The following is a 127,400-nucleotide window of genomic DNA, read 5'->3' as shown; positions in this document are numbered from 1 at the left end:
CGGGCTGCCATACAACGCTGTTATATACTCGGCCGATTTAGTCGGCCAACTAAAAGTTGTAAGTCAGCGGGGGCTCTAAGTCAATGTACTCTACACGTTGTGGTAAGTAACCACGACCTACAACTTAGCTGCCGGGAATTCCCCTCTTCTCACAGACCTATTTTTTTATTATAAACTGGTTTTACAGCTCTGAGTTCTAGCCCTTTTGAGTGACCATAAAAAAAATTAAATTACTCTACAGCTATGTTCCACTTGGCAATAATAAGAACGTCCAAAGTTTCTAGTCTATAGTGATCTGTGGTCCAAAGTTCTCAGACCATTTAGATCGTAAACTGATTCGCTAGACGTTGCCCGTCTGTCAAAGAATAAGATCAACAACCTAAAAACGAGACTAAACGACGTTTTCTTAATTAGATGTGTATAGTATGTATGCATATTGCGATTAATAGTTGTGTGTAGTGTATGGATATAAAGGGTAGTGAGACCAAAAGTAGAATAATTAAGCATTTTATGCAACTTTCAATGCCTGTAAATCAGACATTTTAGGACAATAGTACTTGTTGCGTATGTTGTATTCACATTATTGCGCATACTATATTTGTAGAAACGGCTTTTAAATCAATACAGCGACCTAAATAAGTAAGATGTAGTACATCCCCGGACCAATTCTGTACTTAATCTGACTTCTGTGTTCTCGAGTACTTTATATTTTAATCTATTTTCAGTATGCCTAGCATGTGTAACTCGTGAAGAGAAATGGACAAAATAGCGCCCAAAGGCGGCGCAGTAGCCCCAGCCTCATCTCATTCGTACTAACGCGTGAAAACGCGTCATTTTTGTCTATTTCACTTCACGAGATACTTCGTTTGGTCGCATATTAGGCGCACTGAGGTATAAGAATGGGGATGATGACTAGGTTTGAATATATTGATTTTTATGATACATTCGGGTAAATAGGGTCAATGTTAACTAATTTATACATAAAAAGCAAAGATTGTCTGGATATTTGCAAAATAAATGAGATTATAAAATTTCAAAAACGATTAAAATTTTTTTATCGCAATTAGATGAAAATTCATACAGTTTTAGCTTCCTTACATTAAATGTGACATTTTTTAATATATGAACTATAAAGATAAACGCACAAATAACAAAGATATTAGTAATTTTGTTTGAACGCGCATACAAATCTAACGATCATTACATTGCCTATGACGTCATTTTTTCGAGCCATTTTGTATGGGGCGTTTTTCAGGGATCCGCGGCAGCGCTGCTAATCTGACTCTTTAAATCCCTGTAGCTCCGAAAGTAATGATCGCAGATACCCTGTTCCTTTTACAAAATTGCTTTACTATTAGTATACTCTTAATTTATATACAATTTAAAAAACTGTCATCATCCCTATTGTCTGTCAGTTTGTTTGTCCGGGCTATTCTCTGGATAGCTGAACCGATTTAAATCGATATTTCACTGGTAGATTGAGCAGCATATAATAATAATAATAATAGCCTTTATTTACAATAACCAAATTACAAATACCTACATAATAATACAAATTACAATACAAATGATACAAATATGTCAATATGCAATAAACAAATGTCAATATAAAATCAAATTATTACTAACGTCAATTTAGTAATACTCGTATTTTATTCTATTTTGTTTGTCTATATTATGATGTCAATTTAATAATTTGATTGAGATGGCCTCCTCCATCCTTTTCCATTCAATTTTATCTCTAAAGAGCAGCATATAGGCAACTTTTAATCCACGATTTCCGCGGGATATAAGGACAACTGAAGTTGGCGTTCCCTAGTACAACAGATCGACCCTCCACCAGAGGTTGAGAACATTAAGCGAATCACGGGGAGTCGCTGGATGCAGGCGGGTCAGTATCGTGATGTTTGGAAGTCCGTACACAAGGCCCATGTCCTGCAGTGGACTCCATCGGCTGATGTAATGTTGATGAGTGATAACCATCTACTTATCTGATGATATGATGATATACCCATTTATGATAAAAGTGTAACAGGTCAAATTCTGTAAATACATTACAGGTAAACATATTTTGAAAATTTTACTTGGAGGGCATTTTAGATAATCGATACTGAAAATATTTTATATTATTTTGGTCTGTCTCTCCATATTTTTGTTGACCGGGCGTCACGCTAAAACTACTAAATGAATTTAAATAAAACTTGGTGCGATTCAAGACAGTAAAACGAGAAGTGTTTCTGTCGCGAAAATTAAATCAGAAGGGGGGAATTTTGACGGCCCCCGTGGCGCAGTGGTATGCGCGGTGGATTTACAAAACGGAGGTCCTGGGTTTGATCCCCGGCTGGGCCGATTGAGATTTTCTTAATTAGTCCAGGTCTGGCTGGTGGGAGGCTTCGGCCGTGGCTAGTTACCACCCTACCGACAAAGACGTACCGCCAAGCGATTAAGCGTTCCGGTATGATATCGTGTAGAAACAGAAAGGTGTGTGGAATTTCTTTCTCCTCCTAACAAGTTAGGCCGCTTCCATCTTAGACTGCATCATCACTTACTACCAGGTGAGATTGTAGTCAAGGGCTAACTTGTAAAGAATAAAAAAAGGGGGTGAAACAGGAGAAAGTTTGTATGCAAAGTCCATCATTTTCCAAGTTTTAATTGTTAAAATTGATACGCGTACCTACTATCAGAAAAATAATAAAAATCAAGACATTTAAAATTTTTTAAAATTCTACCCCTAAAGGAAAAAGGGGTTAAACTTTTTTTAAATATAAATCGTTCATGTTTTGAGTTATATAAAGAGTTTGAGTTTTGAGTTATATATAAAAACATTAGTGGACTATTTATCATATCTTATATAAAACATGCGAAAATATAAATAGAAGAGGGTGAAAAGGGGATTAAAAGTTTACATACAAAGTTGCGGGCATCCGTTAGCTAAAACTCACCTGATTATTCTCGTAGTATCTTATGCCGAATTACAAACCCAAATAATCATGAGCTTGTTCGTGTAACAGTTTGGTTACTGCAGCATTGTATAGTCATTTATATTAAACAACCGATTCCCCGCTGGCTCATTCACCTTGTCCCCATGCCCTAGTTAATACGGGGATAAATTAATATAGCCTATGTTATTCGCTGATAATGTTGCTTTCCATTTTAGAAAGAATTTTTAAAACCGATCCAGTAGTTTCGGAGCCTATCTGTAACAGAAAATCTGTACACAATTACGATATTACTATAATAGATTTTAATTAATATTTGAAGGCCATCGGATCAGCTTCCACCTTCACACAAAAAGTAAAACTATAAGAAATTGTAATGTTATCATCAATTGTAAATTATATTATTGTATGATTTTTAAAAAAGAGCAACTGTTGAGTTTCTTGCCGGTATCTTCTCAGCAGAACCTGCCTTCCGAACCGGTGGTAGAATCTTTACAAATAGTCAACTGACGTGTCAAAAGTGCTTGTAAACTGAGCCTACTTGAAATAAATTAATTTTGATTTGATTTTTTTTTAAAATAAAGCAGATAATAATGACCTCAGTTTAATGAGAGGGCGACCGTTAGGCTCACGTGCGGTGACAGGGGTGACAGGCTATCAGCCGGTAAGTGACACTTTAGCAACGGTCGCGTCAATTGATAACCGACAAACCGTTGTAACACTTTCTATAAATAATAATCATCACATATAATGTGATGAACATGTCATTCCTAAAAGTACCTAATAATAGGGATGATGACAGTTTTTTAAATTGTATATAAATTAAGAGTATACTAATAGCAAAGCAATTTTGTAAAAGTAACAGGGTATCTGCGATCATTACTTTCGGAGCTACAGGGATTTAAAGAGTCAGATTTGCGGCGCTGCCGCGGATCCCTGAAAAATGCCCCATACAAAATGGCACGAACTAATGACGTCGTTGGCACGCCGTTGGTTTAGTTTTGTATGGGCGTTCAAACAAAATTACTAATGTCTTTGTTATTTCTGCGTTTATGTTTATAGTTCATTTATTGAAAAATGACACATTTAATGTAAGGAAGCTAAAACTGTATGAATTTTCATCTAATTACGATAATTTTTTTTTATAGATTTTAAAATTTTATAATCTTATTTATTTTGCAAATATCCAGACAATCTTTGCTTTTTATGTATAAATTAGTTAACATTGACCTTATTTACCCGAATGTATCATAAAAATCAATATATTCAAACCTAGTCATCATACCCATTTATCGTTTTTAGGTAGGTACCTATTAGGTGTTTGATCAGTTTAGTTTTTACATTTCCTTGGTCACAGATTAAACAAATAGAGCACGGAACACGACGGTGTCGTAGCCGCTCCAAATACAGAATACAAAAACGAATACATTCTTGACTCAGTACAACATGAAGCGTCGCACAGTAATCTTACTTTTAATAAATCTTTAGAGAAGTCAATTATGTACATTGTACATGAAATATATTTCCAAAATAACTATCAGGGGGTGATTAGTGATCGATACTGATGCCAAAAATGCAATCAGTGAAATTTTTGTCTGTCTGTATGTTCGTTATAGAAACAAAAACTACTCGACGGATTTTAACGAAACTTGGTACAATTATTCTTCATACTCCTGGGCAGGTTATAGTATACTTTTCATCACGCTACGATCAATAGGAGCAGAGCAGTGAAGAGAAAAGTTGGGAAACTTTATTACTCCATTTTTAAGCTTTCGTCGCGTGGTATGTCCGTTATAGAAACAAAAACTACTGGGTGGTTATTAACGAAACTTGGTACAATTATTCTTCATACTCCTGGGCAGGTTGATTTAATCAACCCATAATCGGCTCACTGCTGAGCTCGAGTCTCCTCTCAGAATGAGAGGGGTTAGGCCAATAGTCCACCACGCTGGCCCAATGCGGATTGGCAGACTTCACACACGCAGAGAATTACGAAAATTCTCTGGTGTGCAGGCTTCCTCACGATGTTTTTCCTTCACCGTTAGAGACACGTGATATTTAGTTTCTTAAAATGCACACAACTGAAAACTTGAAGGTGCATGCCCCGGACCGGATTCGTATCCACTGGGCTATCACGGCTATTTTGAAACATTTCTTGCCTAAATCTATATCTAGTATGACTACACTAAAAATGGAAAAATAAAAATAATATTGATTTAAGCCGTTCCTAGTTAAAAACATAAATACATAGAACCTCTTCCTGTTTTAAAAGTCGGTTAAAAAACGTCTATTATTTCCTGAAGACAAGCCACTGACCTGTGATGCTCCATAACTAACGAGTCATTGTTCAAGCAATAAAAAATTGTTCTCATAACGAATGTTAAACGCGAAGGCATCATTGAACAACCTTGGGGCACTCCGAAAATTGAACTATTATTAAATAATTTTATGAGACAACCTTTTTAAGGTTTTATGTAACAACCTTATGGTCATCAAGCTGACCTACTTTGTTTATCTCATAACGGAATTAACTACCTAAACTCTTTCATACTTCATCCGAGTTGAACAGCATAAGTATTTATTCCGCGTTAATTAAAAAGTAAATTCATCATCATAATCCCCCCTTTTATATGTTGTATAGCTTAGATCCATGCTGTTCCAATGTGGATACGTCAATGATATTAAATATTAATCACTACATAGTATAAAAAAGTAGCTTTTTCTGTCCCTATGTATGCTTAAATCCTAGATGATTGAAGAGGAAGGTTTATATGTATCTATGGCGCGCGGGATTTTTGAAAAGCTGAAATCCACGCGGACGAAGTCACGGGCGTCCGCTGGTACTATATATTATAATAGTATAAGAAGTCGTTGGGGGCTAAATTGTGCTTTGTAACTATGATTAATTGGTTGATAATAATGACCGGCTCCGACAGCTGTTGTGTGTTGATGTGGGGGGTGAAATATGTAGTTCGAAAGGTTTTCCACAAGACAAGACAACACAAACATCGTGGTGGGTTTATACTCCATTCATATCCATAGCTGTATAAAGAGGGGGCAGGCCAACCCTGGTTTTTGGCTGGTGGGAGGCTTCGGCCGTGGCTAGTTACCACCGACAAAGACGTACCGCCAAGCGATTTAGCATTCCGGTACGATGTCGTGTAGAAAGCGAAAGGAGTGTAGATTTCGTCCTCCTCCTAACAAGTTAGCCCGCATCCATCTTAAGTTGCATCAACACTTACTTACATCAAAAAATAAAAAAAACCCTAGGATATAATCCTATTATAGGTATACATATGCCAATGTAAATATCCCCTCTTACTGCCAGGTGGGGTGGGGTCTATAGTAAGTCGTTAGAACACTGTTATTGATGATAGATAACCCAATGCCCATAAAAAGGTACAACCTTGTACCCCTTACCCCAAATGCATTCGGTCAAAGTAGCGAAACGCAAAAAACGTCGACCGAGCGACCTTGTACCTCGCCTTGTACGACATACTGTATGTGTTTACATAAAATATAATAAACTAGACTAGTAGACTAGCGGTTTCACCCGCGTAGATTCCGTTGCCGTCCAAGTCTTGAAGCTAGTCTGATAGCAGCTATGCTGGCATCAAAAGAGGCATGGAAAACAGTGGTTTCCTTCTGCGAATTTGTCATGGAGAAGAAGGCCGCTGAGCGGAGCCGAGAGCGTGCCGACCCAGACCGGAGACGGCAGCGGAGAAATGTCCCAAGTCGTTCCATCCAGTAACATTCTGTTGAAGTAGGGAATGCGAAGTCTGGCTGCTTATAATCTGCGACACTGGGCAGACACTCGTAGCAGCTCAGAGTGGCTGAAGCTGCTACAACGTGTTATATAAAACACTAGCGAACGCCCGCGACTTCGTCCGCGTAAATTTGATGTAAACTTTCAACTACCCCTATCCTACCCCTAACCTACCTCTACCCTACCCCTACCCACCCCTACCTTTCTGGTTGATTTTTTACACCTTGTGTCGGAAAAACCCAAATATCTTATGGAACCCAATTTTTTCCAAAATAAAATTAAGCCTATGTTACTTGTGGATAATGTAGCTTTCGAATGGTGAAAGAATTTTTAAAATCGGTCGAGTAGTTTTTGAGCCTATTCATTACAAACAAACATACAAACAAAGTTTTCCTCTTTATAATATTAGTATAGAAAAATGTTACTCGTAGACGAGCACCAGAGGCACAGTGCAACGGAGGCACCGGCGAGTTTAACTGATGTCCCGGAGCCTACCTAAATGCGCTGAGGGTGGCCACCGAGGGGGTTTTAGTGGTAAATTCCACATAACCCGTCTTGGCCCCCAGTAAGTCGGGTATCTCAGAAAGAGATTTCCCCAGCGAAAAAAAAAAAAGATTCCGTTTCCGTGGGAAAACATAAAGCTACTCACAAATAATGTGGCTTCCAATTACTGGCACTGCAGGCACTGCACCAAATAGGTAAATAATTGAAAGAAAAACTATACACCAAATCATTATTGGTAGAAAGTATCAGGGTCTTAATTATTCATAAGCTATCCTTGTAAACCTGCTTTCTAATGAATAAATAAATTATTATTATAGAATAAGTTATTATTATTATTATTATAAACAAAAATAAAGTAAAAAACTCGTCGGAGGACTAGATAGTAGCGCCATCCTACATTATTCAGAGTAACTAATTAGGTAGCTAGCCGGCAAACTAAATTTTTAATGTTTTTAACCGACTTCCAAAAAGGAGGAGGTTCTACGTTCGGCTGTATGTATGTTTTTTTTTTTTTTTTTTTTTTATGTATGTCCAGCGATAATTCCATCAATTATGGACCGATTTTGAAAATTCTTTTTTTGTTTTGTAGGGTTTACTTCCAGGGTGGTCCCATTTTTTTCATGTCAGGATCTGATGATGGCATCCTAGAGAAATTGAGGGGAACTTTCGAAAGTTGTAGAGACGGCTAGTACGTTTGTTAGTGTTTCCATAAGGTATTTTAAACCACTACAACTTTATGAAGGTTTGGAGTTGGTCTGATGATGGAGCCGATACACAGACGATGGAACTCGTCAAGGATTTACAGCAGTCACCTTTTGTTTGGGCTTGATTAATGTGTATTGATGAGTACTTTCCACCTATATGGGTTGTGACTGTATTAAGGATCTGGTGATGAAGACGAGGGACAGTGAAGAGAACTCCTCGACGGTTCACAGTAGCTACCTTGTGTTTGGACTTGATAAATTTGTTTTGATGAGAACTTACCACCTAGATGGATTGTGACTGTATTAAGGGTCTGATGATGAAGACGAGGGACAGTGAAGAGAACTCCTCGACGGTTCACAGTAGCTACCTTGTGTTTGGACTTGATAAATTTGTATTGATGAGAACTTTCCACCTAAAAGGATTGTGACTGTATTAAGGGTCTGGTGATGAAGACGAGGGACAGTGAAGAGAAATCCTCGACGGTTCGCAGTAGCTACCTTTGTGTTTGGACTTGATAAATTTGTATTGATGAGAACTTTCCACCTAGATGGATTGTGACTGTATTAAGGGTCTGATGATGAAGACGAGGGACAGTGAAGAGAACTCCTCGACGGTTCACAGTAGCTACCTTGTGTTTGGACTTGATAAATTTGTATTGATGAGAACTTTCCACCTCGATGGATTGCGACTGTATTAAGGGTCTGGTGATGAAGACGAAGCACAGTGAAGAGAACTCCTCGTCGGCTCACAGTAGCTACCTTGTGTTTGGACTTGATAATTTTGTATTGATAAGAACTTTCCACTTAGACAGGTTGTGACTGTACACACGCAGTGGGTATGCTAACACTAAAAATAAAAAAATAAAAATTTTAATAAAAAAAATTCAACCGACTTCCAACTCAAAAAATAACTTTAACTAAAAAGCAAAAAATAACATCATACCTATGTGCTACCTTCTGATCAGTTTGAAGGCGGTGCCAAGCCAGTGTCGTGTTTTAATTAAAGCTATTTCTGGAATAACCACAGAAATTTTGTAGTTTAAACGTATTTAATTAAAACATCACTGGCTTGGCACCGCCTTCAAACTGATCAGAAGGTAGCACATAGGTATGATGTTATTTTTTGCTTTTTAGTTAAAGTTATTTTTTGAGTTGGAAGTCGGTTGAATTTTTTTTATTAAAATTTTTCTCTATAACTTCACAGTAATCCGAACTAACTTCGTTTGGAAATCTTTGTCTAAAAATAAATTTGCGACATTAGAGCTCAAGGAAAAACAGTTATTTCGCAATCGCAGACTAGACAGACAAAATGTTTGTCTATTTGCATAAAGTGTCAGATGAATCATTCGTCTTAAAAACTGTTAAAACATCCTCCTTCTGAAAACCAGTTTAATAACAGTTAATTTGATTTCCAAAAAAAAATGCTCCCAATTAATATCTAGACACAATCACAAATTGCATTAAAAAGTATTTAGAGTTTAACTCAAATCTCAGAATAAGGAAATGATAGAAGGAACGTAATCAAATCATATAATTTTAATCACCTATGTACTTGTAAATTAACAGATTTTCATAGAGTTGTCAAGAACAGAATAAATCATGAGGAGGGTTTTAACAATGTTTTATGTAAAATAACTTCAATACAGACTTTAAAGTTTTAGAGATAATCAATTTTACGCTTGAAGGCTGTTTATAATAATCACCTGGATACTAAGTGATGAATTTAATGTAACATGATAAAGTTATTCGGATGTTTAAGTGGAAAACCTTTGTTGCTCGGCTCACCTCACCACAGCATTACTTACATTTGTGCAAACACTGATCACACAACAACAACACAACCGACAAATAATAAAGCCCTCAGCAATCTGAAGCATCACATAAGCTTTTAAAGCCTTTACATCCTCTATAGTCTATACTCTTTGATTTTAAAATGGTATCTCTAAAACTAGGCAAGCTTGAATTTTAATTCATAAAACAACTTTATAACAACCATATAATTCATGACGATTCATAACGATGAAGTTCAGCTTGTTGTCAGAAAAAATAAACACGAAGAAATATACTTGTTCGTGTTTATTCACGCGATGCGATGCGATCAATCTATGTATTTCCAATTTCGCTTACATGTAATTTAGAAAAAGTTTTATAGCTATCTATGTTTTCCCTTTCGTCTGTGATTCAATAAAACGGTTTCATTAGACAACGCAAAATAAAATTTCAATACATAGACACTCATCGAAAAATAAATCTTGTCACAATTGTTACAAGACATAAAGTTGCATAAATGTTTACGACGTCTTTTTAAATACAATCTTAGATAAAAATCAACTGACTTCCAATGGTAAGTACATGCAAATATGTGACTTAAGATCTAAACATTAAGTATAAAATTCATTGATTTAAAATTGCGTCTAAAATTGGTACAAAAAAACCGTTGAGAGAAACCTGTATGGCATTGTGATAAGGTTCAAACTATTTGTCTGTTATATTACGCGGCATTATTCGTGTTGCCAGGTTAAGTAATTTACCCTACAATATGGGAGTAAAAATAAACCAATAACGACATTTAATTGAGCTTAAGCAAGTGTTTCTTTAAATGTGTTTATTTTTACAAGTTACATTTATGAATATGGATTTACTTTGAAATATGTAACTTGAAATGTGAAAAACAATAGTAGATTGTTATACAAGGGGCTAAAAAGACCCATTATATACGAGGTATATTCATTTATATTATATATGTTTAAGGTATACTTGTTTAGCCCCGCTGTGGAGTGGTAATATGACAGTGTTTTTGAGCAAGAGTAGTAAAAAAATATTTATTATGTTTAAAATTCAAATTAAATATTAACGTTAATAAATATTAAGGTTTACCTACTTTTACTCTTTTGCTGCATTTTAACCGACTTCAAAAAGGAGGAGGTTCTCAATTTAAGCGGTATATTTTTTATGTATGTACATCGATTACTCGAAGACGACATCCTGAATCGATTTGAAAAATTCTTTTTTTTATTAAAAAGAAGTACCTATAACTAGTGTATTGGTAGGGTAATACCTACCTTTATTTGGTTCCATAATATGGTGTTCCATAATTTCCAGAAAATCAAACAACTTTAATGAATTAATATTTAAAATGTTTATCATATGGGAAATCTCCATATAAGCAGCTGTCAACACCGGGACTAACTTCACGTCAGTGGGCCAACAATCGCCATGCGCAGGAGTCGCGCTAACGGGTGACAACTATTATCAATACACAATCGTAAAAAAAACGTTGTAACTTTTAAATAAAACAAACCTTGACATGTGAATGTTACTCATATCTTTAATACAAACTTTAACAAAGTGCCACGCGGACAGAAAAACAACGAATTCACAAGTGCTTTGTGTTTAGAACATGTTGTAAATGCAAAATGGAGGATGTGTATACAATTAAAGTGAAAACTAAGCCCGACACCAGGAATCTGTATCCGTCTGAGAGGAGGTACTCAGCTTCCACCGTGTCTGGACTCGCTTGGGTGCATATTGCGTTGGCGTCTACGTCATTTTTACTAGCTTGCCTCGCGTTGGTCAACCCGAACGCAGATGAAGTCGATCTCGAGAAAAACGTGACCAACTCCGACAACACAACAGAAATATTGGAAGAAACGACTAACAATACGTACATATTAATTCTTGCACCGTCTTTGATAACAATTTTCGCGTTAGCTGCGGGCATTGCGTCCATTTTCGCTTCCATAAGATGGTATATAGACAGAAACATAACATGGCTCTTCATAATGTCAACGATATCGACTTTAGTTTCATTTGTTTCGTTTACAATGGTAATTGTATGGTTAGTGTCGACCGAAGACGACATATCAGAGTTTTACAAAGACAAAATACCTTTTAAAGACATATTTATAATCAAACACAGTGACATTATCGGGAGAAACGAATCTCATTTTGTGATACCGCGGAATTCTACTGAAGTCAAGGAGGAGGTTTCCAAACTGTTCACTAAACGTGTTCTATCGATTAATATATTGATCGCAGCGTTTTTAGAACTGTTGTGGTCAATATTGAGCGTCAAAATATCTTACAAAGGCATGAGAAGCAATTATAAAGAGGAAAACGATAGACGGGGCAACTGCATATCTGTTGTAACCACAATAAAGGGTAACAACACAAAAAAGAGGCCGATGAAAGGCAAATTCAATCCCAAACCGGATTTAATAGACCAGTACCCGAGCAGGAAGATAAAAAAGATATTCCTGGCGCAGAACGACAACGGTTTCTATTTGAAAAACCAGAACAACAAAATGAAACAGAACACAGAGACAAGTTCGGAGTTCTACAAAGAACGGATGTTGAATTTCCTAAACAGATGCGCTGAAGGGGTTTCTAACGCTGAAATGAGAACCCCCAGCGTCCAATCTGAAGCCGTACTTAACCCCATCCCAGAAGTAGCCAGCGTCGATATTAACTTACAAGAAAGTAGTAGCAGCAAAACAGAAACGAAGGAATCTAACAGAGTGACCCCCGTTAGTTGGGGGGATACCCCAGAACACACGATCTACAATCAAAACACCTTGAATTTCGAAAAAATATTCAGTTTTCGGAAGAAACTCGACGTGGAAACGGAAAAAGTCGACGAGGCGAGTGAAAATGCACAGAACCAATAACGCGTGACAGGAGGAGCGAAGAAAGTGATCGTTTTTGCGTAATTATTATCGAGCCGACACAGACTGCAAGAAATGTAAAGACGAAAACATGCACTTTTAAAACAATTAAAAATTGATGTGAGCTGGCGTTACGTAGTTTTCAGTTGTATCATTTATTTATATTGTAATTACTCGTAACGGTTATACTAAGCCGACAATACAATGTTTAAGTTATAAGTAACGATAAACCTGGCGACTTAATGTGGAACTACGGCTAAGCCACGTATAATACAGTTTTTCAAACTAGGGAGGTACAGTGAGTTTGTCATTCGTGGTTTTTACTCGTAGATTTGCTCTCTATTATTTCAATAATTTCTAATGTATGTGATACGATAGTGATACAAACTTTTTGTTACAACCTATAAAAAGAGTCTAAAAAAAAGAGATTGTTTAGTGAGTAAAATCTATAAACTAGTAAACTGATTTTAATCCTGTCCTAACAGGTAGAGTAACTAAGACTAGAACAATATAATAGCGAGTGTCATTGAAATCAAGAACAAAAACAATGGAGAAAAAACACATTATTCAACGCAGATTATATAAATTTTAAGCGCAGATCATCTTTAGTCGGAATGAATATAGCATTAGCAACGAACTTGTTGTGATTCAAATAAGGATTTTAGAAACTATTGTTAGATTGCAGTCTTCAGAAATATAATCGCTTGAGAAATCTGCTTATTTTTTGCTCCATTGTAAGTTATTTTGGTGGAATATCTATAGATTAATATTATTTTAACTATTGTATAAAATATTGCAAACAAGTGCGACTTAGTCTGCTTATACCATTATTTTCCTTAAGTCGACTTCAGTAAATCAAAAAACTTGCTCCAAGCTTAGGTTTACCTGTCCTAAGCCGCATTGAAATAGGTTATTGTGTTACTTAATTTCAAAGCAATATCAATAAGAGTGTTAACATTGATATTTCGCGCCACGCATATGTGCGCCGGACATTGGAGTTGTCTATCAGTGTTCCACTAGTCTGTGTCTATTAACGCCTGCAGATTGCTGCAAGTTTATGGACCATAAAACAGACGGCGTAATTGTTATGTGTATAAAATTATATATGTATAAAAACGCTTCTCCTGTCAGTCTGGATTTTTCATTACTAAGCCTGCTGTAAATATAAGAAAAGCGAAAAATTTACGACCTCTCTAGAGCCGTTGGTAATGATATGGTTGGCAAGAGGCCCTGGGTTCGATCCCTAGATCCGGTCAATTTAAGTTTTTTTTTAATTTACTCAGGTTTAATGTAGACTTCGGCCGTGGGTACCGATAAAATACCGTCGATAATAATTTAAAGATAATGCCTACTTAACTATTTTTTATATAATAATTAATTTAAGTTGTAAAATATTATAATTATGGCATTTATATTTCATACTTTTTGTAATTTTATTTTTTATAAAATTATACCTACTGTACAAAAATAATATTATGTTTTCTTTACCTTTATTTACATAGGTATCTGGTAAGTTATAGAACACTAGCAGACGCCCGCGACTTCGTCCGCGTAAAATTCGATGTCAACTTCACTACTACCCCTACCCTACCCTATTTTTTATATGGTATTATTAACATAATACCATATAAAAAACAGTAAATATAATTGTAGCGTAAATATAAGTCCACCACGCTGGACCAATGCGGATTGGCAGACTTCACACATGCAGAGAATTAAGAAAATTCTCTGGTATACAGGTTTCCTCACGATGTTTACCTTCACCGTTTGTGACACGTGATATTTAATTTCTTAAAATGCACACAACTGAAAAGTTGGAGGTGCATGCCGCGGACCGGATTCAAACCCACATACTCCGGAATCGGAGGCAAAGGTCATATACACTGGGCTATCACTGCTTCATTTTCCTTAGAATTGTAATTTTCATAATTCTTGAAACATTTACAATTTATCCATTTTTTATGAAAATAACTTTAAAAATGTTCAAAAAGAATACAAAAAATTTTAATAAAAAAATACAACCGACTTCAAAACCTAAAAACGTACCCACTAAACTAAAAAGTGAAAAATAACATCATAATATGTTCTACCTGTTGATCAGTATGAAGGCGGTGCTAAGCCGGTGATGTATTAATTCAAGCCATGTGAGAATATCTTATAGCTTTAGATTTTGCAGACAGTGTTGTTTCATGTGGTCCTCTCAGAAATGGCTTAAATTAAGACATTACCGGCTAAGCACCGACTTCATACTGATCAACAGGTAGAACATATTATGATGTTATTTTTCACTTTTTAGTTTAGTGGGTACGTTTTTAGGTTTTGAAGTCGGTTGTATTTTTTTATTAAAATTTTTATTATTTTTTCATTTTTAGTGTAAAATTTCATCTCAAACAAATACATCAGACCCCTAATAACAGACAGAACTCATCTTGGTAGAAAGTTCTCAGCAATATGAATTAATCAAGGCCAAACACAAGGTAGTTACTGTAAACTGTTAAGGAGTTCCCTTAATTGTCCTTGGTCTTCATCACCAAACCCCTAAATGACAGTCACAACCTATATATGTGGGAAGTTCTCATAAATACAAATTAATCAAGCCCAAACACAAGGTAACTACTGTAAATCGCCGAGGAGTTCCCTCGTCTGTTTTATGGCTCCATCATCAGATCGATTTTAAACCTTCATAAAATTGTAGTGCTTAAAAGTACTAAATGGAAAAGTATACGAACACACTAGACACCCATATAATTTTCGAAAGTTCCCCTCAATTTCTCCAGGATTCCATCATCAGATCTTGACATGATGGCAATGGGACCAAATGGGGACTATACCGTTTCAAACAAAAAAAGAATTTTGGAAATCGGTCCAGGCGTCTTTGAGTAATCGGTGTACATACATAAAAAAAAAAAAAAAAAAAATTACCGACTGAATTGAGAACCTCCTCCTTTTTGAAGTCGGTTAATAAGGAACTCAAGATAAATTGTAAACGCAAATAATATTTTCAATTATTGTCATCTTTATTGTATCGGGAAACCACGGAGCGTGTGTGTAACACTTTTGTTTCTAATTGTACTGCAGATAACTATTATTTTAACTTACTTGCTGGGGTCTATAATATATCTACTTATTAATTATTTTTTCTTTACAAGTTTGCCCTTGACTACAATCTCACCTGATAGTAATTGATGATGCAATCTAAGATGGAAGCGGGACAACTTGTGAGGAGGAGGATGAAACTCCACACTCCGTTTGGTTTCAACACGACATCGTACCGGAACGCTAAATCGCATGGCGGTGCGTCTTTGCCGGTAGGGTGGTAACTAGCCATGGCTGAAACCAGCCAACCAGCTCTGGACCAATTAAGAAAACCTCAATCGGCCCAGCCGGAATCCAGAAATTGTTTTAAATTACTTTTAAAAAAAAAATCTTTAGGTGCCTACCTACTGTATAATAATGCGTAGGCACTTGGTTATTGTTTCAAACTGGCTGCTACCGACTCTAATCAACAATGAACAATTTAGCCAATAAAAACTGCAACAATATAAGATCATTGTTCCGAGTACAATATCTACACCATACAATAAAGTCCAAGAAATACTTACAAGCAAGTAACAAGGCCAGAGTCTATGCGGTTTCGGTACTCGAGAGTTAAGAGCGCGCAGCGCGTCGGTACGATATGGATGAAACTGGAAGCGCAAACGAGACGCCGAATTATGACTTTCACGTGAGTGAAAAGCACGGAGCGATTGACGCGCGACGCAAATTTTATGACGTGAGCGCTAAAACCATTTTTACCTAATTGCAAGTAAATTAAACAACATAACGAAAAACAAAATGGCCATGTTCAAGATATATACCTAATTTTCTATACAAAACAAAAATTTTAAGGAAATAAGTTTGCTTTTCCTGAGATTGAAAGCAAAATGTGAGCAAAACATGTATTTATCAAAAAATAAACTATCGAGAAAAGTTTTAAAAATTTTGTATTTTGTATAGTCATAACGAAGCTAACACTTTGAAATATCATTTACCCAAATATCAGGCTCCTAACTTTTCCAGAATCTGAGATCAGAACCATTTGTAACCACCAAATTACATATTGCACACTCTTTAATCATAACTATGAAGATCAATGAGAAACATGAATTTGAAGACGACGCCAATTTAAGTTAATTTGAAAAATCCCAGGCTCATGAGGATTATTTTGTAACTAGCAGACGCCCGCGACTTCTCATAAACTCTTTAATTCAACCCTTACAGTAGTATCGCTGTAAAAATGGAGTAACTTCTCCCGTTTGCCCAACATTTCCCTTCACTGCTCTGCTCCTATTGATCGTAGATGATGATGATGATGAAAAGTATACTATAACCTGTCCAGGAGTATGAGGAATCCGTCGAGTACTTTTTGTTCTATAACGAACATACAGACAGACAGACGAAAATTTTACTGATTGCATTTTTTATAGTTATTTTGGAAATTATTCATGTACAGAATTGGACTCTCTACAGATTTATTATAAGTATAGATGATGTTTATTTATTTTTAACCGACTTCCAAAAAGGAGGAGGTTCTACGTTCGGCTGTATGTATGTTTTTTTTTTTTTTTTTATGTATGTCCAGCGATAATTCCGTCATTTGTGGACCGATTTTGAAAATTCTTTTTTTGTTTTAAAGGGTTTGATTCCAGGGTGGTCCCATTTTTTTTATGTCAGGATCTGATAATGGCATCCTGGAGAAATCGAGAGGAACTTTCGAAAATTGTAGAGATGGCTAGTGCGTTTGTTAGTGTTTTCATAAGGTATTTTAAACCACTACAATTTTATGAAGGTCTGGAGTTGGTCTGATGATGGAGCTGATACACAGACGATGGAACTCGTCAACGATTTACAGCAGGTACCTTTTGTTTGGGCTTGATTTATTTGTATTGATGAGAACTTTCCACCTAGATGGGTTGTGACTGTATTAACGGTCTGATGATGAAGACAAAGGACAGTGAAGAGAACTCCTCGACGGTTCACAGTAGCTACCTTGTGTTTGGACTTGATAAATTTGTATTGATGAGAACTTTCCACCTAGATGGGTTGTGACTGTATAGGAGGTCTGGTGATGAAGACGAAGGATAGTGAAGGGAACTCCTCGACGGTTCACAGTAGCTACCTTGTGTTTGGACTTGATAAATTTTATATTGATGAGAACTTTTCACCCATATGGATTGTGACTGCATAGGGGGTCTGATGATGAAGACGGAGGACAGTCACCTTTCACGTTTTTCTGAATATTCATATTACGTGTGGATAAAGGGGGAGTGAAATTTTGTATATGAGTTAAGGTAGTATTTTTAAAATTGGGATTGTAGGACTTAGATACTTATCATAAGAAAATACGTTTCAACTAATTGCTCATTAATTTTTATTCACACTCAGTTAGGTGTGCTAACACTAAAAATTAAAAAATAAAAATTTTAATAAAAAAAATTCAACCGACTTCGAACTCAAAAATTAACCTAAACTAAAAAGCAAAAATAACATCTTACCTATGTGCCACCTTCTGATCAGTTTGAAGGCGGTGCCAATCCAGTGTCATGTTTTAATTATAGCCGTTTCTGAAAGAACTTGTGTAATTGTAACATGAGAAGAAATTGTGTAATTTAAACGGCTTGAATTAAAACGTCACTGGCTTGGCACCGCCTTGAAACTGATCAGAAGGTAGCACATAGGTAAGATGTTATTTTTGCTTTTTAGTTTAGGTTAATTTTTGAGTTCGAAGTCGGTTGAATTTTTTTTATTAAAATTTTATTTATTCTTTATTGAACTAAAAAGTAAAATAAGTACAAGAATACTATAGAAAGAAAAAATATAAGTAATAAAATAAATAAATAATTTGTTAGATTTAGATTTGTAAGCTATTTGTGTCGTGGGTATTTCTTACAGTTTTCGCTTTTAAAAATTTTAAAAATTCTACTTCACAGAACACAAGACGCTAAAAGCTAACGCTTTTTCTATTCTATATAAAAGGATATGCAATCGTATTCCACAATGTAAACATTCTATTTTGTTTTAATAAGTAATTAAAAATAAATCATGAGATTTGCTCAACGTGTTACCTAGTTAGGTCCCTGACTATATTTTTGACCTTAGAGCGGCCTACAATCGTGAATACCGATTCTAAAAATCCGACCTCACTCCTACCTACGAGTAGGTACGAGTAAATGTACTAACTCCCGTCATTTATAAATATACTTAAACAATACACATCACTATCTAGCCCCAAAGTAAGCATACAGAGTAGCTTGTGTTATGGGTGCTAAGATAGTTGATATTATAATATTAATATACAATTATATACTACATATAAATACTTATATAATATATAAATACACAGACACTGGAAAACACCCATGCTCATCACACAAATATTTTCCAGTTGTGGGAATCGAACCCAGGGCCGTGGATGCAGAAAGCAGGGTCACTACCCACTGCGCCACGCGGCCGTCATATTACAATATTTTCACTTCCCTATAATTAACCGACTTCCAAAAAGGAGGAGGTTCTACGTTCGGCTGCATGTATGTTTTTTTATCTAATGTCTTCTTCTCTAACACATTTGCAAATGCCTTGTTTTTTAATCGATTAGTCCTAGGTTCCATTCCCAACACTTAATAGGATTTAATATTTTTTCTAAACTGTGGTAGGTATAGGTTTCGGCTTTTTTCGGCGATAGATCAATTTTTTTTTTATTTAATTCATATATTTCAAGTAAAGTTGGTAGAGATCAACCTACCATCGTTTCTACCATTTCTACTGAGAATTCATTCATTCATTATCAACCCATATTCGGCTCAGAATGAGAGAGGTTATGCCAATAGTCCACCACGCTGGCTCAATGCGAATTGGTAGACTTCACACACGTAGAGAATAAAGAAAATTCTCAACTACTGAGAATATCCGGCAATAAACTCAACAATGGGGATGATGACTAGGTTTGAATATATTGATTTTTATGATACATTCGGGTAAATAAGGTCAATGTTAACTAATTTATACATAAAAAGCAAAGATTGTCTGGATATTTGCAAAATAAATAAGATTATAAAATTTCAAAATTTATTAAAAATATTTCATCGTAATTAGATGAAAATTGTGACATTTTTTAATATATGAACTATAAACATAAACGCACAAATAACAAATATATTAGTAATTTTGTTTGAACGCACATACAAATCTAACGATCATTACATTGCCTACGACGTCATTAGTTCGTGCCATTTTGTATGGGGCGTTTTTCAGGGTTCCGCGGCAGTGCCCCAAATGATTGAATGACTCTTTAAATCCCTGCAGCTCCGAAAGTAATGATCGCAGATACCCTGTTACTTTTACAAAATTGCTTTACTATTAGTATACTCTTAATTTATATACAATTTAAAAAACTGTCATCATCCAAAAATAATGATAGTGTGGACATTTCCTTACACTTATTCCGTACATTCATTCCGTATGAACTTTGAACAATACAATGAAATTGAATAACAATGAAGTGCGCGTACAAGGAATGAAGATATAATTAGGTACATATTATATTCTGCAAGTTTTTTATATGGATGCCCAATGATCACAGTTGCGTGCACAATAGTTTTAACTAGGGTAACTAGTGGATATGACCTCTGCCTTCGATTCGGAGGGTCTAGGTTCGAATCCGGCCCAGGGCATGCACCAAGCACCTCCAATTTTTCAGAATGTGCATTTTAAGAAATTAAATATCGCATATCTCAAACGGTCAAGGAAAAACATCGTAAGGAAACCTGAGAGCGTGTGTGAAGTCTGCCAATCCGCATTGGACCAGCGTGGTGGACTATTGGCCTATATAACACCTAATCAGCTTCCACCTTCACACAAAAAGTAAAACTATAACAAATTTTAATGTTATCATCAATTGTAATACTGTATGATTATTTAAAAAAAGCAACTGTTGAGTTTCTTGCCGGTATCTTCTCAGCAGAACCTGCCTTCCGAACCGGTGGTAGAATCTTTACAAATAGTCAACTGACGTGTCAAAAGTGCTTGTAAACTGAGCCTACTTGAAATAAAATATGATTTTTGATTTTGATTTTGATTTTTAACCCCTCGCATTCTGAAAAGAGACTCGTGTCCAACAGTGAGCCGCACATGGGTTGTTAATGATTAACCATTCTTCATACAGATTGTGCGAAATGGAAAGTTCCCAGGTTCGTAATGACTCCTCAAAACATTTTTAGAAGAACTTATAGACGAAATATTTTTAATGTAAGTACTTAAATCTTCATTTTATGCCTATTGCTGTTACTTCCACTAGCTAAGAGCCTAAAATATTATTAAAAAGTATAGTTTTTGGTATTGTCGGGCGTCATACTGAACCGATTTTTAAATTCTTTTAGTGTGATAGGCAATATTTCATCCTACATATACATCGCAGGGTATAACGACCAACGCATTAAAACGAATATTGTGGTGCAGGGTAATGTTGGGCTTTGTATAGTCGGATGCAATCTTTTGACGTCATCGAAATCGAAATAAGCCCGCAGGTTGATGCAATGCTGCCGCGCCACCGCGTAACCAGGTATACCTAAAATCTTAGCGCACTATGTTCGGAAACATCAAAAAGATTCCATCCGGCTATAACAATCAACGGCTTCAATGTGTCTACCCAACCAAGGTTTTGGTTGATAGGAGGCTTCGGTCGTGGCTAGTTACTACCTTCAGTGGCGTGCACTTCATGGATGCATAAACGTAATGCATACCCTGAGAATACATTACGAACCTGTATAGGAGTGTTCAATTTTGTACATATAGTGCCTACCCTAGTTAAAAACTTTGTGCACGCCACTGACTACCTTACCGGCAAAGACGTGCCATGCGATTAGCGTTCCGGCACGATATCATGTAAAAACCGTAAGGGGTGTGGATTCAATTCCTAAGAAATTAGCCCGCTTCCATCTTAAGATTGCATCATCACTTACCATCAGCTGAGATTTTAGTCAAGGGCTAACTTGTAAAGAATAAGCTTCCAGCTTAGTTTTTTTATTGAAAATTTCTTGGAAATAGCCTGACCCAGGACGTGAACCCAGTACCTCCTGAACTCTTTTATCACATCAACTTAAAAATTTAAAATAAAAATGCATTCTGAAAAATATGTTACGTATTTTATTTTCGGTAAACGAAAAATTACAAAAATAGATTTTATTCTAAACTATTTAATAATACTAGCTAGTTTATTATTACCATATCACTTAACAAGGAACACATTTTGCGTAGAAATACAAAAATAAGGGGTATTCACACAAGATACAATAACCTAATTATTATCAATAGACTCCGCGCCACGAAAGAAGTCCCGCGGCTAAAACCTGAACTAAAATTGACAGCGTCTTACACAAATGATAACGCCGCGTCTGGACTTCTTTCGTGGCGCGGAGTATATTGATTTTGTTGCCAGAGATGAACTTCATGTTTTTTTTTTTTAATTTTAATTTTAATTTTAAAAATGTTCACAAAATAAAAAAAACACTATTAATCAAATGTTACTAATAATAATGTAATACTTAATTACTTATTTTATTTTTAATTAACAATTATGTGAATACCCCTTCCTTAAAAAGTAGTTTTTTAAATCTATTTTTTATATCAAAGGTGGGCAAAATTGCATATAAAACCTAGGTAAAAATACAATACACCTAACTTAAATTAAAACAAAAATGTTGCCAGTAAAAAAACAAAATAAAAAATCATTATGATTTATATATTTTTGGTGCAAAAAAAGTTTACAAAAACAAAATAGTTTTTTATGAAGTGAAAAAATGCAAAAAATATTGGTTTTTTTTCTTTTTAAAAGGCGAGTTTTTAGTTTCATGCCTTAAAATAGAAAACTAAGAAGTACTGTATTTAATTTGACTGATTTTTTAGCGACCACTCTACATTGTTTGTGGTACTTTCATCTATCCTCCCGTAGACAGAGAATGTAATAGACAAATAGATTGCCTTGTCCCGTTTCTTTACTGATACATAAGAGACGTGATATCCTAGTGGATATGACCTCTGCCTCCGAATCCGGAGGGTGTGGGTTCGAATCCGGTCCGGGGCAATGCACCTTCAACATTTCAGTTGCCTGCATTTTAAGAAATTAATATCACGTGTCACAAACGGTGAAGGAAAAACCTGCATACCAGATAATTTTCTTAATTCTCTGCGTGTGTGAAGTCTGCAAATCCGCATTGGGCCAGCATGGTGGACTATTGGCCTAATCCTAATCCTGAGAGGAGACTCGAGCTCAGTAGTGAGCCGAATATGGGTTGATAACGACTAATTTTGACGGGCCCTTCTAAGGCACGGTACGCAAGTGGTCTCTAAGTTTGGAGCATACTATACATGTGTCATAGTATAGAGTATAATAGCTTTCGAAGTATAAGTGCATTATACGGATATATTATTTGAGAGGCTCTTCAGTGAAGTAAGGGTGCTCGAGACAGTCCAGCGCTGTGAGACGTTTGGCCGGGTCGAACACAAGCATACCCTGAAAACAAAGTTATGTCTTGAATTAAGGTTAAACTCTCATTTGTTTATTTCTCATTTTTTTTTAATTTTTAATAATGTTATACATACAAAATATACAAAACACCATTAAAAACTTAAAAAAAAAAATTAATCCATAAATATAAATTAAATTGAAATAAAATTTTATATAGTCGAACATAACATCGCAAATAATACTACATTTTATCAAAAAGGTTTGTGAAATCTGCTGTCTACCCTGGTCTGGCTAGTTAATGATATTTTTTCCCACGTCATTTCTATCGAATTTAATATTTTGTAAATAGTGTTAGTTAAAATGAAGATAATGTTATATTTATTTATAATTTAATTGAATCTTAGGCCTGTGTAAATTTCATTCTTAGAATCGAAAGAATAAATTTCGTTTTAGTTCAACTTGTCATCTTTTTTTATGGGAAACACCGGAAACGGAAATTGAATTGTCAGAATTCTACGGAATTACTAAATGGACTATAATTAATTAATCACTGTACAAATAATTAATATGTGTGAATTGACTATTTGTAAATTAAAATGTTTTTTTTTTATAATGATATTGCAAGCTGTAAGGCGGAATTTGGTGTTTTATTTCAATAAGATCTGACTGTAACCTGAATTCGCAGTAATAATTTTTGATTAATTGATTGATGGAAAAGCTGTACCCTGATCATGTCCAAGGCGTGCGGATGTATCCGGGGCAGCACGTGCGCCAGGTCCTGCGGCGGGTAGTCCGGGAAACTGTCCGCCACGATGGCCACGTTGTCGGGCCACTCGTGTCGCGGCGGACGGCCTATCAGTCTGGGAAAGTTCCATTAAATAAATAAATAAATATACTTAAACAATACACATCACTATCTAGCCCCAAAGTAAGCATACAGAGTAGCTTGTGTTATGGGTGCTAAGATAGTTGATATTATAATATTAATATACAATTATATACTACATATAAATACTTATATAACGTATAGATACACACAGACACTGGAAAACACTCATGCTTATCACACAAATATTTTCCAGTTGTGGGAATCGAACCCACGGCCGTGGATGCAGAAAACAGGGTCACTACCCACTGCGCCACGCGGCCGTCATTGTTTTCATTTATTAAATCAAACTAATTTATCACACTATACTTTCTTTATTTCTTTACATAATTTACATTTTACATAATACAATAATACTCTAAATCAATAATTTAATTGATATTTGATATATTTTAATAATATTGCAATACATACCCACAATAACTGGATAGATCTCGCGAAGACAGTTGAACAAAGAATGAAGGCCACTATGACAGCCAGCATCGTCTTATATAGCCAGACGAGTCAGAGATTTTGCCGCCATATTGGCGGAAGTCATTGTTCAACTGTGTTCATTACATTCAGTAGCCATCTTGGCGGAAGTCATTCTTCCACCATGCTCATTACATTCATTTAATAAAAATAGGTAAACATTAATGATATCAATATAGAATCTATTATTAACAATTGCTAGCCAATAGCTTTTATGACCACCATTTATCTATTAAACATTGTTTCTCAATGCCTAGATGACAACACGCATCTTAAAAGCTCGCCCGATTACACTTTTCGTAACGCATCCACCAACTTACTCCACATCTCAATCGTGCGTAAAGAAGTTTTACTAAAAATGACAATTTTAACTAAAATTTGAACCGAAAAAGGATGATCCACCAAGACCGCTCAGCAGGAGCAGCACTCACCTGAATATGGCGTGAAGTTGCTGCGAGTCGCAGTCGGCCTGCAGCAGCGGCGCGCGCGTGTGCAGCTGCGCTAACACGCACGCACACGACCACACGTCCACCGCCGTGTTGTACGACACGCCCAACAGCACCTCGGGCGGACGGTACCATAGAGTGACCACCTGGAACCGTTATCACAATAAATTAAATAAAAAACAATGCGCCATCTATTAATCTCAGGTATAACTACAGGTGTCAAGTGTGTCAAGTGGACACTTGTCAAGATATAAAGATAAGAGATGGATTTACCAAACAACTAAATGGCAGAGCCCAATTGGCAAAAGAAATGTAGGAAGACAGAAAAAGAGATGGGTCGATGACATAATAAAAACAGCAGGAAATAACTGGATGCATATGACCAAAGATAGCGAAAAATGGAAAAAGATGGAGGAGGCTTTTACCCATATAACAAAATAAAGACTGGAAATAAAGCTATAATAATAATAACTACACTACACTTGAAACGTACAAAAAGGGATTGTTTCAAAGTTCTTTAACAACGCCACCTATTGGTAGTTTAAAGTATCAAACACTGCTTCATTGTGCCCATAGATGGCAGCTTGCAGCTTTTTGGTAACGCAGTCACACTACTACCCAAGTCAAGCGTACTTAAAACAGAAAATTCGGACAAATTGAAAAGTAAAAACATACCACGCTGGTGAGCTTCATCTCCGTGTCATAAGTCTTGGCGAGACCGAAGTCAGCTAACTTGACGCGCCCGGTGGAGGTCACCAGCAGGTTGTGCGGCTTGAGGTCGCGGTGCACTATGCGGTGGGAGTGCAGGAAGTCTACGCCCGACAGAATATCGTACGACATACTCTGTGGATAGTGCAAATTATTCTGGCTGTAAAGGACTGGTATCTAGGGCCGTAAAATAAATTTAAAAAAAAATTTATAAATCTATAGCTATAGTGTGCGTAAAGTAAATACGCAAGTGGCAAATCAGAAAGATGGCAACATCAAATATGCTGTCCGTCGAGCACAGACTTATTTTGTTGTAAGTTTCTTTCTTTTCTTTTCTTTCTTGAGGGAATATGAGGATAGAATACTATGTCTATGTTACTCGAAACAACTTAACTTGAAGTACATACCCTGATTCTGTTCTCTGACAGTGGTCCGGGAGCTCTTTTCAAGTATGAATCTAAGTCTTGCTCAACATGCTCAAACACTAGGAACAGCACCAGCTGGTGATCCCTTTCCATTGACTGCCCTCCGTGACAGACATCCAGGAGTCTGAAATGAAGTATATGTACATACATACATTATATCTCTTTTATTTACAATGACATAATAGAGATCTTTCGAGAGTATGATGTGGAAAAGCCAGCGACGGAGCAGAATACAAAAACTAGTGTTTTTCATATAGCATGGGTATGGTGACAATTGCCTTATGATGTTCATAATACGTACTATTATCGTGAATCACGGTGAACTTTAAAGAGTGAAACGAACTGTCATGTCATGTATCTGAAAAACACTTTAGAAGCCTAGTGCATGGATGGTCTGGCTAATTGTTCAGGTGCTCTGACATTACTAGCTGACCTAGTTGTAGTAGTTGAAAATACATCTAAAACTTCATCAAAATTGGTCAAACCTTCACAGAGCAGTGTGGCACCTGACACTGACACGAGAATTTTATATCAAGACTAGCTGACGCAGCGCGGTTTCACCCGCGTGGTTCTCGTAGGAGTAGGGGAATAATATATCCTTTCTATAGCCTATATAGCTTCCCTCAATAAACGGGCTGAAATAATTTTTTAAATCAGACCAGTAGTTCCAGAGATTAGCGTGTTCAAGCAAACTAACTCTTCAGCTTTATAATAATTATATGTATAGATTGAAGTATGATATACCTAACAATGTTAGGATGTCTGTATGCCTCAAGCTGCCTCAGCAATGCTATTTCTCTGACGGTTGACAGTGGGATCCCATCTTCAGTGAGAGCCACTTTGACCTTCTTCATGGCTACAATCTGCCCATTGTTGTGTAGGTCTCTGGCTTTGTATACTGTGCCGTATGCGCCTGAAAACAACAATATTTATTGATTTATGGTAACAAAATTTATTGATTTAAAAAATAAAAAATAAACTATGTTTATTTCAGGCCTTGACCCATAGTTGTTAGTGTACAAAAAAAAAAAGTGATTTATGGTAACTATAACATTATAGTTGCCCAATTTGGCAACTTGCCAAGGTTTAGCATATTATGACCAATGACATATGAGTATTTTATGGAGAAAAATATTGAAATATAGACTAATGGTAACAGAGTTGTCCCAGACCCATTTCTTTCTTCCGAATGGAATGAAAGGGATGGCAATATTTACGGTTGTGCTGCTATTTCTTTCCAAGAGATATATTGTAAATCGCATGCTAGCTGGGCTACATTACAATAAATGAGAATTACTAACAAGATTACAGAAAAAAAAACCAAGTACAAAACACCAAGTAATTCATTATCAGCCTATTTTAATTGTCCACTACAGAGTGAGGCCACACTACTTACAGAAGAGGGTATATGGAGCTTAAACCCAGCATGCTGCTCCAATGTGGGTTAGTGCCTTATATTTTCCCCCAAACTTTTTATCACTTAGGAGTAGAATTTATAAAACTCATGATTATGTCCAGTAACCATCATACAAAAACATATTTAAAAAAGAATTATATCTCCCCTTCTGGTCAATTCTTACAACCAAGTGGCACTGCTAGTGGTTGAACAACAAGAAAAGCAACTAACATAACTAGATATGACTATTATTAATTTATTACTGCTGTAAACTGTCTATTTTTATTATCACTACAAAAAAGTCTATGTTCTGCATGAAGTACTAATTTATCTGTATACAAAATTCATCTAAGACACTTCAGTCAGGGGTTTGGATAGCTGTGAAAAGATAACATACAGATACAGACCAACTTTCGCATTTTTAATAATAACAAGTATAAATATTGAGGCAAGTGAATAATACATAGAGCCATCGCACTCATAACTCTCTCATGTTCATGGACTAATAATTATTTTCTTATTCTTACTGTATCCGGGTGAGCTAATTATTTTTAATTGAAAACACAAAACCAACTAAACTTGAACTTCGTAAAGTTTTAAATTTATTCAAATTCAAAGTTCGAAATTCGAATAGCATTTGAAAATGACAGAGGTTTGTTTATTTTTTTTTATAATGTCATTAGATGTCATACACAAAGCGCAAGCGGCGAAGTAATACCGGCACATGGCTGTTGAAAGGTTATTACAATGAGGTTTTATTTATCAGCCACCTGTTCCAATGACGTTGAGTTCCTCGTACTTTTTCGCCGTTTGGAATAATGCACCGACGTCGCTTATGGAAGCCATGGCCGGCGGGCTCTGGGATGAACTACTTCCACTGTTCGAAGACATTTTACAGCACTATTTAAACTGTATTTAGCCCACAAAACGCACTATTGCTTATTAAGTTTACTATGCTTATATCTAATATCACATTTTATACAGTTTAGTTTTTACATACAACTTCACTTTCAAGGCTAACAAAAGTTTACAGGAAACTTTTTTGATAATGTTATGAAGTTGAGTTGAGATTGCTATTTGCTATTGCTACTTGCTTTATAGTTGCTGTTGCTGGTTATGGTTGAGCGCGGTGCGGTTGGCGGGGCAGGGAGTTGAAATTGAAACACCTGGTGTATAAAACGGCAAAAAAACGTCGCCATCTGAAACGAATGTACATAGAAATAAAAATCGACTTCTTAATTTAGTAAAGTTATAAAATTTGTATCAGCAGCACCATATTTACGTTTGCACGAAGTTCTATGTGTTGCCTAAAGATGGCAGGAATAGGAATAATTAGGTTCTTGAGTTCTAATTTCGTACTTCATCCGAGGTTCTAAACATGAATTTTAAAATTACTATTAAAGACTAACCTGGGAATCTAAAAGAAATATAAGTTCGTGAGACATTGAAAAGTGGTAAGTAAACATCATTTTAATACCTAGTTATACTTTGGTTATAACAAGTTAGCAAAACAACAAATAATATGCTATAGATTACATCGCCATCTTGCGTGTTTTTTAAAAAATACTGATGTAACACTAGATGGCGCTAACTCTTCATTTTTGTGAATCTGATTTCGAATTTCTTTTTATTTTACTTTTGACTGCTAAAAGGTAGTATCAATTTTATTTTTGGAATATGAATGAAAAATCAATGATTTATTATTTTAGAAAATGAGTTTGGAATTTCAGCAAAAAAGATATACTTGGGCTCGTCCGGGATTTGAACCCGGGACCTCTCGCACCCGAAGCGAGAATCATACCCCTAGACCAACGAGCCACACTTTCTAGGTGCGAATTTACCGACTGATTTCTTATAGGTATGACGTCCACTGTTAAAATAAAAAAAAATATTTAAAAGATATTTTATTTATTAAAAATAAAAAAAAATCATATATTATTATTATGATCAATATGATATACACAATATTTATCAATACATGAAAATAAAATTGAAATGTCTGTCTGTGATTTCAAAATATGCAAGGCTGCGTTTTTTCAAGTGTTTTCTCAAGTTATTTTTACGATTATGCACAAACTTTTTTTAATTATTTGTCTGTATGTTTGTCCGGACTAATCTCTGGAACAGATTAACTGATTTTAGTGGGTCTTTCACTGAAAGATAGAGATAGGTATTGAGCAATAAAGGTAAAGCAATAAATTTTTATCCCGGAAAAATATATGGTTCCTGTAGGATTTGTGAAATACTTTAGTCAAAAGTATTAAATAGTAGTCAAAGTCACGGACGAAGTCGTGGGTGTCTGCTAGTTTAAAATAAGTATTTTTTTATCTATCTAAAATACTTAAGTAGGTCCACCTACCTATATAAATACTAGTACTTATGTAGTAAGTATGTTTATGTTTTAAAGTTATTGTTTTTATTTTTAAACACCTATTTAAAAACAAATCAAAGTTCCAAAAAAATTGATAAATCAGAAATTACAGATAGGTGTTTATAGTCAAATTGAGTAGGTATTTTAAACTATGTAAACAAACAAAAACAGCTGACTCAGGGGTGCTCAACATTTTATCATTATTTACGAATATTATCATGAAATAAAACTTCCTGTGATAAACAAATATTTTTTTAATTCTATATTCCTATATAATATATCCTGTTATTTATCAAACAGATAATGCTTCACTTATATTAAGGGTTCCGTAGGCAATAAAGAACTCTTATAGTTTTGTTTCTTTATTATGTAGAAGCAAGCATAAGGTTTCCTCGACATATTTAAACACATTAATCAAAACGGTTTTCTCGGAGGACGATAAGGGTGATTGATTCGTACGTTTCTTTTTTGGTGACGGAAACAATAGCAACGCGGAATAACTGCTCCGGCTAGTACCAGGCTCCGGTTCACTAATTCTCGTACTAAACTAAATAAAATTAATTAATTAAACTGATAAAAAACCCGACTGCATAAATGATAAAAAAACTGAAAAGAAAAAAAAAGCTCAGTCCAGAAGTGTAGAAAACAATTAGAAAACAGTCGGGACCTATTATATTGAATAGAATGATTTTCGTCTACATTTTTTATTAGGTCCCGACTTTAGTTTGATCAATTTTTATATCATTTATGCCGGGTTTTTATATTTGTTTAATTAATTAATTTATTTCACACTTTTTAGTTACGATAGATGGTGAATTTCGGATTTATTGGTTACGTTTGTTACAAAGTACGATAATGTATACCTAAGTCCAACCGAAATTAAGTAAATATTCTTCTTTTAAATCTACGCAACCCTCGGTGGCCGAATCCGACTCGCACTTGTCCGATTTTTATAATCAATATATTTCTTTTAGTCTATTTTAGGTGTTTTATAACTACACTTCATAAACCTCGCACCTTATAGTCGTCCGCCTCGCGTATTATGTATAGACTGAATTAATATTAGAATTAATAAATAACGTTTTCCTAATTGTAGTTTTTTTAACATGGCCATGATATACTATTTTGAAATTCTCACAAAAATCCCTTGAATTTGATTCGCATGTTGCAATATTCACAAAAAAAAAACTTCACCCCGATTCTATAGCGTCTCACAGTCGTCTTGTTGGTTTTTTTTTTTCTAATTTCACCTATCTAAGAACACTTGGGTTATTAAAACAAATCTAACGTTATCTGAATTACGTAAATCCGTTCAACGGTTTGTAAGATATGAGGTAATAAAGAATATTACATACATACATACAAGATACGCGCGAAAAACATAACCCTTCTTGCAGTCGGGTAAAAACAGTAAACAAACAACAAATAAACTATAATTAACAATAACAACGAAACGAGAACAAAACGAAATAACAAAAATTACAAGGGAAGAAAATACGCACGACAGACTGGATTTAGTTAACGAATCATTAACGAATACTGATATATAAGTAGGAGTATTAGTCATAGACAGCAAATAAAGTAGTGTTCTGTGCTGTGAAGTGTGAACTGTCAAATGTCAAATCTTCTTTCACTTATTAATACAAAATCAAAAAAAAATATCATAGTATATGTGGTAATTCTGCAATAAATGAAAGGTTAAATTCACATTAAAATAAAAGAAATCATCGTTTTAATTACAACTTCTTTCTTCTTTTGATATGAAAATACGACATTTATAAAATAATTAAAGTTATAATTTAATTTTATAAATGCACATTTAATACCCATAAAACTCAATATCTTTATTTTTCATAATGGTTTGTGACTCATGTCTGCTTGGGTTCTTTTTATGTCGTTTGTATTGTTTTTGTGCAAACTCTATATATTTAACATAGAGGAATTAGAAATGGAAATGGATCGCACCCAAATGCAGCAACAAAATTGTCTGTCGTTTTTTGAAGGGTACGAGGTAAACTCAGTCATCGATAATATTTAACAAAAATAAATAATAAAATATTTAACAAGAATAATATAATCTGTACACAGAATATTAAATAAATGGATCGATGTTTTGCTGTTTGTTCGTTCGTTAGAAGAATAGTATCTATTTTTCTTTTAGATATTGTTTTTATTACAAATTTATTATTTATTATAATTATGTTTTTGATGACCCCCGTGGCGCAGTGGTATGCGCGGTGGATTTACAAGAAGGAGGTCCTGGGTTGGATTCCCGACTGGGCTGATTGAGGTTTTCTTAATTGGACCAGGTCTGGCTGGTGGAAGGCTTCGGCCGTGGCTAGTTACCACCCTACCGGCAAAGACGTACCGCCGAGCGATTTAGCGTTCCGGTACGATGCCGTAACCGAAAGGGGTGTGGATTTTCATCCTCCTCCTTACAAGTTAGCCCGCTTCCATCTAAGACTACATCATCACTTACCATCAGGTGAGATTGTAGTCAAGGGCTAACTTGTAAACAATAAAAAAAAAAATCTTAGATTGCATCATCGCTTACCATCAGGTGAAACTGAAATCGAACGTCACGTCATCTTTTAGTGAATTAGAAGTTGTTGACCATTTTTTATGCCATTGAACTACTTCCTACACAAGCCGGAATGATTAGGGAGTTTTTTCAGTCGACGAAAACGATTACAACAATGAAACATCGATACGATATAAGTATACACGCGTTAGATCGTTGATTGATTGACAGAGAGGTAACGTCTTGCGAGGCAGGTCCTTCTATAATTAGTCCAAGATAATTAATTAATTGTATGTGAATCCGGGCTCAAAAGAGCTAGAACCCAGAGCCGTAAAGCTTATTATTAAAAATAAAATGTATGTAAATCGAAACGAAAAGTGTCGCTTAAAAGAACCTTTTTGAGTAGTATTATTGTTGTTTAAAAAACCTAAAGTTGTGGACTATAGAAAGTTGGGCGCGAAAGGGGGAAAAAAATTACCGCTACACGACACCCTATACCCATCACTTTCTTTTGCAAGAGATGCGTATCTCATCTCCTCTTCTAACACATGGCTGAACGAAATACCGCGCCAGTTGTACATGTTTCGGGAGACGATGCGCGCGTTCCAAAAGAAAGATGGCCGTTTTACTTACAAAAATATTAATCAGTGAAACGTCTTTTATAAATTGCTGAGTGTAAATTATAAAATAACTTGGGTGATTGAATAATTTTAAACATTATCCAATTATTTAGTAGTGTTTATAAAAGTGTATCAACCGGAACTGTGTTAGTGTGGTGTGGTGAAAGTTTTTGTGTTAAGAAATAAGATAGTGCGTTGTCTTCCACATTCAAAATATTCTTTTTTTGAATAATCAGCTGTTCCTGTGATAATCTGTAAGTATATGTCTCATTTTGCTTATAATTTCTCGAAATTAAATATGGATATAGGTAGGTAGGACTTATCTGTAATTATTTGAAGTTTTTCGTAATATTAACATGATTGGGAACTTAAATCTACCTACCCACTTTTTATTAGTAGGCATGACTCACTCGAATTTCCTTTTAAAACGGTTTTTTACAATTTTGTTATGAACTAAAAAACCGGAAATGTGACATCGAGCCTAGGACTTGCATAGGTAGGGCATCATCATCATTAACAGCCTAGGTATGTTGACGGCCCATTACAGTACCAGGCCTTACTCCTTATAGGAGAGGAAATATAGAGCTTAAACCCACCACACTGCTCAAATATGGTAATGGTCTGACCAGTTATTATTTGGCAATGGTGGTGACTAATGTAATGTTGAATCGCGCAATATTAAAAAATAGAATTAGGTATTTTTTTAATTTAGAAAGTTGTGCCTTTTTTATATTCTGATCATATCTAATTCACGTTCATTTCCATTTAGTCTAAAATAATGTATTAAGACCATTCCTAATATATCATGATCAGAATATGAAAAGGCACATCTTTCCATCTTCTAATGTTATTAGTCCAACGGGCTGGGATCGAACCCACTCTCCTTTCGTATAGGTAAGAGAAGAAGAGGGGACTCGTGATTAGTCTCACCACGCTGCTTCTACGCATGATGGCGGGTTTAGACTCATGTTTGACTCAGATTTATGACTTCATTTTGGAGCCGTGATAGCCGAGTGGATATGACCTCTGCCTTCCATTCGGAAGGCGTAGGTTCGAATCCAGTCCGGGGCATGCACCTCCAAATTTTCAGTTATATGCATTTTAAGAAATTAAAGATCACGTGACTCAAACGGTGAGGCTAGCGTGGACTATTAGCCTAACTCCTCTTATTCTGACAGGAGACTCGTGCTCAGCATTGAGCCGAATACGAGTTATTAATGATGGTGATGATGACTTCATTAACGTGACTTAAATTAGAATCACTTGATGCACTGATTTAATTAATTAACAGAATTTATTGAGGAAGTTAAACGAATCAGTCACCTGATATTATCGAATGTACCCCACGCCTAAGCTCCTGGCACGTGGAATGACATCACAATGATTAATGACATGGCCTAGTAACGCAACTAAGCGAAGAGTTATCTAGAATAGACTAGACTAGACTTTAGTAAGCTAGACTAGACTTTAGTTAAGTTACTTAGACTTAAGTAGAAGAGAAAAAAAGGAAGAAAATAAAGAACAAAATCGGACAAGCACGAGTCGGATTCGCCTACTGAGGGTTCCGTAGATACGTAGAATAATTAAATCTCAGGAATGGAATTGCGCAATTTTTGCCAAGCTTTTCCCGAATGTTTTTTATCAAGATTCAATTACAAATGTATAGTTTTGAGATTTTTTCTCGAAATTGTGGCTATACCTATATTGCCAAATTTCGTAGTTCTAGGTTAACGGGAAGTAGGTATCCTATGAATATAAATTATTTTGAAAATGTCGAAATATGAGTTTTTTTTTTTTTATTCTTTACAAGTTAGCCCTTGACTACAATCTCACCTGATGGTAAGTGTCTAAGATGGAGGCGGACTAACTTGTTAGGAGGAGGATGAAAATCCACACCCCTTTTGGTTTCTACACGGCATCGTACCGGAACGCTAAATCGCTTGGCGGTACGTCTTTGCCGGTAGGGTGGTAACTAGCCACGGCCGAAGCCTCCCACCAGCCAGACCTGGATTAATTAAGAAAATCTCAATCTGCCCAGCCGGGGATCGAACCCAGGACCTCCGTTTAGTAAATCCACCGCGCATACCACTGCGCCACGAAGGCCGTCATAAGTTCTACGTGGTTCTACTTCGACGGTTTAAATTTAAACTTGATCCTTTTATGTATTCCCTGAATAAAAGGGTCTTAACAGACAGACAGACAGACGGACAACTAAGTGATCTTATAAGAGTTCCGTTTTTCCATTTGAAGTACGAAACCCTAAAAACGTTTATTCTAAAATTGCACCACACAATAACTTAACATTAGTTTAGTACTCGTTAGTACCTACCTGGCTCAGTATCGTGATGTTTGGAAGTCCTTACAAAAGGCCTATGTCCTGCAGTGGACGTCCATCGGCTGATATGATGATGATGATGATGATGATGATGATGATAGTACCTACCTGATACCTTGACCACTAGGGCAAGTGCTGACCACCTTGTGCACCATATATTTTATAGGGTTGGTTGGGCGACCGCCCAGGGGCGCCTGGTACCAGAGGCGTCAGGTGGATATAAAGGGGCGCCGTAGCCTTTGATCTACGGATTCGAGACTTGATTTGAACTTGAAGGCTCAGTCAAATCAAATCAAAATTCATTTATTTCAAGTAGGCTCAATTTACAAGCACTTTTGACACTTCCTTTCTCCAAAGCCAACAACCAGCTTCCATACCGCAATAGATCAAAATGAATAGCAATTAAAACAAAAAAACCCTCTCCCTCCTCCAATTCGATTGGTCACCGAGGAGGAGTACGACCAAAACCCTCCAGTCATATCTTGTAAAGCGATGAAGAACTCGTCCCAAATACTCTCTTTAAGAATCTGTACATATAATGTAAGGTCACTTTCTTCCATAGAAAGATTCATAGAACTTCAACATGCATTACAAAAAATTCAGTTTGACATAATAGGCTTAGCAGAAGTACGGAGAGAAGGTTGCAGCATAGAAGAACATTCAAATTTAATTTTCTGCTATATTGGTAAAATAGCCGGCCAATATGGAGTAGGGTTCATAATCAATAAAAAATATAAATCCAATATCGATAGCTTTACTGGCTTCTCAGACAGAGTAGCAATGCTGCAGCTTAACTTTAATAACATGACTATCTCTATCATACAAGCCTATGCTCCCACGGAAGATTCGAGTGAAGAAGACATCCTCAACTTTTACAATACTCTAAATAAAGCCTACGAATTTGCAAACAAAAATATTATATTACTGGGTGATTTCAACGCCAAAATAGGGCAACCGAGAAAAAACGAAGGCATTGTAATGGGTAATTTTGGCTACGGATCAAGAAGCAAAAGGGGAGAACTCCTTATATCACATGCCCTCGAACATAAACTCTCTATAGTTAACACGTTTTTTAACAAAAAAGTTCACCGTCGATGGACCTGGATTTCACCCGATGGAAAGACAAAAAACGAAATAGATTTCATTTTAACAAATTTCGTAAAATCAGTCTCAAATTTAGAAGTGTTAAACAACTTTCAATTTCCATCAGATCACAGACTAGTTAGAGCCACATTCATGATCAAAAATAAGAGATTATGCAGAAAAACATTCAAAAAATCTTTTAAAATTCCACGTACTGAACACGAAGTCGATGTTTATCTAAATAATTTAACAAAACTCCTAAATAAATTGAAAGATACTATTTCCTCTGAACGAAACATTAATGTGCAGACCTTTTACGATTCTCTAGAAGCTATAATAAAAACAAATATTGAGCCTCAAATATATCCAGATAAACAAAGAAGAAGCATTTTAAGCGAGGAAACCAAAAAACTTATCGAAAGGCGTTCAGAACTATTAAAACGCAAACATAAAGATAGAGAAACGAAAAAAGAACTTAGTTATCTATTTAAAACTACGAATAAAAAAATAAGAAAGGATTATGAAAATCACAGAAAAAATGTTATTGAAAAAAATCTAACACAACACAGAAGTTACAAAAGAGCCAAACACGAATTAAAATCACATAAAAATTGGATAACAGCCCTTAGCTCTGGCAACCAGAAACTGAATAGTAGGTCAGATTTGCTGGACTGCGCTACAAAATTTTATAAGGACTTATACTCTAAACTACCCGAAGAACAAAAAAGCACTATCGAAGAAACAGATCACGATGAAACAGATGAATTCACACCAATATGTGAAATGGAAACACTTAAACATATTAAAAATCTTAAAATAGGTAAAAGTGCAGGACCAGACAACATCCCAAATGAAATCATAAAAATTGCAGCGTTCTTACTAACTTCCCCATTTACTTTATTATTTAATACAATCATAGACACAGGACAATTGCCAAATCAATCACCACTTCCACTTCAGAAATCATTCTTTTGTACAAAAAAGGCGACCCTCTACAAATTTCAAACTATCGACCAATAAGTCTTCTTTCAAACATCTACAAATTATTTACATCAATCCTCTTAAATAGAATTGGTCCACAAATTGACAGCTTTCAACCAGTAAAACAGGCGGGGTTTAGATCAGGATTTAGCACAATTGACCATATACATGTAATTGAACAGCTTATCGAAAAATATAGGGAATTCAACAAACCACTGTATATTGGCTTCATAGATTACACAAAAGCATTCGATAGTATATCCCACCATTCGATTTGGGAAGCCCTAAACAATTGCAATATAAACAAAAAATATATTAACATATTGAAAAATGTCTACATTAACAGTAAAAGCAGAATTCAGTTAGAACAATCCGGAGATGAAATATATATTCGTAGAGGGGTAAGACAAGGTGATCCAATATCCCCAAAACTATTTCTTGCAGTTTTAGCCAATGTTTTCGACCAATTAGACTGGACAAACGAGGGCATTAATATTTCTGGCAATTACCTGAGTCACCTCCGATTTGCCGATGACATCGCACTCTTTGCAGAACATAGTGGTAAACTCGAAAACATGATCAACACTCTGGATTTAGAGAGCAGAAAAGTTGGACTCGAAATGAATATAAATAAAACCAAAATAATGACAAATAGTTCAAAAATGCAATTCTGTTAAATAATACAGTATTAGAGTACGTTGATTCGTATATATATCTTGGTAAACAAATATCATTTAGTGTCACAAGTGCAGAAGAAGAAGTAGAGAGACGAATTACTACTACGTGGAACAAATACTGGGCGCACAGAGAAATAATGAAAGGATCTTACCCACTAAATCTAAAAAGAACTCTATTTGATACATGTATCCTCCCCTGTCTAACTTATGCTTGCCAAACATGGGTTCACACCAAAAATATTAGTAATAAAATCGTGACATGTGAAAGGGCGATGGAGAGGAGCTTACTGAACTTAAGAAAAATTCAAAAGGTAAAAAGCAAAGACATTAGACAGAAGACAAAACTAACTGACGCATTAAAATACGCCTTAAAACTGAAGTGGAAGTGGGCTGGACACGTCTCAAGACTAACAGACTATCGATGGACATTAAGAACTACCGCGTGGTCTGGACCTGCGGGAAAAAGAAAAGTAGGCAGACCAAAGATCCGCTGGTGCGATGATATCGTCCAAATAGCAGGAAGGAACTGGCTCACTGACGCTAAGAATAGAAGCGAGTGGTATCGGCTGGAGGAGGCCTATACCCAATGAGGGGTCTTTACATAGAAACAAGACTAACACTAATTTACTAAAACTTACTCGTTTAACAGTTACGTTAACATAGTAATATAAATAACATAATAATAAAAAATAAAAAAAAAAATATTGTTAATGTTGTTAAAAATTATGTAAAACTTATGTAAGGATTAATAAAGGCTTTGAATTGAATTTGACACGTCAGATGACTATTTGTAAAGATTCTACCACCGGTTCGGAAGGCAGGTTCTGCTGAGAAGATACCGGCAAGAAACTCAACAGTTGCTCTTTTGAAATGAAAAAGTCTTACAGTATTATAATTTACAATTGATAACAATTACAATTTCTTATAGTTTTACTTCCTGTGTGAAGGTGGAAGCTGATAGTCTTAATAAGTTACTCAGGGGCGGTGTAGCGAGCTATATGTATAGAAAATCAGCACTGTATGTTCGTTGTTTATGGGGACGGAGCATATAGCAATATGCTGAGCTAGGACCTTTTTCTAGGTTATGCCACATATCACTATATTCTTAAATAATTGTGATGTGTGGCATAATGTAGTAATAAATATATTTTCTTTCTTTCTTTCTTTCTTTCTTTCTTTCTATGCTTGGAGTTTCTGAGCGTGACAAGGATATTCGCAAAGTCACCGACATACTCGTAGCTCAGCGAATCGCGAAGTTGAAGTGGCAATGGGCGGGGCATATACTTCGAAGAGCCGATGAACGTTGAGGTCCCAGGGTGCTGGAATGGGGACCCCTAACTAACTGGGAGGCGTTGTCGCGGGCCTCTGCTAGTAATAAATAAATAAATTTTTGTTCTTATGGGTTTCAATGGGAGAGGGGCGCCGTTTAAATCTCGCCTCGCACTAGTGCTGCGTGTACCAAGCATTTCCCGAGCAACACAAACACAAGCTACACAGCGAGGTGCCGATATCTGACGTCACCCAGACGTAGGCTTTTGACTCACGATCTCAGGGTCATCTGGACTGATACACTGAGGCCTTCCTCCCTTCCCGAAGCCTTCTAAGGTCCGAGCCTCAGGAGACGCCCTTAGAGAGTTCCGCCCATCTACTCTGCTCCTGCCTTCGAGCCTTAACTCCCAGCTCCTCGTATACGCCTTCGAGGTCCTTTTAAGGAGCCTATAAAGTCTTAAGTAAATTGAATCTGATGACTTCAGCTGTAATCTAACAAAATTATTATAAAGAGGAAAGATTTGATTGTTTATTTGTTTGCATTGCTTCGAAACTACTGAACCGATTAAAAATATTTAACTGTTTGAAAGCTACCACCAATTACTACCACTATCTATAATGAAAATACTATATATAATGCTATAGGCTATATTTTATCCCCTTATTAAACATTATCATATCATCATCAGCCGATGAACCCATTGCTGGACATAGGCCTTTTGTACTTCCAACGATACCTAACTTAGAATTGGCTTTTCATGGTTTCATGTTCCTAGTTAGTTCTAAGCCTCGAACTTGGTACTTTCCCCTACATGCTATTTAACTTATAGTTTTACCACCGCTTGAAGTATTTGAGAACACTTTCAAAAGTTTCAAATCGAAAGTCAGTTCATTTGCGTTATGCAATTTATCATTTGTGAGAAGTCAGTCATCGTGAGATGGTGATAACAAAAGTTACACCTGGCTGAGTTTGCTTTTAAATTATTATTTAATTTTTAATTGATTTTCCAATTATCGCTTCGTTCTTAACTAATGTTAAAAATATACATACACATAGTAGAAAAGAATTCCGGTTTTTACTCGACATCGTAATATGAAAAAAAGTAAATTTTGACTAAGCTTAGATCCGATCCCCTGCCCGATCTACTGGCTCTCCTAAGGGTCATTCTGATATATAGAAGAAGACCTTCACGTGATCATCGTGAGAATCATCTCCAACTACCGGATATGACTCTCATCTAAACCCCTGATTCGACCCACCCGGCTATCACCAAAAAATGAAACTACCACACACAATCTATACTAATATTACAAAGCTAAAGAGTTTGTGTGTTTGTTTGATTGAACGCGATAATCTCAGGAACTACTGGTCCGATTTGAAAAAATATTTCAGTGTTAGATAGCCCATTTATTGAGGAAGGCTATAGGCTATATATTATGCCGTATTCCTACGGGGACAAGAACCACGCGGGTGAAACCGCGCGGCGTCAGCTAGTCAATGATAATTTTATACTAATGATAGGTTACGTCCTTACAAAATTACCGCAAAAAGCACATGCACAATTTTGTCTTTAATTCCATTATATATATTTATGTATATTTCACACACCTTGTGGGTATATTACACTACTTGAACACACAACTCGATAGACGATATTAATCGATTAAATAACGTTCGTTATTTAATAAGCGACTAAATTAAATTAACTTTCAATTTTCCACATTTTTTCGGCTCAGTTTTGATGCGTTAAAGCCCCATTTTTTTTTATTCCTTACAAGTTAGCCCTTGACTACAATCTCACCTGATGGTAAGTGATGATGTAATCTAAGATGGAAGCGGGCTAACTTGTTAGGAGGAGGATGCAAATCCACACTCCTTTCGGTTTCTACACGACATCGTACCGGAACGCTAAATTGCTTGGCGGTACGTCTTTTTTCGGTAGGGTGGTAACTAGCCACGGCCGAAGCGTCCCACCAGCTAGACCTGGACCAATTAAGAAAACCTCAATCGGCCCAGCCGGGGATCGAACCCAGGACCTCCGTCATTAAATCCACCGCGCATACCACTGCGCCACGGAGTCCGTCGAATCTCTAACTGTCATTGCACACAACCCCCAACCGGTGGTGCCTCAAGGATCCACGGCGAAGAAACACCACGCGCAGAAGGTCTCTAAGAGTTTCCCCCTGGACTCTAAGAAGTACGAGAATATTATCACCAGCGCCGGCCTGAAGTAAATTTTAGAATGGAGCGAGATCCAATTATGGCGTCTCTTCTGTTTGCTAATAATATGTACCTACCTATACCAATTATTATAAGTGCAAAGTAAGTAGTAACGTGAAGATCTGGAACGTACTCTGGAGTGACTAACGTTTTTTACCATTTAGGCGCCCTCTAGGATTTGGCGCCTTCAGCGACTGCTCCGTTCGCCGTATGAACGGGCCGTCCCTGATTATCACCATACGCCGGTCGTTTTCTTTTCGTCCAAAATCCTCAGTGCCTGACGACGAAAGTCTTCTAACAGTGCGTTTTGCTCGTGATGACCTTCGGATCTGAGACTTGGTCGCTAACTGTGGCCCTCATAGAAGGTTCAGAGTCACTCAGCGGGCGATGGAGCGAGCTATGCTTGGAGTTACAAACAGAAATGAGCATATCTGCAGAAAAGCTGAAGTTACCGACTTAGCACAACGAGTCGCGAAGTGCCAATGGGCAAAATACATAGTTCGTAGAACCTATGGATGTTGGGATCCCAACTTGCTGGAATGGCGACCCCGCACCGGACAGCGCAGTGTTGGCCGACCCCCCACCAGGTGGACTGTCGACATGAAGCGAGTCGCAGACATTCGCTGGATGCAGGCGGCTCAGGATCGTGATGTTTGGAAGTCCCTACAAAAGGCCTATGTCGATTTTGTACACGTTTTAAATTCATTTTCCTTTGTTCGCGTTGAAAGTAGACGTGTTTTTTTTTGACGATTTGGGTTGCAGGCGCCTTCTTAAGTTTTCTTAGTAAACGGATTCGCGTATGTGATTTTAGCACGCAAACACTAAGTTCCATATCCCCTCTCCTATAAGAAGGCCTAGCCTTGTAATAGGCTATCAGGATGCTTGCTACACTGACCCAGAATCGGTAAAGCGGTAAAGCCTGGTGACGTCACACTCACAATCTTGTGCAAGCTGTCACAACACTCGCGTCCGCCTCGTTTGACTCACCGGGTTATTACGTTGTTACCACAACGTAATAACCCGGTACGACGCGACCAAGTCCGATTTTACGGACAAGATTATCTTGATTCATCATCATTATTTCATTATTTTAAATGACCCACTGAAGGTCCATTCAATGTACTTAAATAATGAAATGAAAAATGAATAAGGAACTTAAGCTAACTTATCCTAATAACTATACAAATCATGCCCACGTGGAATGGTGGCAAGAATACTGGCAGCATTTCCGCGCTGGACAGCCAGGCTGAGCCTTTGCGCAAAATGAGCCAGCGCTTCTGTCACCAGTCGAGGCAACTAGTCGCGGTGAAATGATTCGGTGAAACTTTTTGGCACTGCGACTCCATGGCCCAAGGGTCTCTACAAAAGGTACAAATATGTAACTCTCAACCTGAACCTGTCTAAACCTGAATAAATATGAGGTCTTTTTTATTATTTGGAGTAAAAGCTCGATACGCTACTTGGATTAGCTACGCTATTCTATAGCCAATTAGCAATAGGGTTGCCAGTAGGTTTTTATTGCTAATACGGATGTTTTACGTGGGACAACGGTTTTTTGATATTTTTCCGAGTATTATTATTTAGTGTCAGTTATCAATAACATAATGAAATTGTTCTAAACATGTTCTCCGAGGCACACATAGGCACACTTACTTTCAATTGTCTCACTTTCGAAATACTGACGAGATTTTGCTAAAAATTATTCAAACCAGTGCAGCAGTTTTGTTAAAATTTAACAGTCAAACAAACAGTTGCTTTTAAAATATTAGTCGTCGTCGTCATCAACCCATATTCGGCTCACTGTTAAGCTCGAGTCTCCTCTCAGAATGAGAGGGGTTAGGCCAATAGCTGGCCCAATGCGGATTCGCAGACTTCACACACGCAGAGAATTAAGATAATTCTCTGGTATGCAGGTTTCCTCACGATGTTTTCCTTCACCGTTTGAGACACGTGATATTGAATTTCTTAAAATGCACTCAACTGAAAAGAAGGAGGTGCATGCCCCGGACCGTATTCGAACCCACACCCTCCGGAATCGGTGGTCATATCCACTGGGCTATCACGGCTCTATAAAAAAAAAATATATAGTATGGTTATGGATTTAATGTTTACTAGTTTCAACAAACAAAGTAGTACAAATAAAACACTATTACTATTTAATGCAAGCATCAATCAATCAATCAAAGCCTTTATTACTTCTTAACAATAAATTACATAGTTATTTTAAGTTTAATTTATCCTATACTATTTTTGTTAGTGTATTATTATTTTTATTTTATTAGAATTATTATATTAGAATTTTTAAAATCGGTCTAATAGTTTTTGAGCCTATTCATTACAATCAATCAAACAAACAAACAAACAAACAAACAAACATACAAACAAAGTTTTCCTCTTAATAATATTAGTATAAATTAGGTAGGTAAAGTACATTTGTAACGGTACAAAAGCGAGCAATGCGGAGGTGTAACACATAGCTATGTTAGGAGCGGTCTACGGAATTTATCTTTTACTGTAATCTAGTAAGAGGAGCTAGAGAAGGATCGGAGTCAATCAGCTGACGATGGAGCGAGCTGTGCTCGTTGTGATCGAATCAGACCTTGAAGTTGATCTGCAAAAGAAAAGTCACCAACATAGCTCAATGTGCCAAGTAACTGAAACACATTTTGGGCCGATGGACGTTGGGGTCCTAAGGTGGAATGGCGACCCCGCAGCGGATCGCAGTGTTTGTCGTGGGGGGTCGACACGACTAAGAAACGTTACGTCGACGGATGACATATTACAGCTGTTATCAATTATTGATTTTCGAAATGCATGGCTTCTGCAACGCAAGCTGTTATCAATTTTCCAATTCAAACCGCAAGATTGAGACGCGCGGAGAGAGTCAGCCAAATTCGAGAGAAGGCGAAATCGATAACGACACACGTTTGTGATATGTAATTAACTCCCTTATTTAAGTAACTCCCTTTGTATGTCGCTTCAGCCAAGTAAAAGCTCTATAACTCCTCGCGGTTGGTCGGAGCCTTTACACCACCACAAACTTTACCTCTTTATAATATTAGTTATGTATAGATTTACTTTACATTCTACCGGCGAGGCACGCATAAAGGCAGACGCACATGTCACAGAGTTATGCGTGGTCCGTTGTTTATTTATGAGCGAACCTGAATGCCGCAGTAGGTCAATACACCTGCTTTACCGTTACCGCTTTAACTAGTTGTTTACGTTTTTCGGAATTTTTACTCAGTTTTTGACGTGATAGCCCAGTGGATATAACCTCTGCCTCCGATTCCGGAGGGTGTGGTTTCAGTTGTGTGCATTTTAAGAAATTAAATATCACGTGTCTCAATCGGTGAAGGAAAACATCGTGAGGAAACCTGCATACGAGAGAATTTTCTTAATCTGCGTGTGTGAAGTCTGCCAATCCGCATTGGGCCAGCGTGGTGTACTATTGGCCTTACCCCTCTCATTCTGAGAGGAGACAAGCTCAGCAGTGAGCCGAATATGGGTTGATGACTCAGTTTTTATCTTTGTCGAAGGCTTGTAACTGACTGGCTACAAAATCTATACCTGCATATCTATTGCATTGTTTCAGTAGTTTCAGAGCCTATTTAATGCAAATTGCAGACAAACAATCATACATACAATGAAATCTTTCTAACTAGTATTTTAAAGAGGAGATAAGATTATATTAACTTATATTTATAGAACTAAAACCTAAAGTGTTTGTATTATAAAGCCTTACTTTATAAACAAGACGATTAGCAAGTCAAGAATGTCCTTCCCAGGCATCTAGGTCGAGCAACTAGGACAACAGACAGTGTATTGGCGACAAAGTTTGAACAAATCACCGCAAGCGTTATGAATATTGGCGTATTGGCGCCAATGTTTGACCCAACCGCTATTTGTACGTTCAACTAACCGACAGATTTTATAAACGGTAGGTTTTCCGGTTACCGGTTAATAAAACTTCCATGATAGTTCGTAGAAGAACACCAAATAAATCCAAAAGTTATGGTAAAATGTTAAGGCTCAATTTATATTTGTACCATCGTATTCGACCTACTTACATTTTTGTGAATAACCGATCATTCATTCATTTATTCATTCATTAGAAAATGAGCCTCCGAGAGCAGACATAGGGACCAGGTCTCCAGGTTCGACTTCCAGCTAAGGTCGGCTTATCTATTATGTATCTCGGTGTACTATTGAAATAATGAGTCACTAACATCGTTTTATGTCGTATTTTCGTTTATTTGATTATCTAGAATAATTATTTCAACGAAATAACCTTAATGCACCATTTTACATTAAATGGTAACGTTTTTTTGTTTCTACGATCATCTTACATGATTATTTCAACGAAATTACATAAATACCAGCTACTACCACAACTATACTGATGTCACTTTACGTAAAATGACGATAATTGTGTAATTACGTTGAAAACACAATGTTTTGAATGATTGCAAAAACGAAAATACGATGAAAAACGATGTAGTGACTGATTACTTGAATGGTACACCGAATTACATAATAACCCTGCTCGTGTCATCGTAGTCTAGAGCTAATTTGATTGCGCTGCTTTTTGTGATGGCTCATTGTCGTCCACAAATCACTCTACTTTTTTTTATTATTATTTACAAATAAGCCCTTGACTACAATCTCACCTGATGGTAAGTGATGATGCAATCTAAGATGGAAGCGGGCTAATTTGTTAGGAGAAGGATGAAAATCCACATCCCTTTTGGTTTCTACACTACATAGTAACGGAACGCTAAATCGCTTGGCGGTACGTCTTTGTCGGTAGGGTGGTAACGAACCGCGGCCGAAGCCTCCCATCAGCCAAATTGCTCAATTAATTGCGAAGCTCGCATTCGTTTTAACCCTCGACGCCCCTCTTTTGCGTCGAGGGTTAAAACGAATGCGAGCTTCGCAATTAATTGAGCAATTTGTTATAAGTTTGACGTGTCTGTCTGTGGCACCATAGGTCATGTGTCAGCGGATGGAGCGATTTCAATTAAGTTTTTTTTTTGTATGAAAGGTGACTTGTGTAAGTGTTCTTAGACATGTTTGATCAAAAGCCGTTTAAAAGTTCTGGGGGTTGAAAGTGGGGAAGAATAACTGAATGTATGCAATGGGGTCTCAAATGAAAGCGCACTGAAAAGAATATTGATGACTTGATCAAGAGTGTAATTAATAATTTCATGACCTTCGGGGGTTTTTCAGAATTTTCAATTTTATGTTTTTTGACTCGCCCTCAAAAACTGACCAAATAGAGAGTGGTAGGCAGGACGAGTAACATTGCTACACTACGTCTCTGCCTCCTTCCTTACTTCCCATGTCGCTCGTCTCATGTGTGGCAGGCATACAACTCACAAGGAATGCGTAGGTACCGTTTATTACGTGTTTATTATTCAAGATGGCGCGCGTGTCCACCATTTTGTATTTTGAGGTCACATTGCGAATTTTAAGTAACTACTAACCTCAATTGTTCTGCGTTATAGTGTCGAACGGTTACCTGATTAAGTCTGTTAAGTCTGTCGGTGTCTACCTGATAATGTAATGTACATAGCAGTAGCGAAGACTAAAATTTTTTCGCAGGTTCATGTGGTTTTTTAGTTTGAATGTGTTTTTGGTTGAGTATGTTAAATTATTTACGACCGTAAAACTCTTGGATTTTTAAAAAGTAACCTGATAGGAATCGGTTTGTTAGGAACCATCGCCTCTGGTACATAGGCTCCTCATCCCCTCTACTTTAAGGAAGGCAGCCTGACCCTGTATATAGTTATATTTCTTGACTGTTAAAAATAACTTCTTAAAATGCACACAACTGAACAGTTGGAGGTGCTTGCCCCGGACCGGATTCGAACCCACACTCTCCAGAATCGGAGGCAGAGGTCAAATCCAGTGGGCTATCACGGCTCAGTAGTTTTATGAAATTAAATATCACGTGTCTCAAACGGTCAAAAAAAACCTGCATACCAGAGCATTTTCTCAATTCTCTGCGTGTGTGAAGTCTGCCAATCTGGTAGACTATTGGCCTAACCCCTCTCGTTCTGAGAGGAGACTCGAGCTCAACAATGAGCCGAATATGGGTTGATCAATGATGAGTCAGCGAGGCATACTTGTGCTATTTAGTCAGATAACAAGAGTTGGTGTTTATTTGGGTCAAAAGATTTGCGTACTTTTATTTTTTTTTTTTAATATTTTTATATTTCATGACTGATAAGAATGAAAGCGTTTGTAGTTTTCCTAAAAAACTTTCTTTTTGTTACAGATTCCTCACAAATGTGATCGCGCGGGTGATAATTGGTGACACAAAAAGTGATGTGACGCGCGTAATGTTGGCACGCATGGATGGCCCAGTGTGACGTCACCACAGAAACAACATGGCGGCGGGAAGATGGCGGACTCTTGTGCTGTACGCTCTGTGTCTGCAGATTATACACGGTAAGTTAATAATTTAATAATTCTCAAATATTTTAAGGGTTTTGTATGAGTTAGGTAACAGACGTTGGAAAACCCCTAAAGTAAATCTCTTACGTAAGTGAAGGAATAATAATCTTCAGGAATAGCCGTGGTGTAGTCTTTTGTCTAGAATAAATCTCTTACGTAAGTGAAGGAAATGAATGTACAAAAGGAGGTAAAAAGGAAAATATAGGTGTAAAAGCATGGCTAATAAAGGAAAATTTATAAGAAAGCTGCCACATTCTCGCTCGGCAGGCATCTAGGCCAATGACTTGGACAGACCCGACTAGCTTCGCTCTGTTCAGCGGTTTTGTTTTTATTGCTGTTTTATATCGAACTATCGGTTACGCCACTTCTATACTTTTTATTATATCAGGTATTTACTAGATGTCACAGCAGTAGGGTTCACTTACATGCAAAAATATTCGGCCTACTCTGATGACTCGTTATGGTGATCTAGATATTTTCCATTTTATACAATGGGGATGATGACTAATGGGCTTGAATATATTGGTTTTTATGCGACATTCAGGTAAATAAGACCAATATTAACTAATATGTAAAAACCAAAGATTGACTGGATGTTTGCAAAATAAGTTAGATTAAGTATTCAAAATCTACTAATATTCTTTTATCGTATAATTAGATAAAAATTCATACATTTTTAGCTTCCTTACAATGAACGTGAAATTTGTCAATATTAAAACTAAACGCACAAATAACAAAGATATTTATAACTTTGTTTGAACGCCCATACAAATCTAACGAACAAACGATATTTTTATATGTGGCGTTTTTCAAGGACCTATTCTATTGAATAGAATGATTTTCGTCTACATTTTTTAATAGGTCCCGACTGTTTTCTAATTGTTTTCTACACTTCTGGACTGAGTTTGTTTTTTTCTTTTCAGTTTTTGTATAATTTATACAGTCGGGTTTTTTATTTGTTTAATTAATTTATTTATTTAAAGTAATAACATAATGTATTTATGTTAAGCCTCCAAAAATCTAAATCACGTTGGCCTACCAATATATTAAAAACATTGCGAACATGCGAATTCATGATAAGAGCTTTCATTTCAGAAGTTACGAAGTAACTCCATAGGAACGTTCTATTTAGAAACACGTAGAATTAGTTACGGTGTTGAGTTCACGTTATTCTCTTATATTTATACAAAACCGGCAGAGCGAGACTCTTCAAGGATTTTAGGTGATCGACCGATCATCTCGAGAATTTACTGTGGTTAGACTTGCTTTACAGTGTACGATCAGATTTATCGTTTCGGTACTTTAAAGAAAAATTTTTAATGTTCGTCGTTTTTTTACATTACGTACTTCGAAACTATTTATTTTAAAAATACAACAAAAATATATGCAGTTAGATTTTTTTTGTGTTTTCCATCTAGCCCCCCAAAAATTACCATCTTGTTAAAAAAAATATATATCTGAGGTTTTCCAGAAATCTTCAACTAAAAAGGTAACTTATGTATTTTTTCAAAGTTTTAGTTTTAGATTTCAGTGAAATGGGAATGGTATATTTTCATGAATAACTTGGAAACCACGGATTTCAAAATTACAAAAAAAATATTTCTATCATTTTATGGGTCACATGATGCAGTTTGAAAAAGAATATTGTATTTTCCACCTTGCCCCCTAAAAGTGACCTTCATATTCAAAAAATTTGTACAAAAAGTTTTTCAGAAATCTTTAAGTAAGTAATTTAGAAAAGCTAATTTCTGTAGTTTTTCAAAATCTTAGATACAGTAGTTTCGGAGAAAAATCCATCCTCATCCCCCCCCCCCCCCCATCATCATCCAAAAATGGAAAAATGGTGATTTGTACCATCAATTGTGGTTTATTTGTTTAAATAACTTGAAAGCTTTTTTTTTAAATTCCAATTTTTTTTAAATGGCACTTGGCCAGTTTTTTCTTTTAAGGTAGAAACTCTAAACCCTAGTGTAAGTTGGTTTCGTCCGCCGAGGGTTCCGTAAACATTGGTAGGCACAATTTTGCTTAATTATGAAATGTTGTTTTTTTCGTTATGGCTGCGCAAGTATAGCCAGTCCTCAAGTAATAATTTTTTTTAATAACTATTTTGGCAAAAGTGGTCAAATATAGCCCATCGTCCATCATTGTCCGTTAGTCGGTCCTAAGTCAAAACATGTCATATGGCAAAGGCAACCTTATCAGAACTTTTGATAGAGTCCTGCGACAAAATCGAATTAATCATTTAAAACACACTTGCTTAACCTCCACTTACAGAACTACATATTGAATTAAATGCATTCTAATGTATGCAATCCTACTAATATTATAAACGCGAAAGATTGTATGGATGTTTGTTATTCTTTAACGCCGCAACTACTGGATCGATTTGGCTGAAATTTGGAATGGAAATAGATTCGTCTGTTCGTCGCGGCAAAGTCCATGGTTCCCGTGGGATTTGTGAAAACAAAATTCCACGCGGACGAAGTCGCGGGCGTCTGCTAGTAAAACTATAAAATGCAGCAAATCAGAGAAAATAAAACGAGAACTTTATGTAATTCCTGCGATTTTCCCGCCAAAATTCGTACTGTTTTGTGTAATTTCGTTGTTTTTACTATATCCGATCAGATTTATCGTCTTTAAGAAGATAAAGAATAATTAATTCAAATAATTATTGTTCATAATTAACAAATGCTTGCAATTTTGTTGCACACATTTTTTTTTAATGTTGACTAATAAAATCAATGGGTTATTAATGGGAAAAATAAAATCACCAAAAACAATTAAATCAATTATTTAATTGTCATCGTTTTCGCCTGCATAAATTATTATTGGATCTAAGGTGTATTGGCTAGGATTACCACACTTTGGCGTACGCCACTGGGGCGGCGATGAGTGGGGACGGGTGGGTCTGGGAGAGGGACTGGGTGGAGATGGACTGGGAGCCGGCGATGACGGCCGGGGCGGCGACGGCGAGGCGGGCGGCCGGGGCAAGCAGAGCTGGGGCGGCGACGGCTGGGGCAAGCAGAGCTGGGGCGGCGACGGCTGGGGCGATGACGGATGGGGCGACCAGAGAGCGGGCCACGTTGGGGGCTACGCTGGCGGCGGCGCCGTCAACCTGGGAACAACATTTATTTAAATTAATAACAACTCAATGGGAGCAATTTTGTGTGAGAACGTATATTTTTTTTACATAATTGTTTTTCTTTCCAGTTAAGTAAGTAAGCTTGTTCTAGTAAATAAGACAGTATTGGAAAAGGTGGATTTTATTTAACTTAAGTCGAAATCATAACACTTCTAGAGGCTATATTTAATTGAACCGTTTTTTTTTACTGACTTATGGAAGCTTATTGATCCAATTTTATTTTCTCCTCGATACATATGAGTACCTACTTCGGTTATCGTTCAATCCTGACACATAACACTTTTCCCATTGTTTCTAAACAAGCACATGCAGATTGCATGCACTATTATTGCGTTTTGTCGTTTTGAGAGATGTGTTTACTGTTTATCTTCCTCACAAATAAACTCGTATTGTCTTTGTGTGAAAACACCATAACAGAAAGGTCCATCTATACTAATATTTTAAAGAGAAGCTGAAGAGTTTATTTGTTTGTTTGTTTGAACGCGCTAATCTCAGGAACTACTGTTCCGATCTCAGCACTCAAGTTCGCCCTCCCTCGATTCGGCCCAAATTACCGAGAGGTTGAAAGGGCCATGGGAGGTGGTGGGTTGTCCCTATCCCTGTATTCCTAAGGGAACGGGAACCATGCGGGTGAAACCACGCGGCGTCAGCTAGTGATAAAATAAAGAGATCAACAAACCTGAGCCTGGGCGGTCTGGACAGCGTTGAGTGCTTGCCATGCGTTGTCCTCAGCAGCGTTGATGGCTCTGCCCTGCAGCTCAGCAGCCTGGTCGTTGACCGAGCGCACGGCATCCACAGCCGCGGTGTTGGCGTCGATCACGGCGCCCTGGATGTCACCCGCGGGTATGGTGGAGGCCACAGCAGGGACGGCAACGGTCTTGGCGATCGCCACGGGTGCGGCGACGGCTAGAGGTGAGGCGTAGGCCAAGGGTGCGGCGACGGACAGGGGTGACGCCCAGGGTGCGAGGATGCCGGAGGCGTAGGGTGCGGCCAGCAGAGCGCCCGAGGGTGCTGCTGCGGCGCAGGCGAAGACGGCGGCGGCTACAATCTGGTTTTAAAAAAAAAAAACTAAATGAAAATTGGACCTTTTTTGTGCACGGTGGTATATTCGTTGTAACCTAAACGCCCATGTGAGTTGTCTTATAGTTGTGAGTTTGTTTGATCTCTAAATAACTCTCTTTTAATACTAAATTGATTCGTCAAAGTAAAGTCACACTTACAGCGAATATCAAAAAATAAATGAAAGAAAGGCACAGGCAAAGTCCAGTTCATTTATTTGCAAAAATAATTTCTGCAAGTAAATGGTTTGGGTTTAAATTATTTTTTATGAAGCCGTATAACAGTGATTTACTACGGAAAATAAAGGGATGTCACAATAAAAGCTTAACAAATTTAAGCAATAAGTGAAAACTAAGCTTAAGTAAAAACTTACTTAAGTTTCCAACTAAATATAAGTTAAGTACGTTTAAATAAAATCCATTAATGATTCGCTTAAGTCGTAATGGAATTCAAAAAGCTAAGTACATAAGCTAATTGACTTTCGACGCAAATGTCACTTGTTCTAAATGTCATCAATTTGCATAAATGTCACTCGCATCATTAAAAACAATTATCTCTATAAAAAATATTTACAACCGCGATGTCCTGATTCAGTTCCAATTTTTTTTATTGTTTACATAGACAAGGAGACTTTTTTTGCAATCACCATCTCAGTGTGTTATAATTACTCCACAATAAAATGGCGGAGATTTTTGTTCTCACCATCCCACAAATAATCATAGATAATAATGAAAACTGACTAAAACAAATAAAAAATCCAAATACACGTCATCTTAATATGAAACAAATGATTGTTATTATTTGAACCTCTAATTAAAATCATTTCTCCAAATATCATACTTCAAATAGATTCAAGTTCAATCCACAGAAATAAATGAAAAAAATAAACTATTAAATTAAAAAAAATACAACAAAATTTCAGAATGTCCCCAAAGTTTTTTTTTTTACTTTAAAATTAAATGAATTTCGAATTAAAAAAAATGTAATCCGTTTCAATTTTGCACTGTATCCACTGAACAATTTATTCGAATGTTAAAAATAAAGAACGAAAAATATAATTAGAACTAACCAGAAATCTCATCTTGCACTTCTTTTGCAGACTACTAGATAGCTACTGATACCATTTCTGGCGTTGCCGATGGTTTATATACTAGACCCGCCTGTGACGTCACGCGGAACTCTTCGACTATAGAACTGGTATCGTCCAAGGGCGTAAAGGGTGGTCTAAAGATCAATGAAGATATTCAAAGCAAACATAGAGTGGACAATCAAAGTCGATCGTACTCTTAATTTTGTACCACAGACACAGTCTCTGCCTTTTTCGATTTTTTTTCATATTTTATGTTCTCTATGTTTAGTTTTTTCTCGTTTCTTTTTAACTGAACATCAGGCTAAATCACTAACTTTGACGTATGTTAGTTGACGTTTACGAAATTGAGATTCTAAATAACAAAATATGTTATCCGGTGCCTACTGACAACCCTGCGTGGATATCATACAGTAGGTAGATGACATTTCTCAGTTAATTTGTTGTTTATTTTAATAGCTTGTTATTATAGACCAAATTAGAGAGTCGTGATAGCCCAGATATGACCTCTGCCTCCGATTCTGGAGGGTGTGGGTTCGAATGCGGTCCGGGGCATACACCTCCAACTTTTCAGTTGTGTGCATTTTAAGAAATTAAATATCACGTGTCTCAAACGGTGAAGGAAAACATCGTGAAGAAACCTGCACACCAGAAAATTTCTTAATTCTCTGCGTGTGTGAAGTCTGCCAATCCGCATTGGGCCGCGTGCGCGTGGTGGACTATTGGCCTAACTTCTCTCATTCTGAGAGGAGACTGGAGCTGAGCAGTGAGCCGTATATGGGTTGATAACGACGATAGACCAAATTAGTGAATACGCCAGCAGATCCCAAAATTACTATTTAAGTCGAGTCGTCTGTTTTTATACAAATTTTCGAAATTCAGGGAACTTTTCTAAACAATACATATTGCCTCAAAGAAATACATTGTTAGATTGAAATGGTTATAGGACTTTTAGCTTCCAATATGCTACAAATGTAAAAAACTGTAAGTATATGCACTGCTTTGTATCATAGCAAGACATCAAATTGGTGCACTCTCAGTAGACTTATTAGTAAAAAATCGTAATTATGACATTAAATCATACATCACCTTTGTCATCGTATTGAATTTTTGAAAAGTGAGCTTTTACATAACGCCGCATCAATATTGCAATAAATATAGCACACTTTTATATCTGAAATTGATTCACATCTTTATTAGGTTATTTATTTAGATCTAGCGGCCTTAACTGTAATTTAAATATTAACAGATTAACACTTTAAAACCATGTAGCCAATTGGCTTCTTTATGTTGGCTCAAAAATGTTTGCATATTCTCCTATCTGTTATTAAATTAACGCTACTATCTTCGTGTGGTCAGGAAGCGCGTTTGACATATCCAGTGCGCGGCAAAATTGACAAGTAAGTGATTCAAATTTGGAATGCGGCCAATGTCGGTAGCTTTTTTTTAATAAAGTTTCATTGCTTGCAAAGGTGGACGCCCGTACAGCCTACGCGAAAGTATATAATTTCGTGTGATAAAACCTAATTATAATATTGTTTTAGAATGTAGTTAGCATTGATTAGATGTTCGATGTGGCATTTGAATTTCGTTTCATAGAAAAAAAGTAGGACCCTCCTTAAACCAAAATGTTGAATGTAGCAACTACATACTTTAAACGGCCTCCGTGGCGCAGTGGTATGCGCGGTGGATTTTACAAAACGGAGGTCCTGGGTTCCATCCCCGGCTGGGCCAGTTGAGATTTTCTTAATTGGTCTGGCTGGTGGGAGACTTCGGCCGTGGCTAGTTACCACCCTACCGACAAAGACGTACCGCCAAGCGATTTAGCGTTCCGGTACGATGACGTGTAGAAACCGAAAAGGGGTGTGGATTTTCATCCTCATCCTAACAAGTTAGCCCGCTTCCATCTTAGATTGCATCATCACTTACCATCATGGATTTAAAAGACGGAGGTCCTGGGTTCGATCCCCGGCGGGCCGATTGATGTTTTCTTAATTTGTCCAGGTCTGGCTGGTGGAAGGCTTCGGCCATGGCTAGTTACAAAGACGTGCCGCCAAGCGATTTAGCGTTTCGGTACGATGTCGTGTAGAAACTGAAAGAGGTGTGGATTTTCATCCTTCTCCTAACAAGTTAGCCCGCTTCCATCTTAGATTGCATCATCACTTACCATCAAGTGAGATTGTAGTCAAGGGCTAACTTGTAATTAATAAAAAAAAATCTCTAGACTGAAATTACCCGCCATAGATGAAATTCGGTCTCGAGGACAATTAGCAAACTTAATCAATACCTACTTCAGTAATCAAGTTTTTCTTAAACAATAAGGAAGCAATTAAACTAGTCACTTCCTATTTATCAGCTGATGCTTAAAATAACATGTAATTTTGGAGATTTTAAAGCTATCAAAATAGGAACATCCTGTACTTAGACGTTCTATTAATATATTAATAGTCACAACAATTTCTTCCTTCCTTTCTTTTTTAAATATTTCATTGAAAGTTAAGGAAGATTCAGAGATTCAGATTATCTGGATAATATTAAGAAGATCAAGGAGACGGATGAAAGAGAGAATGGGAGGTAAATAAGATTCGCGACGTTGGTGGTAGGCTTTATGGTAGGTACACCAGCGTCTAGAAGGTAGGAGGGTTTTTTAGCCGGTAAGAGTCCGGCACGACCCAACATGTGTGTTCATGAAGATTTTCCCCCCCAAGAAAAAAAGGAAGATTCAGAGAAGAAAGGATCGCTATACGTTTCTAATGACTCTCTATAGACAGGGTCATTGGAAACTTATAGCGATTTTAAGGGGTATAAGGATCATTTATTATTAACTATCAAATTAATTTTATTGAGAAAGAATAAGGAACTTAAGCTAACTTATCCTAATAACTATACAAATCATGCCCATGCATAGTAATAGGTATTCACGCGGACGAAGTCGCGGGCGTCCGCTAGTCGTACATAATATCTATAATAGGAGCAAAAATTTTTCAACTCTCTCAAAATAGCGAATGTCTAACCACCGCACAATCTGAGTACACAGTTACGGAACAATGGAGCAGTAATTATCTCCCGCAAACGGTAGTCAGCCATCGTACTATGTAGTATACCGTACGAACTGTTAACGGTACGTATGTACCGATGCGGCTAATCTCTGCTCTCCACACTTCTACGGGAACTTTTTATACTAATAGGTGACGGGACACGCACTACATGAGGCTTGTAAGCTAAGCCTCATGTTGTACAGGCGGCTCATTGTAAGACTAGCACCCTCATGATGGAAGGTCGTCATCAACCCACATTTGCCTCACTGATCTCGAGTCTCCTCTCAGAATGAGAGGGGTAAGCCAATAGTCCATGCTGACCCAATGTGGACTTCACACACGCAATTTAATTTCTTACACAATTGAAAAGTTAGTGGTGCCCCGGAGAGGATTCGAACTCACGCCCTTCGAATCGAAAGCAGAGGTCATATCCACTGGGCTATCACGGCTCATACTCTTACTTATACTACATGGTAAACTGTACTCATCAAGAAAGGCTGTAGTATAGGTTATTTGTTTTCATATCAAGAGTTCCTGGGTTAGAGCTATGAGCTAAGCTAAGCTTTTCTTTTTACCCGAGAAATTCTTAGCTTTGAGTTGAATTCTCATTCTGAAGAGACTTGTGCTCAACAGTGAGTCTTATACGAGTTGTTAATGATTGTGTACTGGATCAACGAGGTAGCTACTTAAGTACTGGGGACAGCTTTTTTGAAATCAATTAAAATATGATTTATATTTAAATAGCTGATGCAATGTTTGCTAGCGATGTAGCTATCTACAGCAAGGTTTTATGTACGGAGCGAGCTGATGCAATAAGCTCGGGAGTTGCTTAAATATCATAATAATAAAGCGATCGCAGTGGTTTATAGCCACTATTAAAGTAATGTCTGGAAGCAGTTACCCTTTTCCTTTTTTCTTTCTTATAATAATAATCATTGCAGGGAACTCTATGCATACCGATCAAGAATGTTGTTTGTCTTTCAGGCTCTTGACCCAATCAATCATTTCATTTTTTCATTTTTGTAATTTTAATTTATTTTTTTATATAATATAATATGTAGGACGGCGCAGCTTGAGTGCTTTATGATACCTACCATTTTAATAACTTATATACATATATTTATATAATAAAGGTATGATTTAATAGTTTATGTATTATTTTTTTATATATTTAATTTTCAATTAATATCGAATTTATATGTTTAATATGTTGTTATCTTATATATTTAATAACAAGTATTTAGTTATCTATAAATTAGTAAAAAGAGTTATTAACAAAAAAAAAAAGTATACATAATTATATTGCAGGTAATTTTTATTTGTATCATTAATTTTGTTTTTCATCGTTATGTTTAAGTTTTCTGTTTTTTTTTTTTAAATCAATGTGTCTACCTAGTTAGTTTTAATTAGTTCTTAATAATTGTATTTAATAGTTTACGTAAACTGTTGAACTGTGTGCGTGGCGGCACCTGAACTGGGTCCTAACTGAAAATCAGTGCTGCATACTTTTTTTATTGAAAGTATGCGGCAAAATGCTGAGTTGGGGCCTTTTTCTAGGTTGTGCCACATATTACAGGGCATTCTTTAGTGCTCCACTGTTTGAGTGGACGTTAAGCCATAATGTTATAATTTAGATTTAATGTGATATGTGGCATTACTTAAAAATAAAGATCTTTCTTTCTTTCTTTCTTTCTTTTCAATCAATCAATCAATTTATTTATTTGCAGATACATGCATTATATACATAGGTGGTCGGTAGATGTAAATGGTAAATGTATCTTGCCAATTATGACTATGGCGAATATTTTCGACTAACACCTTAAGAAGCTTTCGCTTAACTGTTGGATCAAGAGTCGGATACAGAAGGCAGTGATTCTTGAGACGGCGCGTATTGTGAGGAGGTTTGTGGCCGCTATAGCAACAAATACTAAAAATAAATATTTAAGGGGGCTCCCATACAACAAACGTGATTTCTATTGCCGTTTTTATAGAACGATACGAAACCCATCGTGCGCAAATCTGACTCTCACTTGGCTGGTTTATTTGACCCTGTTTTATTTATGACTAGCTGACGACGCGCAGTTTCACTTGCGTGGTTCTCAGTAGGAATACGGGGATAATACATAGCCTATAGCCTTCCTCGATAAATGGGCTATCTAACAATGAAATAATTTTTCAAATCCGACCAGTAGTTCCTGAGATTAGCACGTTCAACCAAACAAACAAACTCTTCAGCTTTATAATATTAGTATACATTGTGTAAGTACCCCTTAAAGAGACCTTAGCGGCATCACCGGGGTATTTGGGCGAGCGCAGAAGCATCGCCTGATGGGGTCCGAAGGCAGAAGTAGAAGAAATAGGTGGAACGACTCTCTAAAGACGTCTCCTCTGAGACTCAACTTAGATGGCCGTTCTGGAAGGTTTTTATATTCTACTAGCGGACGCCCGCGACTTCGTCCGCGTGAAAGTCGTTGTAAACTTTCAACTACCCCTAACCCTACCCTACCTCTACCCTACCCTATCCCAACCCTACCCCTACCCTACCCCTACCCTACCCCTACCCAACCCGTACCCTACCTGTACCCTACCCGTACCCTACCCTACCTTCTTTATTTATTCCCCCCCCCCCCCCCCCCCCACCCCGCGAGTCGCATCGAGCGCGGCAACCGTTAGGTACACAAAAATAATCCATATAGCATGAATTAGTATCCACGCGCGATGGCTTAGCGTATTTCTTGTATAACTTTGGTGTTTCTTTACCGATTTTAATGATTCTTTTTTTATTGAATAGGTAATAATGTTAACTTTTTTAGTTAGGTATGAGTGATGAGTGTTATTAACATAAGAGTATACAAATATAATTAGAAAGCTCCGAACTGCTAAGCTATCGGGAATTACACGTGCTATTGTGAGTCAACCATAAAAGATAGACATATATATGCTGTTGTGTTTTTATAGATAATTTTAAGGAGAACATTTCCGTCATACATGATTTCTATGTAGTTTTAACCATTAAAGCTGTACACGCGACGGAAGCTTAAAAAATTGAGTAACTTCTCCCGTTTTCTCAACATTTCTCTTCACTGCTCTGCTCCTATTGATCGTAGCGTAATGAAAAGTATACTATAACCTGCCCAGGAGTATGTAGAATAATTGTACCAAGTTTCGTTAAAATCCGTCCAGTAGTTTTTGTTTCTATAAAGAACATACAGACAGACAGACAGACAGACAGACAGACAGACAGACAGACAGACAGACAAAAATTTTACTGATTGCATTTTTGGCATCAGTATCGATCACTAATCACCCCCTGATAATTATTTTGGAAATATATTTCATGTACAGAATTGACCTCTCTACAGATTTATTATAAGTATAGATGACAAGTTAGTCCTTGACTGAGATCTCATCTGATGTTAACTGTGCACCTGTGCTCTTGCACAGCCCAGCGGAAAGTGCACAGTCGCCCGCAGCGAAGGCCCACGTGTTCGCTTTCACTGGAACCTACTTTCGTTTTTGTCGGAGCAATGTCTCGCCCAAACTGTCTGTGCGTTCGTATCACGCGTTACTTATTGTATCACTTGAGAGCATGTATCACTTATCTATATCTATACCTATAATAACACTGTATGTATGTAACATGTCAAACTCTGAAGACTTTTAAAAAATTTAGGTGATGGGAACTATACATATACAGCGATCCCTTTCAGGGGTAGGGATAATCAGCTATCAAATTGAATTGGATCATGAACTCAATGTCACCTCATATGTCAAAAACCGTCCTGTAGGGCCTGTAGGGTGTGCCAAAGAAATGGACATACATAAGCTCGAAAAACATTACCTTCCTTCTGACGCAGTCGGGTAAAAAGATAAAAGCCTCTTTTTTTCGAAATCGGTAAATGTTTGCCCCATATAACCCAAGTTAATAGTAAAAATAATAAACCCGGGAGCCGCAGCAGAAAAAGCTAAAACCGGTAAGTGGCTCAAGTATGCCTCTCTCACAGAGAGTTACATATTTCTACCTTTTGCCATGGAGATCCTTGGGCCATGGAGTCATCATCCCACCACGACTAGTTGCCTCGACTGGTGACAGAAGGGCTGGCTCATTTTGCGCAAAGGCTCAGCCTGGCTGTCCAGCGCGGAAGTGTAGCCAGTATTCTTGCCACCATTCCACGTGGGCATGATTTGTATAGTTATTAGGATAAGTTAGCTTAAGTTCCTTATTGTATTCTTTCTCCTTTTGGAAATATATTTCATGTACAGATTTATTATAAGTATAGATAAATTAAAAGGGACTAACTAACTAACAAGGGCAATAGGAAATGTTGGGAGGGAAAATCCAATGCACACGTTCCATATCCATATCTATGTGTATAGTAGTTTTAATCAATGCCAATTTTCGTTGTAATTCTATAACTCTAGAAGGGGCTCATCTATCCAAACCAAATGTTTAGGCTATATTCGGACTATTTAGTAGATGGTTTATGTGAAGTTTGCACAAAAACGGTCGAGCGGTTCTTCGTTTATCTAATTTTTTGTAACAAATTAATTCAGGGGTAGGGTAGGGGTAGGGTGGTAGTAGGGTAGGAGTAGTGTAGTGTAGGGTAGGGATAAGGAAGAAGTGCATATAAGTCAAAGCGAAGCTTGTAATACGTCAAAGATAGTGAATCAACAGGCTAATTCACTAACTTTGACGTATGCTAGTTGACATATACGAAATTGAGATTTTATGTAACAAATGTCATCCTGGTGCTTACTGGTGGATATCACACAGTAGGCAAATGACAGTTTGTCTATTGAATTGATGTTTATTTGAATTAGTTGTTAATGAAGATCAAAATAGTGAATAGGTCTAGTTCACTAACTTTGACCCTATGTTACCTTTACTGATGCTAAATTAGCTAACTGGCTAATTGTTAGTGTGACTTTTTCATTTAAAAAGAGCAACTGTTGAGTTTCTTGCCGGTATCTTCTCAGCAGAACCTGCCTTCCGAACCGGTGGTAGAATCTTAACAAATAGTCAACTGACGTGTCAAAAGTGCTTGTAAACTGAGCCTACTTTAAATAAATGATTTTTGATTTTGATTTTTGATTTTTAGTCATTCTTAAGTCACGTAATTACGTACTCAGTGCTAACTGATCAAAATTGAGATTATATTTAACAAATTTCCATCTAGTGCCCACTGACAACCTTTCGTGGATATCATACAGTAGTAGATGACATTGCCCAGTTGACATTCTGATGGTTTTAACAATAGGCTTTACGGAATACGGAAAATGCGGTGGTTATTTGATTTGGTGTTAATTTTAATGGGTTGTTAACAAATATCAAACTAGTGAATAGACCGGCAGGTCAAGAGTACCTAAGTCGACGAACTTGTAGCTGTGAAAAAGTCATACTTCTAGGTTAATAATAAAAACTTACCTTTACCTTATTATTTATGTTTACATAATAAGTTGATGCTTTAGTGCAGGAAGTGACGTCATGAAGCGAAAGTAATTAAATTGTCGACAGTCATTCGATAAACGTAAACAAGGAGACCTTTCTATTTGTATGAAGATTTTGTCCATTACAAAAATCTGAAGTAAAACCTGCCATTATAGTCTGTCTGATTAAATTCTTACGTCATCTGGACGAAGATTCCAACCACGGTCATGGGGGGCAACAAATGATTTTTTTTATAAGAAATAAACTCGCGCTTGACCAACTATCTCACCTGATGATAAGTGCCCTAAGGTGGAACCGGATTGTCTAGAACATGCCTATTCACTCTCATGTTAAAGACGCCCAGGTTGTAAGAATTAGGAAAACTGACTTCGGGAGAGAGTTCCATACCCTAGCCATACGTATAAGAAACGAAGAAGCAAATCGCTTCGTCCGAGTCCTAGGAATGTCAATGACGTAGGGATGGAAACCCTGTGTCTTGCAGTGCGATGGTAAAATGGTGACGGTCGAGCTCAAACCTAACACGAGCTCAAATAACTCCTGTGCACACTCTCCGAAATATATTCTGTAAAAAACCGAGACAACCTTCCTAACATTCAGTCCATAAACCTTTTTTTTCTTCACACGAAAAATGAAATGTTCTGAACACATTATTTTAAAACATTATAATTATTTTCTTGCAGATTAGATATATGTATATCTAATTTGCAATAAAATAATCATAATTATAATAACTTTCTTTATTTATGGCTAAAAAGGCCCATTGGTTAGTTACATTCTTAAAAACGATGTTAATATATACTACATAATGTAATACTTATTACATCATCATACTTAGGTAGTTAGTATATTCAAAATATAGTATAATATATAAATATATAATAGTAATATTGATTGCAGTGATTCTTGAGACGGCACGTATTGTGAGGAGGTTCCTCACTCTGGAGCCCTGACCACCGGTTGCTTGGGCACTCAAATGTCCCGCAGCGGGAGGCTTGAATTTTTTTTATAAGTTTTTAATAGTGTTTTGTATATTTTTACAAATTGTTGTTAAGTGTTTTGTATATAACATTGTTAAAAGTTTAGAAAAAAAGGAGAAATAAATAAATGAGAGCACAAAAAATATTTAATTGTTCTAAGCTTAATAATCAAAATGAATATTAATTATATTAAGCTAGTTATTTACATCACCATTCTTAATTTGTTTGTTGATAAGCATTTCACATCGAGTTTGGCTTTAGTTTAGGTCCCAATTTTACACTCTAGGTCTAAAAACGAGCCTTAAAGTCCGCAACTGTCTCTCCGTCATCGTAAAGCCGATAACCTAAATTATACATCCGTTTCGGAATGTTGCACATTGTATATACTTAACAGTTACAACACAGCAGAACACAATAGGTACTGCGATATATTTATGGGTCTATGTCTACTGTCTAACATACGAGTGTGTTACGTCAGAGAAGTGTCACTTAGGACAGTTGAAAAGTGAAACTAGAAAACACTTCTATTTTGTTTCATAAGTTAGCGCCTGGCGGTATCACAACATATGATAAGTGACGATGTAAGGGCTTAACTCATATGCCACAGTATTTTTTTTTTTTTATTCTTTACAAGTTAGCCCTTGACTACAATCTCACCTGATGGTAAGTGATGATGCAGTCTAAGATGGAAGCGGACTAACTTGTTAGGAGGAGGATGAAAATCCACACCCCTTTCGGTTTCTACACGGCATCGTACCGGAACGCTAAATCGCTTGGCGATACGTCTTTGTCGGTAGGGTGGTAACTAGCCACGGCCAAAGCCTCCCACCAGCCAGACCTGGACTAATTAAGAAAATCTTAATCTGCCCAGCCGGGGATCGAACCCAGGACCTCCGTCTTGTAAATCCACCAGGCATCGTACTGAAATGCTTGTTATGTCTTTACTAGCTGACGCCGCGCGGTTTCACCCGCGTGGGATCCGTTCCCGTAGGAATACGGAGATAATATATAGCATAAAACGTTCCTCGATAAATGGGCTATCTAACACTGAAAGAATTTTTCAAATCGGACCAGTAGTTTCTGAGATTAGCACGTTTAAGCAAACAAACAAACAAATATAATATTAGTATAGATTGGTAAAGTGCTAATTATTTCCATCCCAAACTTTAATCACGAGTATGCCTAGCATGCAACAAAAGATAAAAAATCTCGATATTTGATATATTCTCTTCACGACGACGGGTTTTGGTCGTCTACTGATGCACACTACGACATACCGTCGACCAATAACAGCGGAATCGAAAATGACTATTTCATTGATGGGACGTCATGGTGCGCAACATATGCCAACTGTTTAATTTAAATATCAATACCTTAATTGAATCGGAACTGAAAATGAAATGAAATCATTTGATATGCTAAAAATGAAAGAAGAAAAGAAAAAGATCTTTATTTTTAAGTAATGCCACATATCACATTAAATCTAAATTATAACATATTATGGCTTAACTGTCCACTCAAACAGTGGAGCACTAAAGAATGCCCTGTAATATGTGGCAAAACCTAGAAAAAGGCCCCAACTCAGCATTTTGCCGCATACTTTCAATAAAAAAAGTATGCAGCACTGATTTTCAAAAATGATGGAGCAATATGGAAAATAAACTCTCCATAACACATTTAAGTATTACAAGAACCTATCTAATAGTAGTAGTTAAAGTAAAGTTCAATTCTAATGTTATCCTTTCCCTCTTTCCAGGTTACGAAGAAACCTACACAATATCGCAGCTGTCACCAAAGTCAGCAGTCAACGAGCAGCGACACCCGGAGGTGTTGCTGCAAACTAGTAAATTAGAGAACCTATCCTTCGACATAGAACCTAGTGCCAAATACGATGACATCGAACCTAGACCACAAGACTTGCTATCAGACGAGGAGTCTGAATACCATTTAATAGTAGAAAGATCTGTTGAACCCAACCGAGGCATCAGGTCAATAAACACAGATGAAATACAAACATCGAACAACAACGAAATAGATAATGAACTAGATGTACATAAGCGGAAATACAACGAAATCATTCCAACGAAAACGTTAAGTTACATAAGAGATGAGGAAGCAATGATGATGTCATCAGGTTTCGGTGATAAATTGGAGTTTAAGTTTCCGGGGGAAGGGAAGAGGGCTCCGAAGGGACGGGCACTAACGCCTCCGGGGCCCAAAATCCGACCATCAGTAGTGCAACCGACTTTCGCCACGGTGAACTATAACCAGCCTCGACAAAACACTGAGATACAAAACATAATCACTGGTATAGTTAAGCTTTTAAACGGAAATGTTAACGTACAGGCTAATACGCAGTTACTCAATGGAAGACCAAGGCCGATGGCGTCCAGGATCAATAACCGCGGCCCTCCGCGTATATCTGATGTTCCACCGATACCGGATTTCGAGAAGCCCAATACACCACCACCGCATGCATATCACCCCACAAAAATTCCACCTCCATATCCTTTCGATCGACCTCCCGGCGTAAATTTGCAGGATCAAATTGGTCCGCCCATGTCCCATCGGCCAGGATTTCACAGGCCGATGCCTCCGTGGCAGAGACGACCGAGACCACCTCCGAATCGTAGACCAAACCCTGGATTACCGATTTACAAACCAACTCTAATACCACCACCTGATACACAAGATGATAAGCAAGATGAGTTCACGTTTAATGAAAACGAATCCCATTCAGAGAACAACATTCACCACGACGTTCACCACGATGATGTCCTAACGTTTATAACCACTGAAACAACAACGGAATACAAAAATGTCACTGAAAATATAGAGAAAGAGAATCAAGTGACAACTATTCCTGAATCAACAACTAGTAAAACCACTACTACCACAGAAACTATAACAACAACGTCAACAACAACCGAAAAGACGACAGAGAAACCAAAACCAACAGAAACTACAACACAAAAAACAACAACAGAAAAACCAAAGACTGAGAAACCTATGAAACCTGACAAAGATAAGAAAAAAGAACAATTCAACCCAGACAAAGATAGATTGAAAGATAAACACAAAACTGAAGAAAAACCCACAGAAAAACCCACAGAAAAGCCTACAGATAGACCTATAGAAACGCCCAAAAATGAAACGGTAGATGATAACATGATTCCAGTATTAGAACCATCGGTTGTCGAGACTCCTTCCTCTACAATAGTGTCCATTGCTGCTCCAACTCCGACGGATGGGTTGATAAGTCACGTTCCGCCCCGCATTGAATCTTCAACACCGCATTTTGATATTAAGACGTCCTCGATAAACACTCAGCCATTGGCAAGTAAGTGAATTATTTAAAACAATTGCAAAAAATATTTCAGACATGAATTGCATTTTTTGGTTGCAGAAAAACATGCGATTCATGTCTGCTTTTATTAATACTGTGCTTTTCCGTAGTTGATAAAGAGCACGTATAGTTTCGCCATGTCCGTCTGTCTGTCTGTCCATCCGTTCGCGGTTTATCTCAGACACCGTTACTACTAGAAAGCTGTAATTTACATGAGTTTGCATATCAAAAACGTTGACAAAGTCGTAAAATAAAACCATGAAAAATGTTTTTTGGGGTTCCTTTCCCACATGTATAGTGAGGATGATTTTTTGCTGTCTATCAAATAGTGTGGAGTTACATCATCTCCCCGCATCATCTATACTTACTATATACTATATTACTATATTACTATATTACTATATTACTATATTACTATATAACTATATAACTATATAACTATATAACTATATTAACTATATAATATTATAAAGAGGTAAAGTTTGTAAGTTTGTAAGTTTGTCACATTTTTTAAATGGGGTAATCTTCGGAACTACTGGTCCGATTTTAAAAATTCTTTCACCAGTAGAATGCTACATTATCGGGGAGTGCTATAGGCTATATTTTATATTGGAATCATATATATTAGCCGAGTTATCACAGTTTTTGTCATACAGGTCGGACCGAAAATCCTCTTAGGCAGACTTATTCGCATGCGCTGCCTTAACCATTGTGTAAAATTGAAATTAATGTATGGAGGCTTTATGTATCTTTAAAAGTTCTACAAAAAAGTCCGCGACACCATATACCTATCTTCTATACATTAGCAGATATAGTACCTTTTGTGTTTTAAAAATTATTAATTTTATATACTTAGGTTTGCGTCATTATTTATGCTACTTAACTTAAATCCTTATCAAAATAAATTATTTAATAATCACAAGGATGTTATGGAGATAAGATTTGCCCTTTACAGTATGTTAATTAGTTAAATAGTTTCGGAGATAATACAAAATTTCTAAAAGACGCAGAAATTCCACTATATGACGCCCGGCGCTTTCATTTACGTAGTTCCCGTTCCCGTGTGAATATGGGGATCAAACATAGCCTTGGACACTCGCAAATAACGTAGCTTTCTATTGGTAAAACAATTTTCCAAATCGGTCCAGTAGATCCAGAGATTACCTCCTACAACCACACGAACTTTACCTCTTTATATTATTAGCATAGAAGTCTCTATTTCTCTTGGTCATACCACCACTCTCGAAGGACTGGACCGATTTTGCTAAGGGTAGGAGTAAGATAGAGAAGTTTCAGGGTAGGTTAGGATACGGGTAGGGAAGCGTAGGGGTAGTGTAGGGGTAGGGTAGGTTTAGGGCCGGGTTTAGGGTAGTGGTAGGATAGGGAAGTGGCAGGGTAGGGGTAGGATAGGCGTGAGATAGGGGTACGGGTGGGATAGGGGTAGGAAAGGGATAGGGTACGGGGAGGGTATGGGTAGGATTGGGGTAGGGTATAGGTAAGGTAGGGGTAGGGTAGGGGTAGGGTTGGGGCAGTGGTAGGGTTGGGGTAGTGATAGGGTAGGGGTATGGTAGGGGTAGGGTAGGTTAGGTTAGGTTAGGGGGTAGTAGTAAAATTGACATCGAATTTTACGCAGACGAAGTCGCGGGCGTCCGCTAGTCATCCTATAAAATGCACAAAAATTGCTAATTTTATTAACGGAACCTTACTACATTGCCGGTGGCCCGATACGCACTAGGTTGGATTTTTATTATTATTTTCTATCTTTTAAAGAACTGCAAAAAAAACATTCAAGACATGCATGTTTTTGTAGAGTTTAGGTCTCTGTCTATTTTGATTCGGAGAAGGGCTATTCTGCTATTGTTAATACTGGGACTTTGCTAAATGTTTCATACCATTAATACCAGGGTTAAACCCCACAGCGTCCCAGGGCATACCGTACCAGCCTTACCGCCCCCGGCCCGGCATAGTGCTGGACGACACGGACTTCAAGCCGCACGGCTCGCGCCACCGACCAGTGGACGTGCCCGTCATCACCGCCGAGCGCCCGCCCGGCTACGGGGAGATATTCGACGTCACCGTGTCCGCCATACAGGGGCCGGGGGAGAAGGGGGCGCACGGTAAGCCTCACCATAATCATTATCGTCCTATCTGAATAGTCCACTACAGGACCGGACTTTTCTCCTTCCTCTCTTCTGTCTTTCCTTTTCTTTCGACTTGGAGCTAGAACACTTTATGCGAGTAAACAAGTGATAATGTTGTCTATAATGATGTAAATGATAATAACCGGAACTGACAGCTTAGGGAGCTCTGCAAGGCATCAGGCACAAAGGTGTACTGTCACCAAGCTTTCATATCCAGGCTGCTACTAAAGATTTCTCAGAAGATATTAATAAGTTAAGTTCTGAACAACTGAAGCTACTAAATAACCAACGCTTTCACATATACATACATATACATACTTGGGTACAATACAAATTCTTACAACCGCTTCACCTCACGCAAGATTCTCTTTGAGATTCTGATACGAGTATGCTAGGCGAGGGTCTCGGAAAGAAGCTCTTGGAGTCCACTCACAAGACTCCCAAGATTGCCAGTACAGTTTTTGTGCTTGACAACACGTAGGACGTGCTAAGGATTGGTTTCCGGTTCTCGGTTAATTCTTTTGAAGCCCAGAGCTTCATTGTCTGACACTAAAAAACTCAAAATCTGGAGAATACCTGCGAATTTGTAAATCAGATCCACGTGTACGATTCTCCTGTATTATCGGATTTACGCCAGATTCTCGCGTGAATAATATAGAACAGTCTTTATAGAAGGGTGAAGGTTTATTAAACAATACATTATCAGCCTATTTACTCACTACCAATGGTCCTGAGTCGTAATGGCCCAGTGGATATGATCTCTGCCTCTGATTGGGGAGGATGTAGTATGGGTTCGAATCCGGTCACGGGCATGCACCTCCAACTTTTCAGTTATGTGGATTAAAAGAAATTAAGCATCGGGTGTATCAAACGGTGAAGCAAAAACACCGTAGGGAAACCTGGATAAAAGAGAATTTTCTTAATTCTCTGCGTGTGTGAAGTCTGCCAGCGTGGTGGACTATTTGGCCTAAACCCTCTCATTCTGAGAGGAGACTCGAGCTGACCAGTGAGCCAAATATGGGTTGATGAGAATGAATGGTTCAAACCAGGCTTTCCTTTTTATATTGCCCATCTATTTAGGGCCACTCAGGATCAGGGCTCTATCATTCTAAGATAATTTTGAACAGCAAGGGATCCTTGTAGGTGAGGGTGAGATTAACAGCAAGCCTTTAAACCGTAATGTTGATGTTTCAGTGCACATAGAGAACATAAACCTGCACCACACGGAGCACGACATCATAGTGTCCCCGTCGGGGGAGCAGGGCTTCGTGTCCATCGACGGCAAGCGCACCTACCTCAACCTCTTCGACACGCCGGCCTCCGCCAGCGTCGCGCCCACCAAGGTGCACGCTGCGCATCATACGCGTAAGTAGATAAGTAATTATTTAATACAACGGAACCCTTCAGGCTTGATCAGTAATGTGCTCGATTTTTTTCTCTTTTTGCTGCTCTAGACGGGAGCCCTAAGCAATTGCTTAAAAAGCTTAAGTAGGCTAATCCAGTGGCAGGGCCAGTGCCCTGCCACTGCCTCTTGAGCTTTGTGACTTATTGAGCTAAGAGTACCTGCCGGTACATGTATGATGTTGGTAACTTTTGTTCAACTGCTAATTTTATTTCTGATTCGATCATGCAGTAATTATCCGAGCATAATGGTCTGCTAAGTGATTCTAAGCTTTCTTATGTAATAGTTTGTTAACAGTCGGTCAATAGTCCTAAGATTAAGACAGATAGCCAATAGGAGCGCAATCGCAAATACTGCTCTCTCTTTCGTTGCAATTTCATCGCTATTGGTAGACAATAACTTGCCAAGAATTCTCTTTCGTCCTGTCATGCCTGCTTATAGAACATAATTGGACATAATTAACTTGTTGTCCTTCATCCCCAGCGGCCCCCCAGTCAACGCTAGGTCCGTCCCTGGGTACGGGGGTGGCGATCCCGGCGGACGACATCCCCCTGCCCCCGGCGCGCCCGCCAGCCGCGCACGCGCGCCCGCACGCACAGCGCCCGCACACGTATCGCCGGCCGCAACCCACCGTCAGGTTAGTAGACTTTGTGGGAATACGGGAATTCGGGAATAAATTATAGCCTAGTAGAAGCCCGCGATATCGCCCGCGTGAAATTTAGTTTTTCATAAATTCCTCGGGAACCATGGATTTTTCCGAGATGAAAAGTAGCCTATGTGTTAATCCAGAGTAAAATCTATTTCAATTGCAAATTTTAGCTAAATCGGTTAAGTAATTGCGCCGTTAAAGATTAACAAACATCCAAACATCCATACAAACTTTCGCGTTTATAATATTAGTAGGATGACAATCACGTGACTTTCGATTTGATTTGATGATACAATTTCCAAAAGTAGATCCAGAGATTACCCCTAAAACCACACAAACTCAAAAATTTACCTCTTTATCTTTTTAAGGTGGTGGCGACAGGTATGTAATATACATACCTGTCGCCACCACCTTGATAATTGGTAATATAAGATGCGATTTTATTTGCTGAAATGTGTTAGTAAATAGGTAAGTACAGGATAATTTCTATAAACTATGCTATGTAAATGATTCCTCAACTTGTGGTCGTCCTAAGTTATCGTTCACACTGTTACAATAGTTATTTTATGGCAAATAAAAAATTCCTTAGGACCAGTTTCACCATCTTCTGATCAGATTGTATAACCGTAAAGATAGCATTCCGTTCTTAGCGACCGCGACCTGCGATCTGCGACGGTCGCATAGGTCGCGGTCACCTTTACTTTGTGTCAAATGACCAACGATTTTTTATATTCACCTTACTGTGTATATATTTTGTTATCTTTGCAAATGACAAATATACAACTTATGAAGAGAATAGCTATCAAATATATAACATAAGGTGATTTAAACGCCACAAGTCGGATATCGAATAATATTTATTTTGTTCGTTTTCAGAATCGACACTTGCATAGTGGGCGACGACTCGACGTGCGACCAGGCGCAAAACGAAAAGTGCAGGACTGAAGCAGGTAATAAAAAAATATCAGACTTTCGTTAGAAGAAAAACAGACTATTACCACCGAATATTGATCGACTTCTAAAAAGAATATTTGTCTCTTTAAATATGACTAATATTCTCAAAAAAAAAGAGCTGTGATAGCCCAGTGGATATGACCTCTGCCTCCGATTCCGGAGGGTGTGGGTTCGAATCCGGTCCGGGGCATGCACCTCCAACTTTTCAGTTGTGTGCATTTTAAGAAATTAAATATCACGTGTCTCAATCGGTGAAGGAAAACATCGTGAGGAAACCTGCATACCAAAGAATTATCTTAATTCTCTGCGTGTGTGAAGTCTGCCAATCCGCATTGGGCCAGCGTGGTGGACTATTGGCCTAACCCCTCTCATTCTGAGAGGAGACTCGAGCTCAGCAGTGAGCCGAATATGGGTTGATGACGGAATATTCTCAATTCCCTGTAAAGACTGTTAGGATTGGGTACGACAATGATCCAGCAAAAAACCTACGATTTCACAAAAAAAAATTTAAAATAGAAAAAATAAAAAATATTAATAATTGAGTGTTGAGTCCGACCCGGCTTCTCTTTGTTTCGAATTCAAACAAATTAACAATAAAAGACCCGACTGCCTAATCGGCTCGCGCCTATACTTTGATAAATAAGTTTAGATAATATGTTTAACATATTTTATAATAACATTTTATAAACGAACCACACACAATGTAAAATAAATAAGTTGTGAAATGACATGCGTTTTCTATCTTCATTTCTAATTTATTAGTAAACAGTACTCCATAAAGGTTGTAGTATAGAATCATCTGTCTCGCGTATTTTGAATGGCGATTAATAAATAACGTTTATCTAATTATAGGTTTTTTTAATATGGCTATGATATAAAACTTTGAAATTGAAATCCTCTTGATGAGCCCTTGAATTTGATACCCATATCGCAATGTTCGAAAAATAAAATTGTTTTCATCTCGCGTCTATAGCGTCTCGCAGTCGTTGTGTTGGTTTTTTTATCTAAAAAAACTTGAGTTATTAAGACAAATCTAACGATGCCTTAATTACGTAAATCCGTATGAAGTAATAAAGAATAATACATACATACAAGATAAAACATACAAGAAACATACGAGATGAAGAAAAACATAATCCTTCTTGCACTCGGGTAAAAATAAACTTGATAGCTATTCGCGTCTTCTACCGTTGCATCCCAGGATTTCACTTTGGTTCGATAGCTTCGGATTCTCGCACCGAAAAATACTAAAACTCTGTGGACTCTAGCAAAATTCAATTACTAAAAGTCTGTGGACTCTAGCAACATTCAATTACTAAAAGTCTGTGGACTCTAGCAAAATTCAATTACTAAAACTATGTGGACTCTAGCAAAATTCAATTACTAAAACTCTGTAGACTCTAGCACAATTCAATTACTAAAACTCTGTAGACTCTAGCAAAATTCGATTACTAAAACTCTGTGGACTCTAGCAAAATTCAATTACTAAAAGTCTGTGGACTCTAGCAAAATTCAATTACTAAAACTATGTGGACTCTAGCAAAATTCAATTACTAAAAGTCTGTGGACTCTAGCAAAATTCGATTACTAAAACTCTGTGGACTCTAGCAAAATTCAATTACTAAAACTATGTGGACTCTAGCAAAATTCAATTACTAAAACTCTGTAGACTCTAGCACAATTCAATTACTAAAACTCTGTAGACTCTAGCAAAATTCGATTACTAAAACTCTGTGGACTCTAGCAAAATTCAATTACTAAAACTATGTGGACTCTAGCAAAATTCAATTACTAAAAGTCTGTGGACTCTAGCAAAATTCAATTACTAAAACTCTGTGGACTCTAGCAAAATTCAATTACTAAAACTATGTAGACTCTAGCAAAATTCAATTACTAAAAGTCTGTGGACTCTAGCAAAATTCAATTACTAAAACTCTGTGGACTCTAGCAAAATTCAATTACTAAAAGTCTGTGGACTCTAGCAACATTCAATTACTAAAAGTCTGTGGACTCTAGCAACATTCAATTACTAAAAGTCTGTGGACTCTAGCAAAATTCAATTACTAAAACTCTGTGGACTCTAGCAACATTCAATTACTAAAACTCTGTGGACTCTAGCAAAATTCAATTACTAAAACTCTGTGGACTCTAGCAACATTCAATTACTAAAACTCTGTGGACTCTAGCAAAATTCAATTACTAAAAGTCTGTGGACTCTAGCAAAATTCAATTACTAAAACTATGTGGACTCTAGCAAAATTCAATTACTAAAAGTCTGTGGACTCTAGCAAAATTCAATTACTAAAACTCTGTGGACTCTAGCAAAATTCAATTACTAAAAGTCTGTGGACTCTAGCAACATTCAATTACTAAAAGTCTGTGGACTCTAGCAACATTCAATTACTAAAAGTCTGTGGACTCTAGCAAAATTCAATTACTAAAACTCTGTGGACTCTAGCAACATTCAATTACTAAAACTCTGTGGACTCTAGCAAAATTCAATTACTAAAACTCTGTGGACTCTAGCAACATTCAATTACTAAAACTCTGTGGACTCTAGCAAAATTCAATTACTAAAACTCTGTGGACTCTAGCAAAATTCAATTTTTAAAACTCTGTGGACTCTAGCAAAATTCAATTACCAAAAGTCTGTGGACTCTAGCAAAATTCAATTATTAAAACTCTGTGGACTCTAGCAAAATTCAATTACTAAAACTCTGTAGACTCTAGCACAATTCAATTACTAAAACTCTGTAGACTCTAGCAAAATTCGATTACTAAAACTCTGTGGACTCTAGCAAAATTCAATTACTAAAACTATGTGGACTCTAGCAAAATTCAATTACTAAAAGTCTGTGGACTCTAGCAAAATTCAATTACTAAAACTCTGTAGACTCTAGCACAATTCAATTACTAAAACTCTGTAGACTCTAGCAAAATTCGATTACTAAAACTCTGTGAACTCTAGCAAAATTCAATTACTAAAACTATGTGGACTCTAGCAAAATTCAATTACTAAAAGTCTGTGGACTCTAGCAAAATTCAATTACTAAAACTCTGTGGACTCTAGCAAAATTCAATTACTAAAACTATGTGGACTCTAGCAAAATTCAATTACTAAAAGTCTGTGGACTCTAGCAAAATTCAATTACTAAAACTCTGTGGACTCTAGCAAAATTCAATTACTAAAACTATGTGGACTCTAGCAAAATTCAATTACTAAAAGTCTGTGGACTCTAGCAAAATTCAATTACTAAAACTCTGTGGACTCTAGCAAAATTCAATTACTAAAAGTCTGTGGACTCTAGCAACATTCAATTACTAAAACTCTGTGGACTCTAGCAAAATTCAATTACTAAAACTTTGTGGACTCTAGCAACATTCAATTACTAAAACTCTGTGGACTCTAGCAAAATTCAATTACTAAAACTCTGTGGACTCTAGCAAAATTCAATTTTTAAAACTCTGTGGACTCTAACAAAATTCAATTACCAAAAGTCTGTGGACTCTAGCAAAATTCAATTATTAAAACTCTGTGGACTCTAGCAAAATTCAATTACTAAAACTCAGTAGACTCTAGCACAATTCAATTACTAAAACTCTGTAGACTCTAGCAAAATTCGATTACTAAAACTCTGTGGACTCTAGCAAAATTCAATTACTAAAACTATGTGGACTCTAGCAAAATTCAATTACTAAAACTATGTGGACTCTAGCAAAATTCAATTACTAAAACTCTGTAGACTCTAGCACAATTCAATTACTAAAACTCTGTAGACTCTAGCAAAATTCGATTACTAAAACTCTGTGGACTCTAGCAAAATTCAATTACTAAAACTATGTGGACTCTAGCAAAATTCAATTACTAAAAGTCTGTGGACTCTAGCAAAATTCAATTACTAAAACTATGTGGACTCTAGCAACATTCAATTACTTAAACTCTGTGGACTCTAGCAAAATTCAATTACCAAAAGTCTGTGGACTCTAGCAAAATTCAATTATTAAAACTCTGTGGACTCTAGCAAAATTCAATTACTAAAACTCTGTGGACTTGGAACTTCTTTAACAATTGGAATCAATTCCAGGAATCTCCAGCTGCCAATGTCGTGCCGGATACGCGCGCAGAGTACACCGCGACCCGTGCCGGAGGGTGGTCTCCCTTGTCATGAATGTGAGGGTAGACAAAATTTACGACAGAAAGGTATGGTGGATTTTTTCATTTATTCCATTTTTAAATAGAATACAGTGATTTGACAGTAGAACAGGAAAATACCTAAGATTGATTCCATATCTATTTTGCCTTTGCCTTTTCTATTTGGTGTTACAAATTATGTTCAAAATGAAATGTGTTCCAGGTCGCATGGGACGCCAAGCTCGCAGACAAGGACTCTGACCCGTACCAGCAGATGAGCTACGAAGCTGTCAGAGCGGTGAGGTCACTTTACTCACTTTTTGACTAAACATAAAATATTGTCTCTCTTCTGACTTCCTCAGTAAGGCAAGAATGTGCGACATGACATATCTTGGTACTGGTTACAGTCGATTTTCAAATATATATAAAGCCCGTTAATTTGATACCCATATTTTTGCATTAAAAAAAATCGCCTCGAGTTTTACAGTCATCGTGTAGGTTTTTTTTTATTTGACCTATCTTAAAACACTTAGGTTACTACGACGAATTTACCGATATCTTAATTATGTAAATCCGTTAAGCGGTTTGGAAGTTAAGAACTAATAAAGAAATATAGGTAAATACAAGATACGCGCGAAAAGCATAGCCTTTCTTGGCAATCGGGTAAAACATTACCAACTACGCCAAAAGCTTTATGCAGGACTTTTCGGAGTTATGTATGATGATGATGAACAGATGTTCAATATTTATAAATTACTTCATTCTCAGATCGACTCGGCCTTCTCGATGACCCCATTCTTTGACGACTTCGTGAGCAGCTCCGTCAACTCCATCCACCGAGGAGACAAAGAACACCGAGGGGTTTACATCAACTATACCATTCTGGTGAGTTTAATTCACTTATACTACATGTTCACGCCGGAAAAGTTTCTTACTCTATACCAAACTCAGGTTCGTTCGTGCATGGAGTGCTGTTCCCATTTGTGGGATGGATCAGCCTAATACCAGCTCGCTGTTCTAGACTTGGTGGATCGATGAGCTAGAGGGCTCATCGATATCGAGGTGTTAACTATTGCAAAATTGCAATCGTTGGAGCATCGCCGAAAAGGATTAATTTCGGAGAGTTCGCCCAAAAACTTTTCGATTTAGTTCCTGCTTATTCGCAGACATCGCAAAGGCGATTTACGTAGTTGATGTCCCTTGGACTCGTACGAAGCGTTTCGCTCTTCGTTGATCTGAAGTTATAAAGAAAGAAAGAAAAAAAAACATTTATTTCAAAAATTGTGCCCCATTTAACACATAACACTGTTGCAGTACGATACGGTAGATCCAGAGAAACCCAAAGTATTCTAAATATCAAAACACCACTATATCTTATTTGGCACAACCTTGAAAAAGGATCCAGCTCAGCATTGTGCTGCAAGTAACAAGCAAATATTGGACATACAGCGCTGATTTCCAGCTGATAAACCAGGATGACCTTGAACAAGTTATGGAATGCCCTTCCAGCTTCCGTTTTCCCTACCACCTACAACATGGGTATATTAAAGTCAGGAATCAATAGGCATCGCTTATTATCATGCAGCATTGCAGCCAAACTCGCCTATATAAAAAAATAACCTTTTGTGGAGTGGAATTGATTTCAATAAACGATCTATTCCAGATGCAAGAGACTCCAGAGACGCTGCGCGCTGCGGTGGGCGCGGACATTCAGAAGCACATGCTGGGCGTCATCGGCCGCCGCTCCAACAACATCGGGGAGTCGGCGCTGTGGGTGGACTCGCCCGCTGGGAGCGTGCTGCCTCTTGCTGGTGAGTACCGACCAATGGTAACACTTTAAACAGAAAATTCCTGAAAGTCCCTGAAAGAAAAGAAAGAGTCTTGTTCGACAGGACATAGTTCCTGAAACAAACAGACAGACATTTTTTTTTGATGCCTCAATTGTGATTCCGCCTTATTCATTCAAAGATTTCGGCTTTAATTGACATTTAAATATTTTCTTCTTTCACAGATCTGGATGAATGTTCCTCGTCGGAGTTGAATGACTGTCACTCTTTGGCCATCTGTACCAACACTTGGGGAGCCTTTAGGTAATGATACTTATCTGTTTTTGGGCTAAAATCTACATATTCTACTTTTCTTTTAATCTTTCAAAAATTCTGTCTCTTTTAAAACATGATCAAAATTATTTTCCCCTGGATTAAGCGTAAAAACTCAATCAATCAATCAAAAGTGTGCAAGAAGTGCAAGATAAAACAAAAAATAATGTCTTCTAGATGTTCATGTCCTGACACAACGCTCGACGTCGCAACTGTCGCGCACAAAGCGGGTCGCGACTGTCGCGCCTGCGCCGCGTCGCACTGCAGCGAACGCGGCGTCTGTCGATATGCGAATGGACAGCCTTATTGCACGTGAGTTTCATTTAAACTAGTTTGTGACAGAGTCCATCCAGGGAAGTCGGATGCAATCTTCGTGACAGTCTCCGGAAGATGCAGTGGCTCCACGTGCAGGACATACACAAAACACGTGTGAGGCGACTTCAGATGTCGGGAACAGTTATAGTCTTGTGTTGCGCAGCGCAGCAGCATGATGTTCGGAAACGTCAAAAAGATAAAATTCGACTTTACTGCTGCCATTGCTACGTTCAAGTCTGTGGAGTATTTAGTAATAGGTTGCAGGCACATAAAGCTTAAAGTAGCGCATGTATGATGGGTTTTTATTCTTCTCCTTAAAGTGCCACTTTTAGTAAAGGTTTTAGTGATCATTTTGCCGACTTGATTCTGTAACGCTGTTCCGAAAGGATGTTTTTAAAACTCGACAGAGTAAGTCTCAATTTCATCTCTAAAAGATACTAAAAATAGTGAGTAAGAGACGAATTCTAAATTAGCTCTGGCGAGTTACAAAAACATCGTTATAGTGCGTTATAGTATACTGGGAATACAAAAATCGTATACAGTATATTTATTGAACCCTGGCGAAGGTAATTTTTTTATGCCAGGACGATATTCTCCTGACCATCCTCCTATTATTTAAAAAGTAGGTTCTTCGAGGGTCAAAAATCAAAATAAGCCAAATGATCGAAGAATTGGCTTTATCCATAAGGTTAGTGCCCTGCGAATGACCACGCTGGACATGCGGGAAGGTCGTACACAGGATTTTTCACTGCTGCCTGACACCGCCATTTATAAAAATCCAACTAGTTGAGAATGATTATACCGCCAATATTCGGTCCCAGAGCCTCGTCGGTCACTCTGTAGGGTGAATCATGAGCAGGTGAGGTTGGCAGTTGGGTGGCTGACTGGTAATAGCCTAACCCTTACACCCCTCGTGGCTCGGGACCGTTGTGTTTGGAAGTCCATGCAAGAGGCCTATGTCCAGCAGTGGAATGTCGGCTGATAATGATGATGATGATTGAAGAATATGACTAATTCCAATAACCTTTCCTTTACAGTCCAGAATCTCTCAGTTTCCCAAAATGTTGATAAACGTCTTACATGTTGCTTGCAAATTGATTCTCTGTTGTAGAATAATTTTCTAGGATGCGTAACGAGATATCTCGTGAATACGACGAAAGGGGGACAATATTTTCGATTTGTCGTCACAAGATATCATGGTGCGCATCTCAAGCCTGCCCATCCCAGGTGGATCATCTTGTTCCTGGAAGTACTAGTACAAACAAATCTGTGACTTGCAGCTGCTCGTCGGGCTACTACGGCTCCACGTGCGAGATGGACGGCGAGGTGATCGGCGTGGCGGTGGGCGCCTCGCTCGCGGCCGCGCTCGTCATCGCGCTCACCCTGGCTGCGCTGCTGTCTTGGAGGTCAGGGTTGCCTTCGATCAGGCTCTGCATCATCGTCGTCATATCAGCTAATGGATGTCTGTCAGATACCATTCAGTCACACATAGCTGAACAATTATGTGACTTTTGACGGCCTCCGTGGCGCAGTGGTATGCGCGGTGGATTTACAAGACGGAGGTCATGGGTTCGATCCCCGGCTGGGCAGATTGAGATTTTCTTAATTTGTCCAGGTCTGGCTGGTGGGAGGCTTCGGCCGCGGCTAGTTACCACCCTACCGGCAAAGACGTACCGCCAAGCGATTTAGCGTTCCGGTACGATGCCGTGTAGAAACCGAAAGGGGTGTGGATTTTCGTCCTCCTCCTAACAAGTTAGCCCGCTTCCATCTTAGACTGCATTATCACTTACCAGGTGAGATTGTAGTCAAGGGCTAATTTGTAAAGAATAAAAAAAAAAAATAGTTCTCTACTTGATTGTATCTATCTTGTTCTATCAAACACCAAACCCTGTGCTGCTCGCATTCAGCGTCTGGATGCGCCCAATTATCTGAACAAGTTAAAGAGACACATTTATCTCTATAGCTACAAATGGTTGTTTTGTCTGTGCAGCCGCAAGTGGTCCCGCGAGCAGAAGGCGGCGGGCATGGGGTCGCCCGTGTTCAGCTACATGGGCGCCAACACCATCAAGGCTCCGCCGGTCGGTCAGCCGCCCTACCAGGTGAGTGGTCACCTAATTTGTCAAACTGATTTCTAGAACCATTCATTCACCAGATCATCCATTGGCCAGACATTTCACATCAACATCTATATTAACATTATAAAGCTGAAGAGTTTGTTTGTTTGTTTGTTTGTTTGTTTAATTGAACGCGCTAATCTCAGGAACTACTGGACCGATTTGAAAAATTCTTTTAGTGTTAGATAGCCCATTTATCGAGGAAGGCTATAGGCTATATATTATCCCCTACGGGAACGGGAACCACGCGGTTGAAACCGCGCGGCGTCAGCTAGTGTCTAATAAAAATGGTAAATTTGTGAAATGCCATTTTGGTTTCTGTCTCCTGAGACTTATTACTTAGGCGCTTGCCTACTACATCCTAGGCAAGCTCGCTTCCACTTGGACCGCGTCTTTGCTTTTCACCAGGCATTGTAGCCAAGCCTATTTAAATGAAACAATATTTGGTGTAGTGTTTTTCGAAGGGTTGCCACGAATCTAAGTGATTGGAGACTGGGGACATGATATATTCAGAAAACTTAGAAGTAGATTTAAAAATGAATGAACAAAGGTTTAAGGTAAATTCAAAACATTTGTCAGGACAATTTAATTAACTAATCAAATGTATCCACAATAAACCTCTGAATGGCAGTGTATGACTTTGAGCAGTCCCAGGGGCATAAAACTCTGGGTACAGGTTTAAGGGATATTAGGGACATGCCAACAGCCACTTTCACTGTTCAAGTCATTCTTTATCCCAAAATAATCCATGAACGATTTACACATCAAGAGATGTAGACGGATTGAACGCCACAAAGACACCTTACAGCGAGGGCTATATATCACAAGCCGCCACCCGGACACTCCCACTCACTAAATCCCACTCTTCACGGAACAACTCGCACCATCAAGCGTTGGGAAGAGCCAGCACAAGCCAACATGAGCCGACCGACGATGATTCCGACAATATTCGAGCTTCGTCGCGTTCCTCACAAACTACCCTTTTCTAATTAATTCATATTTTTTTAAATTCATAATTCTTTATTTGCAAATTGTTAAATACAGATCTTGATTCTGACGAGATCATATAAAAAATACGCTTTATACTTTTGGATATTTGATAGTCTAAACCGAGATCTAACTTACAAAATCTACTAGAGTCCAAAAAGCTTCCGTATTTAATTGTATACCGTTTTATTAGTTACCTGTTTTACCTCACCATTATCATGGCATAACCTGACATTCGAAAGCCCTGTTTCTACCTTAAATTATGTCTTTCTTACCCTATTGGATATATTTCGCTAATTCTCTCTTTTTGATTTGTTTCAGGTGACTCTAGAGGAGAGGATGCGCTGGGCACAGATAGCCGAGGCCATGGTGCAGGCCAATCACTATGCGGTCAGTATCTTAAGCATTATTGATAGTACTTATGTGTAGGTATTGCAAAAATAAGATAATTATTATTCTTCTTTCCTTCTCTTTTTATTTTTCTCTTCTTCTTTTATTTTCTTCTTCTCTTCTTCTCTTGTTTTATAAGTTTTTCATTGTGTAGATTGTCCATAACTTGATAACTTAGTCGTACGTCATGACAACATACTACTTGACTATTTGTTTAAACTCTATCCCAATGCATATTATAAAATCAGTAATCAGTTGAACAATAATGGTAGGCGTCCACAGATCCGCATCATACGTATCGGACGCACAGCATCAGACAAATTGTAGTATTCTTTGTAGTCAAACAAGTACGCTGATCCGCATCGTAAAATTCAAAATCCGTGATGCGATGCGATGCAACCTAGTCGGAGATTATGTATTTGACCCGTTTGCGGTCGAAACACTAGGTCCGTGGTGTCCGAGTCTTTTTAAAGAAATCGCAAAGCTATTAATCGACGCCTCCCGTGACCAGAAGGCTGGCCTATATCTAGGTCAGAGAATCAGTATTGCCATACAACGAAGCAATACTGCCAGCCTTCTGGGCACATTACCAATGAACATCGATTCGGATGAATTCTACGACGCCTAAGTCTGTAGATATAATTTTACATTATATTTTTATATTACTATTTCTACTATATTTTCTTTTGCCTCACACCTTCAACCATAGAGGACAAAAAGTATAAAATAGCTTCTGTTGACAGCAAGCGGAGCACACGGCGACGATGGCGACTCGTCCGTCGTCAGCCATGTTTGGAGGCTACCCCACTCTGCCGCCCGTGCCTTTGCCCAGGTTTGTGTGGTATATTATATTCAGAACAATTATCAAATAAAAAAAAAGAACTGCATACAAAACAAATGATTACAAACAAAAGAATGAAAAAAATACATGTGAAAGACGGTAGCAGCGATTCATTTTGTGGTAGAGGAAACACGTCGAGCAAGGACTTGTGACTTGTGACTTGTGACATTGGGTGTAGGTTTAATTTGTAAATACCACCTGTACTCGAAGAACTCGTAATGTTTACATTACTAACAACAACTAGTTGTGTGTGTTTCGTGTATATTCGTGTGTATTCGTGTATATCCACTAAAGTTTCTCAAAGTTAGTGAATATGCTTGAAGATCTACAATAGTCTAACTGTGTCTTAAATGGACCTCTCCAGGATGGGACTCCACGGCCCTCACACGGGTACCCTGAACACGGTGACGTCACGCGCTAACACTGCCGCCTCGCATCACAACTTATATGGTAAATATATTGATTTTTATACAATTTCGGAAAATCTTCTTTGTGGCTTAAAATTTGCGAACATGATTTGTTGATGAAATAATGTATTTACGTTGAATCTTTGTTGAATCTCTTGCTACGGTTAGGATTCTATTTTTTAAATCTTTGAAGTTTGACATCAAGATTTGCTTGGATTGCGGTATATCTTAATGTTAAAATGACATGGAGGAAAAATAATTAGTAAATATTTAAAGCTAAAGCTTTGAAACCTTTTTGAATCCCTTGCTACGATTAGTATTCTATGTTTATAGGTTATCTGTGGCGTTTGGCACTAAAGTTCGCCTGGGTAAAGGTGGTATCTAAATACAATTTCGTGCTTAGTATCCTGCACTCCATAGATACAAATACGCACTGCGTACCTAGATATTGAAAAATAAACGAGTGTTATTTAGACAGTAAGTAAAACTTCGTTAGCTCTCCAAATTAACGTCCGTTCGCCTATTTCGCATTACACTTTTCGTAACGCATTCCCCAGCTTACTCTCCAAGTCAAATGGGCGTAAAGAAGTTTTGCTTCAACAAGGATACAATTTTCGTACGTTAAGAACCTAGTGCACGTCACGGTCTGTAATGTATCACCATTCATGTGTGAATGTTCCAGGGTACACCAACCACATGGCGAGCGAGTCCACCAGCTCCGAGGCGTCCAGCCACGTCCAGGAGCGCGCCGACCTGCTGGTGCCGCGCCCCAAGTCGCGCGCCAGGAGCATGCATGTAAGCTATCTTCGTAGTTATACTGTACTTGATGTACTGATGACTATTTAGAGCCGTGGAACCCAGTGGATATGACCTCTTCCTTCAATTCGGAGGGCGTAGATACGAAACCGGTCCAGGGCATGCACCTGCATTTTAAGAACTTAAATATCACGTGTCTCAAAATATGAAGGAAAAACATCGTGAGGAAACCTGCATACCAGAGAATTTTCTTAATTATTTATCACGGTGTACCTACCATTCAAATAATGAGTCACTATATCTTTCTTCGTCTTTCATCATATTTTTCTTTTTGTAATTATCTTACATTGTGTTTTCAACGAAATGACACACTTACATTTACGAACTTACTTACTTTACATTTAATGTAAACTGGCATGGAGAAAAAAGAATTAGTAAATATTTTAAGCTTTTAATCATTTTTGAATCCCTTGCTACGGTTAGGATTCTATTTTTTAATCTTTGTTGTTTGGTAAGTGTTAGTATAGACGAATACCTTAGCATTCCATGGATTCGTACCTGCACAGATTGTAATTTTTTTACTTGTTCTAATTTTTATTTTTTGATTAATCATCTGCTATTGAATTTTTTTTTTTATGTTTTGTTAATAGTATTTGTAATATAAATTGTTGTATGCCAGAAATGGCTGAATAAATTAGAATGTATGTATTCTCAGCAAAATAAATAAATAAATAAATAAATAAAGATTCACCGTATGTGTGTCGGGTCCATCGTGTGGCAGGGAGAAAATCCGCAAGCAGCTCCAGGACTTGTGACCAACGATGTGGTAGTCAAGGTTATTTCGTTAACTATGTTAGATAATCACAAAGAAATTACGTAAACGTTACGTGTAAAAAGATGTATGTTATGTTCTGAGCTTCATGAAAATAAATATATATATATATTTCATCTCTTCCAGAACCAAAACAACATATACTACGACGTGGACTATGAGAACACCCCGGAGCCGATATACGGCAGCAAGGGCATTCCTCTCTCTACCTACACCATCAGTAGGGGACCGCCCTTCTATAGACAATAGCATGTTTGCATCTAAAGGATGAAAACATGCTATTGTCATGTCATATTGCATAAGTTACGTGTTTACCTCGGACGGGGTTGGACAAAATTTGGAAAGTATATGTTATGAGGGAATGGACGGGACGACATGATGTCTACATAACACGAACCATCGCTGCCCCTTCCATGTCATATCCGTTCCATATGCAGCGACCTTAAAAGGTTCATTATTCAAGCCTCAATGAACTCCAGGGTTAAATGACTTGACTTGTTCCTTTGACCGTTGGACTATTGTATTGCTACTACAACAAGCTGTACTAAAAGCTGTTTGGTTAGTTGGAGGGGAAAAGGGATTATTGGACATACCTACATTTTTTTTAATTGGTAATTAACACCATACTCCGACGATTAGCCAGCGTTATGCAGCTTACAGTTTTTTATGTATATTGAATTAAAAAACGGACCTATTACATCTAGTTGCATAGTGTCAAATATCGTCTAAAAAATATGTGTATGTATAAAAAATCTTTGTGTTAGAACTGATTTATGACGATATTAAAGAGGACGAGAAAAGATGAGGGGTATACGGGAATTGCTTTTATGAATTGTATATTTAAACACTTTTTGATTGAACTGCTTCTAAATATAGTTATGTATTTATTTTTAACATAAAATGTACAGAATTTACCGTAATATGAATAATCAATTGATGAAAGAAAAATAGTTATGAATTAATTAACGAATTGACTGAATTTACATTCTTATACAAAGAATTTAATTCAATATTATTAAACAAACATAAATTTTCATAAGACTTACATAAAATGTAAATTGGACCAATTAGAAATTACTTCAATAGTCTTAGTCAAACAATAAAAAGACTTGAAATTAGTTATGGCGTAAAAACGGTAACGAAAAATAATCGATAACGAAAACTATTCATCGACTTTGTATTTGTTTTTATTTTTAAATAGTCATAGGCATAATTTGAAGTAAGAATAAATTATTCATTTCACTATAGTAGATTTTATGTAGCTTAAAATCGGCTCACAAAATTCTACTTTACCTACTAGCGTAGAAAGTGATCAGAATTCGACAAGACAAAGTTTTGATTTGTTTACTTTTTTTTATATTTTCCTTGCTGTAGTGCGATGAATAATTGTTTTACTCTTGGCTGTATTTTGTTTGTATTTTGTGCATTTGAATCTCTTGCTACGCTCAGGATTCTATTTAAGAATCGCTTGCACAGTGTTCATATATCAAGCTTTACGGAAATATAAAAAATCATTATTACGTATTACAATAAACATCAAAAAATGTATGTATATATTGTGGTAGTTTTTTTAGGGTATGATTTGACTGTTTTAAAATAACTTCATTTAAATGTAGTATATATTTATTTTAAAAGAAAACACAAATCATCACAATATATTGAACGCTACTCTTCGCGTCTAGCTTTATTATTTGTATAGAATTATTTGTATGGTAAAAATGTATGAATCATTGTATAAAATTGTATGAATCAGTACATCGTCATGTGACGTTTCAGAATTCGTTTAACAAAATTGACAATTTGTATTTTGTATGAATTAAAATGAAATAAAAGATGTAAATATTTTCTTATGTTTTTATGTAATTATAAGTATTTTAATATTAAGAAAAAATCGACATATTCTGTATTAATTTTATTGCATTTATATAGTTTTTTATACGATGTTAAATATTTGTATATTAAGAATGATCAATTGAATATTTATTTGGATTGAATATTATATTAAAATTTTATATAAACTGGTATATGTCTTTTTTATTTCCAAAGTCATTGTTAATGTTATTTTAAAGAAAACAAATTATCTTTCTTTTGAGCTAGACTGTGTAATTTTACAAACAATGTAAAATTTAAATTATTATTAAATAAATGTTTAGTTTTACTATAAAAAATATTCGTATTGAAAGACACGTATACTACAGCCTTTCTTGATGAGTACTGTTTACCAACAAACAAATTAAAAATGAGGGTACAAATCACTAGTCATTTCACACCTAATAATAGTTTTAAAAAATTGTTCTAAAATTAATGAAAATAAATTTGATTAATAAGCTTAGAACAATTAAATATGGTTAATATATTTTGAATAATAATTTAAATTAAAAAAGTTATGAAATGACTTGCGTTTTCTACCCTCATTTCTAATTTGTTTGTTAGTAAACAGTACTCCTCAAGAATGGCTTTAGTACAGGTATTTTAATTTTCATGGAATTAATTTTCAGAAAGTAATGTCCTATACAAGTTGTCTTTGTATAGGATAATAAAATTTTTAAATAAAATAAAACACCAATGATTCTTAAGTTATAATTTATTTGTTGTATTATCGTAAACTAATAGGTAAATTTAATCAATAAATTAAATTATAAATGCATCAGAATTATATAAATACCTACTATTATTTTACTTAAACCTACAAAATCAGTCATCTGACCTATTTAACATTTTTATGGCTTTTTTCTACCGAATCATGATTTAACAAATACATACAAAGTAAGTGATATTATTTAGAATTTATTCTTAAATTAGTATTTATAAAAAAATCCACAATAATTATTATTAATTTACTTAAAGACATTACATGTTACAAAAACCAGTGGCGTATATTTAAAAAAAATGAGCTTCCCAACGAATGTAAAGTCCTTTTCATAAAAGAAGTTCTCCAGATGCAGCGCGTATATCTGATTCGACATTAAAAATATTTAATCTTTAAATCATGATTCATAACAAAAATATTTAAAAAAATTGAGCTTCTCAACGAATGTAAAGCCCTTTTCATGAAAGACGCGGCGCTAATGTTTTAATGGCGGTCTTATTGTCATTTGTGTAAGGCGCTGTCAAATTTTAGTTCAGGTTTTGGTCGCGGGACTTCTTTCATGAAAAGGACTCTCTGACGTTTCACTTAAGGTAGCAGTTGTTGAGCACGTTGTACGTGAACCGGTAGCCGGCCTCGGGCACGCCGTGCGACACCAGGTTGTCGCTGTGGAAGTACACGTACAGGGGGCCCGGCGGCGTGGCTGCAACACGGGATTTTTTTTTTTTTTTTATTCTTTACAAGTTAGCCCTTGACTACAATCTCACCTGATGGTAAGTGATGATGCAGTCTGAAAGTGGGCTAACTTGTTAGGAGGATGAAAATCCACACCCCTTTCGGTTTCTACACGGCATCGTACCAGAACGCTAAATCGCTTGGCGGTACGTCTTTGCCGGTACTTTGATTAACGCGACTTCGTCCGCGTGGAATTTAGTTTTTCACAAATCCCTCATTAACCATAGATTTTTCCAGGATTAAAAGTAGTCTATCTGTTAATCCAGGCTATAATATATCTTAATACCAAATTTCAGCTAATTCGGTTCAGTAGTTGAGGCGTGAAAGAGTAACAAACATTCATATCATCAAAATCATCAGTTTTCGCAAATCTCGGGAAACCATGGATTTTTTCGGGATAAAAAGTAGCCTATGTCAATCCAGAGTAAAATCTATTTCCATTCTAAATTTCAGCCAAATCGCTTCAGTAGTAGCGGCGTTATAGAGTAACAAAAATCCAAACATACATCCAAACAACCATACAAACTTTCGCGTTTATAATATTAGTAGGAAGTAGGATTTGCATCCTCTAATCGGGAAATCTCCCACCGAAAATTGTTACTTTTGTCAAAAACAGGAACACTCCACGACATGCTGTTTTTGTATGCCGAATGAAAGTGGCAGCACATCGGGCAAACAGTGATTGTGCGTATGCTGTCCAGTGACAAATACTCCGGAAAATAATAAAGAAAAGAGAAAATTGAACTATTTTTTGTAAAGGCTAGATGGAGCCTAACCCTAAATCTAAGCAATTGTATGAAAGATTGATAAGGGAAGTTTGCAAGGATTGTAGCTAGTGGTAGGATATGGAACTACAAGAATGTGCATTGTATGCATGTGCATAGGTATTTAAATTTTGGACAAAGTAAATGAGTATTTTCTAGATAAGCACTATCTTTGTTAAGACCTTGTAAACTGTATCAGCAAATAAAGGATTTGATATATGAATCTTAATAAGAGGTGCCTTGTTATTAAGATTTCTGATGTGCCAATTAAATGAAATACCGTTCCAGATTCCGTTTACCCCGCCGTTTTGAATATGTGTATCCTCAAGAAAAGAAATAAATGAGCATCGTCTGAACAAGCGCATTCCATCGATTCATCTTGGCTTTACCACCTTCAATATATAGATATCCCTAACGCAACAGTGAACTGGCACGGCATCCTCTAGGCGAGTGCTTGTGAGGCAGAATCATCGCTTACCATCAGGCATGATTGCAGTAAAGCGCTACTTTATATATCAAAAATCATTACTCACAAGCTATGATCTGGTTAGCGGCACTGCTTCCGCAGAACTTGGATCCTCTCAACCCGTCAGCGGTCTCGGCTTCGGGGATGAAGATATAATCCTCTGAGTGCGCCTGCCCCTGCGTCAGCGGGTTGGCCTTGCAGTCCGTATCCACATACAGGTTACTGTCATCCTGCCATGCCACGTCGAAGCTGGCTGCTGTCAACCTGTTGAATTGATGGCCAAATGTCAACCTGAAGCTGTAGCTGTAAAAGTGAAGGTCATGGAGGCAGCCTGCTGAGCTTCTGGAGTAAGATCGACAACATGGAATGAGTCCACTAAAGGACCCACGCACAACGTCGACGCACTTGTTCAAATGGTCAAGTGGTAGTCAAGTGTGGAAAAGTGCCAGAAGAAAGAAGAAGTGAATGATGGACGCTCAGGTATGTCCTAAGGTTTGACAATTGTGTTTTTTTATTTGTGTTTTATATTTAATGCTATTTTTAAATTTTAAGCATCTTGTAATTATCAAATGGTTCAGAATTTTCACAATGTCTTTAGGTTTGTATTTTTATCAACTTACTTGATGCCACAGACGTCTGAAGACCGTTTGAAGCACGTCGCATACGCCAGGTTGGCAATGTAAGGGCCGGCGCCGCGGTTGTAGTTGAAGGACTCGAAGAACCCGGCGCGGTCGGGGTAGTACTGCAGACAACCCGGGGGCGCTGGAATACATGATTATAATAAGCTTGGAGAGGATACATACGATATGATTGGGTATAAAGAGAAGTTGATGAAAGATATAAATGAATAAAAGAAAATCATTCTTGTTGTGATGATCTAATTAGAATGATACAGGTAACTAGGAACATAAATCAATCATGGCACAGAAGCAGTGAGTATCTCTCTCAGGATATAAATTTAAAATAAATGAATACAACGATATTTTATATTATCGTCAAAATGATCCATTAGACATTGGTCTGTTGCACTCACGGATATAAGAAGCTAGCTTTGGCTTTTACGTTCTGTGGTTGCACTGATGACATCATCAGATCTTACCAAGTTCGTTCATAGTAAATGCAAACTCACCAATCAGATACTCATCCCGGTCGGCGGTGGTGGTGAAGGGAGTAGCAGGAAGTGATGCAGTGATGGCGTCCAGGATACCATCGCGATATTTGCTGCAATCAATAGTTTTCTACATAAACTTGACGCTTCTTTGGATTTGAAATTAAAGATAAATCTAAGGCGGTGATAGTATGTGCCAAACTTCTGCTCCGTTCTGGCGGGATTACCTGCGCAGTTCAGCGTGTTTCAATTTCAGAGTTAGATGCATACCTATTATAAACCTACAGCTAATTTTTTCAACCCATACTTAAATTACAACTAATCTTTTTGGCAACCTTTATTAGGACTCATGGAACTTTTTAGGAGAAGATTTAGAATAGGTATTTTTTTCCATAAATCATTTAAATCCTTGATCATATTTTTGCGTGACCTTTAAAAATATTTGCCGCGATATCTAGGTTGCTAGTAATTTTGTTTTAATGCCCAATTGAGCATTAAAACAAAATTACTTGGAAGTATGTCCTCGACGTTATTGTCGAAGCATATTATTGTTTGCTCACCCCAAAGTGTTGAAGCACTCGAGCTGCGTGACCTTGATCTTCCACGTGGCTTGCGGCAGGTTGGGCTGGGAGATGCGGTCTGCCAGCTTGAAGTCCAAGCGCACAGAGCGGTCGTTGATGGACGCGTTGACTCGGACGTAGACTGTGACACAGTACGGTAACAGTTAGTAGGCAACGGCATAAGCAATGTAGAAAATTGGTGTCTAAGAAAGTATAGGTAAGAAACGAGGATTTACAAATAGAATGCTGTGGCAAAGGATTTTGGTGATTAGCTTTAGCTTATCCAACTTCGTAGCATGAGGTTTCTAAACTCGAAACCTGGGTCGAGCTATGCAGTGTTGAGGTTTTCTTTCTATCAAGAAATTCTCAATAGCCACCTGAAATTTGCAAATAAAACAGTCGGTCATAATTGTTAACACTGATAATGACTCTCTCCTCAAGCCTGCTATCTGTATTGGAGAAGCGTTATAAGTTTTGATTTCACATCGCCTCTTCTAGTAAACCTTGGAATGGACCATCAAAACAGGCTAATTATGATGATACAATACTATAACGCTTGAAGAAAACCGTTTCTGTCATAGTTTGTCTGATTTTAAAAGAGTGTTTGGCTTTTGTTACGAGTAATGGTAAGATGTACCTAAAGGCAAGTCTTTGCCAGTAGTAGCAGTTGTATAAACAGGAGGAATAACTTTTATACATACGCTTGGTCTTCTCAGAATAGATTGACTGCGAGTGTACTCACAGTGCTGGCCGCTGTTGTCGCCGCAGAGCGAGGGCAGCGACTCGGCGTTGCCGTGCAGGTTGGAGACGCGGAAGATGTCGTTCTTGCACATGTAGCCCGGCCGCTGCGTCACATTGTCCACCGCCTCCACCTAAACGGCCAATGAAAGTTAGCATCAGAGGCATAACAGGCGCAAAAACTGAAACCCCCCTTTAAAATTTACCAATTTAGCAAGTTGTCTGTCAAATTTATGGAGCTTTGTATTTAGTAAATCATTTTATGGGCAATAGTTGACGAAACGAGTAAATAGCCCTCCTGCAGAGTAATTATGTATCGCGGTATACAGTGTATAATTCAAAATATGAACTAAACATTACCAAAACATGGTACCTAATGAATTTTCGTGTGATCAACTAACATGGTCATTACAATAAAATAGGCATAAAAGAAACACATTTGTGCTGTTCTGTGCTTATCAACTTCAAGCTAGATCATGTTTAATAGGGTTTAGTGAGTAAGAATCTCACATAACCTTCTAACCGTCCCATGGCGAAAAGGTATCCGTGAGGATTTCTCGACATAAAATACCACAATGAGTCTGTATACGTCTATATCTTCTTAGCAGAACCTGCCCTCCGAACCGATGGTAGAATGTTAACAATTCGTAAACATTTTAGTTGTAGAATGTTTACAATTTGTAACGTTGGTATCCGGAAGGCAGGTTAGCGTTCCAAAATTACTTGTAAGCCTGAGCTTGACTTATGAAGCACTTAAACCAAGTTAAGCAAGTTGCGCTGACCGTGGTGGGCGGCGCCAGGTTGAAGGTTTCGAAGTCGATCCTCATCTGGCAGACGTTGTTGTTGTTGATCTCGATGTTGTAGGAGCACTCCAGGCCCGACGACTCCTTGCTGAGCGGCGGGTTGATGAACACCGCCACCTTCGTGTTGGTGCGGATGTCACACGCGTTCACTGCGGACAGAGAACGAGGATTTGAGCATTAATCGCATTCCTAGAGTAGGTATGTCTCTTTTGGTTGGTGGAATAAACAAATGGTCATCTGTAGGTCTATGATACGACACAATATCTCAAGACGACAAGTATCATAATGGAGAACATCGCTGTCTCTTTCATCTCAAATAAGAAGATGTCTCTTTCTCATCTCTTGATATGCTGTGGACCACAGCATATGTTTACCACAGTTAGCCTATACTGATCTTCAGTGGGACACTATCGTTTGACAGAATATGAGATCAGACAGAGCGTCATCTCTAGGACCACGTCCTACAATACGCGTACATCCAACATCTTGAGGTATAGATGTTAAGACTAAAATGACTAATTTCAATGGCATTCATCTAATTGGCATTATTTCATTAGAGTTTCAGTCTAAATTAGACTGAAACTCAGCGATGCTATAATCAGTATCTTAATAAGATTTTTTTTTTATTCTTTGCAAGTTGGGCTAACTTGCAAAGAATAAAAAAAAAATTGACTACAATCTCCTCACCTGATGGTAAGTGATGATGTAGTCTTAGATGGAAGCGGGCTAACTTGTTAGGAGGAGGATGAAAATCCACACCCCTTTCGGTTTCTACACGGCATCGTACCGGAACGCTAAATCGCTTGGCGGTACGTCTTTGCCGGTAGGGTGGTAACTAGCCACGGTCGAATCCTCCCACCAGCCAGGGACCAAGATAACCAAGGACAAGTGTCAGTCGGATATCTACGAATATAAATAACCTTTATGAATAAGTCAACACTTCCCAATACACTTGCTAAGTAGGTAGGTACTCGTTCTGCCACGCATTGCTTGGTGCCCTGCCTGAGGTATATTATGTGTCATATGCCAATAATTTCAACAACTATTCTCATCGAAATAGAAATTTGACACGTAATTACTATGTGACAAAAATAATCTAAGCGGAAATTTTGCTCCAGACAGCTCCAGTACAGGTACTCACACGAGCAGCAGGTGGCGAAGACCCCGCAGAAGCCGATGGCCTTGCCGCCCTGCGTGTTGCACTGGTTCCGGGAGAGGCAGACGCCGCCGATGGACTTGTCGCCGCCGCCCTGACACTGCTCGCCGTTGCCGATGGTGAAGATGCTGGCCGGCCCTTGCTGGCGGGCCGCTGGGATGATACGAGTACATGATAGGTACATACATCGTAATCATACATATATATTATGACAATACATAAATAGACTGCCTCGTTGATCCAGTAGGTAAAATGTGTTGCTTTAGATCACAAGGTTCGAGTTGTATGTCGTAAAATATGAAATTATCTTTCTTCTAAGATTTTACGTTTTTTTTTTAATTATCTCTCAAGTTAGCCCTTGACTACAATCTCACCTGACGGTAAGTCATGATGCAATTTAAGATGGAAGCGGGTTAACTTGTTAAGAGTAGGATGAAATCCACACTCCATTCGGTTTCTACACGACATCGTACCAGAATGCTAAATCGCTTGGCGGTTCGTCTTTATCGGTAGGGTGGTTACTAGCCAAGCCGGCCTAGGCCGAAGCCTCCCACCAGTTAAAAATTGGATTTTTTGAGTTAAAATTCACAGCTCGGAGTGGAGAAGTAGGTGGTGTCACACTGGAAGCATGTTATGTCGCCCTGGTCTGGTCTTAATTAATATCTGATAATGATCATGGAATAGTTTATCATTATCACCCTAGGCCCGTCAAATTCCCATTGGGGCAGTGTTGTGGATCTTAGCTACGAGTACCATATGTATACTCGTAAATTTTTCTTTACGGAGAGTAACCTGACACTCTCGTGGGCGGTTAAAATTAGCTGCTATTTATGATAAATAGTACCTATGTCAAAGTTTCATGGAATTAATCGGCTCTTTATAAAATGACATATAATGGATGAATGATACGTCATCATGTTCCTCCTAACCTTTTCTACCATAGACATCCCGAATGCTTGTATGGTTGACATCCAGACTACTCACACTAAACCCTTTTCATCCACGTTTTTTAAGTTGTACTCGTAGTCTGTGTTTGTTGCCATCTACAATTTTATCATCAAGGCAAGAATAGGAAAGCCCGCTCCTACGACTGCATTACAGCGAAGTATTTCATAGAAAATATAAAATTAACATGTAATTGGATGAGTAATATCATATACGGTTCAAAAAACCTTCGGATTGCACTTACTTCTATAAATGGAGTCTGCACCACAATATTGTGTTATTGCAAACAGCACCAGTAATCTGAAGTTTATTACCGCCATTTTGTTTTTCGTCTGTAGACCCTGTAACAAATTAAAACATAATTAAATAAATCTATAATACTAGCCGATGCCCGTGACTTGGGCCGCTCTTGGACCTCATTAATCCGGCCCTGTCGCAAAATCCATTCTTAGCGGACTGCAAACTAGCTCCCTGCCAAATTTCATATTTGTACGCTTTTCGAGATTTTCGCTTTTATACAAATTAGACCATTTTATCATTTGAATGAATTTCCTTTAGTTAGAAGTAGGTATACAAAAACGAATTGCAACAGCAATTAATTTTTTCATACCTACTTGTAACAAAGTTAAAACAAACTGCCAAACAGGGTAGTTTCGTTAAAACATCTAAACTTGACCTAATTATTGTGAACTTAGTTTAAAAACAAAGTTACATTCAGATAATTTGAAATAACGAAAGGAGAGGAATAGTTAACATTTATCAAATATCAGAGGCTTCACATGCTCTCCGAAGCATGGTGGTGTAACACCATCAACTTTCCAAGTCAATAAAAAAAATCTTGAAAATAAAGAAAACTCAGTGATCCAAACCCAGGACCTCGAGATACGAATATTTGAATCACTTTTTGCGGTGATTTTGTAGACATGTAACATAATATACAGGGTGCTCGGGAGTAGTTCCCATAACTTCAAATTGTTGAAGAGTCCACTTAGCCAAACTGCTTAATTAATATTTTTTCAACTAAAAAATAAAAACTTTTCATGTTTCATACAAAGTAATTCAAATAATCCCGACTATCCATGTAACACACGATCTATCCTTGCATTGTAAAATACATCAAACTTGGCTACGTCATAATTATAAGGATGCGTACCAGGGACACATCTTAAAGTCTATTTATAAAAGAAATATTATTTACCCCAAAAATATTAATTTTAGAACATTGAACATTTTTAATTAATTTTTCGTAAAGAATATATCCCCAGAGTTGTGGGAAATACTCTCGAGCATTCTGTATAATAGTATAAAATCTTTGTATAGAAAACTTAAGATGCTATATGTTTGTCGAACTTGGCTGACACTCTACCATGTGCCTAGTTAAGTTTTGTACTTAAACGTTAACGGTTAAGTTATTTTGACCAATGGAGCGAATAGAACTTGTTTTTGGACCACCTGCGGGTTCATGTAACGGTCTGACTATGATGCAATGTACTGCCCAGTGCCCACACACCATCTAATATGTTTAGGCGTGGTTAACTGTACAACTGATTGTATGACCATAAATCTTTGTGGTCAAATTATATGTTCCGAACTTTGTGGTAATCCTGGGAAATGGGCGTAACTTAGTAAATTGAGTTTTTATACCGTTATAGATTGACAGCCTGTGAATGTTATTACTAGATGGATTTTTTACTGATTGTGTGATTGTGCCTTAGGGAGTCTAATGGGACCCGAAGGCATAAGGATTTTTTATTCTCTACAAGTTATCCATTGACTACCCGATGGTAAGTGATGATGCACTCTCATATGGAATCGGGCAATACACAGCGTCTTCGCCGGCGAAGACGAGGTCCCCGATATCTAACGTCACCCGGACGTGGGTTTTTTAACTCACGATCTTGGGGGCGTCCGGACTGATTCACTCAGATCACGGTTAACCCTCCCGAATGGCACTCTAAGCCGAGGTCCGAGTCTCATAGGAGACGCAGTTATAGACGTTCCGTCCTCTACCTTTCTTTCAGCCTACGGGTCTTATATGACGTGTTTCTGCGCTCAACCCCCCTGGTAACGCCGTAGTGGTTCCGCAGGGAGTTATCGGCACCTACTCAAACAGAAAAAAAAAGAATCGTGCGAACTTGGTAGGAGTACGATGAAACCCACACTCCTTTCAGTGTCTACGTGACATCGTACCGGAACGCTAAATCGCTTGGCGTTACGTCTTTGTCGGGTGGTTAACGAGCCACTGCCGTAGCCTCCCACCAGCAAGACCTGGACCAATTAAGAAAATCTCAATCGGCCCTGCTGGGGATCAAACCCAGGACCTTCGTTTTGTAAATCCACCGCGCATACCACTGCGCCACGGAGGCCGTCAAAATTCCTCTTTCCTCCTCCTTCCTCGGCACAATATTTTTTCTAGAGGTAGAGTCTTTAAACTACAAACGGACAGATCTGACATGTTTGTGCTTGTAAACTAAGCCTACTAAATCAATTAATTTCATTATATTCCTTATAATTTCTTTCAAGGGAAGGGCTATTAGTCATATTTAAAAGCTCCGACCTACAAAGTTTACTGTAAAGTTACTTCCTGCAAATTAGTAACTGTTTGAAAATTTCTATAAAAAAGCCAAAAACACTACACTTAAAATAAGTCAACGGTCAATTTATTCAGTGAACGCAACAGAATTTCAAATAGGCACCTAACCTACTTGGACAATTTATTACATACTTTGTTTACTGACGAAAGTTTAATATAACTGTAAAAGTGAATAACTATATTCAACGATAGATTAAAGTTTATCTGCAATTCCACTAAATGTTAAGTGATGCCGTAAACCTATATCTCATTGAGTGGTTTCTACATCCCATTATAATTATTGTGTTAGGGGCGAGAAAAGAAACTCGAGGTTCACAAACACACCACTTCAATAACACAACTCTTCGAATATAATCACAAAAACTGAACCCGCCTCATCCATGAAGCCACGTTTTATACCTTTCCAACGGAATAAACAACAAGAAGCAAATAGTCAAACATCAATCTTTTATCTATACGTATATTGACATTACTTCACTTATGAATTATGTCAATACACGTTTTTAAGTCTATTTATTTATTTATATTTTAGTTTAATTTTAAGAACAAAGAATTACTCGTCATTATACGTCATGGTATCTACGTATATTGACAACACTACAGTTATAACCAGATTGTTTGTAACATCTAATGTAGCATATCCGTTAAAACAAATGCCTTCTTAATTAATTTTCTAACAATTTTAATTTCCCTTCTTATCCCTGAAAGTGCCTCCAATCAGTCTTCACTTCTAGTAGTTCAGATTTCGTCTATTCACGTCACACCTTTTCGTTTAGGTCACATCAATTGATATGTGTAATCAATTATTTAAATTGAATCTGTCCGGAGAAAATTTACTATGAAGGACGGACAGACACGCGAATAGTATCCTATGAGGGTTACATTTCGGACGCACGGAACGCTAAAACGCTTGGCGGCACGTCTTTGTCGGGTACCTTATATGAAACACGACTAAAAGGAGATGGTCAAAATTTTTTTAATTTTATTTATTTCTTTTTATTTAGTTTGATTTATTTACTTATTCAGATTTTTATAGATTCCAATCAAATCCAATAAACAAACAAACATAATACCAATCATCATTAATATCAAATCAAATCATAACTTATTTATTTCACGTAGGCTTAGTTTACTAGCACTTTGGAAACCTTAAGTTAGTCAATTTGTAAAGACTCTACCAACGGTTCACGAGGCATGTGCTGAGAAAATCCAGCAAGAAACTCAACAAGTTGCTCTTTTAAAATCAAAATTATTATATTGACTTCGAGGACTACATTTGACTCCTATTTACTAGAGCACGCCCGCGACTTTGTCCGCGTGAAAATCGATGTACACTTTCAACCCCTTGGCCTCCTTCTATATTTTACATGTTTTATATATATATTTTTTTAATTTATTTTATTGATAACACTTAACAATTATTGAACATATCGATACTCTCGCCAAGCTGTACAGGCAGTTTGTTGGCGAGTTGACGCTCATTATTCTAATAATAATCATGTAAAAGTAATTGCTAAATATATTATATCTATCTATATCTAACTAGCTGACGCCGCGCGGTTTCACGCGCGTGGTTCTGTTCCCGTAGGAATACAGGGATAATATCTATAGCCTTCCTCGATAAATGGGCTATCTAACACTGAAAGAATTTTGCAAATCGGACCAGAAGTTCCTGAGATTAGTGCGTTCAATCAAACAAACAAACTCTCCAGCGTTATAATATTAGTATAGATTTAGGCTTTTTTCATATAGGTACGAATAAGTATACTATAGCTATCAAAGGGTGAAATAATTGTTAGTATTGAACAGGCTCTGAAACTACTGGATCGATTTGAAAAGTTATTTCAACAATGGAAAGCTATGTTACCAGCAAGTAACAAAGGATCCAACCAGAACGGGAACTACGCCGGTAAAACCGCGGCAAATCTGATGATATTCTTTAATAAGGCACCATGATTGATTGAATGATTTTTTAATATTTTCATGGTTACGAGGTCGTTTTCAATCCTGAAAAGTCTGGGTTTTGTTTCGAGCCCCATTTTGGACTAATATTATTGTGGAACACAGGGGTATATTCGTCACTATGATTATTTAAAAAAATTAATACTGAAATTATTAGTTTCGTACCCATCCAAAGTTCTTAGAACCTTTGCAAATAAAACACAGTTTATCAATTTTTAGGATTTCCAATAAGTAAGGCATACTCCGAAATATTTCAATAATTATCTTTTGTAATATTAAGGTTTGCTACTAATCTAAAGAAATAGAAGAAAGTCGTGAGAGTTACATTGTGTATATAACTCAAAAACGGCTGGACCGATTTGGCTGAAAATTTGTAGAGATGCAGTTTAGCGCCAGGAGACGGACATAGGATACTTAGGGCAGGGTTTCACGCGGACGAAGTCGCGAGCGTCTGCTAGTATTATAAAAGCGAAAGTTTGGATGGATGTATGGATGTCTGGATATCAAAAACCACTGAACGTATTTGTATGTTTGACACCGAAATAGCTTATAATATAAAACCGCACATGCTACTAAATATTCCGATATACTACGCGGGTAAAACCGCGGGACACAAGATGTAAAATAGTATAAATAAAATACACTAACGATAGTTCAAAAAAGTTTTGTTCAAAATCAAAATTATGTCTAATTAATCTAATTAATGATTATAAATACATTATAAAAACATGTACGTACGTCCGTTCGTCCCCGCCGCGCGCTCAGACTTATGTAAAGGCAGGCCTACAGCTCTTATATAACAACCTTGGCATTGACCGTAGGCCAGGAGCCAGTTGAATCAACTCGGGTTACGTTAAACAAACAACTGTTTATTTGTTATGTGATCTGTCAATATTAGAAAGTACAGAGTTTTTAGAATTTCTATGGTCAATATCTATTACCATAACTTATGTTTTAATCTTATTGAATTTATTCATTTTTAACAGAATTTTTAATTAGAATTAAAATTAAGTAATATATCCAATTAGAAGCAAAATACATATTAAATAGATACAAAAAGGTCCGGACTTTGAAATACTGGGATTTTAAAGGAGCATATTGTCATTTTAGTAGAAGCGAGGTATGTTACTTAATAATAAGTATGTTACTTAATCAGTTTGTATACTACGAGGATAAACCAGTTGTAGCGAGGAGTGCGTCAGTGAGATGCGATCTCTCCGAAGCTATTTATCGCTGCATTGGAAGACGTCTTTAAGCTAATGGACTGGGGCGGACTTGGCATCAACATCAATGGCGAGTACATCACTCAACTGCGGTTCGCGGACGATGTAGTCATCATGGCAGAGACTCTGGATGACCTTAGTACCATGCTCGGCAGAGTTTCTCAAGGTGTGTGCTTAAAGGTGAACATGAGTAATACGAAGATCATGTCTCATTAGACATGATCTTCGTCTTACTCATGTATCGCTCCACCCAGTTATAGTTGAGAACGCTGCACTCGAAATTGTAAACGAAAACATATACCTAGGTAATATCCAAGTTAGGTAAAACGGAAAATTCTTTGACAAATATAGCTATATTGTATCCTCATTTCCCATGGGAATGCGAAAGCGCGGATGAAACCGCGAGGTTCCACTAGTTTCGAAAATATGAAAAATTTAAAAAAAACATCTTGTTTTTGGAAGATTTAAGTTCGGTCTCGAATCCGGAAGCTCTTACACTATAGATGCATACTGACTGACTGCATTTGTTAATTTATATTCCATTAATCTTTACATGCATAGTTAAGGAGCCCGCTATAAATTTTAAGAGAAATGCTAATTTTCCTGGAATTTTCCCACCGCTGTTTAGTATTTCGATGGAATTTTCCTTAAGTTTAGATTTACTTTCACTTATATTATTAAATACAACGAGTTAGCGCTTCACGCCATTTCATTGATGTTAAGTGATAATGCATGTACAAGATGCGTGCTAACTTGGAAGAGGCATAGCTTATTGAACCATTCTCATGATGGCTTAATGTGGTGCATCTCTAAAATCCCTTTTTTTTTTTAAAGACGGAGGTCCTGGGTTCGATATCCGGCTGGGCCGAGGTTTTCTTAACTGGTCCAAGTCTGGCTGGTGGGTTACCACCCTACCGTCAAAGACGTACTGCCAAGCGATTTAGGTTTCCGGTACGATTTCACGTAGAAATCGAAAGAGGTGTGAATTTTCATCCTCCTCCTAACAAATTAGCCCGTTTCCATCTAAGACTGCATCATCACTTACCATCAGCTGAGATTGAAGTCAAGGGCTAACTTGTAAAGAATAAAAAACTTATAGATTTAGGTAACTTATCCTAGTACCTGTAATTAAAAAAAATATCCTCAGAAGCCTTTAATTATAAGCCTCACAAGAAGGCTCAGAGTCACACAGCGGGCGATGGAACGAGCTATGTTAGGAGTATCTCTGCGTGATCAAATCTGAAATGAGGACATCCGCAGAAGAACCAAAGTCACCGACATTGACATACGTCCGTCGAGTCGCAAAGCTGATATTTAGAGCCTCAATAGCTCAACGGTGAAGCGGTTGGACTCATCACCGAGGGGTGGTGGTTCGATCCCCGCCCCGTCCGTCTATAGTCGTACTCACTCCTAGCACAGTCTTTCCCGACTAGTTGAAGGGAAATGAAAGTATTGGTAAATATTTAAAAGATATATCAAATACTCTACTAATATTATAAATGCGAAAGTTTCTATGGATGTTTGTGTGTATGTTTATTTGGATGATTGTTACTCTTTAACGCTACTACTGAAGCGATTTGGCTGAAATTTGGAATGGAAATAGATTTTGCTCTGGATTAACACATAGGCTACTTTTTATCCCAAAGAAAAAAACCATGGTTTCCCGAGATTTGAGAAAACTGATGATTTTGATTATATGAATGTTTTTGTTACCTACTTTTTCACGCCTCGACTACTGAATCATATTAGCTGAAATTTGGTATAAAGATATATTATAGCCTCGATTAACACATAGGCTACTTTTTATCCCGGAAAATCCATGGTTCCCGAGAGATTTGTGAAAAACTGAATTCCACGCGGACGAAGTCGCGGGCGTCCACTAGTTTTTTTATAAAAAAAAAGGCAGGAAATCGTGCCAATAGGTAGAAAAAATTACCGCGCTAGTTAAAATGCGTGACAATTTATAGGGTGGAAAGCAAACCCAAGTATTTCAGAAATCCAACTCTCTTACCTTTGAGATTGTTGAGGTTCTGATTAGTACATTGCACCCGCTATAAGACAGGACAGGATGTTATTTATATATTCATTGTTAGATATATATTAATTTGATTAATATTCATAAACAAATAGGGCATTATTACGGCGGACTTCAATAAGCTTGCAAAAAACTTGTACGATCAATATTCTGCTATTAATTTTTATAATTTATAAAAGGTTACCGATCTCATTTCCGACAGCTTTTGGCGCAGTGATTTTATATGTGAAAGGCACAGGGTTCGACTCTCGACTTGAGTTTTTTAAACAGAATATTTTTTGAACACAATCAACATTCTTCCTAGGAAGCCAAAATCCTGTCATAGAAGTTAATATGTGCGAAAATTTATGGAAATTGAACCCAAGACATAATATATTTGAGTCCGGCCTCTTAACTATTGAGCTATTAGGCTCCCCAAAATATACAACATAAATTAACAAGTCTAAGTAAAATAAGACATATATAAGATAATATAAGATATAGAATAAGATAATAAGTAAATTAAGTGTCTGTAATTTTAAATTAAAAGATTTTTACGAAAACATGAAAATGAAAGTAAATCTACATACCTGTAGATACGAAATTTATTTCAAAATATGTAGTTTCTATTAATTTTTTGTCTGTGTTTGATCCGGCTAATCTCTGAAAAGGCTGGACTGATTTCGACGGGTACGAAAATATATGATACTGATATACATAGTATAGGCTACTTTTACTCAATTCTATATATTGTTCAGCTATTATTAGGCACCCCAAAATAATGTATACAAACTAACAAAATTAAAATCTGTTTATTTCAGGCCATTGACCCATATAGTGTTAGTAATTATTAGCTTATTATCTATGTTAGTGCGAAAAACAAAAGCTAGCTAAAATTATTTTAAATATCTGCCTCGCCTTACTGATGCACCGGGTACACATATATGAGTGTGTACCCAGTGCCTCAATATGGGGCAGTTGAAATTGTCAACAACCACCTTCAGGAAGGTGTTGGTGCTCCCCCTTACCCTGCTCAACAGCGATGTAATTCGTTTGCGTACGACTGTAGAAAAGCTGTCTGTTCTTCCATACGCAAACACAGCTGATGCACTACAGTACCGCGGGAGCCCCAACATCGTCCTGAAGGCGTTATTATATTGCACTCGGAGTGCATTGTATGTCTTCTGCGTATAGTTGACCCACAGGCTGCATGTGTATAACGTCTGGCAGAACGCCTTAAACAATGTTATTTTGACGTCTACTGTACAGCGTGCGAACCTGCGAGCCAACATATTGCATCTGACAGAAATGGCTCTCCTTTCCCTCTTCATGTCAAGATCATCAGTAACAATATGGCCGAGGTATTTGAACCCGACACCCTCCGAAGCTCGATTCCTCCTAGTGTTACTGGTGGTATATTTTCCAATTTTCGCGAGCTCACCCGAAACACCAGAAGTTCGCTCTTCTTAACATTATGCAGCAGGCCATGCTTCTGCGCATAGCTCTCACAAATTGTTAGTAGCTTCCGGAACGCCCTAACTGATGGACTCAACAACACCATGTCGTGCATAACTAATGCTGTTCACACACTGCCCCCCTATTGAACAGCCGACACCAGCGTTGCCGAGCTCTATAAGTTGGTTCATATAAAGATTAAAGAGCGCCGGAGACGACAATCCCCCCTGTGGTACCCCGCACTCCAATCCAAACTCACCAGGAAGTGCACACCTCCATTTGACCTGGTTAGTTTGATGTTCATACCAATGCTTGAAAATATTGATACCTAAATAACCTCTTTTGGTACGGCTGAGTCAGCCAGTTTAGACCAAAGTACATCATATCTAACCAGGTCAAAAGCCTTTGAAACGTCCAGAAAGGCAGCGTAAACAGGTGTACTCCTATCCGTATAGTATCTGATGCATCGTGGATTTTAAGATACTTAATCAACTGACGCTCCAACTAACCGTCAACCTTGGCATTTTTACTTAAGTATGAAACTAAAAGTAAAGCTACATATCTAGTAGGACTTATTTCATAATATTTTTTATTTCATAATAAGATCTTTACCATCTGAATGTTAATTGTGGATCATAAAAATCATAAAATATTTCTTAAATGTGAATAATTTACAATTTTTCAGTGCTCTTAAATAAGCCTTTAAAGCTTGCACCGTCACTTCACATCAGAGGAGATGCCAGTCATAAAGCGAATTAGTTGTTAAATAAATATAAATTGCAACTGAATTGGTCCAGTACATTCGGAGAAAACAGGCAGACATTAAAATGTGCGCGAGTGATATTAAGGGTTCCGTTTTTGTACTACGTACGTTTGGAACCCTAAAAACACCTCTCCTTTGTCAGTGGGACTTTCTTATTTAGGAAGAATTGAATACGAGGATGAAATAGCCTATAACCTTCCTCGATAAATGGGCTATCTAACACTGAAAGAATTTTTCAAATCGGACCAGTAGTTTCTGCGATTAGCGCGTTCAAACAAAAAAATCAAACTCTTCAGCTTTATAATATTAGTATTATAATATTTGATCATGTCTTGTAAGAAAACGAAACTATTGGCACAGGATTCGAACCTGTACCCTCTAAGGTCCTACGAGTTGTAAACTTAATCATAATGAGCACTGAAGACTAAACTAAACAATCTATTAATTGAAGTTCATGAACTCAAAATTTCCATAAACACGTAAAAGCTAAACTAAATATAAGTAAATGTAAACTAATAAGTGTGTGGTCAATAAATTAACACAGGGTTCCGTAGAATTGTGTGATACGGATATATTCTTCACTTTGTTTTCGGATAACTTAAATTGTTCTCGCTCCAAGTTAAGCTTAATTTAGCCATGTTAATAGTTTGGTAGGTAATTCATTCATTAAAAGAACTTCAAAAAGGAGGAGGTTCTCAAGTTGATTGTTATATTCATATGACCGATGTCCAACAAAAAGTATGTAAGAACTAAAATTCGTAAAAAGCTTACTGAAATACTGTTTAACACTAGAAAGACGGAAAAATATTCTTACCTAGAAAGACGGGTAACGGTCAAAAGGTACGTGATCGTAATAAAATTTTATTTTTTAGTTTGGTCAAATGGCCGAGCGCCGTCTTTGAAGGTAAATCTTATGTTTATTTATTATAACATAATGATACTACAATAACATAATGGAATATTGAAATATTACCTATTTTTTTAAAAGTCACGAGAAGATGTAGCACAAAAATAAATAGTTAAGAAATTATCGACCGCTAAACTTCAAAATCGGTCAAAAGACCGCCGTCCGTCTTTCTAGTGTTAAATGTACAAGTACAAGACGCAGTGACAGTTCAATCAATCAATCTTTATTTTGTCAGAATATGGTATATTTACATAGGTCTTTTATATTACATTTAAACACATATATATAGTAATGCCTACTAATAATTAACCTAACTCAACTTTTGTGTTGCCATGTAAGTTTTTATAATTTTGTATTCTTTTATGTTAATTTCGTGCAGGGAAAAAAATGTATTTCTTTAAAAATAAGGACTGCATAAAAACAATGTATACACGATACCTAAGTACACCCTTAAGGCACAGTATAACCAGTAGGATGACTTCATACTAGAGGTCGAAACGCGAGCTATACCTACGCACCCCGAATGTGGGGTGATCGTAGGGTGAAGACAGTCGCGACTGTGCCGCGGTGACGAACGCACAGTGTATTGGATTTTTAATTATGACGACTAGGAAAAAAAGCCTCGCAACTGGTGGGCTATTATTTTTATAAAGTTTGATTAATATTTTGTATTCTAAAGGCATAATTTAAAAAAAATATATATAAATAAATGCTTAAATAATAAAATTGTGTAAATAGGTAAATGACGAAAACGGTAATATAATATTATTAAATAATTATTTATTAACTTCTTCATTTAGGTTGTTTTCTTTGATTATTATGTAATACATAGATTTAAATCTTATGACATGTATGTTTTGTATTCCTGTATTTTAATGTCATCTCAATTTTGAGAACCCGGTCAATCTCAATTTTTTTTTGTGGTTTCTTCCCTACATGCCAAGTCAGGATAAATTTTTTATCGTTTATTCTATAGTGTGGGGTATCGTTATCGGCATTTTTGTGCATTACATAAGGGATTAAATTGCTAACATAATCTACGGAACCCTACACTGCGCGTGGCCCGACACACACTTGACCGGTTTTTATTATTTGGTCACCTAGTGTGGTGGTAATACCTAAATGGCATCACTAAAATAAATATATGAAGGTCCTTCAATCATTGATCAGTATCAGCCTTATTTAAATCTACCAATCAAAAAACAACACGCATTTTATTGATCACTTCCTATTTTACTACAATTTACAAAGTATTTTATTTGTTTATTTAAAAAAAAGTATATTTACAATCACATAACTAAATGGAAACACAAAGTTGGCAAATGTAATTAAAATGCTGCAGGCGGGCAGCCCTATCACATGTTTACGTACCGCGCGGCTGTAGGTATTTATTTCAAAAATACGGCCGAGTTACTATACTGCTTGTTATATCTACTGTGCTTAAGGGCCGGACGGTATTTCCTATAACACACTGTATACATGTCATAGTTGGCGTGCAAAACGTTCATTCACATTTGCATGTTTTTTAAATAATATTTGCTATATCTTTTAAATATTATAACCTATAATTCTGTTCCCATCCAACTAGTTGGAAAAAGTCTGTATTAGGAGTGGGTACGACAATAGACCAACGAGGCGGGGATCGAACCACCACCCCTCGGTGATAAGTCCGACCGCGTTACCATGCAGATATTGAGGCTTTGAGTTTTTTTAGACTTTAGATAATTATATTAACAGATTATATAATTTTGAGTACATTACCATTGAGGCCAAAAGAAAACATTATTTTAGACAGATATAGATTTGACTGCGGTGCCCTAAAAACTGAAAATCGCTATACAAATATAGAGTCCATCGCTCCGTATGTTTGTCCATTTAAATGTTTGTCTTAAACTCGAATCCGTGTTTATTATGCAATCCCGAGTAACGGTGCGTGAGGCTATAGTATACCTGCTGGTACCTACCGCATACCACGCGGTTGTACTATACTGTGGTTATACTAAAACTTCACTGATAAGGCCTTTATCTATACTAATATTATAAAGCTGAAGAGTTTGTTTGTTTGATTGATTGAACGCGCTAATCTCAGGAACTACTGGTCCGATTTGAAAAATTCTTTCAGTGTTTGATAGCCCATTTATCGAGGAAGGTTATAGGCTATATATTGTCCTCGTTTTCTTACGGGAACGAGAACCACGCGGGTGAAACCGCGCGGCGTCAGCTAGTTTATTCTATATGGTTTAAGATCTTTATTTTCTCAAAAGAATTACATAAAATTCGCTTATATAAGAAATACAATTAACCAAGATAATTATTTACGAGTGTACACATCTAATTAGATTACACTAATACATTTATTTTTTTTAAATAAACATAGATTTAACTTCCGTAGTTTATTGTAAATATGTGCTACTTCAAATATAATATTTTTGTTGCCACAGCTAGTACCTACGAGGTTTGTGATTTAGTAAATCTTTACAAGTTAGATTTGACTACAATCTCACCTGATGGTAAGTGATAATGCAATCTCAGATGAAAGCGACCAAACTTGTGAGGAGTAAGATGAAAATCCACACCGTTTCGGTTTCTACACATCGTAAGGGAACGCTAAATCGCTAGGCAGTAATTTTGCTGGTAGAGTGGTAACTAGCCTCGGCCGAAGCCTCTTACCAGCCAGACCGGGACCAAACAAGAGATCCTCAATCAGCCCAGCTTGGGATCGAACCCAAAACCGTCTTGTAAATCCACCGCGCATACCACTGCGCCATAGAGGCTGTCAGATATCTAATGGAAGGTGACGTTAAAAATATATCCTCCAATTGACGGTCAAGTGACACAGTGGGTAGTGCCTGCCTTCAGCAACCAAGGTCGTGGGTTTGATTCCCACAATTAGAAAGTATTTGTGTGATGAACATGGATGTTTTACAGTGCCTGGATGTTACTTAGGTGTTTAGATAGCGATGTGTCTATTGTTAATTAAAAAATAGTAAATTAATGTTGATAATGGCTAATAATTTCTTTGCAAAAAAATGCCATGGCGGTAGCTTTGTTTTTTTTTCAATATGGAATAAGCTCGCGCTTGACCACGATCTCACCTGATGGTAAGTGAAGATGTGGCCTAGAAGATGCCTATTCACTCTCATCTCTCGCTCGAAGTTTAGTAAAAGTAAACCTCATCATCTTCAGATGAACAAGCAAGTTTGAACCCTGTACCTCATGCTAGCCGAACTGTCTAATCAATACACCGAAGTGTATGAGGTATTGATACATTGAAGTAGGTATTATCTAACGGTAGTATGACTACTAACAACCTGTCTCGCGTGGGGCCACTGCATCCGCGTTTAGTGATAGGTACAAAACGATCAGGCGTTCTGAGTTCAGCATTCTGCGTAACTTTTGTAATTTTGACCACAATGCAGATATTATTAATTTCGTTAGTTAATACAAGTCCTATTGATAAGTAAATATAATAATGAAGAGGTCGGATCACCAAAAAGGTCTCATCAGAAGATGTTACACTTGCGGGGATCGTTCCCACATATCAAATGCATTCCCGAACGGAACAGAGATTCGATTCCGCTATTTTAGATTCGTTAACTTTTAGAAAGAAAGAAAGAACGATTCAGAACGCCTAAAAGCTTTTTGTTTCCGTGGGGTCTTAGGGTTAGATATTTACATAAAATTCTGCACCTGATATTTTTGCAAACAATATGCTATACATTCTAGCGAGTAGAAATAGTACCTAATACTATTTATTTTTATTCTATTTCGAGCAAAAAACGGTGACTTTGTCCTAGATATGAAGCTATATATGATATCAAAGATCATATCACATTTTGAGTTTTATCCTTAAAAAAGAGGAACAATACAATGATTTCTTTGTTTATCTCAAAATAAATTGGGCATCGATGAAAGCTTTTGGTCAATACTTGACACCGTTATAATCCATTTACAGGATGTACAACGTACAATACATCAAAATCAACCTCATGAAATATGAAGTCTATGGGTGAAATATGAGAATTCGTTTGGTAATTTTCAAGTTTATTGCAAGACAGACTGACTGGACTGGGGACATTGTGATATGTAGCGATTTATCGGAAATGTCGCAGTTTTCATGGCTTATGCTAATCCGCCATCATCGAGCCGCATTAGAAGTTTTTATCAAGTGGAGTTCATTGCCCCCAGCGCCATCTTTGTTTTGGCCTACATACTGCTCCATCCCGTCACATCTGTACATGCTATAATATAATCTTAAGGATAATCTGTACATTATTAGTAGATTATAATCGGTTACATATTTGAGAGCCGTGATAGCCCAGTGGATATGACCTCTGCCTCCGATTCCGGAGGATGTGGGTTCGAATCCGGCCCGGGGCATGCACCTCCAACTTTTCAGTTGTGTGCATTTTAAGAAATTAAATATCACGTGTCTCAGACGGTGAAGGAAAACATTGTGAGGAAACGTGCATACCAGAAAATTTTCTTAATTCTCTGCGTGTGTGAAATCTGCCCATCCGTATTGGGCCAGCGTGGTAGACTATTGGCCTTACCCCTCTCATGCTAAGAGGAGACTCGAGCTCAGCAATGAGCCGAATATGGTTTGATAATGATGATGATGACATAATATTATCATCATTCACAACTACAATTAATATTCGGCTTACAGTTGAGCACGGGTCTCCTCTCAGAATGAAAGGGGTCCAATGTGAATTAGCAGACTTCACACACGTTGAGAATTTAGAACTTTCTCAACATGCACTGTTTCAAATATCACGTGATATTTAATACTTAAAAGTTTTTTTTTAGAAACAGTGCTGTTTTGTGAATACTAAATTAACATAAACAATTGAAAGATCAAAATTAAAGCTGTGAAATTAAATAAACAAGATTCCAGTGGTTTCAAAACTGGTCGCACGGCTGTCAGAAGTTTAGATTAATTAGTGTACTTTCTTTATATTTTTACCAAAAATAAAATAATAAAACAATTTTTAAAATTATCATATTTTTTGTTTGTTTCTTTGGATTTATTTCGTTTTTTTTCACTTTCACAAATTCTCGAGTGGATGGATAAACTCTATAGTACTCTATAGTTTTATTAGAAATATATACCCTTTACTATAGACCCTATTTAATATAGAGTCTGTAAAGGGCGGTCATCGACCTAGTACCTCTATCATATAGCAAATCATTTTCTTTTACCCTCAAGTTATTAAGGATTTTACATTGAGATTTTTACGCCTCTATTCATCTTAAAGCAAATATCACATTTTTGCTAGCGTCTGTTTGCGAAAGTGTTGTAAAGGGGGTGAAAGGGTAAACTAGGGTGAAGGGTGCAGGGTGCAGGGTGAGCAATAAGTGATCTAGACCTCCGAACGTAGCCTAGGAGTTAGGACTTGTCTGAAAGAAACGCATATCTGACGCTGCAAATTTTAATCCTAAATTATTACCATGTCATGATGAACTGGAGCTGGTTTTACCCCTAATGTTCTTTTTTTCTATAGCACACGCGACAAGCCTTGAAGCTAAACGTCTAAACTCAAGAACGCAGACCTCAGAACGGCAAATTTATTTATATTTATTTATTGATAAAAAAATCGACAGCGTTACCAAACATAAAATTATTAACAACTAAAATGTCCTTAAAGTATGACAAATTAAAAATTCAATATAAATCTGAAATTACAATCTAAATCGTTAAATAAATAAATTTTAAATAATAATCAATGACATAAAATCAAAATCACATTTGTGTGTGTTGTGTGATGGGTGAATGTATGTGCATGTGATAATGTCGGTATCAGAAAACGTATAATAGCTGACTAAATTCAAAGCTTCTTGGTCTTTGGTCTGCATGGATTTATATGGTTGATAATGACGAATGAACTGGTTTGATATATTCATTCGGCAGGCAAAACCTCGTCATTTATGTCGCTTACTCATAAAAGCAGTCATAATAGATAAGTAGGTGGTAGGTATATACTTTATATACCTACCATCTACCTATAAAAAACCTTTCACGACCCACAGTCATTATCATTATCATCTACTAATGACTTACAGTCAAATATTATCGCCCTAATGCTACCCTCTAAACCGCATTGGAGTCGCGTGATGGGTCGAAGCTCCATTTTACTTCTTTCTAAAGAAGATGGTCTATTCTAATGGCCCTCTAGTTGGCTGATATTGATGACACTGATAAATCCATATAGATTATTGTGAATGAAAAAGAAAACAATTTGTGTAAATAAATAGGTGAAAAATATGAATACTCCGGTGGTAATATCCTCTCTGCAAGTTAGTACTTCTGAATGCAGTCGCGATGATTCGCGCCACTCGCCCGCCCGCAATAAGTCTGGATTTGTAGGAGACTAGCGTGCTGCAGCGAGCGTGCGCCCACTGGGCAGACCACCAAGTGTCTGGGGATTATCTATTTATAAACAGCTTACAATATTTTTACATCTATTTCATAGCTTCGTTAGTGTACTGGTAAGCATTTATTACTTTGGATCACGGGTTCTAGGTCCAATGAAATATTTAAGCTTCTTCTAACTTCCAAGAAAATTTCAGTATAAATATTATACAGATGGGGAAATCCCCATGAATACCTAAGATATGCAGAGGTACTGTCAGATTTTCACCGGCTAAAATCACTTCTGTAACCCTATTGTCTCTGTACCTGACTTTCAACTTTAAATCACAGATACTGTTTTGTGTATGTCTTTCTACTTTTCTCGGCTGAAAGTCAAGAATACCTCTTTTTACATTTTGACTTTTTTGGTACCATGTTCTTCAAAAAAAATTCACATGCACATAATTTCTATCGCGGGTTCTTGCTCTACTGTCCGCAATGAAACTTTAAATTTTTTAAATATTTCTTTGACAATACGAGCCAATACGCTGTCGGCCATGATTTATATTTTATGTGTTTCATTACGTCTCTTAAATCCCTTATCCCAAACGAAGCGCTTGACAAAAATATTAGTAAACAATTAGTTTGACGTTTGGTACATCAAGTAACATTGTGACGTCACAAAATTGACGACAGGACTTTTGACGTTAGGAAAATTTGAAAAATACATGTTTTTATATTAAGTTTTAGAAGAAATCCATATCGATATATTTCGGACCCTTATTCCGTGTATACGAAACTAGCTGACACCGCGCGGTTTCACCCGCGTGGTTCGCGTTCCCGTAAGAATATGGGGATAATATATAGCCTTTGTTGATAAATAGGCTATCTAAAACTGAAAGAATTTTTCAAATCGGACCAGTAGTTCCTGAGATTAGCGCGTTCAATCAAATAAACAAACAAACTCTTCAGCTTTATAATATTAGTATAGATTAATATTGTTTATATTAAATTTGATGTAAGTCAACTACCTTGTTAGCGTAAATGTTAGCTTGTTCGGGTGCACAATTGCACATGCTTAGGATTCCAACTAAAGAAAAATTAAATTAAAATCAATAGCACATTATTTGACATATTGAGAATTGACCAAATTGAAACTACGCCAGCAACATATCCGTTAATACCGTGATCCGAGCATTATTGAAAACGTACATTTGATCTGCAACAATCGGTCCCCCCCCCCCATTGGGAACAATATAAAAAAATCGGTTCATTCCCATTGTAACGTAACCTTTGAAATATTTGCTTTTAACTCTTATACTATTTTAATGGCTTTCTGTTTTATAAATAGTTGAGACAAATCCGTACTTCAGAGAGCACGTAATCGGTCATTATGATTAATTTCTGGTAGGTCCAAAAGCTTGGGCTAACTCTATAGTTATGCCTTATTAGAAGGCTCAAAGTCACTCAGCGGGCGATGGAGCGAGCTATGCTTGGAGTTTCTCTGCGTGATCGAATCAGGAATGAGGAGATCCGCAGATGAACTAAAGTCACTGACATAGCTCAGCGAGTCGCGAAGCTGAAGTGGCAATGGGCAGCACATAGTTCGAAGAGCCGATGGTCGTTGGGGTCCCAAGGTGCTGGAATGACGACCCCGCACCGGAAAGCGCAGTGTTGCAGGGAGCTGCTGGATGCTGGCGGCTCGAGACCGTTGTTCTTGGAAGTCCATGCAAGAGGCCTATGTCCAGCTGTGGACGTCTATCGGCTGATAATGATGATGATGATGATGATGAGGTTAAGAAACTTAAGCCTACCAACCTCCATTGAAGTAACGGGATGGGATTAAACTGCATAACAGGAGTGAGAGTGAGTGAAGAGACATGGTGAGTCAAAACTTCAACCCAGCGAGAAGGTTTCCCTGGGTCATGTCAAAGTCTTAATTCATTTATTTCAATTCATCATCATTCATTATCATCATTATCGACCCATTCGGCTCACTGCTAAGCACGAGTCTCGCCTCAGAATGAGAGGGGATAGCCCAATAGTCCACCACGCTGGCCCAATGCGGATTGGCAGACTTCACACACGCAGAGAATTAAGAAAATTCTCAGGTATGCAGGTTTCCTCGCGATGTTTTTCCTTCACCATTTAAGACATGTGATATTTAATTTCTTACTTCAATAAGGCTTAGCGAAACGTCAGATAAAGGTAATAATTAAAGTTAAGAAGGTTTCAAAACCGCCTTTGCCTTTCCCTACAGTGGGCTACTAAAACAGGGCGATCATAATGATGATGCTACTATCATAACCCTTCGTCGTCGGGTAATGGGTATCTATATTCTATAACACAACATGAGCTTGTTCGCGCGGCGTGCGGCGGCATACGGACGTGCTCAATGAACGCCGTCCCTCAGGTGAGAGACGCGTGCCTAGAGATCCGCAGGCAGAGGGTTACAACTATCTCACTCATACTACACAAAATATTTTATATTCAAAATTTATTTAAATCTTTGCAAATACGAAATTATTATTATTAGCAACGATATTTTATACTAGCGATAGGGCGCTAGTATAAGTAGTAAGCTTTTTTTTATACAAAAACCTTAAAAACCAAAACCGCTCTGAAGGAAAGCAATAATGCCTATTCACTGTTGCTAATATTTTGATGGTGTTTAAATTATAAGTGTCAGGAAACACAAACGAAATTATTATCTACAAGTTAGCCCTTGACTACAATCTCACTTGATGGTAAGTGATGATGCAATCTTAGATGGAAGCAGGCTAACTTGTTAGGAGGAGGATGAAAATCCACACTCCTTTCGGTTTCTACACGACACCGTTCCGGAACGCTAAATCGCTTGGCGGTACGTCTGTGCCGGTAAGGTGGTAACTAGCCACGGCCGAAGCCACCAGCCAAAATTTTTGTTAGCCAATTATTATATTATTAGGCATTAATTTTCATCTGATGTTTCTGAGGTTAACAGTAGGTACAAAGACGCGTTTGAAACCCAGCATTTAATTTTAAGCTTTAGACTTTACTTAACATTATCATAATATTATCACTATATGTATATAACATATCCTGACGATCCAAAAGTGCTTGTAAACTAAGCGTACTCAAAATAAACGAATTTTGACTTACAGCTACGGAACCAACGCTTCTCAATCTCAGACTCACGCTTGACGTGTTAAATTCCGTCTTGTTGACACAAGTTTGATGTGTGACATTGATTTTAAGGCTTCACTTTTTAGATCTAAAATCTTTTGCTATTACACTTGATGCTATAAGCACAGACAACATATGTACAAGTATATATAATATAAGGTATAAGTCTTTAATAAGTAAATATAACCTATCGAGTTTTTACGATTTACATGATGAGCTTAGAGTATCTCTGCGTGATCGAATCAAAAATGAGGAGATCCGCAGACGAACCAAAGTCACCGACATAGCTCAAGAAGTCGCGGAGCAATGGGCAGTCCACATAGTTCGAAGAGCCGATGGACGTTGGGGTCCCAAGGTGCTGGAATGGCGACCCCGCACCGGAAAGCGCAGTGTCGGTCGACCCCCCACTAGGTGGACGGAGGACATAAAGCGGATTGCAGGAAACCGCTGGATGCTGGCGGCTCGAGATCGTTATACTTGGAGGTCCATGATGACGTCCATCGGCTGATAATGATGATGAAAATGATGAACCTTTCGAGTTTACATAATCTATAATAAATAATACATTATATCTCTCATTTATTTATTAAATCTTTTTTTTTAATTTTTAACAATGTCAATATAAATATGAAATACAAAACACTATAAATAATACTTATTATAGAGGTAAAGTTTGTGTTTGTGACACACACACACACGCATTCCACTATTGGCCAAAGTCTGTCTGAACTTAATTATAAGTCAAACTACCACTGGAGCAAAGAGTGGAATGTGCAGTCGGGAATAGAACCCCGAACTTATCAACTAGGTCGCACACACAGTAGGCAGAAGCGTCGTGACTAATTAATAAATGTCGCAGTGTCCCCGGTAACTGGCGGAAAGTTTTTCCATCTTGGCGGACTTTTGTCATTTTGGGAGCCGGTGACACGAAGCTATTAAACTAGGATTAACTGGTCGGTCAAATCATACTATATCTTTCTGGTAAGCTTACAAGAAACTTTAAAACGTCGTCTGTATTGACAGACTTAGAACCAGCTTTAAGCACCGGTGGTAGAAGTAGAGAGTAGGTAGTACTTATTGGAGTAGTGGCTGTACCACCGGTTCTTGAAGCAGTTTCTGCTGAGAACAGAGGGTAAGAAACTTAGCAGTTGCTCTTTGGTTTTGTTTTTCTACATTTATATCATCCTCTTTTGTGCAAAGGTAGAAAGTAACCAATATTTCATTTCCCCTCCAACTAGTCAGTAATACTGTGTTATGAGTAGGTACGTCAATAGTTTAGCGGGCGGGGATCGAACCCATGACTTCTCGGCTTTACCATGGACTAATTGAGACTTAAAAATATATACGGTCCAATTGAAAAACCTCCTCCTTTTTGCAGTCGGTTAAATAGCTTAATGTATTATACTTATACAATGTTTTCGGTATTAGTAAGTAATAAGAAATTGCACTGTAGAGCCATTTTAACACAGTTTAATTAACAAATCAAAGGCTATGTGAATTGTCACATAGTCTTTGTTAAACTGTTACCTATGTACGAATGACTATGTTATGTTTCTATACGTATTTTCTACCTTGGAGACCACGTAAGGAATTGTTAAGAATTTTACATTATGGACCATGTTCCCGCTGTTCCTTATTGGAGCATAGACAAAATAGATAAGTTAATCACAGATTAGTTAATCATAGATCAAGTGTTATGTGTCGGTGGGCGCGGGCGGCGCAGGTGCGTGCTAATGCAGGCTGAGTGAGTCTCACTTTTACGCAGCTCCAATTAACTGATCACTTCGCTTTACTGAGAGTAGAGTACCACATAGCTGTTGGTGACACGCGACTTTGTCCGCGTTTACGAGCTCGCCCATTCTTTGGATAACTTTTAAACTTCCCAACGTGAGAATTTTTCAAGTCTTTTCAAAATTTTTTATTGACTTATTCAGTCAATAAGAAATTCTTCGAACAGAGCGTGTAGACAGTGATGACCTACGGATCAGAAACTTGGTCGCTAGCTATGGACCACATAAGACACTAGCTGACGCTACGCGGTTTCACCCGCGTGGTTCCCATTCCCGTAGGAATATAGCCTATAGCCCTCCTCGATAAATGGGTTACCTAACACTGAAAGAACTTCCCAAATCGAACCAGTAGTTCCTGAGATTATCGCGTTCAATCAAACAAACAAACAAACTCTTCAGCTTTATAATATTAGTATAGAATATAGTGAAAATATACAGGTACCTACTTACCTAAATAACATAATTCATCATTCATCATCATTTTCAACCCATATTCGGCTCACTGCTGAGCTCGAGTCTCCTCTCAGAATGAGAGGTGTTAGGCGGATTGGCACTTCACACACGTAGAATTAAGAAAATTCTCAGGTATGCAGGTTTCCTCACGATGTTTTCTTTCACCGTTTCTCAAACGGTTCACATGATATTTAATTTCTTAAAATGCATATAACTGAAAAGTTGGAGGTGCATGCCCCGGACCGGATTCGAATCCACACCCTCTGGAATCGGAGGCAGAGATCATATTATCCACTGGGCTATCACGGCTAGTAATATAATTCATAATATCTTTCTATATCTGACTTATCGGTGTTTCATCAATGTAGATTTATTTAAAAAGCAAACTCAAATAGAATATTTTTCGATATTAAAATCTGCAAATTTAACCATTGAATGTAGTCAAAGAGCCAGCAGTGAAATAATGAGCTCATCATATTATATAGGAATATTTTAAGTACGTTTTTGCAGGAAACTAACGAATGCTATTTATACCTGAAGCATACTTATAGACCAAATCTATTTTGGAATTTATATTTGGTTATTTTAGAATTAAAAACACACGAGTGTTTTCCAAAATTTGACTGTAACAGAAAAACGGCTAAATTAATGTTTTTTTTTGTTTAGTTTCGAATCTATATAAGATTCTTGGTCAAGAGCTTATTCAAACAAGGTGGCGTTAAGCAAACAAAAACTAGTTAAATACTAACTATTGCTCGGGTGTATATGTTTTTATATCCTTGCGTAACAAACTTAAACAAACATGCGTTGGTACATAGTGCCACATACTGAGAATAGTGTTCTAAAGATGTTAGTAAAATTAGATTCAGTTGACTGCAAAAAGTGTTAAGTTAAAGTAAGCGTTTTTTTATGTTAATTTCACCAAAATCGCCATGGATCGACCTACCCGCAGAGCCCAAGGTATTTTAATTTTAATTGTGTATTATGTAGTAGTTATTTTATTATTAATTGTATGTATGCAAATTAACTATAAAAGATTACTAAATTACTTACCTACTCAAAATTTTGTTAATCAATTTAATTATGTTTAAAGAACAATAAGTTTTCTTTTGCTAGCTCTTTGCCTATACAGTGTTCTCATTTTTTGTAACACCGATAGAAGCGATCGTTTCGTTCGAAGTTAACGCAAAATATTTACATTTATTCTAACTGTAAAGAGACATGGACGCCATTTTTTATACATTTTGAAAAATGATACGATGTGTCTGTTTACTGCACACACTAGCTTTGGCAGTTTATTATTAGGCTAGGGATGGGATCATTTATATCGAATATCGATGCTGTTAAAAACATTGATTTAAATGGGCTTTACGTTTTCTTCAATGAAATCCTGTTACAAAGGTAGTTTCTGAAAAATCTACGTGCGAAAACTGCATGGAAATCGGTCAATTAGAGCAGTGTGTAAACAAATAAACAGAAATTAAAGAATCAGCTTTTTTGGGTATATAATATAGAGCCTATAATATTTATATGATAGGTACATACCATTTACTTTTTAACCGACTTCCAAAAAGGAGGAGGTTCTACGTTCAGCTGTATGTTTTTTTTTGTATGGATGACAGCAGAAAAAAAGAAAATAAAATATGCGAAAGGAAGTCTGTCGATTACCTTTTCATCGCTATACCGCATTTAGAAAATAGCAAATAGGGGCTGATCTTTGGTAAGTAAATTAATCATTTCATGTATTTACAATAACGGAGACCTTCCTACGTTGATTATCGATAAGTTTAAAATTGTGATATGTAGGTACATATTGGGATTAAAAATATTTATGGGAATCGTCGACAAGTTATCGACTACTTGTGTGGCACATCACTAATCACAAATTTTTTCCAACACTCCAAACGCGCCGGCCTACTCCACCCAGCGTGTTTTATTTTGGTATATTTGCAAAGCACGCCCACTTGCATTCATTTGAATTTGAAAAACTAAAGATTGCATTCATTTTTTATGTTAATTCACGAATTTTGAATGAGATGTATTCATCGTGTTGTTATCTCGTATGAATATTCCTTCTATTGGTTACACGGAAGTGAATCCTTCAATATCACTATGGTTTTGAGGGAAAATAAAAATGAATTCATCATGAAATTTATTAAATTACTACTAATATTATTATGTATTATCAATAAATAGTTTAGATAAACAACTAGTTTTAATTTCCTCATATTCGAAATGAAAAGTAGAGTGTTTAACACGGGTAAAAGAATCAATCCCTACTCGGACTATAGCCGCCCTCACTACGCTCGTGCGTCTAAATACCTCGGGAATTGATTCTTTCCACCCTCGGTTAACAATCTACTACGTGTATTGTACATGTAAATACTATTTTTGACACATTTTTCTGTATCGTAAAGCGCAGTGTTGGTTTCAAACCCCCACTTTAGGTAGACTGGACCGGTTGATAATGATGATGATGATTTTTTATTACTAGTGACGTTCATCGATAATTCTAGTAGAACGATAATGAGACCCTTTAGAAAAAAGTGTCACCTAGCCAATAATTGTTACAATAGATGAAATATGTTGTTTTTTGGGTTCCATAACCCAAACGCTAAAAATGGCAAAAACAGCACAGCCTAAGAGATATTTTAAAAGTAACAAACTATTTCGTTAATGAACTACTTTCTGGAGCGAGAAATATCACGCATTGGTAGTTTCAAAATTGTACCTACTCGGAAAACTGACGGGAAAGCGTGGAAAATGCTCTCCGGTATATCTTATAAAGTAGTCGGGATTTTCGCAAATGCAGTAATTAACACACTAGAGGGTTTTTTAACGAGTGTAAAACTCTGAAAAGTCCTCGATTTGATTCCGAGTTAGATTTTTTTTATTTACCTAGTTAATATTTATTTTTATATGCCTTGTTAGTCCAGCGGTTAGCTGATTAGCTTATGTGGCTTCAGATCTCGAAGTCTTTGGTTCGAGTCCCAGTTGTGCTATTAAATATGTAGCTTTACTTTTTTCCAAGAAATTCGGAGTAAAACCACCAACCCGTATTAAGGCGGCATGGTGGGTCTAAGTTCCATAACGCCTTCCCTATGCAGAGGAAGGTCTGGTTATTTGTTGGGCAGTTAAAATGGACCTATCAGGTAGAGTTGGTAACGCTGTTTAAATTGAGAGGTCCTGAGTTCGATTTTCGATTCCTAGCATCGACTGTGTAGTTGCCACGATACTGGCAAAGACTTAGCTACCGAAAATGATTTAGCGTTCTGATACGAAGGTGCGTAGGCCGGGTATTAAAATGGACAGAATAATCTTGTACTGCTTCTAAATAAACCTGTTTCCATTTTATACTGCATCGTCGCGAAAAGCGGTTTCAGACTAGCGTTTTATATGCGCGTATGTGCTCGTTTTTGGAAGCGCATGTAGGCGCGTATAGGCGCGCCTTTTGGCACACGTTCAACTCGTACCAGCGTTGACGCGTTTCTGAGCTTGTATAAGCAGTGTTGCCAGTTGGATCTTATGAGAAGTTACCCGAAATATTAAAAAAAGTAACCTTTTTGTGTAAAAAGTAACCTTTTGACTACTACTACTCTTGCTTTTTGCGTTCCACAGCATGGCTAAACCACCATTTCAGCCTCTGGGGGATAAAGTAATTTTGTTTTTTTTTTTAATATCTGTCTGTTACGAATACTAGCCAAGTACTAAATTACTACAAACCGAAGGAGATTTTACTCGTAAATAGAATCATCTTAAGTAAGGCCCCGATTGTTTGCCTTTTACTTATGGGATAAGAAAAATACAATTAAAGAGCAAGGATTTAAAAAACAATAGACGTTAATTTCTTAAATTCATACTTGATTTTTTTAAGAAATTCAATGTGACTGCAACTTGCTTATTTCGCAACGTCAATTGTAACGTCTTCATTTATAGTGAGATTGACACAGAAACATCGATGAGTTCTTGAGCATTTGTCCGCATTTCTTGATTTAACGACCGTTCTGTTTTAGATATACGAAATTGTAAGTTAATTCTAAAAATTCCGAAATATCACGTAAAAGTAACCTTTTTATTAATGTAACCTAAAAGTTACCAATGCAGTCAAAAAATCACCTAAAAGGTTACAAAAGTAACCTTCTGGCAACACTGTGTATAAGCGCGAGTCGCGAATAAATAATGCAAATAGTAATGTTTCTTCGTCAGAATCCATGTTGATACTGACACGACACCACCGGTTAGAGCGAACACACCGAAATATGCTCGTTTACGCTAGTTTGGTTTTTTGAAGGGCGTAATGTAGCGCGCGTGTAACCGCGTATGCTGAAACGACCTTTTACGCGCATATACGCTAGTCTGAAATCATCCATAACATCGGTGAACCTTGTCATAGAATTGAGCCTTCAGATGAAATAGCACTAATGTTGTCTAACATATGTTTTGTTAAATTAATTTAGCAGGCGTTCATTATAAGACACTATCATACATGCGTTTACTTATCAATTTGGTTAAAACCCTCTTTACGGGAGTTCAACTCGTCTTAATCCAGATATTTTTACTGAATAGTTTTGTTTTAATGAATATATTTTACGGTTTTTTTGGTTGTCTGTAGATCGGTAATTTACCTACAGCCATACCATAATATTTGAGCCATATTATAGTTTCTAATCTGTCAGTACTTAGGTATCATCATCACTCTAAACCGATGGACGTCCACCGTCTTCCAAACACTACGGTCTCGAGCCACCAACATGAAGCAACTCCTTGTTAAATGTTCCAACTAGTAAGAGGTTGACCAACACTACGCTTTCCGATCACCATTTCCGTGGGCCCTTCCTGACCATTGCCACTTTAGTTTCGCGACTCGATGAGCTATGTCAGTGACCGGATATTCTCATTTTTGATTCGATCACTCAGAGATACTCCGAGCGTAGCTCGTTCCATCAACGGTTGACTAAGCCAAGTTAGGTAGGTATACTTTGTATTTCTGTTATGATCTTCGTAGGTAAGTACTACGTACTTTGTAAAGTACGAATAAGTAAAAAAAAACATTTTGTGTAAATCCTCCCCACAGTAATGTTCAGATATTTTGTAATATTTTACACGAATAGATATTATTTCAGTATTTTTTTGAAAAGAAAAACATACTTCTGTGAACTTTCATAGCGCAGAGATGGCGTAGACTCGCTTTAAATTGATAAAAAATATCCGATTTTTTAAATTTTTTACTTATTTACTTATTTAAAATTTGTATTACTTTTTATTTAGGAAAGTTTTCTTTCTTCTACATTCTTAAGTACATATTTTTGTACAAAACTTATTAAAGTTAAAGTTAAAATGATTACTTGGACTCATCTCAATGATAAAAAATAAGCTTTATATGACAGCGGAATTCCAACTACTTTAATCCTGGAACTTGGTGTATAAAGAATAGTGTATTTTAATCGATAGAAATCATTTTGAAAAATTCTAAACTTTGGTTATAAAAATTTTCCTAGTGGCGAGTACACGAGTATAAACAAGGGGCACTACTTTGTGTCACAAAATAAAATACTATTTATAATAAATTACAAATAGTCTGAATCAGTCATGGTATTTGATACCTTGCCTTTTAGGATTATATACTGTATATTTTTTTGTAAAAAATAGTATTTTTCCAATTTTGTATAAATTGTATTTTTAAATTAATAAATTAGGTATATTCTACGATTTTTGTTATAGCTATTACTCCGAAGTTCTAACGAATCGTACCATTTTTTTGTTGGCCGGCTCTTTTAAAAACCCAAAAATGTATCTCCTTTTTGGAGTTTATAGAAAAATATTTTGAGTAGTTGTCATCTCCACGGTTTTGGTGGATGTAGAAAAATGAACATCCGGTAACGGGTTGCGCCCGCGGCGGTACCAATTAGCGACTTCCGGCGCGAGGGGTGCGCGGGAGAGGGGGTCGCTCCATTCATTCACTGCCGTAGAGGACTTCTGGAGGTTTTGACTTATACACTGACTCGTTGGTTCAGGGGTTAGTCTACCTTTTCTTTCTGACAGCCTCCGTGGAGCAGTGGTATGCGCGGTGGATTTACAAGACGGAGGTCCTGGGTTCGATCCCCGGCTGGGCTGATGGAAGTGTTCCTAATTGGTCTAGGTCTGGCTGGTGGGAAGCGTCGGCCGTGGCTAGTTACAACCCTATCGGTAAAGACGTACCGCCAAGCGAATTAGCTATGACATGGCGAATAATTTATTGTAAGTTAAGAGAATGACATCTCGACAGAGAGTTGCCAGAGAGTAAAAATAAACAGTGTTGTCACATTTTATAGCAGCAACAATTTAGGGTGTACATAAACACACTATTCATCAATTTGACGGCCTACTACTGGGCTAGGCCAGGTAGGCCTCCCTCAAATACAGGAGGAGATATTGCTCATAAGCCCACCAATCTATTGCGATGGTGGTTGAAGTGCCTAAGGTTAAATTACTTTGATCACTATCAGATGACCGACGGCCTCACATGCTCTCCAGCAGGGTTATTATGTGTCTCGGTGAACCATTCAAGTAATGAGTCACTACGTGCTTTTTCATCGTATAATTTCGTTTGTGCAACCATCTAACATCGTGTTTTCAACGAAATAACATAATTATGGTAACTTTACGTGAAGTGGCATTAGTAGGTATAGTAGTAGTGATTTACGTAATTTCCTTAAAATCATCATCATCATCATTATCATCATCATCATCATCATCATCATCATCATCATCATCATCATTATCATCATCGTCAATATCATCATCGTCATCATCATCATCATCATCATCATCATCATCATTATCATCATCATCATCATCATCATCATCATCATTATCATCATCGTCATCATCATCATCGTCATCATCATCATCATCATCATCATCATCATCATCATCATTATCATCATCATCATCATCATCATCATCACCACCATCATTATCAACACATATTCGGCTCACTGCTGAGCTTGAGTCTCCTATCAGAATGTAAAGGGCCAATAGTCCACCACGCTGGCCCAATGCGGATTGGTAGACACACGCAGAGAATAAAGAAAATTCTCTGGTATGCAGGTTTCCTCACGATGTTTTTCCTTCACCGTTAGGCACGTGATATTTAATTTCTTAAAACCCACACAACTGAAAAGTTGGAGGTGCATGCCCCGGACCGGTATCAAACCCACACCCTCTGGAATCGGAGGCAGAGGTCAAATCCACTGGGCTATCACGGCTCTATCGTTGAAATAATCATGATAAATGATCGTAAAACCTACACTACCACTTGAAGTAACACGGCGTAGATTAGATCATTCAGATCATTAAAATAACTATGTCAGATGATCACAAACATGAAAGTACGACGAAAACGATGTAGTGACTTATTTGAATGGTACACCCTGTTACATAATAGGGCACGGATGTTACACCACCAACTTCCCAACTACTGGCTATGAATTTTTACCAACATTTTTATATAAAAAAACTTAGTATTACAAAACCCAACCCAGAGCTCCTAATCCGAAGCTATATAGACAAGAACCACTACCAACCAACGCTGCAGTATATCAGTGTTACCAACTCTCCAAAATATTTATCCCTAAAGTTAATGTCAAAAACCCTTAAAATCGCCTTGATTATTGAGTTGTCCCCCTAAAAATATAAATTCATAATAATATAGAAATAATATGCTTTTATGTTTTAAAAGTCTATATTTAATACAGACTAAATATTACGTCTTTATCTAAAGATTTAGATTATACATGTTGACAATGAATAAATTTAACAATTTTTTTTAATCGATGAAAATTGCCGCCAGTTGCCTCAGAGTGGTTGTAGAATATCGTTATAAGTCGCTAGGTCAAGAAAGAAATATTAAAATTATCATCAATTTAAAAATATTAAAGAGTCAAAAAATCCCTGAAAATACCCCTAAAAATTTCAGACCCCTAAAAAAATCCCATTTCACTTATTTGCCCCCTAAATATAGGGGGAAAACCCCTATATTGGGAACCCTGCAGTATATAAACTCCAAACATTTTAAATGCATTACCCGTGGTCGTCATTACACAGGGTAAGCAGCCACGCTGGCGGCAGAACACGATGCAATTACGTTTATACACGACATTGCTATCATCAAAACATCAGGCGGCAGGTATTTGCGATACTTTTTATTGCGTGGTTTATCCAACGATATTTTTAGGTGGGTACTAGAGGTAGGGCACTAATTTGCTTGATTTCATTTAGTCGCTTATTAAATAACGAAAGTTATTTTAACAAATAATACCTAAATATTGTCTACAATGTCGAGTTGTGTGTTCAGAAAAGTAAAAACTATACACAAACATATGACACTTATATTATAAAGTCAAAAGTTTGTGTATAAGTATGTTTGTTCTTCTTTTACGCTGCGGCTACTGAAGCGATTTGGTTGAAATTTGGATTGGAAATAGATTTCACTCTGGATTAACACATAGGCTACTTTTCATCCCGGAAAAATTCATGGTTCCCGTAGGATTTGTGAAAAACTGAGTTCCACGCTGACGAAGAGTAATAAATTTCGGATCACTTTTTGTAGTGATTTTCTAGACACGTAGCATATCTATAGTGTAAAACACCTTCCGATTCTAGGTATGACTGACAGTCCTCAGTGCAGAGCTTGCATGGAGGAAAACGAGACACCGCTATACGTTATGCTCTCCCTTTGAACATACGGCAATCAAAGTCACTGGACATTTTTAAAAATGCCGTAAAGACTCACTATCTGGTGCAGTAAAGACGATCTGTATCTATTATTTCTCTTCAATATTTATTAGTATATTTTGATATGTATTTTATTCATTATTGTAGGTATTTGTGTATTATGGATGATGTAAATTATTTGTATGTATGTGTATTACTAATACTATGGTTATTTTTGTTTTACGCCACCTGCTGATGTCCTTAAATTTTCCTAAACCGAAGGTTGTCTGGAAGAAATCGCTACTTAGGCTACGCCTTTTGTATGCTGATCTCTTCTTAATATGTTTTTATTTCACTTGTATTTGTCTTTGTGGTGTACAAATAAAGTATATCTATCTATCTATGCTCAGTTGCAGAGGCGTAACAGAACAACGAGCAACCTACATTGGTTCTTCAGCGACGCTCCATGAGGCTATCGGCGACCTGGGTAGCCTGCGAAGCTTCTGGAGCGAGCTCGGCTGGTTGGAGTGAATCCAGCGGGAACCTGCACCGAAGGACCCACGTACAACGGTGGATTTACAAAACGGAGGCCCTGAGTTCGATCTCCGGCTGGGCAGATTGAGATTTTCTTAATTGGTCCAGGTCTGGCTGGTGGGAGGCTTCGGCCGTGGCTAGTTACCACCCTACCGGCAAAGACGTACCGCCAAGCGATTTAGCGTTCCGGTACGATGCCGTGTAGAAACAGAAAGGGGTGTGGATTTTCATCCTCCTAACAAGTTAGCCCGCTTCCATCTTAGACTGCATCATCACTTACCATCAGGTGAGATTTTAGTTAACTTGTAAAGAATAATAAAAAAAAACTTGAATTAAAAACTATCGGATCGGATCACAACGTCCTGGGTTCTATGCCAGATTGAGGTGAGATACTCTTCTTCCTTTTAAGATTTTTTCATTAAAAACATCTTAAGCTTATTAATCCGAATTGAAGCAGCGCGATGGGTTCAAGCTACCTATTAATTAATTATTTTTTTCTCAAACATTTAAGAAACCGTAAACTTGATTTTCATGCACCTTTTTAACAAGTTAGCCCGCTTACATCTTAGACTGCATCATTACGTACCATCAGGTGAGATTGTAGTCAAGGGCTAACTTGTAAAGAATAAAAAAAACCTAAGTTTAATTTCCGCGCATTATTTGAGAAAAATACCTACTATACAAGCCTTAGCCGCAACTAGGCATTGATGGACTTAGGTAAGCGAGTCTCGGCTTAGCCTCGGCCGAAAATTATTATTAATATTTCTCTAATAGAGAAATATTATTACCAACCTAGATAACATTTTCTTCCTGTAGGTTTCGGCCGTGGCTAGTTATCGCAACCTTATGGAATAAAACATTCACTTGGGCGTTTGTGGTTTCGGTACGAAGCCGTGTAGAATGTCAGTTTAAATATAAATTTTGTAACTATCCAAGATACCTACCATCTCGTCAGCTTTGCTTACCATTTCACTTGATGTTAAGTGACGATTGGTATCGTGTGTATAAGAAATACCTACAGCTTTATTATTAACCGACTTCCAAAAAGGAGGAGGTTCTACGTTCGGCTGTATGTATGTTTGTTTGTTTTTTTGTGTAGGTATGTCCAGCGATATTTCCGTCATTTGTGAACCGATTTTAAATATTATTTTTTTGATTGGAAGGGTGGGTCCCATTTTTTTCAAGTCAGGATCTGATGGAATCTTGGAGAAATCTCAAAAAAGAAGGAACTTCACAAAATTATAGAGACGTCTAGTACGTTTGTTAGTTTTTTTCATTAGGCATTTTAAACCCCTACAATTTTATGAAGGTAGGAGTTGGTCTGATGATGGAGCCGAAATAATAAATCATTTATTATTTCGTGATGATAAATCATTTGCCTAATAATATATTATTATATTTGTATAATTAAAACAATGTAGTAATGTGCAATTATTATTTATTTAATAAATGTACCTGTAAACGTATGTAAACATCACAATTTATTTAAAAAAATCACAATTATAGTATCTACTTTAAGATAATTTTAACTATACCGACTTTATCTACCTACTTATTAAATCATTAATA

General features: G+C 37.2%; 5 protein-coding genes and 1 non-coding gene across 8 annotated transcripts; 2 read left to right on the top strand and 4 right to left on the bottom strand.

The window, feature by feature from the left end:
- Window positions 1–11,098: 11,098 nt before the first annotated feature.
- LOC112043869 (uncharacterized) lies at window positions 11,099–14,048 on the top strand. Its single transcript, XM_024079526.2, has one exon. It carries the CDS (start codon window positions 11,330–11,332, stop codon window positions 12,578–12,580), a length of 1,251 nt encoding a protein of 416 aa, XP_023935294.1. The 5' UTR covers window positions 11,099–11,329; the 3' UTR covers window positions 12,581–14,048.
- Window positions 14,049–21,734: 7,686 nt separating this feature from the next.
- LOC112056244 (cyclin-dependent kinase 6) lies at window positions 21,735–28,608 on the bottom strand. Of its 2 annotated transcripts, none has more exons than XM_024096633.2 (7): window positions 28,505–28,608; window positions 26,759–26,927; window positions 25,997–26,138; window positions 25,557–25,724; window positions 24,867–25,027; window positions 23,803–23,938; window positions 21,735–23,123 (listed from the first exon to the last, which is right to left on the bottom strand). In XM_024096633.2, the coding sequence occupies exons 2-7, from the start codon at window positions 26,866–26,868 to the stop codon at window positions 23,037–23,039; spliced, it is 804 nt and encodes a 267-aa protein (XP_023952401.2). In that variant the 5' UTR covers window positions 26,869–26,927; window positions 28,505–28,608; the 3' UTR covers window positions 21,735–23,036. The 2 variants fall into 2 exon arrangements, with proteins under 2 accessions (XP_023952401.2, XP_052742852.1); XM_052886892.1 differs by having other exon boundaries at window positions 28,181–28,542.
- Window positions 28,609–28,846: 238 nt separating this feature from the next.
- Window positions 28,847–86,088, top strand: LOC112056082 (uncharacterized). Of its 2 annotated transcripts, none has more exons than XM_052886891.1 (20): window positions 28,847–28,864; window positions 47,769–47,941; window positions 64,456–66,039; window positions 67,965–68,162; window positions 69,381–69,551; window positions 70,072–70,225; window positions 71,114–71,187; window positions 75,277–75,392; window positions 75,547–75,621; window positions 76,092–76,208; window positions 76,987–77,134; window positions 77,335–77,413; window positions 77,600–77,734; window positions 79,018–79,143; window positions 79,728–79,836; window positions 81,160–81,228; window positions 81,972–82,060; window positions 82,434–82,519; window positions 83,159–83,271; window positions 84,191–86,088. In XM_052886891.1, the coding sequence occupies exons 2-20, from the start codon at window positions 47,881–47,883 to the stop codon at window positions 84,311–84,313; spliced, it is 3,627 nt and encodes a 1,208-aa protein (XP_052742851.1). In that variant the 5' UTR covers window positions 28,847–28,864; window positions 47,769–47,880; the 3' UTR covers window positions 84,314–86,088. The 2 variants fall into 2 exon arrangements, with proteins under 2 accessions (XP_052742851.1, XP_052742850.1); XM_052886890.1 differs by lacking the exon at window positions 28,847–28,864 and adding an exon at window positions 32,731–33,176.
- Window positions 29,157–29,228, bottom strand: Trnap-cgg (transfer RNA proline (anticodon CGG)). The gene has a single exon. It is a non-coding gene; the product is annotated as a tRNA-Pro (tRNA).
- LOC112056243 (cuticle protein 16.5) lies at window positions 50,723–53,358 on the bottom strand. Its single transcript, XM_024096632.2, has 3 exons — window positions 53,218–53,358; window positions 51,769–52,137; window positions 50,723–51,062 (listed from the first exon to the last, which is right to left on the bottom strand). Exons 1-3 carry the CDS (start codon window positions 53,227–53,229, stop codon window positions 50,802–50,804), a joined length of 642 nt encoding a protein of 213 aa, XP_023952400.2. The 5' UTR covers window positions 53,230–53,358; the 3' UTR covers window positions 50,723–50,801.
- Window positions 86,089–86,630: 542 nt separating the features above from the next.
- Window positions 86,631–99,271, bottom strand: LOC112056084 (uncharacterized). Its single transcript, XM_024096428.2, has 10 exons — window positions 99,220–99,271; window positions 94,171–94,267; window positions 92,967–93,134; window positions 91,805–91,974; window positions 91,027–91,156; window positions 90,285–90,426; window positions 89,746–89,837; window positions 89,237–89,378; window positions 88,684–88,880; window positions 86,631–87,354 (listed from the first exon to the last, which is right to left on the bottom strand). Exons 2-10 carry the CDS (start codon window positions 94,244–94,246, stop codon window positions 87,236–87,238), a joined length of 1,236 nt encoding a protein of 411 aa, XP_023952196.1. The 5' UTR covers window positions 94,247–94,267; window positions 99,220–99,271; the 3' UTR covers window positions 86,631–87,235.
- Window positions 99,272–127,400: the final 28,129 nt, after the last annotated feature.

This window comes from Bicyclus anynana, chromosome 18 (genome assembly GCF_947172395.1).
Source record: "Bicyclus anynana chromosome 18, ilBicAnyn1.1, whole genome shotgun sequence".
Classification (NCBI taxonomy): Eukaryota; Metazoa; Arthropoda; class Insecta; order Lepidoptera; family Nymphalidae; genus Bicyclus; species Bicyclus anynana.
This window is presented reverse-complemented; position numbering and strand designations above follow the sequence as displayed.

Bases quoted from the DNA above. Each gene is read 5' to 3' on its own strand.
- LOC112043869 (XM_024079526.2), top strand. From the start codon at position 11,330: ATGGAGGATGTGTATACAATTAAAGTGAAAACTAAGCCCGACACCAGG.
- LOC112056244 (XM_052886892.1), bottom strand. From the start codon at position 28,301: ATGTCTTCGAACAGTGGAAGTAGTTCATCCCAGAGCCCGCCGGCCATG. The intron at 26,928-28,180 runs GTGGCTGATAAA...TGTTGTTTTCAG, and splicing joins ACTCAACGTCATTGGAACAG to GCGCATACGGCACAGTATAC. The intron at 23,124-23,802 runs GTACAGCTTTTC...CTTTGTTTTCAG, and splicing joins ACGCCTTGGACATGATCAGG to GGTATGCTTGTGTTCGACCC.
- LOC112056082 (XM_052886891.1), top strand. From the start codon at position 47,881: ATGGCGGCGGGAAGATGGCGGACTCTTGTGCTGTACGCTCTGTGTCTG. The intron at 77,135-77,334 runs GTGAGTACCGAC...CTTCTTTCACAG, and splicing joins GAGCGTGCTGCCTCTTGCTG to ATCTGGATGAATGTTCCTCG. The intron at 79,837-81,159 runs GTGAGTGGTCAC...GATTTGTTTCAG, and splicing joins TCGGTCAGCCGCCCTACCAG to GTGACTCTAGAGGAGAGGAT.
- LOC112056243 (XM_024096632.2), bottom strand. The intron at 51,063-51,768 runs GTTTGTTGATCT...TGTTGTTCCCAG, and splicing joins TCCAGACCGCCCAGGCTCAG to GTTGACGGCGCCGCCGCCAG.
- LOC112056084 (XM_024096428.2), bottom strand. From the start codon at position 94,246: ATGGCGGTAATAAACTTCAGATTACTGGTGCTGTTTGCAATAACACAA. The intron at 91,975-92,966 runs GTGAGTACCTGT...CTCTGTCCGCAG, and splicing joins CTTCGCCACCTGCTGCTCGT to TGAACGCGTGTGACATCCGC. The intron at 87,355-88,683 runs GTGAGTAATGAT...CCCGTGTTGCAG, and splicing joins CGCTAACCAGATCATAGCTT to CCACGCCGCCGGGCCCCCTG.